Here is a 144,179-nt window from a genome sequence, read left to right as displayed (position 1 = left end):
CACTGTTGTAGGTGTCGCCACTGGCGCCAACCTTGTGTGAATGTTCTGAAAAGCTAAACATTTGCATATCACAGCAACTTCTTCCTGTCGGTTAAATTTCGCGCCTGTAGCACGTCATCTTCGCGGTGTAGCAAATTTAATGGCCAGTACTGTAGTTCAATAACTGTCATCCTGTGTATTTCGTGTGTTATAGGTCCCTCTAACGTGAATACGACTGTTTCACATAGAGCTTGTAACTCTATACGTACGTGCAGTAATTGCCAATGGATATCTGATGATGGATAAATTTCGAAAAGCGTCATATGAGCGATAAAGCCATTCCTTGCCTTGTTTGACTTTTGCCGTAGCGGCTCAGTCAGCCTCATCGAAAAACTACTGATTCTTATCATAATGGTAGCCAGTTTGCTGCCTGCATGACTTAGTATCACATTTATATTATTGAAATAAAAAAATTCTCGAAAATCTTGGAATCCGTGGGACTGATATATAGCCAATAACTGGTTCTATAACAGGCAGAAACTGCCGATAGTTTCGAGTCCTGGAATGGATTAATTGCCTATACACGTAATTTGTACAGAGCCCTCATTGAGAGAGACCTACTCGCATCTGGGCTTTTTTTTTTTTTTTTTTTACCCTAAGGAACTTTCGCCACAAGGAGAAAAAACAACCGATATCTAACGTAAACAACAACAAATATAATTTAAACATGAGCAGTTGCCTGAAGTTGAACCTGTCTGTTCAAAACCGGTAACGCTTATATTTTTGTAAATAAACCGCGATATTAACAGTGGATGGTTGTTGTTTTCATCCTTGCAAGAAACGACTTGTACCTTCCATGGCTCTCTAGATTTTGCGTTTTCTTCTATACGTGCAGTGTCTCCTCTGTCGTTATTGCGAATGGCTGCGCATGGGGAATTGTACAGTGCCCTTGAGACTGGCCGACTCAATGTTCACCGGCGGTGCGGCTCGTTTCCTTTGGCAACAGAACATAAACAAACGTGAGCCAACACTTCCGGGTACTGACTCCCCGTGTTTGGACAGCGAGGCATGAGTTACCACCAGCGCGTTCCACTGCCCGTAAATCATCCCCGCAAACACGCAAACAAATAAGGCCTAGCCCAGCACACGGCGTGAGGGTATTGTGCGCAAAACTGGTAACTACGTAGTAATAATGTCTCCTAACTACTCGTTCACTGTGTGATGCCAGACTAGGGAGTTCATTAATTCATGAAACTTTATTTATGAGTCTGTGACGTTTGCTCGCTGAATAATAGGGAGCGATGGCAAAAATCCGAGAGTGTCTGTTTAAAGTAACATATTTGAGCTGCCGTTTCCCTCAATTACGACATGGCCACATAAAACCTTCCTTATTTCCAAACGAAATATGAAAAGGAAACTGTGAGACGTAGATACTTGCCATTTGCGCATCATACATGGCAACTCAAAAGTCTTGTGCAAAAATTTAGTGCACATCTCCATGGAGTCCTTCCGTAACCAGAAAAATGTCTAAACACATGATGTGCGCACGTGCATGCCTGGAGTACAGGACGATATGGTAGACACAGAGGTCGTCAAGATCCCGTAAATGCGATGCGTTACAATGCGTCGTTACATAACCCACAGGAAGAAATCCACAAGGATTACGTCCAGAGATCGTTGGGGGCTACTTGGTTAGTCCATCACCTTCTATCAGGGTTGTTCGAAAGGTAAGGTACGAAGCAGCACTGTGGGTGTAACTGAAGTCTTCCTTTTTTTTCGAAAGAAATCACCAGACCCCTGAGCACAGCCATCCCGCTATTTCAGGAGCCGAAGTATTCCCTTTTCCCAAAATTCCTTCAGTTAGACGTCCGGCCTGAAGCGCTTTCCTTTGAAATGCTTTTACGCCGACCAGACACACGAAATATATGAAGATGGTATCTGTTCTTTAGGACATGTCCGAAAGAACAGATATCATTTTCATATAGTTAAGACTAACCGGCCATTGACCTTCTTCTTGTGTGCGGATCCACACGCATTGCCCGAACTCTTTCGGGACCCGGTATGATTGTCTGCCGCGAGTAATGAGTGTAGCGGGCAGGGGCACTACGAATGTGGTGTGTGGACATTAAGTTGCGAATGTGGGTCTCACGGGGAACGTACCGGCGATAAGTCCCAGCAGTCGCACTATCGTCTGTGCCCTCGGTGGCTCAGATGGAGAGAGCGTCTGCCCTGTAAGCAAGAGATCCCGGGTTCGACTCCCAGCCGGGGCACACATTTGCAAGTGTCCCTGTTGATGTATATTAACGCCTGTCGACAGCTTAGAGTATTGATTTAATTATCATTTCATTAAAGACATGAAAGTCGTAGGGCGACATGGTTCAAATGGCTCTGAGCACTATGGGACTTAACATCTCAGGTCATCAGTCCCCTAGAACTTAGAACTACTTAAACCTGACTAACCTAAGGACATCACACACATCCACGCCCGAGGCAGGATTCGAACCTGCGACCGTAGCAGTCGCGCGGCTCCGGACTGAGCGCCTAGAACCGCGAGACCACCGCGGCCGGCTAGGGCGACATGTCCGGGCTTTAGGGCTGCTCCTACTTTAACTTGTACATTACACTTTGTGTGACACCTAGAAAGGTGGTGCAGTGGCTAGCACACTGAACTCGCATTCGGGAGGACGACGGTTCAAGGCCGCGTCCAGTCATCCTGATTTAAGTCTTCGTGATTTCCCTAAGTCGCTTCATGAAAATGCCGAGGTAGTTCCTTTGAAAGTGCACAGCCGACTTCCTTCCCCCATCCTTCCATAACCCGATGGAACCGATGACCTCGGTGTTTGGTCGCCTCTCCCACATTAACCGATCAAATTTGTGTGACCTTGGAGCCATGTGGACGAGTATTATCGTGAAGCAGAATCACTCTCTCCGCGAGCAGCAGGTTTTCCCGTGATCACGGAATTCGATGACTATCGAACCTCGGACGTCGAAACAGATGGTGAGCATCACCTTGCGTGGTAAGGGCTCGGCTTTGAATTTTTTAGGGGGAGGTAAGGGCACTACATTTGCGTCCCTCGATGTCTCACTACATTACCCCAAAGCAGCATATGCAAACGTCAACGGGTTTTTGATGTTGCGACGTTTCGTACCTTTTCATCTGGACACTCTGTAATATCCACGCAAACATTTTACTACATACATTTACTACATCATCGTGTGTGGAATCTGAATGAACATTCTCGTGATATTAAAAAACAGGACTTCAGCGTTACTAAAATAATAAATAATTATTGTCAATGACATAATTAAATATTATGTAAAAACCTGTATGTCATATAATACCTATGGAAAAAGATAATGATAATCTACACCTTTCGTTATCTATGATTCTTCTAGAATAATCCTTCTTCTTGTTCGAACTGTTGTACTGATCGGATGTGACTGTTGTCTCCCATCACAGAGGTCTGTAAAAAAAGTGGTTCAAATGGCTCTGAGCACTATGGGACTCAACATCTTAGGTCATAAGTCCCCTAGAACTTAGAACTACTTAAACCTAACTAACCTAAGGACATCACACACACCCATGCCCGAGGCAGGATTCGAACCTGCGACCGTAGCAGTCCCGCGGTTCCGGACTGCAGCGCCAGAACCGCACGGCCACCGCGGCCGGCGAGGTCTGTAAAAAACTGTATTATATTGTTAAGTAATATTTCAAAAATAGAGTTTCTGTGTCACTGAAATCAACCCTTTCGTTTGAACTTTTGTTTCAACATGACTCTCGTCCTAAATGAATGTTACGTGTTCTTATCAGCTACAATTGAGGGCAGCAGTTAGCACTATTGATCTATGGTGCGGTTTATAGGTAAATGCTGAATAACAAGTGATTAACATTGAGAATTACTTTTAAATGTTAATTCACACAGTAAAGGTGCAGAAAAGATTTAATAATGTCACGTAGAAGGTGTAATTAGCTGAATGACGGACACTAACTTGACATCACGAGGGTTTATTCAGCACTTGCACATACAAGAGCGCCAGAACACATACAGTATATATACAGCTACAGAACATACCCGTACAATGATTCTTCACATTTATGGATACTTCTAGAATGTACTCGAACCAAATATAGAAATTAAAATCGTACAGTTAAGGTGAGTTTTGAACTCACGACCCTCCGTGCAATAGTTTAGTATCATAACCACAACACCACGGTGTTACTCATCCTAAGTTGCGACAGTATGTACACGGTGAGTCATCTAACATTACCGCTGGATATATTTCGTAAACCACATCAAATACTGACTAATCGATTCCACAGACCGAACGTGAGGAGAGGGGCTAGTGTAATTGTTTAATACAAACCATACAAAAATGCACGGAAGTATGTTTTTTGACAAAAACCTACGTTTTTTTAAATGGAACCCCGTTAGTTTTGTTAGTACATCTTAACATATAAACAAATACGTAATCAGTGCTGTTTGTTGCATTGTAAAATGTTAATTACATCCGGAGATATTGTAACCTAAAGTTAACGCTTGAAACCTCCGACGTTCAGTTGCGTGTTGTAACAACCACGGGCCACGGTCGGCGAGCAGCATCTGCAGGGACATGTTTACGATGACGAGCGTGTTTAGGTGTGTGGCTGTAGTGCATTGTTGTGGTTTGGTCTAGCTGTCGCAGTGTCCGCATGTAGCGCTTGCTGCTATTGTTATTCTGCATTCGTCTCCGCACGCAGACCAACTGTAGTACACCGTGTTAAAAATGGTTCTGAGCACTATGGGACTTAACATCTGTGGTCATCAGTCCCCTAGAACTTAGAACTACTTAAACCTAACTAACCTAAGGACATTACACACATCCATGCCCGAGGCAGGATTCGAACCTGCGACCGTAGCAGTCGCGCGGTTCCGGACTGCGCGCCTAGAACCGCTAGACCACCGCGGCCGGCAGTACACCGTGTTACCAGACGTCTGTGATAGTGTAGTGTTGTAGGAACTGTGACCATGGTGTATTCGAACTCTGACAAGGCGGAGATGATACTCATCTATGGCGAGTGTCGACGAAATGCAGCTGAAGCCTGCAGGGTGTATGCAGAACGGTACCCGGACAGAGAGCATCCAACGTGCCACACATTGCAAAACATCTACCGCCAACTGTATGCAACAGGTATGTCGTAGCACGCAAACGGGTCCGTAACAGGCCCGTCACAGGAGAAGCGTGTGCAGTTGGTGTGTTAGCTGCTGTTGCCATGAACCCACACATGAGTACACGGGACATTGCGAGAGCCGGTGGACTGAGTCAAAGTAGTGTCATGCGCATACTGCATCGTCACCGCTTTCACCCGTTTCATTTGTCGCTACATCAGCAATTACATGGTGATGACTTTAATCATCGAGTGCAATTCTGTCAATGGGCATTAACAGAGAATGCGTTGCAGTTCTACCTGTTTACCGATGAAGCGGGTTTCACAAACCACGGGGCAGTGAATCTACGGAACATGCATTACTGGTCCGTGGACAATCCTCGCTGGCTCAGACAGGTAGAGCGACAGCGACCGTGGACTGTAAATGTACGGTGCGGAATCATTGGCGACCACCTCATTGGTCCTCACTTCATTGCAGGGGCCCAAACAGCTGCAACATACATCGCGTTTCTACAGAATGATCTGCCAACGTTGCTCGAAAATGTCCCACTGGAAACGCGTCGACGTATGTGGTATCAGAATGATGGTGTACCTACACATTCCGCATTTAACACTAGACTGACCCTTGACAGGATGTTCGACGGGCGTTTCATAGGACGTGGAGGATTCATAAATTGGCCAGCCCGTTCTCCTGATCTTACACGTCTGGACTTCTTTCTGTGGGGTACGTTAAAGGAGAATGTGTACCGTGATATGCCTAGAACCCCAGAGGATATAAAACAACGTATTGTGGCAGCCTGCGGCGACATTACACCAGATGTACTGCGGCGTGCACGACATTCGTTACGCCAGAGACTGCAATTGTGTGCAGCAAATGATGGCCACCACATTGAACATCTATTGGCCTGACATGTCGGGACATACTCTATTCCACTCCGTAATTGAAAACGGAAACCACGTGTGTACGTGTACCTCACCGCTCATGGTAATGTACACGTGCGTCAGTGAAAAAGACCAATAAAAAGGTGTTACCATGTGGACGTAATGTGCTGTTCCAGTCTCTTCTGTAGCTAAGGTCCATCACCGTTCCCTTTGGATCCCTACGTAATTCCGTGCTCTCCGATACACACGATCAAACAGCGGAGGAGTGGTACTCAAGCGTCAACTTTAGGCTACAATATCTCCGGATGTAATTAACATTTTACAATCCAACAAACGGCACTGATTACGTATTTGTTTATATGTTCAGATGTGCTAACAAAACTAACGGGGTTCCATTAAAAAAACGTAGGTTTGTGTTAAAAAACATACTTCCGTGCATTTTTGTATGGTTTCTATTAAACAATTACACTAGCCCTTCTCCTCACGTTCGGTCTGTGGAATCGGTTCGTCAGTATTTGATGTGGTTTACGAAATATGGGTGACTCACCCTGTGTGTATGTATATATATATATATATATATATATATATATATATATATATATATATATATATATATATATAATATGTTAGTAATAAAACTGCCTGAAGATAGATTCTATAAGTGATTGTCTTATGTTAGCCACCATCTTAGTGGAATATTTCAGCGGCAGTTTTAAACTGAATTTTTAAACAGACATCATTGATCGACGTTATTGCGATAATAATTCTGTATTGGTGGTCCAGAATCCACTCAGAGGTAATAAATTCCACTTAGATTGTGAATAATGTGTAACTATAGTGCAAACAGCATCTTACGTGATAAAAATTGTTCTATGCTTATGTATGAAGCCAGGTTATTTCGTAACAACTTTCATGAAATGCTTTTATGAGGAAATAATACGTTAGTGTTGTGCGCATGTGGTATTGTGTGTCAAAACTGTTCATTCCGCTTAAAGAAAAGTGTTGCCACCTCGAATAAGAGTAGCGGTAAATTGGACAGACGAGCTGCAACTAGTAACGAGACTGTTATGCAACGTGTGAGGTAACGGGGGAGTCGTGGCGCCCTGGAAATATTCAGAGTTCAGAGTGGGCGGCCACCCCTCTGGCCGCTCGGCAGGCCCGAGATCGCTAGCATCCACGTGGTGGCTCTCAACGGCCGGACCACGTGGTCCATCCAGCACGTGGCTGGGAGTTCCTCGGTGACGCTGTGCGCCGGGAGGGCCAAAGATGGCGGACTTTGTGATACCTTAATGGCAGACGTTTCACAGTTCCTATGGAAATTAATAGTAACCAGATGAATTATGATACATCAAAAAGAAACAGGTACATTACTATTATTTGCACGACGATTCTGATGGTGTAATCAGATTTTCCACTCATTTATTAGTTTTAAGTTTAGTATCTGGCGGTAAATTATACAAGTAACACAGAGCAACGAATTTACAATATATAAACGCTTCATCCGATTTTGTCAATCACTACGTCTGTAGGAAGCTATTAGTGTAAACCAGTGTATAGATTTAGGTGTCAGGAAGTCGTTTCTGAAAGTAGTAGTAGAAGTGAAACATGGACGATAAATAGTTTGGACAGGAAGAGAATAGAAGCTTTCGAAATGTGGTGCTACAGAAGAATGCTGAAGATTAGATGGGTAGATCACATAAATAATGAGGAGGTATTGAATAGAATTGGGGAGAAGAGGAGTTTGTGGCACAACTTGACAAGAAGAAGGGACCGGTTGGTAGGACATGTTCTGAGGCATCAAGGGATCACAAATTTAGTATTGGAGGGCAGCGTGGAGGGTAAAAAACGTAAAGGGAGACCAAGAGATGAATACACTAAGCAGATTCAGTAGGATATGGTTGCAGTAGGTACTGGGAGATGAAGAAGCTTGCACAGGATAGAGTAGCATGGAGAGCTGCATCAAACCAGTCTCAGGACTGAAGACCACAACAACAAGTCGGTATGACTTACAGGCAGGTAGCTTAAATAGTATTTCAGTTATTGAAGGTCAAAGTGGCCGATTACTGTCGATCGCGTCAGGCCATAAGTACTCCACAGTTACACGAAAAAAGCGGTAGCAGCATGCTTGTAAATATATTTATTCATCTATGTCTTTCTTTATACCCGATATATACTAGTCATGAAGAAATAGATTAAATATTTACTGTGTTTAGAAAGCACAGAGACATTATGCTACTGGCCTACCTTTTGTTCCATTCCTTTGATACATGTTTATTTAATTTGTTTATGTATATAATAACGTGTTTTAGAGCATGTTTTTGGTTCAGCCGTAGGAATATATTTAATTTAAAGTTATTTAAATATAACTTCAGTATTTCGAATATGTTTCATTATGTTTGTGAGTGTACGTTGGCTTGGGGACATGGAGGGAGCGCTCTAGCCAATCACAGCGCTCGTTACTAAGATAGACGCATGTAGGCTGGGAAGGAGCATCGTTTCCGGAGAGGACACGGGGGAGTTCCGAACAGTACGTGTGACGGTACATCACATAAATATTGACATTTTTAGCGGTTGTAAATCGTAGTTTACGTATTTTATGAATATAGTTAGGGTAAAAGATATAGTTAATGTTCTTGAAACATCTGATATGCAGAGATAATTTAATGTCTATGAAAATGAAAAAGGATCGAAAGAGACGCGATTGTACGGCCGAGGAGGAAGGACGCATTTTATGAGACACACAGTGTTTCGTTTCGCTATACGGAAGGCAGCCATTGAGCGGCTACAGATATTTTATATAAGTTATTCGTATTTCTGCTTAAATAAACTTGTTATTATTATTAAAAAATGAATTTCTTTGTAATAGTTGTCACTTCTAATGTTCGCAGTGGCTAAATATTTTTAATAAGCATTTTTCAGTAATTTGTGCTGCAAGAAGCTCATCTTCCGATGCAGCCTCTGGGCGGCCATTACGCCCCGAACTATTAATTTATTTATCAAAGCGTTAACAGTGAATGTAAATGCGAGAGATTTCGTTGTACGAACCTTTTAAAATTGCAACAGATAATTAATTTACGTCAAAGTTCATGTTTTTAAACTATACAGATTCCATGAGTTCAGTAAGTTTTATCTTGGCCGCTCCACGGCAACAATAGAAATTCTCTCAAGTCTTGCTTTGCAATCAATAAATAGAAATTAACAAAATTACATTCAATTCAGTTAACGGCTACTATATTTTAGTCATCACGTTCAAAATCTACAGTTGGTACGCGAATAACTGAGGCCCTTCAAGAACCAGTTTCATATTTACTTATGCACGTAAGTAAAAGTGATAAGAAAAGACAATATCCCTGAGAGAAAGAATCATGCAGATAAGTTATATATATATATATATATATATATATATATATATATATATATATATATGTGTGTGTGTGTGTGTGTGTGTGTGTGTGTGTGTGTGTGTAATTTCCCTTTGTATATAACGAATAACGAATCCACACCGACGTCACAAACGGACGTCACATACGGCAGAGGACACGAAAAGTGCTGGGCGCGACGGCGTGGCAGACGTACGGTCGCGAGAGAGACTTGGAGAGAGTGGAGCGGTTTGCGCGTTGTCGCGGCAGATAGAAATACTTTGGAGTGCCGGCTTGTGCACTTGTGAGATTTCCGTGGCTTCTACAGTGAAGAAGTAGTGTGCGTTTAGAAGTGAATATCTCACGAGCTGTGTTGTTGTTCATAATTAATTACTTGCTGTAGGTATCTATTGTTTCCCTGTTATTCAACTTATATTTTATTCAATTGCTGGACCGTCGACACCTATAAGTGTTTTGCAGAAATGTACCGCATTCTCAAAAGTACTTCTACTATCGTACTCATCATTTAAAGTCGTTAAGATAGTACCTGCAGATTTTACACTCCTGGAAATGGAAAAAAGAACACATTGACACCGGTGTGTCAGACCCACCATACTTGCTCCGGACACTGCGAGAGGGCTGTACAAGCAATGACCACACGCACGGCTCAGCGGACACACCAGGAACCGCGGTGTTGGCCGTCGAATGGCGCTAGCTGCGCAGCATTTGTGCACCGCCGCCGTCAGTGTCAGCCAGTTTGCCGTGGCATACGGAGCTCCATCGCAGTCTTTAACACTGGTAGCATGCCGCGACAGCGTGGACGTGAACCGTATGTGCAGTTGACGGACTTTGAGCGAGGGCGTATAGTGGGCATGCGGGAGGCTGGGTGGACGTACCGCCGAATTGCTCAACACGTGGGGCGTGAGGTCTCCACAGTACATCGATGTTGTCGCCAGTGGTCGGCGGAAGGTGCACGTGCCCGTCGACCTGGGACCGGACCGCAGCGACGCACGGATGCACGCCAAGACCGTAGGATCCTACGCAGTGCCGTAGGGGACCGCACCGCCACTTCCCAACAAATTAGGGACACTGTTGCTCCTGGGGTATCGGCGAGGACCATTCGCAACCGTCTCCATGAAGCTGGGCTACGGTCCCGCACACCGTTAGGCCGTCTTCCGCTCACGCCCCAACATCGTGCAGCCCGCCTCCAGTGGTGTCGCGACAGGCGTGAATGGAGGGACGAATGGAGACGTGTCGTCTACAGCGATGAGTCGCTTCTGCCTTGGTGCCAATGATGGTCGTATGCGTGTTTGGCGCCGTGCAGGTGAGCGCCACAATCAGGACTGCATACGACCGAGGCACACAGGGCCAACACCCGGCATCATGGTGTGGGGAGCGATCTCCTACACTGGCCGTACACCACTGGTGATCGTCGAGGGGACACTGAATAGTGCACGGTACATCCAAACCGTCATCGAACCCATCGTTCTACCATTCCTAGACCGGCAAGGGAACTTGCTGTTCCAACAGGACAATGCACGTCCGCATGTATCCCGTGCCACCCAACGTGCTCTAGAAGGTGTAAGTCAACTACCCTGGCCAGCAAGATCTCCGGATCTGTTCCCCATTGAGCATGTTTGGGACTGGATGAAGCGTCGTCTCACGCGGTCTGCACGTCCAGCACGAACGCTGGTCCAACTGAGGCGCCAGGTGGAAATGGCATGGCAAGCCGTTCCACAGAACTACATCCAGCATCTCTACGATCGTCTCCATGGGAGAATAGCAGCCTGCATTGCTGCGAAAGGTGGATATACACTGTACTAGTGCCGACATTGTGCATGCTCTGTTGCCTGTGTCTATGTGCCTGTGGTTCTGTCAGTGTGATCATGTGATGTATCTGACCCCAGGAATGTGTCAATAAAGTTTCCCCTTCCTGGGACAATGAATTCACGGTGTTCTTATTTCAATTTCCAGGAGTGTATTTAACTGCAATCTTTCATTTGTAAATTTATATGTTACATTCATAATTCGCAATTGCCGAGTGATAGAAACCTTCGACCATTCGATTCATGTGTGTGTTCTTACCTTGCGCTGTAGACTCAGCAGTATTTGGCCTGTAATGCGGCAGCTAGGTATCGCAGCCCCTGGACAACGAAACCAGCCAAAACTTTTAGTATTTCACCATTGAGTTGGAGGGTACGTAGTTAGGGGCCACACCATCATTCATTTTCTTATTGTTTGAAAGAACGCAAACAGCACCAAAGATTGCTAAAAATCCTTACTCTTGTATTGTTGAGATTATTTAATGTGCATGTAGCTTGTTTGCTGGTCCTATAAGATCACTTTTGTGCGTGAACTTAGTGCCATTTACACTGCCTGACTGACAACATTCCTACACGATCCCAGGTCGAGATTTCTTTAACAAAATAAAGATTATTAGCCGGGAGAAGCAGCGATTAAATTGAACCTCATGTTACGCTAATGATAAGTAACTGGTTTTTTTGTAGTCTTGCCCAAAATTGTACAATACCAATCTACCACGACACACTACAACTCCTTACATCCATCAGAGTGCAAATGTTCGGTTCTGGAAGTCACGACCATATAAATTACATTACGGTGGTGGACTGTCCTACCGAAAGATGACGTTCGGCTGAAGGGGAAGAAACTGAGTGACAGCAAAGTGCTCGAGCTTGTCCAGATAAACGATTACTGTTCCTGTTTGCTTGATGGATAAAAATGGTCCAGCAGTGCTGTATTTCTTCAGCACACACCCCACACTCATCTCTTCACTGTCTCTGACATGTACCCGAAAACAGCCGCGGTTTTAGGAGCCGGAGATGCGAATAACGTGCCGATTAACCTTCGCACTTCGTCAGAGAAGACGAAGTTTTCTAGATAGCTACGGTTTTGGCCGATCCAGTCCAACAAATCAGTAGCAAATTCGTGGCGAAGCTGCAGTTTGTTCCGCTTCAATGTATGTACAATTTTAACTTTGTATGTTTGCATGTGAAATTGTGCATGCAGCACCGTGAGAACTGTTGTGCGAGAGATATTAGAACTCGTGATGCTCCTGAATTGACGTTGCTGGGCTTCTTTGGGAGGTCTCTCTGATCTCCTCTACCATTTCATTAGATGTGCGTTTTCTGTCGAACCTGATGGTTTACACTGTCATATCGAGGCCTAATCGTCTTAACGGGCTCCGGAAAGGCTCAAAATCATGAAAAGTTCAGTTTTTACTTTTTTGCGTTTTCTGAATCTGCAGACTATTACCTTTTAATAGATATATAATTTATTCAATTCCGAAGACTACAACTATTTTTAAATTTTTTTTGAAATGTCTTCTACATGGGCGTGACCCACTGTGGCGCTGTTAAACTGCTGTCCAATGGTGTTATTATTAACGTCCGTGTTCATCAGGTACATTTTAGTGATGTGAGATAAAGTATGTGTTGTGGCTAGCCTGTGATGGTTCAATATATATCGCTGGTGTGATTGTCGATTGTTTCATGTTTATTTACTCTGTCGTTATCTCGAAAATATTCGTAATTAATTCTGTTTCTTGAGTCTCTGTTTTGTTGAAGTATAATAATGAGTAAAAGTAAAGTTATTAGAAATCCTCTGAAGGCTTTTAAGAAAAGGAGAAATGTTGGAAAGCCAAAGGTATGTGTTATTACTGTAAACAATAAAGACGATAACCAAGTGAGTGAACCTAACCTCCCAAGTACACCTGCCCATAGCAGTCAAAGTGGGAAAGAAAATACTTCACAGAAGAAGCTTGGTTCAATGAGTGAAAACTATGAATGTTTTATGGGCGAATCAGATGTGAATGAAATATTTGATATGTCGGTTCTCAAAGGAATTTTTTCAAACTGTGTAAGATGTATTCATTGTAGTGAAGTTGGTCTGGAACTCTCCATAATAAAGCACGTAGGACTTGCTAGTGAAATACAACTGAAATGTGATAAGTGTTCATACATGACCACCTTTTGGAACAGTGTTGCAGTAACTGCAACTGAAGAAAATGGTAGCAAAATCTACGAACACAACAACGAGCGATGCTTGCTTTAGACAAGGAACACCTTCGGGCTGCAGACAGGGCTGTAAAGAGTCTAGAAATACAAGCAAGAGTAAACAGGAGGAGGAACAAGAGGAAGCTGGAGGAGGAGTTTGCAGAGGATGAAGATAATCCATCCTATGGACCTGGAATGCACTAAAAAGTTAATCCAATCTTTGTCGCTCGATTCCCAAAACTTTTATTTTCTCATACTAATTACATGTTTTCTAAGGATCTTCCAAACATATTTGTTTCAAACTTTCAGTAAATGTTACACAGTACCTTCTGCATAATTTAACACAGCCCTTTTCCAAAAAACTGTATATTTTTGAATATATAAATAAAAAATTGCAAAAAAATGTTGTGAATTTTCATTACAATTGAAAAAAATCATCTTTAATAACTGAACTAAAATTTTGTAAAATCCCTGTGTTAAGTTGTAGCCCATATTCCAATAAATAATCTGTAAAAAGTTCAACTTCCTATCTCAAATATTTTGTGAGGAAAGATGTAATTTATAAGCGTTATTTTAACATTGCAAGTATAGGGCGTTCCGGAGCCCCTTAACGTCGTGTGGCTCCCTTTGAAATTTACGTAGGAAATTTCTTTGGGCAGCAGTGGGTGATTTCGTGTCCGCTTACTGCGCGACGCATTTGGCTTTCTACTGAGGTGTAGTCAGTTCTTGCTTATGACCGAGCACCTGAAACAAAACAAATCGTTACGGAAAATACCAGACAAGTGAGAGTAGAAGTTACGCTTTGAGGGTTCCACATAGGCTTAATTATATATGTAGATAATAAAATATAATAAAGTTTGTAACCCTGTGCAGGCGCCGGTGCCTATAACTTTGACGCTCTCTAGGTGGTGGTGGTGGTGGTTAGTGTTTAACGTCCCGTCGACAACGAGGTCATTAGAGACGGAGGGAAGGATTGGGAAGGAAATCGGCCGTGCCCTTTCAAAGGAACCATCCCGACATTTGCCTGAAGCGATTTAGGGAAATCACGGAAAACCTAAATCAGGATGGCTGGAGACGGGATTGAACCGTCGTCCTCCCGAATGCGAGTCCAGTGTGCTAACCACTGCGCCATCTCGCTCGGTGCTCTCTAGCGTCGTTGGGTGACATTTCAGGGTATGGTTTACTACGTAAAGCTTCTTCTACTGAGTCCCCTCTACAACCTCTACATGCATGTGTAACATGGATTGTGAAACACTATTCACATAAAAGATTGAGGGTATCTATTGATCAGTCGGCCGCTGTGGTCGAACGGTTCTAGGCGCTTCAGTCCGGAACCGCGTTGCTGCTACGGTCGCAGGTTCAAATCCTGCCTCGGGCATGGATGTGTGTGATGTTCTTAGGTTAGTTAGGTTTATGTAGTTCTAAGTCTAGGGGACTAATGACCTCAGATGTTAAGTCCAATAGTGCTTAGAGCCATTTGAATCATTTTGTATCTATTGATCAACAGTGAAAGTTAGTGTAAAACTTAAGTAATCTGCTTTTCAGATTTATGCGCCATTAAAAGTATGGCTTTAAGTACCTTATCTAAGCAATGCCAGTGTCGCGGTCCCTAAATGCAAACCATGATCAGCTCAATGCAGAGCTTCATCAAACTGATGTTACAGACAGAAGAAATATTCGATAACGATTTTAAAAGTGCTGTTGAACACAACTACAGTGTTAGGGCCACCTTATGACATACTGATTGATGCTCTACATAGTGTAATAAACACGTTTCATTACTGCGTAAAGTAATCACTATAAGCTAGTGAAAAGTAGTTCGTTGCCAGTATTTTCCAGGAAGTAGGTTAACTTATACCTGTTTGCTTTCTTAGTACATACTACCGTGTTCGTATCCTATTACAAACGTCTTCCATAATTATGAATAGGTAAGAACATCAGAGGTATAGAAGGCAATACAGGTGCTACGTCAGATACAGCAGTTCGTACGACGTCTAATCTGCTAATTGAATCATCGACGGCGTACGTTATTTGTGACTTTCTCTACAAGAAGCACATTGTACGCAACATGTGAAGTATTAGACAAGATTTACGTTGTGATTGCATTATAAACTGTAGTCTCATTTAGTAGAAGTGCCTTAGAGGCCCCCATATCATGACATCCATCCATTTCCGTATCATTTTCATTACCCTCACAATTACGTTTTCCTCACCGATCCGTTCCCTGTTCATTCGTTTGCTTCCTTGTATATCCCTATAATAACTGACATGCATCTCTCCATTTCTGGCTACACAAACCTTAGCTTTTCTACGATCTTAACATTAACTGTCTAAAGTGAAGACTGCTGACTTGCATTGATTCTAAACTTTCCTTATCTTACAGTTAATGTAATTGATTATTTGTCTTCTTTCATCCGAAATGTGATACTAATAATTCTAAAGTTTTCAGCGAGTCAAACTCTATCTACAACTTGTCCAGAAACAAAACTGCAGTTATAAACAGTTGGAAGACGTGAAAAGGGGGCACTGGTAGAGAATGGAGTGAAATAGGTGTGCAGCCTGTCCGCAATGTCATTCGATCTGAACGTTGGGCAAGCAGTCAATGAAACCAAAAACAAATTTAGAAAGGAATTAAAATTCACGGGGGAGAAATAAAATCTTCGAGATTTACCGATGATACTGCAATTCTTTACTTTTTATCACAAAACGATCTTATGTGACAAAATTTTCTTTTTTCTGAAAACACGATATTCAAAGTCAAAAAAATAAAAATACCGTAGTCCAACGTTTACAAAGCAGGAATGTATATTATTAATACGTCTAACGTGAGAAGTTTCCCATCTTCCACGTTATCTTGTTTTTTAAAGCTAATGATTTACCTTTAATTATTTCTTCGCCAGTCACTTCTCTTTCTCTTCCGGGCCTTTGCAGAGGAAATATGTAAGTTTCTTGTACTATCCCTTACGAAATAATTTGTGATCAGATGACATAACCTGTACCTTATATGAAATAATATTCCCTGCAGTAGATTTATTATTTATCTTCACAGAGACACTTTTCAAAAGGTTGGAGAGGAACTTTTCCTTCCACAAATGATTCGAGCTTTATGTGTTTTATTTTGTTAATTAATCTCTGGAATTCTGGCTACTTTAATTCCTACACTTTTTCGGTGTAGGAAGTTTGTTAAACTTTCATGGTCGAGTGTCACTAAACAATGACGGCAAACAGCCAAAAGATGTGGGCGTGAAACTTTATCATACGTTTCTTTCATCGATGGCCACTATTAATGGTACGTTTTATTATTTTCAGAGTACGACGAGTTGATTGCAGGTGGTGTTAATGCCTATTATAGGACACTAAGAAAATCCCGTCGCCATTGGAATGTGCCTTCTTGAAGCGACTTTGAAACATTCGCATTCCGTAATGTAATTTCGCTGGGGCTTGGTCGACTGCAGAATTTTCTCTACCGAGAGGGCACCTTTCAATTCTCGGAGTTGGCAAAGGATTTGAAATATAAGTTCAATGGAATGGATAGCGTATTGCGTAGACGTTGTGAATATCACTAAAGTAAGACAAGGGAAATGAAACGCAGAAATCAAGTGATGCTGAGAGAAATAGAAATTAGATTAAGAAATAAGACACTATAAATAGGAGATGGGGTTTGCTCTTTGGACAGCAAAATAACTAATGATGGCTGAAGTAGAGAGGATATAAATTGCAAACTGCCAATATCAGTTAAAAACCTTTCTTAAAATTGTAAATACGTTACCCCGTAACGCAAATTTCAATGTCAGGGACTATTTTCTGAAAGTATTTACCTGGAGTGTAGGCCTGTAGGGAATTGAAACACGAATGATAAATAGGTCTTCAGACAAGAAGAGAATAGAAGCTTCTGAGATGTGGTGCTTCAGTAGAATGTAATTCAGTGAGAAGAAGCTATTTTATGTTTCCTTCAGTCGAGTACGATAATGAAAAGATACTTATCCATCCAGAGAGCTGCAGATTAGTCGGCTGCTTTTGCACTTCTTTCCCCATTCATAATTTCTGTTATCACCATTTTTTACTCATAGAGTATTCGCCTGGACAAAGATGGCGTTCAGAATTTCACAATGACAGGTCTACTGACGTTGATCATACACTATGGATCACCTGTCTATCTCTTAGTTTCGTGACGTTTTTAAGTCTTTTGACGCTGCAGACCTTGGCTGAAGGTTATTTTATGTTTTGTTTTCTAGTTTAGGAAGACAGACGCATCTGATGATGCTCTCACAAACCTAAGCCGGTCATAAAGTAAAGCAAAAATATTGCTTTAAAAGACTGTTTTGAATTTTAAAAATTTTAAGCCTTAGGTCACTGTGTACTCAATGTGATTTTTTCCGTGCTACGTAATTTGCGTCTAAAATGTTTGATTAGTAACATAAAAAAGAATAATCTACATAAGAGAAAAATGAAGAATTCGGTTTGCTACAATACGCTTTTGGCAAAGTCTATAAAACTTTTCTTTAAATTTTGTTACTGAAATTACACACCACAACGTAGGTTACTGCTCAAGCTGTGGCTGATTAGCGAGCAGAAACGCTAATTTATCATCTAGGTGTTTAGATTTTTATTAAAAAATGAGAGATAAGTTTCGCCACACCAGTATGACCGCTCTGGTAACCACACTGCATGTTTTACATGCAGCGCTGAAACGCTAGTATCAACCTACCATATACGTAAGTCATCACACATCAGTTATTTATTGACTGTTGTTCGTAATATATATTGCGCCGCAAAAAAAGCGTCCAACCCAAAACTTTCTGTTGCAGCGATATCAGCGGCATTATGACCTACAATTTCAGTGGGAATCGGGAAACACCCGGATGCTGATAAAGCTTAGGGAAACATCATCACGTATGTAATTGATATACTGACATTTTCCTCGTGTTGAAATTACTTATGTCGGAACATTATGACACGCCGAAGTGATGTCATCTGATAAGACTCTCTAAACGCAAGACTTTGACATTTTCCTGTAATATTTCATGGCTTATTGAGCGAGAAATGCTTATCGATCTTTATATCTACCCTTAACAAATCTACCCTAGTTAGGTAATACAGTACAGGATTATTACATTATCTGCAGTTGATTTTTTTTTATCCAGTAGTTACGTTAATTTATTCATTTTCCAACTACTTTCATTCTTTCGAATATTAAGTTACCACAATGCGGGAACATGTGTAATTAATATAGAAGACAGTACACGAGGAAGAAGGCATAAAACTGAAAGCAACAGAAAGTCAAATTAAACTGCTTTTACGGTACAGACATTACAGGAGCATGCTAACTGGTAACTGGATGAGTGAAGAATAAACAATTTCAAGGTTTAGTTAGTTACATCTTCCATACATCATTTGAACGAATATCTTATTGAAATGATGTAGAACGAGTCACTTTACGGGCAATATATACATGATTGGTGTTAACATTAACGAACACATTATTTTTTCAGTACTACTTATTCACTTACACATAAAACACCCTTTACTTTATTTATTTTTTAACTGGTTACCAGTTTTTTGGTATAAATTAGTCTGTTGAATAGAAGGGGTGGACCAGCAGAAATTATTTTAGATTTAAAACTTGCATTGCTTCCAGAAAGACATTTTATGATACTGGCCTCGTGATAAAAAATTTTTATTGCTGCATCTTGAACTCCGTTCTGAACCACTGACGGCTTTAAAAATGTATAATAACAGTAATTTCACCCCCTAGTGCTGTAGGTATCGAGGTCACTCTTCTTCTCAAATTGTGATGGATTATTTGTGACGAATAGCGAATATATTTCAGCGAATATATGTACTGTGATCGCGCAGTTAAAATGCCTTCCTTCTTGAAGAGGTACCTAAATAATTTAGGTAGAATAACACCGCATGTTATACTTACCGTTTGCTGTTATAAAATCAGTACTTTATCTCTAAGTGATGGGCTGGTGCAGAAAATTGTTTCATAAGGCGTCACTGAGTGGAAAAATGCAAAAAATGTGAGGAGCTTAATTCATTTCTTTCCAAGATTAGCAATCGTACGAAGCTCAGTAATATGCTTGTTCCAGTTCAAGGTTTCACCAATATATAGACCAAAAAACTTGGAGCATTCTACGCTATTTACTGACTCCTGTCCATGTTCTACAGTTTTTGATATAATGTTATTCGCTGTGCAGAACTTAATGCAATGTGTATTTCTTTCTCTTTTTTTTTTTTTTTTTTTTTTTCAAACTTTCTGGAGAGTACGTTTTCTGACCAACACTTGATAATTCCTTGCACTTTCTCTCAAATGACACTTATCGTCACACTAGTATCGTCAGCAAATAGTATCATTTCTGTTTGTTGAATGTTGAGTGGAAGATCATTCTCATATATAAGAAGTAGGACTGTATCCAAAATTGAACACTGTGAGATTCCCTTTGTGTTTTCCCCCAATCACTAAAATTTTCTAGGCTTCCAACATTGTTTGAATTATTCTGCACAACATTTTGCATTCTATTTGTGAAGTATGAATCAAACCACTTGTGTGTAAGGGCATCATTTCCATTGTAGTGGCAAGGCGAGATTGGAAGCAAAAGTTATGCTTGATATGCAGCAAACTGAAAGTAGAGGTAAAGAAATTGATTGATTAAATGCTTCATGTGGAGTGCTTTTCCGTACGGCTGTTAAAGCTGGGCATTGAAAATGATAAGAAAAGGAGAAAATTGAAGCATTAGAGATGCAATTTTGGAGTAGAATAGAGAAAATAAAATGCGTGGATAAACTTCAGAACACTAAAGTACTGGGAATGATAAAGGAGTCAAGAACTCTCTTAAATATAGTTATGAAAAGGAAAGCTGAATGGGTAGGACATACTGGGAGGAAACAGCTTGTCAAACGTACAGTGGCAGGACAGAAGAAAATAGGAAGAAGGTGGAAGAAGGATGAAGGATGAGGAAGGATGAAGCGAAAAGAGGAAGATGCCATGATACGAAGAAGTTGGCTTGGAACGGGCCACATGGAGATAGCAGCGGTGTTAGGAACCTTCCAATGGACAGAACATCTTATGGTGACGATGAAATTTAGGTAGGTCATCTTCGCTTCAAACATTTGTGATGTAATGTCCAGAAAAATCTAATTAACTAAAGTGCAATCATATTTGTTACAAATAAAGTTTGCACTGAGGGTATTTCGGTAGGTAGGGCGCAGCACATTATCTCGGACGGGGAGTCATCGGCAGAAGTAACTGCAGGCATGTTCCAGGGAAGTGTGTTGCCACCTTTTCTGTTAACGCATATGACATACGGAAGTTGTGTCTGGCCCAAAGTAGTGCGCGGGTAGCCTAATGGTAAGGCGAATGCTCGCAATAAGTGTAAAATCCATGTTCGACTCACCAGTCCGGCACAAATTTTTACTGTCGTCATTCCATTATACAGATGGGAATACGTTTCATGTCCTCCTGTTAATGTTGTTGGCCGTAAAAGTGTAGGGGTGTTTGAAACTGTCGAAGCTTTTGAGAAACAAAAGAGGAGACAGCGAAGGGCAAATAAATAGCACAGCCAGTAGGAGGCAGAGCCGGGTCGAGGAAGTAATCCTATCTGCAAACCTTCAAAGCTTATCACTTACTGAGTAATGTCAGGGTCGTCCTTAGTGTGTCAGAGGAAAACGTTCCGAGTATATCAGCAGCGTTACGCTGTCAGTATCTGGAGCGGTGCTTCCCCACGAGAACAATATCAAACACTGGTGACCTCTGCCAAGGACAGAGAGGGCCTTTTCTTTGTATTTGTCCAAGAGAAATGGAAAGGATCAGTGACGACCAATACCAACGCCTCCAGATCGAGCAGTGCTTGACACATAGCCAACATTTGTTTAGGAAACATCGTTCCTGTGAAACACAACTATCGCCTCCAGATCGAGCAGTGCTTGACACATAGCCAACATGGGTTTAGGAAACATCGTTCCTGTGAAACACAACTATCTCTTTATTCACATGAAGCGTTGAGCGCTACTGACAAGGGATTTCAGATAGATTCAGTACTTCTGGATCTCCGGAAGGCTTTTGACACTGTACCACACAAGCGGTTCTTAGTTAAATTGCGTACTTAAGGAATATCGTCTCAGTTATGTGACTGGATTTGTGATTTCCTGTCAGAGAGGTCACAGTTCGTAGTAATTGACGGAAAGTCATCGAGCAAAACAGAAGTGATTTCTGGCGTTCCCCAAGGTAGTGTTACAGGCCCTTTGCTGTTCCTTATCTGTATAAACGATTTGGGAGACAATCTGAGCAGCCGTCTTCGGTTCTTTGCAGATGACGCTGTCGTTTATCGACGAAAAAATCATCAGAAGATAAGAACAAACTGCAAAACGATTTAGAAGAAATATCGAAATGGTGCGAAAAGTGGCAGTTGACCTTAAATAACGAAAAGTGTGAGGTCATCCACATGAGTACCAGAAGAAACTCGTTAAACTTCGGTTACACGATAAATCAGTATAATCTAAAAGCTGTAAATTCAACTAAGTACCTAGGTATTACAATTACCAACAGCTTAAATTGGATGGATTGGATTAGGGAAGGACGGGGAAGGAAGTCGAGCGTGCCCTTTCAAATGAACCATCCCGGCATTTGCCTGGAGCGATTTAGGGAAATCACGGTAAGCCTAAATCAGGATGGCCGGAAGCGGGATAAAAACGTAAATTGGAAGGAACACATAGAAAATGTTGTGGGGAAGGCTAACCAAAGACTGCGCTTTATTGGCAGGACACTTAGAAAATGTAACAGACCTACTAAGGAGACTGCATACCCTACGCTTGTCCGTCCTCCTTACCAGATAGGACTGACGGAATACGTCGAAAAAGTTCAAAGAAAGGCAGCATGTTTTGTATTATCGCGAAATATGGGAGAAAGTGTCACAGAAATGATACAAGATTTGGGCTGGACATCATTAAAAGAAAGGCGTTTTTCGTTGCGACGGAATCTTCTCACGAAATTCCAATCACCAACTTTCACCTAAGAACGCGAAAATATTTTTTTGACACCGAGGGAAATCGGAGCTCGTACGGAAAGATATAGGTGCTCATTCTTTCCGCGCACTATACGAGACTGGAATAATAGAGAATTGTGAAGGTACCACGCACTTGAATGTGATTGCAGAGTATCCATGTAGATGTAGATGTAGACTCACAAGTATGAGCAAAAAGTTTTCTTAAGCACTAAAAATTGTGAGATTCATGTGTCCAGTAATTGGTTCTAAACGTTCTTTTCAGTCATATCAGCCCATGGTAAAAGTTGGTATTGGTGCATTACGTGAACCATTTCTCGCATGCTAGAAAATGTGGCAAGCGTAGTAGAATTACAGCTGAGCAATAAAGCTAAATAATTTGTGGCATTCACGTCACAAGGTCTTGACTCCGTTAGTGTCGTCTAGGTATCGCATATTTATATATTTCTTCGATCAAAGATGTTAAAGTAAATAATCCACAAATTGAATCAAGAGCAACTGCGAAGATGAATACTAGTAATTTAAAAGTAGATCCCCTTCGATTATTTTATACAGGACTGTCTTTTGCTCTAGACTGTACAACAATTAGGTTCCGAAATAATACGACGAAATGTCTCCATTTTTAGCAGTCGTATAAAAACTTCCTCTCAACGAAAGACACATATGTTAAGATCGGAAAGTTATGTAGAAAACTTTAACAAACAAGCAATCCGCAAAATTATAAACCTATCTCATTAAAATCTATTTATTGTAGGATTTTGGAACGTATGGTCATAGATACCTTGAAGAAAAGTCTGTTGACACACATCTGACAAGAATTAAGAAAAGGCGTTCTTCAAATGGTTCAAATGGCTCTGAGCACTATGGAACTTAACTTCTGAGGTCATCAGTCCCCTAGAACTTAGAACTACTTAAACCTAACCAACCTAAGGACATCACACACATGACAGAGGCAGGATTCGAACCTGCGACCATAGTGGTCGCGCGGTTCCAGACTGTAGCGTCTAGTACCGCTCGGCCACTCCGGCCGGCCAAAAGCATTCAGGTGAAACGCAACTGTCTATTCACCCCAACTAGTGAATGTTTTTGACATAGTGCACCGGAATAATTCTTTCAGTAACTTACAGAATCGAGCAACATTTTTATAAAGACATGGCAGTTCACAAAGAGCGACCGTGTTAATATCCTGTGAAACTGCCTTAATATCACGAGCTGTTGCCACCACTTGTTTGTCGAAAACATAGTATTCAAGGGACATTCTGTGATGATTTTTGTGACTTCCAGGAATGGTGGAGAAGAGGACATGTTTCAGTCTTTGAGGTAACAGACCCTGGTCCCAAAACGATTGGGTCAAGAGTTATAAGTGAAAATCGTTCTGGTACCTCTGACAGTGGATTACATATACCTTTACTATTATAACAAAGATTTTAGGGTAAATATCTTGTTAAGGTACTTATCAGATCGTAAATAGTTTATAAAATCCATGACAAACCAATTCTGGTTTTATTTATATTTTACTCTGACAGGTTTCTGACATAAACTGTGTTCACAGCACCGTACGAACCAAAACAAAAATCGTGTCAATTACATGAAGAAATGGCCAAGAGGTCACAAGATTATTTCGAATGGTCATACTTTGCTATTGATCCTCATGTGATATTCTCTTATTGCCTTAGATGTAGGTATTTGACTTTTTGTTTAAGTGACAAATACGTTTATTGAAGGTACTTAAATTTTATTGCTCTATGTGTAGGTCTGCTAATTTCTAGCTTTGCATGTCAGCATGAAATAATTAATTACACTCTATGTTATCCTAAGCTAGTATTTTTATACTTTACACTTAGCAAATTGAATTTTGCTTCATTTTCGTACATTTTTTTGCGAAAAAGGCATTGTTAGTAGGGCACTCTTGACAGAAACATTATGACCATTCTTTGTATCCTTGAAAGTTGTCCCTTATGATTTTGTGAACGTATACTCTCTGTTGATTTGGTATGCTATTAGTATATCACTTCTGAAGGATTTGATCCTAATTATGCCATGGGATAGCCCACTAACGAGTCTCATCTGTTCTCATCGTTTTTCATGAATTTGACTATGCCAGTTTCTGATAACCTTTGCTGTAGATGTATCAGATATTGGGTTTAATGTGTTGCTAGATGGTACTTTTTTCCATAAAAATGTGTAAACTGAAGTAATACCTTTTAGATATATATGCCAGCACGAATTGGATATTTGCAGTATGTTATTTACCCAATTCTGATAAGTTTATATTATATAGTAAAGATGTAACTCTTTAGTCTTTACGATAAAGAATGTTGTTATCGTGTGTAAAAAAACACTTACGTAATATAATTTAAATTTTTATTACTTTGTTTTGTTGAAAATTTTTGTCTGGATACAGTTTTGTTGCGAGATGTATGATTAGTGTTATCTTCATCCTGGCTACAAATGTATTACCTTTGTAGTCCTTAATCTTCGTGTTGTTTACTATAAGTTTTGGCCCTGTACTGTCTCGTTTTGGTTCTCTTCAGTTTGTTGCTCTTCACACTGATATCATACTTGTAATGTTGGAAATGAACGATACTTTTAGTTTTTACGTGTAATGTTTGCTGCAGATTAATTTTTCGATGTAAGTAATTTTTCTGTTGTTACATTCGAAATAATCTTGTAACCTTGTAGGTCATTTCCTTTCTGCAATTGACTTGATTTTTGCTTCGTATTATATACAGGACCATTAACATGGTTTATGGCCGAAACCGGTCGGAATAATATATAAATAAAGTCCGCATTTGTGTATCATGACTTTTTTGGGGGAGTTTGTAGGGTAGACACTTTTCAGTGCTGGACCAAAACATGGAAATAAGTTTGTTAAACAGAGGCTCTGAAATATATACCTGAGGAGCTATGTCGTTCATCTTCAACTGAACAAGTGTTCATAGCTCTTAGGGTATGCATTTTAGAGTCCTTGTTTTTTCAGACGTTTGGATATGCTGTCAATTATTTTGCGGTTCGTTTTGATCTTGTGTAGACTTCAACAAATTTTGAAAGAAGGAGTTAAATGTAAGAAATCTGAGAGCGTTGCTCAGATATTTCTAAATTATTTATAAACATCAAAAATAGGAAAGGGTCAGTCATATGTCATTGGGGAATGTCAAATATTACATTCCGCTTGATGAGATTCCATTTGTTAATACATAGTGTGACCCTTCTGACAAAAAATCACGTTTTCAGTCAGTGCTGCGAACGTATGGGGTGAATGAAGTTCTTTCCTGCACTACTTTAAAAAATATGTATAAATGGAATGATGAGTCATGTGGCTGTAGTAATGTTTGTTATTGCGTAGCTTAGTGGATGATTTGCTAATGAGCTTAGGCTCGAAACTAGTCACCACGTAATGAATTAAATGAATACTGCAACTTCGAAGGCCCTCTCCAATTTATTGCATAATTTGGTACTTTTGTGTTATCGCTACATAGGGAAGAGAGAGTCACGGATATAGTAAGTGTACTGGCATGGTAGTCATAAAAGTGAAGGCGTGTTTCTTTGCCTATAAATCTTTGTACCAAATTTCAGTCAACGATTTTCTTTTCCCAATGTCAAAATATTTTTCCGCCAAACACTTATGCAGCATAGAAGGACGATAACAGTGTAATAAGAGAAATCAGGGTTCGCACGGAATGATTTAGGTATTCACTCCTGCCACACCCTTTTCGACACTGGGGTGGTATAGATATAATTCCAACACCTGCAAGCAAGTGCGATTTGCAGAGCAGTCATGTAGCTATAATTATATCAGAGGAGAACTTGTGACGTAAAACTCATTAGACATTGTGCAAGATGAAATATGGCTGAATTGCATTTACAATGCTACAAGAAAAACTATGTTAACATTACGCATATTCCACTTCTTTTCGTTTCTAGGACAACAGTCTCTATAAACGATGAATTTTATTTTCAAATCCATAACTGATACACACCTCACACAGCAGTTCGCACTGCAACGCCTTGAGTAATGTATAACACGATATTCCATACTGCAGTTCACTTCATAACTCCTTGAGGGATGTATGGCATATTCCAGCAATACAATACATTACCTCACAGTTTAGTTTCCGCCACAGCACCTCGACGAATTAATGGCACATTATAGAAGTATATCGCAGTAATGTACACTGCAGTTGGCACCACACCGACTTGTTGAATATACAGCAGAATCCAGCAGTATAATGCAGTAACTCACACTACAGTTCGTACCACACTGCCTTGTGGAATATAGGCAATATTCCAGCACTATAACGCAATAGCCCAAACTGCAGTTCGCACCACGCCGCCTCATGGAATGTGTGGCATAATCCAGCAGTATAATGCAGTTACCCACAATGCAGTTCGCACCATACCACCTTGTAGAATGTGTTGAAAATTCCAGCAGTATAACATAATAGCCCATACTGCAGTCCACACCACAACGCCTTTTGAATTGCATGGCATATTCCAGCAGTATAACACAATACCTCGCACTGAGTTCGCGATCCCACCACCTTGTGGAAAGTATCTGCTCTGAAATGCTTATCTTTTCATCTTACCATCTTATTTATTTATTTCACATGTTCCATTACATTGTAATATCACATCTGTGAATTTTAGATTAACAAAAATAAGACAACTCAGCTCATGCAGATACAAAATAAGATTACATCAAGACTTAACAGTTTACTGAAATGTCAAATTATATTTGCTTGTACAGATCTTCATCTTGACTTATGACTCGCAATCTGTTAGCCATCTAGCATACATTCGGGTGTTTAAAGATATGTATAAAATTACAATTGATACCAAAGAGGATCAATATAACTGAGAATCTTATTGAATTACAAAAGTTGTAAATGTATCTTATGAATTTACTAACTAAGTCTGATTTATTGATCGGCCGTCATTCACGCTTTTCAGTTATTTGCTTTCTGATAGTGTCCTGTCTGTCATAAAATTACTGCAGTCTAAAAGCATGTGGTCAATATTTTGGTTGTTTCCTCCATTACAGGTGCACAGTGCGTCATCAATTATGTAGCACCATTTACAATAGAGTTTTAGTTTTCCATTACCCATTAGATGACTCCAAAGTTCGCTGATAGTGGTAGCTTAATCGTTAAACGTCTGAGGATCCTAGGAAAACACGGTTTCGTATTTCCCTCCTTTTCCACTAAATCTCCTATTTGATGCTGAACCCTTCTGTCAGACTTCCTTTATTCCATGTGAGGTATTTTGTTGCATGTTATTGTTTTCCACGATTTGGCTGTTCTGTTAGCCAGGTTATCAGCTTGCAAATTGCTCCACATTCCTGTACAAGCTGTATTCCGTCATAAACCCACCTATCAGTTTCTGCATCAGAAATCTTCTCATTTGGCATCGTATATCTTCAACCAAGAAGTTATAATACTTTGGATTTCGTAATTGTCAGTGTGGATTACTGCAACACTTCAGAGTGGATTTTTGTATGTAAGTTGTATGTTAACCAGGGTTATTGTGCGGTTCGGCCCCAGGTGGACCCCCCTCCCCCCCACTCACCACGGAAAGACTCACACCAGACGAGTGTAGCCCCAATGTTTGGGTGGTAGAGTAATGATGGTGTACGCTTACATGGAGAACTTGTTTGTGCAGCAATCGCCACGTAGTGTAGCTGAGGCGGAATAAGGGGAACCAGCCCGCATTCGCAGAGGAAGATGGAAAACCGCCTAAAAACCATCCACAGACTGGCCTGCTCACCGGACCTCGACACAAGTCCGCCGGGCGGATTCGTGCCGGGGACGAGGCGCTCCTTTCCAATCCGGAAAGCCCTGCGTTAGACCGCTCGGCACCAGAGTGGATTACTGCAAGTCTATCAATATTCATTAAATTGTTGGCTGACTCAAGCGGATTTAGAATGCAAATTGTTCTGCATTGTTATTTGAGCATTCATTATGCAATATGGGCCGTAATTTATGACGAAGTTTCTTATTGATAAACATTGCTACCCCTGAGTCCACTCCGTCGTTTGATTTGCTTCCAACTGCGTATATGCATGTCCTACCTAGTTTGATATTGGCTGCGTGCCGCATTCATGGTGCCGTAATTTTAGTTCTCAGCAATGCATCTCAGGAAACCTGGGAGAGAATGCTGTTGTTTCCAAATTCAACAACCAGGAAGCAGTCGAGCGGTACTATGCAGTGGTTGGCGAAGCCCATCAGCGTCATTTATTGGTGGCATGCCAGAAAGTGGTACCGTCACATCGACGCCACTGAAACCTGTTACACACGCGTCGCTGTCATGACACTGCAGTATTCCACGGACTGTGGCGTCATTCAGTTTGCACTCGTCAACATGCTTGAATCCACTCTACAGGCAGACACGTGACTCGCCCCGGCTGCTGACGTGTCAAGTGGCGGAGGCATTTGTCACTTGCAGGCGCCGGGCGTCGCTGCCAAAGTGGGCGCCCACAGCGCCGCATCACCGTCGAGACGCTTCTAATTAGCACTGAGCGCCAGCGAGTCACTGATCACGCAGTGCTCGTCTCACTCACCCACTAACTCATCATTCACTTTTTTTAAATGTCTTACACTACGTGATCAAAAGTATCTGGACACCTGATTGAGAATGACTTACAAGTTAGTGGCAATGCTGGAATTCAATATGGTGTTGGACAACCCTTAGCCTTGATAACAGCTTCCACTCTCGCAGGCATACGTTCAATCAGATGCTGGAAGGTTTTTGGGGAATGGCAGCCCATTCTCCACGGAGTGCTGGACTGAGGAGAGGTATAGATGTCGGTGAGGCCTGGCACGAAGTCGGCGAACCAAAACATCCCAAAGGTGTTCGGTAGATTCAGGTCAGGACTCTGTGCAGGCCAGTCAATTCCAGAGATGTTATTGTCGCGTAACCACTCAGCCACAGGCTGCGCATTATGAGCAGATGCTTGATTCAAAATTGTTAAGGCTTTCGTGGCCACTTGTTGACAAACTGCCTATAGGTATCTGTCTCGGGTTCTTCGGCCGACGTTCATCTAATGATTTTACTGTCGTTTCGCCAGCACGAGTGCCTGTATGCAGTATGCCAGTATGCAGTTCACCACCGGCAATGGGGGGTGAAGCTTTGACAATGCCAGCCACTCGTGCTGGCGAAACGACAGTAAAATCATTAGATGAACGTCGGCCGAAGAACCCGAGACAGAAGCCAATAAGCAGTTTTTCAGGTGCTTGATTTGTTGAAAGATACAATCGCCATCCCCGAATTTCTCTTCAACAATGGGAAGCAAGATGGTGCTTAAAACATCAGTGTAGGCCTGTGCTGTGATGGTGCCACGCCAAACAACAAGGGGTGCAAGCCCCCTCCATGAAAAACACGACCACACCACAATACGACCGCCTCCGAATTTTACTGTTGGCACTACGCACGCTGGCATATGACGTTCACCAGGTATTCGCGATGTTCACACCCTGCCCTCGGATCGCCACATTGTGTACCGTTATTCGTCACTCCACACAACGTTTTTCCACTGATCTTCTTACACCAAGCGTAAGGTGCTATGTGTGGCTTATCAGCATCCGCTCGACCATGAAACTCAGGTTTTCTCATCTCCCGCCTAATTGTGGATCTGATGCAGTTTGGAATTCCTGTGTGAAGGTCTGGATAGATGTCTGCCTATTCTTCATTACGACCCTCTTCAACTGTCGGCGGCCTCTGTCAGTCAACATACGAGGTCGACCTCTACGCTTTTGTGCTGTACATGCCCCTTCACGTTACCACTTCACTATCACATCAGAAACAGTGGACCTAGGGACGTTTAGGACTGTGGAGATCTCGCGTACAGACCTATGACACAAGTGACACCCAGTCACCTGACCACGTTCGAAGTCCGTGAGATCGTCGGAGCGCCCTATTCTGCTCTCTGACGATGTCTAATGACTACTGAGGTCGCAGATATCGAGTACGTGGCAGTAGGTGGCAGCAAAATGCACCTAATATGATAAACGTATGTTTTTGAAGGTGTTCGGACACTTTTGATCACATAATGTATGTGATGTAACAGACCAAGGAATACTCATTGAACTAAACTATACCACACCAGGCATACCACCAGAGCTACGTGCGTTTCACGTTTATAAATACTCCGAGTAATAACTTCGTTTATTCACATGTGCGCGTTGCTGATCAATATTTTATGCTCGAATAGAAAAAACATTATTATTTTACGTGATCCAATCACATTAATGTGACCACCTGTCAAAAGCCTGAATAACAACTTTGTGCAGCACGGACGTGCAGGAAGAGGGTTACGGCGGTTCCGGAACAACCGATATGGATGTGGAGGTGGTGGTAGTGGTGGTGGTAGTTAGTGTTTAACGTCCCGTCGACAACGAGGTCATTAGAGACGGAGCGCATGCTCGGGTTAGGGAAGGATTGGGAAGGAAATCGGCCATGCCCTTTCAAAGGAACCATCCCGGCATTTGCCTGAAACAATTTAGGGAAATCACGGAAAACCTAAATCAGGATGGCTGGAGACGGGATTGAACCGTCGTCCTCCCGAATGCGAGTCCAGTGTGCTAACCACTGCGCCACCTCGCTCGGTATGGATGTGGAACCATACCAGTTCCAGTGCTGTGGCCAGCTGTAATAGGCTACTGGGTTAAGGATCTATCGCAAAAACATCCCAATCGAGTTGGTCCCATTGATTCTCGATTTGGTGTAACTTCGGGCAGTTCGATGTCTAGGGCAGTAAACTTATCGTGTTGCTCTTAGAACCACACATGTACACTGGCAAGCCGTTTATCACATTGCATTGTCCAGCTGGTAGCTGCCATCGAGGTGAGAAAGAAACAAACTGCATATAGGCGTGGACATAAGGACACACGCATACTTATGTTGATCCAGTGTGTCTTCCGGAATGACGAAATCACCCAGGGAATTCCAAGATAACATTCCACAGACCATAATGCTCCCTCCTTTGGTCTGGAACTATCCGACGATTGTAACAAGGACACTCTCTGCGCAACCCACCCACCATTTTGCACGACAATGCGCGGCGCATACAGCGCAAGCTGTGGCTGCTCTACATCGCTGGCAACGGGTTCTACACAACGCTGGTGACTACTTTGAAGGACACTAACAGGTGCAAACATGTAACTCTTTTGCATCCGTGTTGAAAAAATAGTTGCCACTATTTATGTTCCAGCCCTCGTATTTTGCTTTAACATGGTGATGCATGCAGTAACTTCTAACGATTTTGTTGTAATATGGTGATGTATGGAGCAATTTGTTACAATTTTTCTGGGACATGCTGACGTATGAGACGATTTGTCGTGGTTTGGCCGTAGCATTTCGGTGTATGGAGCACTTTTTTAGAATTTTTCAGTGACATGGCGACGTACATGTAGTCTACACTGCATTATCAGCAGAAGATGAAACATTGTGTACTGCAAGATAATGTCAGTACCCCAAGATATGGTCACCATAAAGTATAGGGGAATATGGCATCAGTTATAGGCATCCTAAGACGAGTTTTTGCCCAATAATTCATACAGTTCAGACCTGAGAATAACATTGTTTACTTCGGCACAAAGATAAACCTTTTCCTGTTGATAAGTGTAAGTTAGATTAACAACAGTGCTACATGTATTTTGCAGTGGTATAGAACAAATCATTACATATTTTGATGAATAATACAGACAACTTTGGTTTCTTTAATGTGTGGTATGAAAATCAAACTAGCTCATGGATATGTTCAGGTGCTACTTAAGCCCTTATTGAGATTAACAGTGCCACTATCCTTGCCATATGGATTTTTAGTGCTACAGAACAGTAACTTACAGCAGTAGTGAATGTGTGCCATGTGTGTTTTATATTCTAAATCTTTGTATATTTTGATAACTAATTTCTGATAAGTAATCTCATTTTGGTGTAAAGACAGAAGTGTAATTTGTAGCAAGAACTCTGTAATTATACCTATGTACTACAATACACAAACTGTATGTGTTTTGTACTTATCTTTATGTATTTTGATAAATAATTCTATTTTGGTGCAAAGATAACATTTTCAAGATATCCAACGTTCCTATCTGTGAGGAAGCTTGTTCCATTATTGTCTTTGGCCATGTTGTATTGTGTTTACAATCATGTTTCATGTATTATGAAGTTATCCTTGCATATTTTGAAACTATGTACTCGAAGTGCCACAATACATTAAACATTTCAACAAAACAGTTCTTTTAGTGTGGGTTATTGTTATAAACAGTTTGAAAATGTGGCATCGGTGTATAGATCACATGTGGTACCTAAGCACTATTGTGTTCAAGATCAGAACGTAATTAAAGAACCTATATTATCTGGTTGGTATGTTTTTCTAGAGTAAAACATGATATGTTTTCTTCTTCCCCCATAAAATAGTAGTTGGTGAGGTGAAACATTACTGAAAAACTTCTAAGAACATCAGGTGACGATAGTTCTATCAATGTACATGCAGTAAAATATAGTCTCAAGTAAGTCAATGATCGAAATGCCAGCACATTTTACATACTGGGTCAAATATTTTAGAGACTAACTCAAGCCTCTCTACAAAAAATGGGACACCACAGATGTCAGTAACTACTGGCCAGTCTCCATCCTTACAGCATTTTCCAAAATTGTTCAGAAAGTAATGTATTCAAGAGTGGTTAGCCATCTCAACAGAAATGGGATACTTAGTAAATCACAGTTCAGACTTCAAAAATGCTGTTCTACTGAGACAGAAACATACAATTTCACTGCCCACATAGTAGAGTCTTTAAATAATAAAATGTCACCAATAGCAATTTTCTGTGACTTATCCAAATATTTTGATTATGCAAACCATGAGATTATGTTACAGAAATTACAATTCTATGGTATAAATGGAACAGCAAATGAGTGTTTTAAGTCATATCCAAAGAGCAGGAACCAAAACGTTTCTTTATATGGCTTAAGTGATTTAAGGAAGTTTCCCACTTCATCTAACTGGAGTGAAATTATATTAGATGTGCCACACAGTTCGATCATGGGTCCCCATCTGTTCTTGATATACGTGAACAACATCCCTTCTTATCTGAAACAAGAAACTAAACTGTCATTGTTTGCTGATGATTCATGCATCATTATGAATCCAGTAAAAGAAACTGCAAAAGGAAATCATACAAATAATGTCTTTGGAAAAGTTATTAATTGGTTTTCTGTGAATGGGCTTGGTCTGAACATCGAAAAAGATAGCACATCCAATTTTCTCCTGCAAGGAGTACAGTTTCTTCAGTAAATATATCAACAGAAGTCAGTAGCCAGGGTAGAGCATACTAAGTTTTTTGGTGTACATATAGATGAGAGCCTTAAATGGAAAATTCATATTTTGGGTCTCCTAAAACGACTAGGTTCAGCAACTTTTGCAATCAGAATAATTGCTAATTAGTAAGCTAACATATTTTGCATACTTTCACTCTGTGATGTCATATGGAATAATATTTTGGAGAAACTCAACATGTAGGCAAAAAGTATTGACTGCTCAGTAGAAAATGCTTTGAATAATATATGGGGCTCATAGTTGCACATCTTCTAGGCATCTGTTTAAAAGATTAGAAATTCTTACAATAGTCTCACAATATATTTAATCAGTAATGAAATTCGTTCTGAACAACTTGGACCAGTTTCAAAACAACAGTGACATTCATGATTACAATACCATAAGAAAGAAAGATTTACGCTGTCCTCTACTTAATCTACCTTTGACACAGAAAAACGTAAATATATGCTGCTGTAAAACTTTTCGATAAATTACCAAATGGGATAAAGTGTCTGACAGACAGCAGTAACAGTTTCAAAAATAAACTGAAATCTTGTCTCTTTGACCACTCCTCCTATACCATAGATGAATTCTTGAACAGGAATAAATAAATCTATAGGTATAATATGCGCACTTTGTTCCATTTACGGGAATGAGCTAGGTAATAAATATTTTAAGCTTAAAGGAAAGAAACTTCTTTCTTGTGTGCATTTCTTATGCACTTGACACATTATGCATCGTAACAGTGACTGTGAAATTGATCACTGGAACACTTAACATACTAACATGACAAACAGATTGCAAACTTGGCGTAAATACTGTGTGCGTTATTGATGTAGGTTTTAATACGTATTTTAGGCATGCAAATACTGTTAGTTACACTCTTAACATTTTTGATGGACGTTTTAAATGTGAAAATATCATTTTGACTCTTGACATAGGCACAGTGTGTGTTTTTATCTTCTTTACTGCTAAAATTATTCTTGGTCATGTTTATTTCTGTGCATAGTGCCATTTAGGCATAAGACGAAACGTCAGCAGCTTGCTTAGCATCTTATTTAAGTAGAACACATGTGTTTTGTAGAGTTATATATACATGTACAGGTGGAAATTATGTAAGCTGGAGACTGCATGTTTTCAGAGATATTTTAGACATAAAAGTTACACATTGTGTCTATGACATAAATGTTGTGTTGCTGATGGATTCTTCACATATGTGTTAGATGTGGAATTACTGTAAGTTACGCCCTTTATGTATTTTAGATGTGGAAAAAACATTGTGAGACCTGACTGATGCATTCACTGTGTGTGTGTGTGTGTTGCTGTCATATATTTTGACATACATTTTAGATGTGGAATGAAAATTGTAACACATGACATAAAAACTGTGTGCATGTGTGTGTGTAAGTGTGTGTGTGTGTGTGTGTGTGTGTGTGGGTGTGTGTGTGTGCTTACATATTTTTGATAAATAATAGGTACAATTTGATATGAATATATTTAATTTGAGGACTCCATAACGCCTTACATCAAGTGTGGTACAACAGACTGAACTAAGTTTGTTGACAGATGGTGAGTAACCTTAAAGTTAGATCACTAGCGCCAAGATGAAGATGTATTGTCATTATCTTTACATTCTTTCTGATAATTAATCGAATGCTTTTGATCATGAGACAAAATTCAACTTGTTTGGATACTTCTGAGCATTGCACATTTTAGATACATAATTTGGATGTCGAAATACTTACTATTAAGTAACACCCTTTACACGTTTTCAGTAAATAAGTCTTATCGTTTGGGCACTTTTGAACAGGGTGCAAAATTCAGATCGTTTGTATACTTTTGAACATGGAATCATAATGACTGGCAGAGAAGTTGTTGTTTTCATCGCCTTAGATTTTCTTGTAATTTCCCACAAGCACAATTGAGCTAGTTCTGCATATTGCAATTTTTTGAAATTCCCGTCTCGCCTTTTTGTGTTTTTTAATTACCTGCCATGCCATATTGCAGTTTTATTGAATTTCCCATAATGCCATTAAGTATTTTTGAATTTCCTACTACTGCTATCTCATATTTTTTGGCGATTTCAGTACCGGCTATTGGTGGTTGCTTGAGCTGTTGAACAACTTTGCCACAGCCATTCAACTGTCAGTGCTTGGTTAAATGGTTAAATGATATGAAGATTGGCTATGAATTATAATGGGTGATTCATGTTAATGAATATCATGGAACCAATGTTTGCTCACACAGATCCCGTGAAGTTCTTATGTTTACTCATCATAATTCAATTCTCCAGGCTGTAGTGTCTAATTACTTGTAAACTGTTTACAAGTGAGCTCTCTGATACTTTGTTTCCCTCCAGGTGACTGCTGTTACAGAGTTATTTTCTTCTTATGGTTGTAATAGATGAAGTGGGGGACTTGTCAAAGGAAAGGTTGACCAACATTTAAATTTATTCTAATTAGTAAGGCATTCTTCTTATTTCTTTGGTGTTTTTCCCATATGTGACGTTTTAATAACGCAGTAACGCTGTTGACTCGAAATAACTTTCATGTCATGTACCTTATATTAGAGATGACCACTGACGACGGTGCTGTGCACAAATATGCATAGCATGCGATTTTTGATGCAGCAATGATGACGTATCTGTGCTTGTAACTTAGCTAACTACTGTGTTTTCTTAACACTGCATCTGATATCGTTGTAGTACGTTCATGTAGCTCTCTTACCTTAGTATGGTGTGTTGTTGTATTTTTAGATGCACTTGACAATGGGCAGTCCCGAAACTAGTGGTGGAAATAACATCCTTCTTCAAATAGTATGGCGTTGTTTGATGTGAGGGAGCATCATGTTACCTGAGGACTTGTTTGTATGGAAGACAATGAAATGGAGTCATTGACGATGGTTATGAGGATATTGCGATTTTCCAGCTGCTAGAAGAAGAGCACTGAGCCATTAGATGAGTGATTGTGATTTGATGATGGGTGAGAGTAGGCCCATATTTGGTTAATTGAGATCAGTAAAAGGAAAGAGACTGATAGCCTAATAATGATAAACAAAATACATTACCTAATACTGATCATGATGAGATGTAACCCAGTATGAGTGGATACATTATTTTACTTACAAAATGTTAGGAGCTGCACTATGAATTGATTGTTTTGAAGTTGTAAAGCACATGAATTAGTTGAGATGAAGCGAGGCTAGCGAGAATATTAGTGATCAGTATTGTGTATGAAGACAGGGAAAAGGCAGAAGCTGGAGCACTGAGAAAATGTATAAATTGTAAAGGTTCCTTCCTCTGTCACTTAGATAAATGATCACCCACTGTGAGCCACCACTTAAAAATACCAACATGTAGATAGAAGACAAGTGAAGGTTTTCAATGTTTTAATGACTGCAGTATTGTGGTAAATTGCTCGGACCAAGTTTGCTTCTTCGTTGAATATGAGATAGATTACTGAAATTTCGAGTGTTTAATTAATGATTTGAAATGAAAGGTGATGATAGATATTTTCCAGACCTTGATTATTTTCCTGGTACTTATTTTCACAGTGATCTGAATTTTTATAAAAGCTGTACCAACCAGCAGTCGCACATGTCAAATTGCGTTCCTCCATTTACCAGCTGTATAAGAATTGGGTGTATTGAAATGATAATGCTACAATTTTGCATGTTTATGTGTAAGTAATAATTTTTTTCTTTTTAGCTGTGTAGTTTGATTTCTATGGCTTTCAAAATATAGATGATACATGTGTCACCTACGTGTGGTGTTGTGATATAAATTATTTTGTTACTAAGAACACATTTTGTTGACATACCCAGCGAGTACTATGGTACTCTTCTATCGTTTGACACTCTCTTACAGGTGGTGACTTTTTTATGTATGCTCTGAGCTCAATGATTGTTTCCTTCCCGACAGATCGAGGAGTGACATCCGATTACAGATTGACCATTTAGCTATTTTTAGACATAATCACCATTTCTGTCGATGCATTTTTGTAGATGTTGTGGCAGTTTTTGTATGCCCATGTCATACCAGCTCACCGCCATCCTATTCAGAAAGTTATGAACCCGTTCTTTCACCTTGTCGTCGGAGTTGAATGGCTTTCTGGCCAAATATTCGTTTAACCTAGGGAACAGGTGATAGTCACTGGGCGCCAAGTCAGGACTATATGGTGGGTGGGTGATTATATTTCACTGAAACTGTTGCAGGAGAGCACCGGTTTGCCGAGTGATGTGTGGGAGGGCGTAGTCATGGAGAATGTGTACACCCTTGCTGAACATTCCTCTTCTCCGGTTCTGAATTGCCCGTTTGAGTTTTTTTCAGAGTCTCACAGTACCTTCCAGCATTAAATGTAGTCCCACTGATTCAGCTCCGACGACGAGGTGAAAGAAGAGGTCCATAACTTTCTGAACAGCGTCTACAAAAAAGCATCCACAGAAATGGTGACTATGTCGAAAAATAGCTAAATGTTCAAGCCGTAAGCAGATGTAAACCATTGTAGAAATAGACAGGTCTATGTAAGAAATAGGAGACCTTACTTTTGGGATTACTCTCGTAACCTTTAGTCGTTGGCTGACGGACTGTCATACGATTCGTTTTAGCATGGTCTTTGCATGCTACTGACTTATCATCTGCTGCACATCATTCAGTGGCCCACCCAACGCCATTCTCCACATCCATAATTGGCGGCATCTTCTGTCATAATAACCCCAACAGTCCCTGTGATGTGTCAGTGTGTACGATCAAGTGTGTGTTGAGTGTGCAAGGTAAGTATCCCTCTCTTTCTTAGAAAAACGTTTTGATGCTAGGATGCTATATATTCGATATACGACTTTAAACTGAATTATAGCAAACAGTTTTTCCATCAAGTTATCGTATCTCAAACACTGACTTAAAATTATCAACGTAGTTTCCGTTTTATTTAAAATTCCTGTTTGTTATTCTTATCTTAAGGTTGTTCCTAGGCTATTTCAAGCACTGCCTTGAAATTAGCAGCAGATTTTTCTTTCTTTAATATTTCCGACGTATCTTGATTCTTCAAAAGATAAGAATGGCGCTTGCCAAGTTGCTGGAATGTCGTACACAACATAAAAACGTAAAAGGTTTCACACAATTTATTTTTAAATGAGAGAGGAAGGGACGAAGTGCGTCTGCTTTTCGAATCGAACCACTAACCAGCTCAAGCAGGTCAGGCTTTTACATCTTCCTCAAAGCACTACTGACTAATTGTCTCCACTTCCCTGTACCTCTCATTCTGCAATGATATAAATTTCTCCGGACTCAGCAGTTAAAATGAAAAACATCCACAGGTACAACTTCTTCAGACATGTGTAAAATGCACCTCTTTCAGATTAAAAAAAAAAAACACTCCGTCTTCAGGCCACGGGTGGCCTACTGGGACCATCCGACCGCCGTGTCATCCGCCAAGGAGGATGCGGATAGGAGGGGCGTGGGGTCAGCACACCGCTCTCCCGATCGTTATGTTGGTATTCTTGACCGAAGCCGCTACTATTCGGTCGAGTAGCTCCTCAATTCGCATCACGAGGCTGAGTGCACCCCGAAAAATGGCAACAGCGCATGGTGGCCAGATGGTCACCCATCCAAGTGCCACCCACGCCCAACAACGCTTAACTTCGGTGATCTCACGGGAACCGGTGTATCCACTGCGGCAAGGCCATTGCTCCTTTCAGATAACATCAGTAAATTAAGATAAAAAAATACTTACGTACACTAAGGTGACAAACGTCATGCGGTAGAAATATGCACATATACATTTGGCTGTAGTATAGCGTTCACGAGGTATAAAAGGACAGTGTACTGGGGAGCTATCATTTGTACTCATTCGAATCGTATGGTTTCCGACGTGATTAGGGCGCGCGACGGTTATTAACAGACTCTGAAAGCCGAATGTCTTCACTTAACGACCTAGAGCAGCGGTGATTGCGTAGAGTTGTCACTGTTAACACACAACGAGGACTGCGTGACGTAACCTCAGAAATCAATGTGAGATTTACGACGAATGGACCCATTATGACAGTGTGGCGAAAATTGTTAATGGGCTATGGCAGCAGATGGCCGACCCACGTGCCTTTGGTAAAAGCACGCTTCTCCTGGGCTTTTGGGTATATCGGTTGGATCAGACTATAAAACTGTTGCCTGGTCAGATTAATCCCTATGCGACTAGAAAACTGTGGCCTGGCCAGATGAGTCCCAATTTCAGTTGGTAAGAGCTAATGGTGGGATTACAATGTGGCGCAAATCGCACGAACCCATGAACACACGTTGTCAACAAGGCATTAGACAAGCTGGCGGTGCCCCCAAAATGGTGTGGGCTATGTTTGCATGGAATGAACTGGGTCCTCTAGTCCAACTGAACCCATCATTAACTGGAAATGGTCATGTTCGGCTACTTGGAGACCACTTACAACCGTACTTGGACCTCATGTCCCCAAACAATGATGCACAATGTCACTGGGCCACAACAGCTCGCGATTGGTTTGAAGAACATTCTGGACAATTCGAGCCTATGATGTGGCCACCTAGATCGCCCGACACGAATCCCATTGAACATTTGTTGGACATAATTGAAAGGTCAGTGCGTACACAAAATCCTGCAGCGGTAATAATCTCGCAAATATGGACTGTTATAGAGACAGTTGTTATTGTTTTGGTCTTCAGTCCAGAAACTGGTTTGATTCAGCTCTCTGAGCTACTTTATTCTGTGCAACCATCATCCTTATGAATCTGCTTAGTGTATTCATCTCTTGGTCTCCCTACACGCTGCCGCCCAATACCAACTGGTGATCCCTTGATGCCTCAGAGCATGTCCTACCTACCGATCCTTTCATCTAGTCAAGTTGTGCCACAAATTCCTCTCCCCAATTCCGTTCAGCACTTCCTCATTAGTTACGTGATCCACCCCTTTAATCTTCAACATTCTTCTATAGCACCACATTTGGAAAGCTTCTATTCTCTTCTTGTCTAAACTATTTATCATCCATGTTTCATTTTCATGGCTGCACTCTATACAAATACTACCAGAAAAGACTTCCTCACACTTAAAACTGTACTCGATGTTAAGAAACTTCTTTTCTTCAGAAACGCATTCCTTGTCATTGCCAGTCTACATTTTATATTCTCTCAACGTCGACCATCATCAGCGGTTATTTTGCTTCCCAAATAGCAAAACTCATGTACTCACATTTCCTAATGTAATTCCCTCATCATCACCTGATTTAATTCAACTACATTCCATTATCCTCGATTTGCTTTTGTTGATGTTCATCTTATATCCTCCTTTCAAGACACTGTTCAGTTCAACTGCTCTTCCAGGTTCTTTGCTCTCTCCAACAGAATTACAATGTCATCGGCAGACCTATGGCAGTATGGCTCAGTATTCCTGCGGGGACTTCAAACGACTTGTTGAGTCCATGCCAGGTCGTGTGGCTGCATTATATCGAGAAAAAGGAGGCCCGATACGGTGTTAGAAGGTATCCCATGATTTTTTTCATATCAGTGCAACCAGGCACGCAAAGAATAATTTCGTTTCAAGTTGGATTTTCATGTCACACAACATTTATAAGAAACTGCCAGAAAAGGGTAATTTCTAGACAGTCGAAGACAGAATATCAGGTTTCTCCATATACAGTGAGAGAAATCAGATGAGCCATGACTGGGCAATCAGTTATTTACAAAGCCTCAATGTAATTTTAAACGTAAGATAAAAATAGGCGTGCGTTAAAAGCTTCGCAAGAATCTGCAGAAAGGACGAAGTTCTTGTAAGTGTATACTAAGAGTAGATTCTGTTGTCTTCACTTTATAGAACGGCACTTAAAGTAATTCACGGTTAAGATTAAGTTCTTGTACTATCTTCGTCTTTGACATAGTTTAATATCACAAAATTTTTCTTGTTTAATTTGTGGAGTGCACGTTAATAAGGTATATATGTCTAAATCTTTCACCTGTTGGGTAGAAGAAATAGAGACTTACATCTTATTTACATATAGGTTTAATTTTATTTATTAGTTATTTAATGTCATTGCAGAAATGAAGATCATATTAGAAAATAGAGAAGCAGTTTTACATGAATCACAGTAATTTTGTCAAACCAGCTAGCTTCTACGTTGATAACTTATGACAGGGTTTAGCACAACGAAGACAATCCTTGGAAAAAAAAACACTCTTGGAGATTACAATGTGGATTCCGCAGCCGCAGCCTGTACATTGACTCTCTTTGCCAGATTTTTCTCGGCAGATGAACACAATTCTTGCCCTGGACCGATGACATCGGGGTTCCACCGTGCTAGTAGTCTCTCCCTGAGCAGAGGGAGAGTTGCACTGTTGCAAACGAATAAAACGAAAAGCAGTGGACCCTGTACCATCGTAGCTATATGGACATAGTAAATGTACTGCGCTATGCCTTGTGCCTGGTGGAAGCCAGTTCTAATAATCGTGCCTATGCCACTTAAAGTGACAGTCTTAGCTGACATGTAAAGAATTAGTGTCTTTGAGCCAAACGTCTCTTTACTATAAATTTTGAGCTGCCGCATGGAATTACGAGTACGTCGGTACATGTATCCCACCAGTCCAAGACAAACAATATTGTAAGCTACTGACAGAGAAATTGCGACGATGAATATTATACGACTGTGAAACAGGTAATATTCGCTCGTTCTTTCCAAAGCAATGGTTGCCACCAGTACTACGCTCCAGGTATTAGCGAACACAACAGCTGACGGCGGAATATCTTCCTTACTTCAGCACGTTCTAGGTCGCTAGGAAGCCTAAGGTGACGAACGCATGCGTACATTTGGTAGCAGAATGAGTTGAGCCAGATCCAGTTCAGAAGAGTTAGTGCGCTATCAATCTGCACCGTCGTAGATAAGTCAGGGACACCTGCCATACGATACAAGACCTCAGAAAACAAGATCTGGACCATACCTGTTATCTGAAAGGACAAGAATATCTTTCCGGGCAAGTTACGTAAATTGGGAAGGTACACGTACACTGCGGCAGTCAAAATTCGGAAGAGAATATTCACTGCTACAAATGTTATTTCTAAAGGTTCTAAGCCCTCGATTTTAAAATCCTTGTACTTCAAGGTGCCACTGTTTAGACTGTCTTTGTAGCTCAGTATTCTGTTTGTCGGCTTGTCTTTGCCCTGTATATAATATCCACAGTATGGTGAGTACCAACCACGGTGGTCCATGGGGGCGCGACATGCCTTGAGATAACTTGTGGAAGCAAAATCGCGACATTTCAGCAGGAGAATAGCCCTCCAAACAGAGCAGACGGTGTCGGTTTCGTTGAGTTCCGGACAGGGTTGGTCGTCAGGACCACCGAAAACGCAGCGGGCATCGCGCACAGACTGAATCATGCTAAAGGGGACATCCTGGCAAATGATGATCGAGTTGACAGTCATCCAGGCGAAGAGGCAGAAGTTGACGTTGGCCCTCTGCGTGTAGGCCAGGTAGCTGGTGACGGGTATGTGGGGCGACCCCTGTGACAGGTCGTGCCACAGCTGCACACGGCACTGCTCGCGCCGCTTATTGTTAGTGGTTTCTGGAGGCCGGTCTTCCAGTGGGCACGTGGGGTGGTCCAGGGCGTTGGCCAACAGCTGCATGCAGCCAGTGTCCACGGACAGCGTAGCGTTGCTTTTGTCCTCCAGCTGCCACTCCTCGCCTGCAAGATCAATGACAGCAGTTGGGTGGTGGTTCTCGTCGTACGCTGAATGTGCCACAAATGCGGACAACTTTCCACCATAAACGGTTATCGTATTATGCATGTCGCTACCAAACAATCCCATATATGAGTATCTCAACTAAGCACGTCATTCTTACACTGCCAGCTGGTGTGAATTGAATAAGTGTTCTTCAGTATTCTCAGACACTTACGATGATTATATGAAGCTGGTATCTGTTCCCAAAAGAACAGTTACCACTGATGACCGCGCAGCTTCTCTAGAATAAAATGATAATTAAACCGAAACCCTTAGCTATCGATAGGTGTTGTTGATATACATCAATGGGGACACCTGAAGATATGTGCACCGACCAGAAGTCAGACCCGGGATGTCCTACTTACATTGAAGATGCTCTATCCGTTTGAGCCACCGAGGGCACAGAGGATAGTGCGAATGCAGGGACGTATCCCTTGCACGCTTCCCGTGAGGCCCATATTCCCAACTGTCCACAACCTACATTTGTAGTGTTCCTAATATGAGGGACACTCCAAAAGGAATGCATACTACTTTTTTTTAAATCCATCTTTTATTCTACATGTCTGAAAGTTTCACAGTGTGTAGATACATTCTTTAGGAACAATATTTTCATTTCTCTACATAATTTACATCCCTCTCAACTGCCTTACGTCATCTTGGAACCAGCGCCTATATACCCGCACGGTAAAATTCTGGACCAACCTGTTGGAGCCACTGTTTGACAGCGTGCACAAGGGAGTCTTCATCTTCAAACCTTGTTCTACGAAGAGAGTCTTTCAGTTTCCCAAAGAGATGATAGTCACATGGTGCCAGGTCAGGACTGTAGGGCGGGTGTTTCAGTGTTGTCCATCTGAGGTTTGTGATCGCTTCCACGGTTTTTTGACTGATATGTGGCCGTGCATTGTCGTGTAACAGCAAAACATACTGCTTTTGCAGATGTGGTCGAACACGACTCAGTCGAGCTTGAAGTTTCTGCTGTGTCGTCACATGCATAAGAATTTATGGTGGTTCCTCTTTGCATGATGTCCACAAGCAAGAGTCCTTCGGAATCGAAAAACACCGTAACTAAAATTTTCTAGAAGAAGGTGTGGTTTTAAATTTATTTTTCTTGGGCGAATTTACATCATGCCACTCCAATGATTGCCTCTTGGTCTCTGGTGAAAAATGAGGGAGCCATTTTTCATCACCTGTCACAATTCTTCCAAGAAATTCATCTCCACCACTCTCGTACTGTTCCAAAAGTTCGCTGCATAGCGTTTTTCTTGTTTCTTTGTGAGCCACTGTCAACATCCTGGGAACCCACGTGGCACAAATCTTTTTTAACAGCAACACTTTCAGTATTGTGCAAACACTTCCTTCCCTTATCCCAACGTAGCGTGACAATTCGTTCACTGTGATGCGTCTGTCAGCAGTCACCAATTCGTTAACTCTCTGCACATTGTCTGGAGTGTGTGCAGTACGAGGCCTGCCGCTGTGAGGACAATCCTCAATGTTACCATGCCGGCTTTCATCACCTAACCTGCTTGCCCACCGACTAACTGTACTGCGATCGACAGCAGCATCTCCATACACCTTTTTCAACCTCTTGTGGATGTTTCACACTGTCTCGTTTTCGCAGCACAGGAGTTCTATTGCAGTACGTCGCTTCTGACGAACGTCAAGTGTAGCAGCCATCTTGAAGACATGCTGTGACGGCGCCACTCACGGGAACAGGTTGAACTAAGTTTGAAAACAAGAGGGAAGGATGTATCTACACACTGTAAAACTTTCACACATGCAGAATGATAACTGTTTTTTTACAACAATTGTGTGCATTTCTTTTGGAGTGACCCTCGTAGATATTTGCCCATTCAGTGGTATCTGTTCTTTCAGGAACAGATACCATCTTCATACAGTTAAAGGCTACCCGGCCACTGACCTCCTTCTGTGCGAATGCGCACACTTTGCCCAAAAAATTTAAAAGATTTGTTCACGCCCCTCAGGGGGCTCACAGTTTTTTCATGAGTTTTTGTGTGGTGCATACTGGACCCTGCGTTATTGCAGCCCATTTTTCCTTCACTGGCTGCATTTCCTGCACCCTGTACCTCTCTCCCTATCCTCGCTCCTTCCCCGCTGTCCCGTTCTTCCCCCTCTTCTGTGTTCTGATTTATGTAAAACTGGCTATCCACTTGGTTCGCTGTATTGCTTGCAATTTTGTTCCTCCTGCCAGTTCTTTCATCCTTCTTGGTGTGTAGGTCCCCAATTGATGTTTGACCTCCATGTCTAAATTTTCTGTTTCTAGTCTGAGCCTTTTGATCGAGAACTTTCTCTCTAGTGTCTATGGCATGAATTTCTCTCCCCCTTCCCAGGTCTTCATGCTTGCAATGATCTTGGCATGTCCCAGTATCTATTACCCCTCTCCAGTCTCTGAATATAGTCCAGGGAATGGTTTTTCATAGGGACCTCATATTGAAAATTGATCAGGAACTTTAGACTAATCTGGAGTGATGCGGCGATCATTATTTTTTTAGGTGTGCAGAATGGTCTTAAAGATGAGCGAACCAATACTGGTGCCTCCAGTCTGGCTTTTGAGGGGGATTCCCTCCCAGAGAAGGTCAAGGTTATGTGCTACAAGTGTGATGCAATGCCATAACTCCCACCACCCAAGAGGTGCTTTCAGTTCTTGCTTTTAAGGCATAAGTCTTCCCGCTGTACGGAGGACCCTCTGTGTCGTGATTGTGGACATCCACTCCATGACAGAAGCACCCGTGGTCTTCCACCTGTGTGTGTCAGTTGTCATGACCTGTACTCTCCTCACTTGCCAGATTGCCCAACTTACAAGGGAGAAGAGAAGATCCGAGAGTACAAGTCACTGGATCACCTGTCTTCTGCTGAGGCTTGACAAAAACATGAGAGACTCCATCTGGTGTCACTTTCATCAACTTCTGCCTCCATTACATCCTTTGCCACTGACAATGCAATTTTGGCAGAAACAGCAAAGGGCTTGGAAGAGCAGTTGAACGGAATGGACAGTACCTTGAAAAAAGGATATAAGACGAAGATCAACGAAAGCAAAACAAGGATAATGAAATGCAGTCGATTTAAATCAGGTGATGTTGAGGGAATTATATTAGGAAATGAGACACTAAAAGAAGTAAATGAGTTTTGCTATTTGGGCAGTAAAACAACTCATGGTCAAAGTACGGAGGCTATAAAATGAATACTGGCAATGACCAGAAATGCATTTCTCAAGAAGAGAAATTTGTTAATGTTGAGTTAGGATTTAAGTGTCAGGAAGCCCTTTCTGAAAGTACTTGTATGGAATGTAGCCATGTATGGAAGTGAAACATGGATGATAAGCACTTTAGACAAGAAGAGAATAGAAGCATTTGAAATGTGGTGCTACAGAAGAATGTTGAAGATTAGATGGCTAGAGCACATAACTAATGAGGAGGTATGGAATAGAATTGGGGAGAAAGGAAATTTGTGGTACAACCTGTCCAAAAGAAGATATCGGTTGGTAGGGGACATTCTCTGAGTCAAGGGGTCACCAATTTAGTACTGCAAGAAAGTGTGTGAGCTAAAAATTGTAGAGGGAGATGAAGAGATAATATCAGTAAGCAGACTGAGGGATGTAGGTTGCACTAGTTACTCAGAGATGAAGGAAGCTTTCACATGATAGCGTAGCATGGAGAGCTGCATCAAAACAATTTTTGCACTGAAGTCAATGACGACAACAACAACAACATCCGTTCCCACTCGTACCTCTTCCTTACAACAGCCCTATCCTCCTCTCCCCTCCCTGTCTGCTGCACTTCCCATGCCCTCCCCTTGAGGAGCCATTTCCCCTCCCCTGCTGAAGAAATGGCCCCATTCTTTGGCACCTGCAGGTGATTGCACTCACCCCCCCCCCCCCCCTGCTGTGGATTGGCAAGACAGCCAACCCACTATGACAGGAAGCCGAAAGGCACGCGTTTAAGCTCATGCAGGCTGGCGTGAGGTCTGGAACTGGACAAGGAAGTTAGACTTTAGCAAAAAAGGTCGTAGCTGTTGGAATACTTAACTTTAATCCATAATAGGTGAACATCCCGTTGACGGTACATGTTTTACAGCATCAATAGTAACTGGTAATGGCGCCCTGCTAGGTCGTAGCAAATAATGTAGCTGAAGGCTATGTTAATTATCGTCTCGGCAAATGAGAGCGTAATTTGTCAGTGAACCATCGCTAGCAAAGTCGGCTGTACAACTGGGGCGAGTGGTAAGAAGTGTCTCTAGACCTGCCATGTGGCGGCGCTCGGTCTGCAATCACTGACAGTGGCAACACGCGGGTCAGTCGTATACTAGCGGACCGCGGCCGTTTTAAAGGCTACCACCTAGCAAGTGTGGTGTCTGGCGGTGACACCACCCCCCCTCCCCCCGTTCCCTGGAGCCCCTCTCCACAGTGTCTCTTGGACTGGAAAGCAACTACCGTACCTCAGCCACGAGACACACCATCTATCTGTGCATACTGGGATTTCTTGCTCTCTTTCGGTTCTGGATCTTTCACAAGCCTACCCTCCCTCCGTGCCCTACCCTCCTCCACCTCCGAAAGAGAAGAAAAAGAGATGTAAGTCCCAGGACAAGCACCCCTCCTGGTACCCCCGGAATATCAATCTCCCTCTTTGAAAACTGAGTCTGATGACTTATGACAAATTTGTTATTAAAAACCGCTGTAATACAAAATACACACCAGCCATGCAATTAAAAGGTAGCAGGGAAACAAAGGTGGAAACTTTAAAAAACAGAGACAATCCTTTAATCTGCCTCTTCTTGGAGCATTGCTACAGAACAGACGGCTTTAGTATCAGTGCTGTAAACTTTGATGTGAAGAGAGCAGATTGTGTGAAGGATCAGTTTGCATGGTTAGTTGTCTTGCATTACTGTGTTGTGAGTAATTTTATATTTTTGACTTTATTCATTCAGAAATATAACATCTCTAAAAATGAATACCTGTTTGTCTTCTATTTGTTTTCATACCATTCAACTGATTACAATTAAGCAGTAATGAGTTGTGCTCAGCCTGTGAGGATAACAACAACTAGCCACCCATAGAGATAGGAGTGAAGAGCGAGTGACACAGAAGCTTAGCTCAGGAAAATTTCGTGCAATTTCACTCAGTTTTGTATATTTATGACTCATGATGTGTATAAAAATACTGTCAAGGTAACATACCTGAATCATCCTTAGGAAAGGCATTGGGGGTGTGGAGATGTGGCATAAAAAAATTGATAAAGATCAGTTACATATTAACTAGCAGAAGGAGCCACTATGAGCTGCTACTGTAAATTATACTCATAACAAACCATGGTAGCTGAGAAATATTATCTCTGGAAAAAGCCTCTGTGCTTCTTCTTAGATTGGCAGTCTGCTGTTATTATCTACTGATTCAAGCTAAGCATCTCTGTAACATCATGCACAGCCAGCACTTACTTCAAGAGGTCAAATGTTTAGCATTGTGAACAGAAACACACAAAAGTAGAAGTGATGACACTGTTCTTGCTTTAGGAACAAGTAGTTCCTTACCTGGGGAAGAGAGGAGGATAGACTGAAGAAAGTTAGAAAGGAAAAGGAAAGGCAGACCCATTGTGAGAGACGCCCATGTGTGGTTATAGTTAGGATAGGCACATGTGAAGGGGTAGCCACCTGAGAGTGTATGAGGACAACAATAATTGATGGTGAGTGAAAAGGGGGTATAGTGAAGAAAACAGCAGGAGTGGAATTTGCTTACGTATATTATATTGGGGAGGTTGTTGAGATGTTAGCATGGCAGGTGGTGAGATCCTGTCTCTAGAGTTCATGAAAACAGGTCTGTCTCAGCCACCCGCCAACCAGCCATATATCAACATCCAGTGGGTAGCCATGTTGTCTGTCACAAATACCTTCTAGCTAAACCTGGCATGCACTCACCTCGTATCTTAAGTACACATACCAGACAATGACCACAGAGGCCGATTTGTTGTCTGCAGAATCTGAGGCAGCCACCACGAGAGGCATCTGGCTCACTGCCAGTAGAGTTTGCTTGGTCTAATTTAAATAAAAATTCTAATATCATAAAAATGTTAGTATTTCACACTCAAGTATACTCTCAAATGCTTGAAACTATATCTAAGTACTGTTAAATCCACTTAATTAAATTACAGTAACCTAATTTGAAATGAAGTATTCTGTAAGCTGCTACTAGTTAGCGTGACTACGGCGAGATCATGTCACTGCGCATGTGTGCTTGAATTCGCCACCAACTGTATCAGCTCAGGCCAGCCACTGGAGGCCCCCTACGGGAGGTTTGGGCACCATGCAGTCTCCAGTAAGCCGTCTGCCGGGGACTTGTGCATATAAATGCGCAGAGCAACACTGAGTGATCTTCTCTGTTCTTCTAGTTGTACCACTCACATCATTTGTTCTGTGTCTTGTTACATGTGGATTGAGAGGCTTATTTCTGTTATTGTTAGGAGGTTACGAATAAAACCATATTTGTGTTACTTGAATTGTTTTTGTGTATTACTTGGTTACTACACATTTCTTTATAGAACAACAAGAATATTGCAAAATATTTTAGATCATCCTAAAACATTCAGGAACATTTCAAAATGTTCATATGTATAATGGTAAAAATGTGAAATAGAGTGAGCAGTGTAATTTCCATTTGCTCATTGCCAATGGAATATACTTGCAAAAATGTATAACATTTGTTTGGCAATGGTATGATCTCACTCCATGACACTTCCCCATTAATTGAAAACAGAGCGATGAACTGATGTTCTTCACTGATCATGTAAGTAGCACAAAATGATGCTATTTCAAAGGAGATATTGCTTGCTCTCATATTTTGTAGAAAATGTTCTGAGTTGGGATTTTCCCCAGATATCATATAATTATTGTAGAGATACCTTCAGTGGTATTAACTGAAAATTTCTGCTCAAGGAACACATTCCTGGTGGTTCACTAAAGTGCCACCGACCTGAAGCACTTGATCCATTTTGCAAGTGATGATGTGTTTGTGTTTGTAGTCTTAAGTGGTATCATAATGGAATGATCCATCTGCCAAACTATAATCTCCACGTCTCCTTTTGATTTCTCATACTCTAAATTTCTGCTCCTGTGCTTGTGATCGATGCGTTTCATGAACTTAACTAATTGTAACCATATGTATTCTGTTTCATAATGTTGTTTGTTCAGCAGTTTCTCCATGTCAGATTGCTGAGTGTCTCACTTGATCCTCTTTCCTAATTTCATTTTTTTTGTTTTCTCTCAGTTTGTTCATTCTCTTAGGTTTTGAAGCTAAACACACTTCTCACTCCTGATTTGTTTCATTTCTTCACTGCTCTGTTCCTTTCTTGTCATTTCACCACAGGCAGTATCTTCTCTACTGTTACATAACAGCATCCAGATAAATGTTAATCTTGCATAACACACTAAATGCCACTTTCTACACAGTTCACTATCTTAAACAATCCACTTCCACTTAACATTATTTCATTTTCACTTTCCCTTGATTGACCATAATAGATTTCCAAAAATACAGTAACACAGTGAGAGGATACAAGATTTTCTGTGGTGTTATCAGTAATAATCCTGAGTAAAATTACTGGACCGATCAGAAAGTCCCTCCCCATCATAGATCATAGAATATAAATGAACCATGACAAACTTCATGTTTGTGAGAAGAGGGGTATCATCATCGTCTTGTGAAATAAAGTTACTTCTACATGAAATGATGGTTTCTTTGGATTATAACCTGTCATTCTAATTGTCTGTGGTATTCCTTTTGAGCTTTGTGCAGCACTGATTATAGTTGAGCTGCATCTGGCATCACCACAAGTGCACCACATTGTACACTGCTCAAAGGAATATCGACGACACGAACATCGAATGGAAAGTAATGTCATCTGCATTGATGGTTATTTGTATGATATTTATTTTGATCACTAATATGTGAAAGTACAAGTCTGTCACTGCGTGATGCAGAAGAGAAGGTGAAAATGTGCTTTTATCCTCAAGTTGAAAGAATACTCCCTTGGTAAGGCTGCTAACTACTGTAATGAATACATAATTAGTGTCTGGTCAGAGTCCATAACTTTTACTGAATCCAAAAGCATTTGACAGATGGGAACTCATGCAGCAGTTGTCTCATCATTGCCTACATATACACTTCTGACACACCTAAACCTCCAGATGTCAAACACTCTGGTACTAAACATCATGTGTTGATAGAGTACCAACCAAAACACTGATTTAGTTTGTGATGTATGCTGTCATCCAATAGAAGATGCATGAAGAGTAATTAATAGTAAAATCAGAAGTACAGAGTATAGGGAAAACATAACTGTGTAAGGGATAGGGAAAGGACATTTCCGAGTTTGTAGCAATGACCTTTTGACAATCTGCTTTCGCCTCATTAGTTCAAACTACCAAACCTATAGTGTATATTTGTATAGATAACCACACCTATTTATACAGATGTACACTGTAGGTTTTCTACTTTCAACTAACGAAGGAAAAGCAGGCAACCCAAAGAACACTGCTACATACTCTGAAAAATCCTTTTACATAGCAGAAAAATGTTCTCCCATATAACAATTTTACATGTCATCTGTTAAAATAAATTGCCAGCAGAGGGTTTTGAACTCACGACCTTTACTAGAATGATCTGACACTTTACCAACTCACCTACCAGAGATGTTCACATTTAGAGCTTATAGATACTGTTTGCCTAGACAGTTCACCCATCTTGTGCTGGACGGCAGCACACAGCACAAACTAAGTCAGTTGTTTGGTTGATATTCTATTGACACACAATGTTTGGTACTGATCTGAGAGCCTGACATCTTGAGCTTTGGGTGTGATCTGGTGATCACCAACAACACAAAGCAGGGTAATGAAATGTTCGATAGTGCTCTACAATGTACTGAAACATTCTGGAAGATTTTCAAACCTTCTGGAAGTCTTTACCACATTCCAGAACATTGTAAGCCATTGTGCAACACTCTGGCCAGTCACAGAAACTTCAGCACTCGATTCGCAGCTGCTTCGCACAATTCTGTAATAAGCGCATTGATATGAAGCTCTCATTTGGTATCTATATCTTTGAAACCTATTCATGCAGTTCCAAAACAAAACCACTTTCATGGATGTGGGATGAAGGGCTACCATACCATCTAACCCCTACGGTGCTACACGAATATGGTGCGCAGCTATAGTGAAATATGAGGACATGCCATTTTTACTTTTATTACATGTGTTGATAGATTATCAGCTTTCATGGATTTTTAAATTTTTATTCAGAATTTTGAAAGGTTTTGTTGTATTTACAGATAATCTCTGTGTGTTTGCTTATTTGAATCACAGTCATTTGTTATTGTTGTGGTAGTGGATCCTAGAAAGCTATCCGATGGTTCTGATAAAGTACTGTATCTCTGTTGCACATAATTCTATTTGATCAGTTCATAAAAGGGGGATAGAAAAAAATATGGTACAACAATAGGAGGCCAAATGTTCTGGATGTCACAAGGGGTGTAGTGCAAAGCTTCTTCATTGTCAAGTGGTTTTTTGTATGTGTCCACTCTATATCCATATGCCCCGATATATGTTATAGCTGGAAAAGACTTAGCCACACTCAAGTATCAAACTGAAAATCACCTTTGAGGAGTCAGTACACAGTTAGTTATGAAGACACTGGTAGTATTCTCTTCTCTTGTGTAGTAAAGATGACAATAATGGTGCTCGCATGCAGTGTATCGATCAATGCCCAAGTGCCTTTTTCTGCTGTCCTCTTTCATCTAAATTGTGTAATAAATAATTGTGTAATTGTGTAATAAATAATTGTGTAATAAATAACTCACGACAAACAAGAAAACAATTCTTAGTTGGCAAAAGAAGGCAATCAGATACAATTCTAGACTGAAAATTGAAGAATTGTACACCATACTACAAAAAAAAAAAAAAAAAAAAAAAAAAAAAAAAAAAAAAAAGAGTACAAATAGTAATGTCCCTCTTTATTCTAAATTGTTCAAGACACACATGGGGAGGGAACAGCATCATGAACAATGACAGTTCATCAACATCAGAGGAACCCAAAGTAGCAGACAGACATCCCAGCTGCCACTAATGGTTACATACACTTAGGTTTATAGTCACTAATACTTAACAGGCTGCCAGCACATGTGTGAGGTCTGACACTGTACTCAAAACACCACAAATAACTGGCTTAGACAGCACACATATTATTCAATGCAAGAACTTAATATTGGTCCACAAAATACTAATGAGTAATACTTGAGTACTAATGTTGTGTTAGTTATGTTGTATGTTTATATATGTATGAGTTCACCAATCATACTGTAATCATTGGCAGATACTTTAATCACCCAACAATTAATTGAGAAAATTACAGTTTAAATAGTGGAGTGCATGATAAGATGTCCTGTGAAATTTTACTAAATGCCTTCTCTGAAACCTACTGAGAAAAGATGGTTTGGAACCCCACTCATCATGCCAATATATTGGATCTAATGGCAACAAGTAGATCTGACCCCTTTGAAGATATTCACATCAAAAATTGTATCAGTGACCATGATGCACTTGTGGCAACAATGATTACCAAAGATTTATGTATGTCCTGTAAACTACATAAAAAATCAGTAGGAAACAGAGATTAATGCATATGGCTATAGATAGTGAGATACGGAATGAAAAGTATTTGGCTGTGTCGAGGGCAATGTGTGAAGCCTACAGTGCCATAGCAGAATACTGACCTGTGATCTTTCACAAACCCAAAGAAATTCTGGTCATATGTAAAGGCTGTTAGTGGCACCAAAGTTAGTGTCGAGTCACTAGTGAATGAGACAGGAACTGAAACCGAGGGAAGAAACACTTAACTCAGTTTGCAAATGTTCCTTTACAAAGGAAATCCCAGCTGAATTACCCCAATATAATCCTAGTACCAATGAAAAGAGGAGTGAAATAAGTATTATGTCAGTGATGTTGAGAAAAAGCTGATATCATTAAGAATGAACAAGGATCCTGGGCTCGATGGAATCCCTGTTGGATTCTATACAGAATTTTCAGATGATTTCCCCCCTCCACCACCACCACCATGACCACCACCACCACTACACCTTTCTTCAAACTATAATCTATTGTAGATCACTTGAACAAGAAACAGTGCCCAGTTTCTTGAAAAATGCATTGGGCACACCCATGTACAAGAAGGGAGGTAAAAGTGATCTACAAAACTACCATCCAGTATCCTTGACATCAATTTGTTGTAGAATCTTTGAATATATTTGAAGCTCAAATGTAATGAGATATCTTGAACAGGATAATCCCCTCAATGTAACCAGCAAGTGTTCCTGAAATATTAATCATGTGAGACCCTACTCACACTTTCTCCAATGACATACTGAAAGCTTTCTATCAAGGCAATCAGGTAGATGCAGTATTTGTTGACATCTGAAAAGCATTTCACTTGGTACCATATCTATACTTATTGCCAAAATTATGATCATATGGGGTATCAAGTGAAATTTGCGACTGGATTGAGGACTTTTTGGTAGGGAGGACGCAGCATGCTGGTTTGGGTGGAGAGTCATTTTCAGATGTAGAAGTAACTTTGGGTGTGACTCAGGGACATGTGATGGGAACCTTGCTGTTCATTTTCTATATTAGTGAACTTGCAGACAATATTAATAGTAAAATCCGGTTTTTGCAGAAGATGCAATTGTTTGTAATGAAGGTCTATGTGATAGAAGATCCTGATATGATTTCAAAGTGGTGCAGAGATTGGAAACTTGCTTTAAATGTCCAGAAATGTAAAATTTTGCACTTCATAAAATGAAAAAAATGTAGTATCCTATGACCATAATATCAATGATTCACTGCTGGTGTCGGCCTACTCATACAAATTCCTGGGTGTAGCACTTTGTAGGGATATGAAATGCAATGATCACATTGGTTTGGTCATGGATAAAGCAGTGGAGACTTCAGTTTATGGTAGAATACTGTGCAAGTTCAATCAATCTACAAAGAAAATTTCTTACAAATCACTCGTGTGATTTGTTCTAGAATATTGCTTGAGTGTGTGGGACCCATACCAGATAGGACATATACACAGAAGGGCAGCATGAATGATCACAGGTTTATTTAATCTGTGGGAGAGTCTTGCAGAGGCACTGAAGGAACTGAACTGGAAGACTCTTGAAGACAGATGTAAATTATCATGAGAAAGTCTGCTAAAAAATTTCAAAAGCTGGCTTTAAATTATTACTCTAGGGACATATTACAAACTCCTAAACATTGCTCACATAGGGATTGTGAAGATGAGATTAGGATAATTACTGCAAACACAGAGGCACTCAAATAGTCATTCTTCCCACACTCCACATGTTAATGGAACAGATAGATATGGTAATAACTGGTACATTGGGCATATCCTCCACTGTGGACATCATTGTGGTTTGCAGAGAGTAGATGTAGATGTAGGTGTAATGTACTGTTACAATATGAAATTGTACTGTGATGATAATGGCTTTGAATATTCATTTCCCTGGTGCGCAAGATATACAAGACAGACTTCAAGACATAGCGAGGTGGCGCAGTGGTTAGCACACTGGACTTGCATTCGGTAGGACAACGGTTCAATCCCACGTTCAACCATCCTGATTTAGGTTTTCCGTGATTTCCTTAAATTGATCCAGGCAAATACCGGGTCGGTTCCTCTGAAAGGGCAAGGCTGACTTCCTTTCCCGTCTTCCCCTAATCCGATGAGACCGATGACCTCGGTGTCTGGTCTCCTCCTCCAAAAACAACAAAAAACCCAAGAGACTTCAAGAAGACTATAATAATTTCAATTCTAAAGAATTCGGATGCTGACAAGTGTTAATATTACTGAACTAAGAATTTAATAAGTAATTGTTGCAAAATATTGATGTGGGTTATTTACAGAAGAATAGAAAAACTGATGGAAGCCAACCTTCACCAAGATCAGTGTGGGTTTTGGAGAAGTGTAGGAACCATGTGAGACCATACCAGCTCTACAAATTGTCTAAAAAGACAGGATAGAGAAAGGCAAATATACATTTATAGCATTTGTGGAGTTTGAGAAAGCTTTTGACAATGTTGACTTCAGTACACTCTTCGGTATTTTGAATGTAACAGAGATAAGATACAGAAACTGAAAAGTTATTTATATCTTGTACAGAGACCTGACTGTAGCTATGAGTCATAGGACATGAAAGAGCAGCAGTGGTTGAGAGGGGGGTGAGACAGCATTGTATCCTACCCTGTATGTTGTTCAGTTTGTACTTTGAGCAAGGGGTATAGGGAAGCAAGAAGAAATTTGGAGATGGAATTGCAGTATTGAACTTTCCATGCAGATCTTATGAACTATGAGGGTTGATCCTGAAGTAACATTCCCAAAGATCTCCAGCTGCACTGGAAGGTGCTAGGAAAAACTGTCAACACTGCTGTGTGCAGCTGTATTGGCTCAGGAGCCATCAGCAAAGGAAGCGCAATATTCATTCATAATTCGCTTTTGCACATGTAAGGGACTCCATGCATGGATATTCATTGTCAGTTGACGCAAGTGTATGATGACAAGTGTATGTCCGTTCAGTGCATTTGAAAATAGTGCACGGAGTTTAGTGCGAGTCAGAAGAAGGTCCACAATGAAGAACAAAGTGGAAGAGCTTCATCCTCTGAGGCAGTTACCGAAATGGTCCAATGCAAAATGCTTCAAAATAGGAGGTTCACTATCCATGAACATTTTGCTAGGATTCCTGGGAGTTCTTACGGTACAGTTGAAAGAGCTTTGATGGAAAAATTGGGGTATCACAATTGTTGCCCTTGATGGGTTCCATGTATACTGACAGCAGAACTCAAGGATATATGACTTTGCTGTGCTGGCCCATTTGTTCAACAGTAGGGAAACTCAGGCAAGCTATGCAGAACCACCAGAGAGGACAACTGGCAGAGGGTGTAATGCTGCTTCACGATAATGCCCGACCTCATGTCTCCCACCAAACCCAGGAACTTTAGACAAACTTTGGTTGGACTGTAATGCCCCACCCATCTTAGAGTGCAGACCACGTGCTTTGTGATTAACACTTATTCCCTGAGTTAAAGGAACATGTGGATGGCCACCACTTCTGGAGTGACAATGAAGTGAAAGAAGAGGTGAAGTGCCTCAGCGGGTTGGTGGCAGAGTTCTATGGCATGGGGAATCAGAAATTGGAGCACCATCTACAAAAATACATGGAAAAAGTATGTGGAAAAATAGAGATAAAAAGTTTCTTCTTTCGAACAGTGTAAATTCCTATGAAAATAATCAAACCTCGTACTTAAAGGGAGTGGTTGTTAAGAACATTGCCTCTCTGGCTATCTTGTATTAATGGACTACTTTCTTTGTTATTAAAGTCACCACACTGCTTAACTGATTACTCCTTCAGCTATTGCTCATATAGTTTTAATTTTATTATCTCAGGTGTTGATTTCAGTCAGTATACAGAGATTTTTGATCACTTTCTTGAGTACAGCACAGTGTTTCTCGGAATACAAAGTCAGTCCTACTTTATCATTTCAAACAGTTTCCTTTCCCTTGCTCATATTTTGATTCCTTTTATAATCCAGAGCTTATTTGAACCATACTCTGTCATTTCATTGGGAAAGCAGCTGCTAGAGCTTGATGGAAACCAGTAAATAAATACATTCACCTAGCTGGAATTTAAGTTTTTCACATTATATACACCCTCCTAATCAATCTTTTGTAAGGCTGCATTGAAAGTTTCTGTTGTTTGTTCATTTATTCGTATGTTTTGTATGATACAATTTAGTATGGCTAGTTGTGCATCATGGCCAGAGAGACCATTCACTATTGGATAACATTTATGTCACTGATAAAAGTTTACTTATGAAAATGTTGTATATTGTTATATTGCTTTCCTGTGTAATTCTGGTGGAAAGTTATCATTGTAACTCATGTTCATGAGTGGTAAGCAATATTCTCAAATCATTCATTTTATCTGAATGAACCAGAAAAGTAATATTACTGTATTATACAAAGAGTGTCATTACAACACTGTATGAGCCTGAGTTATTTTAATTTTGAGGCCAGTCTCACTATGTTGTATTTATGTTGGTATAACACATGTCTGTTTTCATTTTGGAACATGTAGTAGGGCTAATGGAATTTTAAGAGTAAGGCTTCTTTTGCTTAGATGTCTTTCTTGTTAAGTCTCCCTCTGCAGTTTCTTGAGCATTCCTGTGACACTCAAATGCTGCCCAAGGAAACATGAGACAAGCACAGCAACTCTTCTCTGAATTTTTCTGTCTCTACAGTTAATTAACTTTGGAAAAGTTCCCACAACAAGAAACAATATGCAAGTGATGGTTGAATGATGGATTTATACATGACATCTTATTCTCCCCTCTCCCATTTTCACATACATTATCATTGAAATAACAATACCTGTAACATGGTCTCTGTTGTAAAATTTAGAGAGAATAACCTGTAGAAGGCTATAGAACTCAGCAAGATGTGGCTGGCTGACAGTTATGAAGAATCCGAATTTTACAGGATAAATGTATCTCAACTACTCCAGTTACCTCAGGAATACATGTAAATCAACTCAAGTTCCTGCTACTTTAGTTCAAGATTGTACATAAATTTGTTCAGATGTGGCAACACGAATGCCCATTTCAATTTAGCTTTTTCTGGGTGAAAAACCTGTTGTGATATAGGCTTAGCTGCTTCGATCCATGGCTTTCGAGATGCAATGTGAGTAAAGCACAAGTCAGATTTTGCGCAACTGATGGTTTCCAAAATGGTGTTAGTTGGCACAGAGAAGGTCATTGTACCTCTTTATGTTTGTATTCAGAATATATTCCAAGACTGATATTCAACTTTACTGTTTCGTTCTTGTAGTAGTTTTGATGTAGTATATGTAGGATATGGAAACTGTAGCGCTTACATATTTATTTCAGAGTTAATTATATGTATGTGACTAACATTATTTAAAGGTAAGACTAGTTGACGGATCTATTGTACGTTCTGTAAATCAAAATTTTTTTAAGTTGTTTTGTGGGACTTCTGTGAACCCTTTTTGTAGACGCACTACAAATGGGAATATCTCTACCAGGTATCTGCTGGATGTTTGTATTGCTCTTCGATATGGGGAGATAGGTGGAGACTTGCCTTAAGTTACCTACTGTATGTTGCAATAAAATGGATGGTCAAGTTTGTAAGCTTAGAAACACTCTGTATGGTTTAAAGCACTCCCTCAATTTATGAATGTTAAATTTGACAAAGCAATAGCTGAGTTAGGATCTGTGAGCAGTTGTTATGAGGATTGCTTGTATTTAAGTCTGAAAAGAGCAATAAAACGTACTTGTTTACATTGATGATCTGCTGGTAGCTTCCACTTACCAAAGTGGAATGGATGACTTACAGATGTTACTAAGTGATAACTTCAGAATTAAGGATTAAGGTCTGATTAGGAACTTACTGGAAATGAATTTTTTTCAAAATTTAGTGAAGGGTACTGTTACTAATTGTGGAGGTTCCTCTCTTGAAAAAGTATTAAAAGTTTTTGATGTATATTAAAGTAATTCTGTTTCAATTCCCATTTAGTAAAGAGTGATGAAAAGTGAATAATATGAAAATTAAAACATTGAGAACTGATGTAAAATGTTAATGGGATCATTGATGTATGTCACACTAGGTTCCATACCAGATATTCATGTAGCAATAAGTATTGTGACCAGGTACCAAACATAAGATAGTCTGTGTTTCTGGAATATTTTAAAATTTGTGCTGCATTGAATTACGTGAACCATAAGATGAGCTTGTTGTGTGCTAAGGATAAAAACTGTACTGATACCATAATTGGTTATGTTCACTCTGACTGGGCTGGTCACAGAGGACATAGAAGTCCACAAGTGGTTGTCTTTTCAAAGTTTTGGGTTGCATTGTTTCTTGGGCATCTAAGAAACAGCCTACAGTGTCCCTGTAGTCAACAGAATCAGATTTTTTAGCCTTAAGTATGGCGAATAGTGAAGGCTGTCACCACAGTACTATGTAACACAGTGTTTCTGGCAGTCAAAGAGCTGTTGTACTGCATGAAGATAATATGACCGTAACAAGCTTTTGCAAGACCACACAGCTCCATCAAGTTTGTGGTGTCACCGCCAGACACCACACTTGCTAGGTGGTAGCTTAAATCGGCCGCGGTCCATTTAGTACATGTCGGACCCGCGTGTTGCCACTGTGTGATCGCAGACCTAGCGCCACCACAAGGCAGGTCTCGAGATACGATAGAGCACTCGCCCCAGTTGTACGGACAATATTGCTAGCGACAATACGGACGAAGCCTTCCTCTCATTTGCCGAGAGACAGTTAGAATAGCCTTCTGCTAAGTCCATGGCTACGACCTAGCAAGGCGCCAATTGTAACAGTGCATGTATCTTACGAGTCTCATTTGTATAGTCCAGAGAGATGTATCACAAGGAGTAAATAAAGTTAAGTATATTCCAAAGCTACGTATTTTCTTGATAGCAGTCATAACGTATCTTGTTCCAGAATTGACGCCAGTCGGCGTGTGTGTACGCGTGCCTTTCTTTAGGCTACTTCAGTGTGGCGTAACAGTCTTGTTACGTCACAACAAAGTTTATGCATATATATGTCGAAATTTTGCTTGTGAGGGGTAAAGCTTTTGTGAAGAAGTTGTGTTAATGTATGTTAGCACAAATGAGCGACAAGCTGATGTTCTGACACAGCCAGTATGTGATAAGATTTTTGGAATTTTACAGCCTTGCAAGGACTTACTCAAATCTTATAATTTTTGTAACGCCAATAACTAACATTGAGGGAGGGCATTAGCGTTAGAATGTGAATATTCTTTTAAAAAACTCTATACAGAGACACTCATTAGTGAGCTTGATTTACGGCATCTGATTACAAAAGACCTAGATATGCTTTGTGACAGTACACTAAAAGTACTGGATATCCCTGAAACAGTTCAGTCAGTTTGTCCTATGCATATCATCTTCGAAGGGCTAAGCACATTTCTCCGTTTTCGTCCCAACGAATCAAACTACATTTCTTGTGTTTTCAGATTCATTCCATGTTCACAGTCCATTACCGTTTTACCTCTTCTCTGGTACTGCATGTAAAAAAACACCACTCTGTGTACGATTATTTAGAAGTGCGGTAAGAAATGTTAATCTAAAAGCCAAGATGGCAGCAAGTGTACGCGTAACTTTAAACCGCTCTGCAGTTTTTGAGGACTTAATTTCAATCAAGTGTATTGTTTGTGACGAAACAGTGCTAAATGGAATTAGAATATGCGTGTTTAAACATAAATGGTGCCATTCACACTGTTTTGCTCAAGAAGATTTACAAATACAGTGTAAATGTGACATAGAGTGTAACGGCCGCGAGATCGCGAGTGGAAAGTACTACGCGGGAATAGAAGACAGCGTGCATGACGAACTTCAAAAAGAACTTGACATTATAAAAAAATATATAAAAACAATGGAAAATTTGGTACTAACCATACGGGAACTGTCTGAATCGTCAAGGCAACAAGATCTCATTAATGCTAGCCATAAAATTCGTAGGTCTGCACAACCAAATGTACAAAGTGTAAACAGTACGACTATAACTAGATATATGAACGGACTGATCACTCAAAAAGACACAAGTGAATTAAACGCAAGAAAAGAAAGTGTTAATAGTGCATCTATGGATAAAAACATGAACAAACTATCCACACAAAAATATACAAGTGGATTAAACGGGAAAAACACAAGGTAAATATTCGTAAAGAAAAAAAAGTTAACTACCACGTTATGCATAAGCAAGGACACAAGCAACAGACATATATTTTTGCAGATATTCATGGGAGAGGAATTACGGAAATTATGAGAAGAAATCACCCAGACCTTAATGTAACAGGCATAATCAAACCAGGCGCACCATTACGCGAGATTCTGAAAAACAGTGACAACATATTAACGACCGGTAACAGCTGCATCATAATAGGAGGCGCAAATGATGTTTATTGTAATGAAACTTGGCGTGCAATGAGAATCCTAAAGGAAACTGTCAAAAGGATGCCTCGAGTGCATTTCTACATTGTTAGTATCCCCAGGAGACACGATCTGATGGAAAACTCGTGCGTAAACATCGAGATTGTTACAGCAAACAGGCTATTTGAGAAAATATGTAGAGGTTTGCAGAATACGACTTTCGTAGAGATAAACAGTGTTCACAGAGAGCACTTCACAAGATATGGTCTCCACATGAACGTAAAAGGGAAAAAGATTATTAGTGCCGAAATACTTAAATTTATTAATGAGTCATCTGCAATGGAAGGGTCTCCAATCCCAATTCCGCCAAAACAAGAGTCGTCTGTAACAGTGGAACCATCATTATCTGCAGGAGAGCTACAACAAACACCAGTAGCAGCAGCAAAGGCTCTGATATTCTCAGCAGCAGTGTCAGATAAACCAATAGCAGCAGAATCACCACAATCATCAGCAGAGCTGCCGTCATCAGCAACAGCATCCAGAATAGCAGACCCTATAATACTACCTCAAGGCAATGAAAATGCATGTTAGGGACACATACAAGGGTCATTAGCCGCAGCAGCTAACAAAGAAGGGCAGTCACCAAGTCGGGGAGCACAGGAGCCACCTGCAACAGCAACCACACAGAAGAGGTGCCTGAGGCCTGGGAGATCAACAGCAGAAGCAGCTTCCAATCAAGACAGATGCCTGAGAACTAGGAGACCTGCTACACTAAGTGAGGATTTTTTATGGTACCGAGTAAGCAGAAAGAGAACATGGAAAAAGATGTAAGTAAAACTGTCCATCTTAAATACCAGTGTGACAATAGTGAGAGGAACATAAACACCGGACAAAGATACGATCCAGGTTTAATGACACAAACTGAAAAAAATCACTGCATAGTACCAGAAGCAAAGGCAGCAAATGAAGTGCTTAGTATATTACAGGAAGGGGAACTATTACATTTAAAGCCAACTGTTAGAATACTTCACCAAAATGTTCAATACATAAACAATAAAACAGAGGAACTAGAGGTAATATTACAGGAGTATAGGTCAAACAATCTAGTAGTTACAGAACATGGGCTAAAAGAAAATCACATAGGAATGTACAACTTGAAGAATTATGTGAGAGTAGCCAGTTTTTGCAGAACCTCCTATAAAGGTGGTGGAGTTGCCATTTTTTCTAACTATAAATCAACTAAAGCCATAAATATAACAAAATATGCTATAGAATTGAGCTTTGAAGCTACAGCACTGGAAACTAAAATTGCTGGGAATTTATGTTGTGTATTAGGTTTGTATCGATCACCAAATGGTATAATCAAAACCTTCTTTGAACAGCTGGAAGATATAATCCAACACCTCTCAAAAACATATGCTTATTTGATAATTATAGGAGATCTGAACATAGACACAAGTAAAAATACAGACAATACTAAGACCCTATTGGAATTATTGTGCATATACAACCTAAAAATGAAAATAGATAAACCAACCAGAGTAACAAAGCATAGTGAAACTATAATTGATCATGTAATAACAAATATTCCTACATGCTATTGTGACACACAGGTAATAAACACATTAGCAGACCATTTTGCAATCATGATAGACATAAATATAAAGACTAGTGATTCAGTGCAGAAGATATGGGAGATGAGAAGACAGAACTACCCACATAACATAAATCTGCTAAAAAAGATGTTAGAGGCAGAAAACTGGGAAACAATATATGCAGCTAAAGATGCAAACACCAAATGGAACCAGTTTTTTCTTTATTCAATTATTATTATGATGTTACATGTCCTGTTAGTAAAAGGCTTGTCAAACAGCAACAAAAAAAGAAAAGCTGGGTGACTGGAGAAGTAATCCATGCCAGAAATAATCTGAGAGTGTATTACGACCTCTCCAAACAAAAAAATACTGAGGCCTACAACACACTGTATAAAATAAAAAAGAAAGATTACTGTAGTTTTATCAGAAAAACTAAAGCATCATTCATCAGGATGTCTATAGATAAGGGAAAGAACCACTCAATAGGTTTATGGTCGTTCATTAATGAAGAGAGAGGAAAAGTAATAAATTGGGCAGAGGACATCTGCCCACTGATGAGTGGGAAAAGCAACGCAAACCCTCTAGAAGTAGCCAATACTTTTAACAGATATTATATTACTGTAGCAGACGAATTAATAAATCAAAATAAAACAAATGCAGTAAGTAAATTGTTAAATCCCCCACATACAAATCATACTATGGTTTTCATACCTACAACGGATGCGGAAGCGTCAAACCTAATAAAACAACTTAAAATTAAACATTCATCTGGCTTGGATGGTGTCACATCGCATCTCGTAAAGGAATGCAGAGAATGTATTTTAAAACCATTGACACACATGCTGAATGCTGCGACAGAAGAAGGTATATTTCCAGATTCACTGAAAGTAAGTGAAGTGAAGCCAATATTTAAGAAAGGGAACACGGATGAATTAGGAAATTACAGGCCAATATCATTGATCTCAACATTTGCTAAAATCTATGGAATGATAATAAATAATAGAATTGTAAGTGTTATAACAAAGGACAGTATACTGCATTCATGACAACATGGTTTCAGAGAAGGGAAGTTAACAAAAACAGCATCTACAGATATAATTGATCACATTCTTAATTTACTTGACAGGCAACAAAAGACTTGTGGGATTTTTACGGACCTATCTAAGGCATTTGATTGTGTGAACCACTCAAAATTAATTATGAAATTATATCGGTATGGAATTAGAGGAAAATGCTATGACATACTTAAATCATACATAACAAATAGGAAACAATGCACAGAAATCAGACATACTAGTGGGGGAAATATAACAAACTACAGATCAGAATTACAAACAGATAAACACGGTGTGCCTCAAGGGTCTGTGCTTGGGCCAATACTATTTATACTCTACGTAAATGACTTCCCTAGCTATATAAATCAGAAACTTACAATGTATGCTGATGACATAACAATCATTTGCACAGCTGACACAAAGGAGGAGCTTGAGAAGAAAGCTCTCCTGACTATCGAAAATGCAAATAAATATTTAACACAAAACAGCCTGTTTATGAATCAGTCTAAAACAATGAATGTAGTATTTCAGACCAAGCATAGTGAAAATTATAATATAAATGTTAATGTAAATGGAAAGACTATTAAAGAAGTAACAATTTTTTAGGAACTATAATAGACAAACATTTGGGATGGGGGGAGCACATAGATGCACTTTGTAAAAAGATAAACAAACAGATCTTCATCATGCATAAAACAGCTGAGACTGTGGATGATAAAATACTCAGATCAATGTATTATGGACTTGTCTTCCCACATTTGTCTTATTCAGTTCATGTATGGGGAAGTGGACAAGCTGGCTACCTAAAAACAATATTCACAATTCAGAAAAGGGCAGTGAGATGCATTGCAAGAATACCACCAATACAGACCTGTAGGCAAGCTTTTGTGCACTATAATATTATGACAGTATATTCACTGCACATATACCAAAGCATAATGGCGGTAAGGTCAAGTGATAAACACCTCCTAAATAAAGATATACACAAACACGGTACAAGAGGAAATGAAAATTACTACATTATAAACAGAAATCTAAAACTGTCTATGACTGCCCCAGAAGAAGCAGGCAAAAGGTTTTTTAATAAACTCCCCAAAATCATTAAAAAAGAAACAGACCTAAAATGTTTTAAAAATCATTTGAAACTATATCTCACAGAGAAATGTATATACAGTTTGAGTGAATACTAAGATGGTGTTTAATATGTTATATCATTACTGAAATGTACGTTTGAAATTATCATGTATGTTGTTTGGATTTGTGTGTGCATATAATGTGAAACATGTAATACCTTTGTATGATTATGGACTATTTCTGTTTAATCATTTGTTTCATTTATATATAATGAAATCAAGTATGATGTTAATAGCCTATTGTATGACACACCCAATACTCTCAGCTGAATTTTCAGCTGGAGTCCATGGGCAAAGAATAAATAAATAAATAAATAAATGTTATTTATTGAGTGGGAAACACGTGCTGGTAAAATTTATAAATTATATAAATCTGAAATAAAAAACCAACATTACAATATCATACCGTATCACATTTTATTTAGTACTTTTTGAGGAGCTGGCATACGCCTTGTCTTGTGGCGATCGAGGGAAACTATGTCCGTACACATATCGTAAGATACCGGCATGTTACATATTTCATTATTTGCTTTTTAATTTACGTCCATATCATGGAAAGCTTTAAAATGTCTGTACAAATCCTTCGTGATTGTAAAATTGAAACCATATATTCCGCACAGAGCCTTCCACAAACACGTATTTCGACTATATCTGAAATAGAACACACAATACAAAAATTTTTAAGAGGTCTTGTATACGGGTCAGTTAATTTTTATTAGAAAAACAACACAGTTAACTGTTAATTATATCGTACTTCGGGCCAGAGAACTTATACGTTGCGATTATCATAGCAATCTTATTTCTTAGCAACATTTTCGCGAACTCGGTTGTCTAGACAAAGATCTCTCCCCACAGCTTCCTTCTCAGGCTATCGTATGACACGAACGCCACCTAGGTGGCATTGATGACACTCACGCCAGATTGTATTTAAGATATTTGTCAGTGGCCTCTGTGTTGCTTCTCTGTCGACTACACCCGTGTTGGGCGTTCTTGATCTTTCGAGAAAAGAAAATGCACAATTTTGTTTTGTCATATCTATCACCACTCTCGCTTTAGTTTACAAATAGCTCATTGGGAAAACCATCGTCATCTCTGTAAATTGATTATCTCCGTCAACGAAACATCTTATAAGAAATCGTTTGCGGGAATACGAAAAACTAACACAAATGCCACATATTTCCGTGCATTCAAGGGTCGCTGACAACATAATCCTAATCACACTACGCCGTGGCTGCGGTACATAAAATTTATTCGGGTCATAATATTATCTTTCGTACACTGCTCGTTATTTAAATGGTTTTACTATTGGTATTTTTTTCCGTTACATTCTATTTTTTTTTTTTTTTTTTTTTTTTTTTTGTAAATGTTGATAGTTATACCTTATTACGGAAACAGGTTGAACCATCGACAAAATACTTCACTATTATTCCGTTACCGCTGCGGATATTTGTGGGATTTATGTCTTTAAAGCAGAATTTCATGTTCTGTGGATTTCCTGTCATCCGTTATTTTTTGCTCTGTTGTCGAATTTGTTTATGATGCTCATTACCTACTGTTGGTGCAAAATAATCCAGCATGTAATCGATTAGACCACAAAACATGGCGTAAGAATGTCGTATATGTTGGCATAGCTGAAGCAAAGATGATTCACTTTACCTCAGGCGAGTAAAGGAGCGCAGTTCTATTCTTGCTGTATCAGGTGTAGTTGGTGTTTGATAACGGAATAACGCATTCGTAATGGCTGATGGTAAGCGTTGCAAATAGTATTTTGTAAATAGTTTAGACGGCAGAGTCTGTTCAGTGATGCAGAACGCATTGCTAGTCGATTTGAGTAGTATGCATGTGGTATTTTATGTAGCGTCAGTTGTAGTAGCGTGTTTCCCTAAACAGACGCCTGCATTTTGTGCACAGTACGTTAGCTGTAAAGCGGGGTAGGTATACACGTGGTTTATTTCCGATTTAGGATAGTGGTAGAATCCTAGCACTACTACTTACATATGTTCTGGAGCGAAAGAGTTCAAGCACGATGCGGAATAGAAGTGTTACCCAGTGAAATAAAGATCGAGAAAATTGTTTCCGTTTCGTATGCCGTTTAATATTGAACAGCGTGAGCCATGTTACGTATATTATCTTACCACATGTTCGCTATTTTGGATCTGTAATATGGTTTTCATCCTAAATCGAGTCACCGGAAACAGGTGTAAGGTTACAATGTTCTACCTAAATTTCATGCTTAAGTTTAGAACGTCTACTTCTGCTGTAGATATGCTACACATGTTACGTATTTACTTGGCTATGCCACTGTATCCTTTCTTCATACCAGATATAATTTCGTTACCAAATTGTTCATACAGTATATCGTTAGATGATTTTCCAAAGAAGATGCATTTTCTTCCATGTACTATAGCTTGCTTCAGTTTTCTGCTGTAACCGTACTGACAACTTTCACGAATAGATATGATGCGGAGTAAAATCAACTTAACTATTCCTTTGAAAGCACTTTGGAACAAATAATGGCATCAGAAAAAACTGCTCTATGTACTGTTACTAAATTTAATGTAAAAATATATGGCTATAGCTGTAAATTAATTTCCATATACTTACAGACATGTCATAACTGATACAGTTTTAAATATCTTGGAATTTTGCAAAACGAAGTAAGAATTATTACTTAAAATATGTTGTTCAAAGTCTCGCCGAAAATTAATGTTATTTTTTTCTTTATCTCCAGGCAATGACTGTCCGTGCTGTAATTTACCAGAATGGTTGGAGATCTTTGTGCGGTACCGTATGCTTAACCTATATATTCTATACAAGTTCTTAGTTAATGATTTTTTCGGTACTCATTTATTTTTACCTTAGGTTTCGCTTTAAATGTGTTAGGCTACCTGTTCTTGAGTCCAACCAACAGTACTGGACCCCTGATTTGATGTGTGATATAATGTGGCATGTGACGTCTACATGCAGAACAGTCCACTTAACTGTCTTTGCTTATCTAGTAAATGACGTGGTTCAATGGTATAGTCTTCGAAGTTCCTTTTGTGGGCTCCTGCAAGTATCTGTAGTTTGTTATAGATGGCCAGATGTCTATTGTTTGTCTTTACAATATCATTTAAATCTTGTGAAAAAGGGTGGGGGAGGGGGGGGGGGAGGGGAGGGGAGAGTGTCTGTTGTTCATGAAGTTTGATATAAGCACATACATTTATTTGACATGTTTGCTACATTTGTCATTATGCTGTTCTCCTACCATCAGTGAAAACATTCTTTACCTTTTTTGTTTTTGAGGATGTTGGTGTGACACAGTGTACTGAAACCAGAGTTCTGGATTAGGTTGGATGAATTATCAGTTGACCTATTTTGCTCTTTTCCTCTTTTAGTGGAGACAATGTCACCTAGTCTGAGGTCTTGACTATGTCGGGCGGTTGCTTGAGTTGATATTCCAGATCCAAACAATGGAATGAACAATATTATTACCTGTAATGTTATTTATTTGTAGTGTCATTTGTGTAAGCGATTGGCTTGTATGTGGAATGAGTCACAGCTTCCTGTAAGTACTGGTGCATGAATAACTGTAATATTAATGTGATAATGAGTATGATGAGTAATGTGTAGAAACAATGGGATAAAGCGGAATTGGGCAGTAATTCCTTAAATCAGCCTTTAGCAAGGATGTTTATTTCTTATGTCTTTCCTACGATCTGGCATGTGAGATGTTAGCATCTTGCACCAGAATATTGTGCTGTAACAAATTCGATGAAACAGGCTGACGTCAAGATGCTGCAGCTACCAAAATGGGGGGATCACTGTGTTAAAACAATTTGTGTCTGGAGAACATTAAGTTACTGGATGTTAATAGTGGAATATTATTTTAGTGTAAAGTACATAGGTACCATTACCTCTTAAGTTAGTTTAGGAGGTAATAGAATTTTTTCATTTCAGATTTTTACACTCTGTGTCAAAATCTAAATTACTCTGCCACCAAGCCAACCCAAATCTATGTCTGTCAGCTCAAATGGAGCCACTTGTGGTATGTACGGAGAATGAAGGTACAGTGTCCTATTTTTGCTTTGGGAGTGTGTGTTGTGCTGTGAAATGATGAATTTATATTTGTCTGCTTCCATTCTCCATCTGTTAGTTACTGTTTTCCATGTTTTGTGTGTTGTCTTTCTGTAGTATATTAATGCAGTATTGGTTGTGCTGTTGAACCTCAGTGTAGTGAATCTGAGTGTGACTATTGTTAAAAGCAGAATATTAGTGTTTTTGCTGATACTGAGCTTTGCTTATTGTCAGTGTTCCATATTTCATATAGAGATCAATGTACATTGTAGACCTGGTGCACTAATTCACAATCTGCATTGACTTTGTGGATAAAATGCAAAACCATAGCATTGATATTGTGGATAGTGCGTTCATAGATTCTGCCCAGGATGGAAAACTGCATCCCTGCTTCTCAGTTGATCCCAGTATTTAACCATGAGTTGCTTATGTTGTGAATGAAGTAGAAGCTTTGAAAGTTTTCTCCAATCCATGTGATGCACAAAAATAATTAATTTTCCTATATCCCAGAACTTAATTATGCCGAGCATGTCAGGTTTAAGCATTTACCTTAAGCTTGAAAATAAATTTTGGTGGAAGGATTGTTCCTTGAGAGAAGACAATATTTTTCTCTTTCATCCCAACATGGTCTAGTGAAATTTAACCTGTTCATCTATACGCCTGAACTGCAGTTGGTCTATAGTTTTTTTGCATCCACATTTCCACGACTCCATTAAACTACTAACACACTTTCTGTATGTGAAGTGTTCAGATTGTCTGCTGTCTCGTTTAATGTTCATGTATGAATAAAACATGGTGGAGCTGTTGAATATTTCATAAACAGTGACACTATGTATGTTCGGCTATAATTTTATATGCATGACAGGGTGGTATCGGCATAAATGGCAGTGATAAAATTGCATAAGCTGCACTTTCAAGAAGGCAGTTAAATGGATGACAGTAATTGCAGTTGCAGGGACTAGATGCTGATTACGCCTGCAGTGCCATGCCTCGAATCTGCAGGGTCCAGCCAAACTTTAGAAAATTTTCCTTGTATCTTCACACTTCAGAACTTTCATGTATATTTGTGACACTTCATTTTAATGCATGTACAATTTTTTTTAAATTGCTCACTCAATGTTAAAAAATGCAGGTGCATGGTACCACTTCTTAAACTGGGATATCCTCAAACTGAGTTGTTGGTTTTTACTACAAACTTTCTCTTACCATTGCTGCACTGAAAAAACCTGCTTTGACAATTAACATTGCTTTTGCAGTGTGCAGACTAGACAATCTATTCTGCAGAGCAGGCTGGAAGTCGTACGTCCATGATGTACTGCTGAGGGCATGGTGGAAGTCAGGTATGGTTTGTGTAATGGAATGGTTTATTAAACTTATTTCTGGTGCTTTGTTTCATGTTTGCCTGATTGGCAGTGCTAATTATATTATGTGGCAATATCAATTTCTTTTCGTTATGAGATAACTATTAATGAAACACTGAAATTCACAAATAAGAAAAGCTATGTTATTATGGGTAAGTTTATTGCTATGGCTACAGTGAGTGCTATGTATACTTACATACGAAAACCTGTTTCTACTAATGGAGGTAATTCTTTAGTATTTGTGTATTGTTCAGTCACTCATAAAACTGAGCTCTTAGCTGTGGAGTATACAGTCAGAACTCTTCAGTTCCAAAACAAGTGCTTCATTGTCCCACTGTTAAATTGCCAGTTACGACCTCCTGGTATTCGGGTACTTCACAAAAGTGCTATACTGTGAGGAAGGCATTCTTTTCTGTATTCTACTTGCTCTGGATTCTGGGAAGTTCGCATCTTCTAGTGGTCTACTTTATCTATGTAACAACTCATGTGGACTGCTAAGGCAGCCAGTCCACAGTGACAGGTAGCCGAAAGAAAGGCACGCGTACACACACGCCGGCTGGCGTGAAGTCTGGAACAGGATAACTATTAAATGCTAATAAGAAAAGTATGCAGCTCCTCTAATACTTAACTTTATTCTTTGTCGGTTTACAACGTTCTTCTTGAGACATTTATACGATAATTCTCTAACTAGGTAAAGCTAATGGCGCCTTGCTAGGTCGTAGCCATGGACTGAGCTGAAGGCTATTCTAACTGTCTCTCGGCAAATGAGAGGAAGGCTTCGTCAGTGTAGTCGCTAGTAAAGTCGTCGTACAACTGGGGCGAGTGCTATTCCGTATCTCGAGACCTGCCTTGTGGTGGCGCTCGGTCTGCGATCACACAGTGGCGACACGCGGGTCCGACATGTACTAAATGGACCGCGGCCGATTTAAGCTACCACCTAGCAAGTGTGGTGTCTGGCGGTGACACCACAACAACAATATTACATTAGCAGAACTGTTATCAAATGCTGGTTAGGGTGTTTTGATAAAAAGGTAGTAAACATTCAACACTAGCTTCTCTTGTCAAAGACACAGATTTTAGCTCTAGCTCCTGATAATTTACTTTCGTCACTGATATGCAAAAATGAAGATTGGTACCACGAATGTAACAGAATTATCTTTGTGATTAGTCTGTTGGGGTATATTGAGAAAATTGTAGCTTTGTGTAGTACCAGTGAGATGTGCATAAGGGTTTACATTTTTATAATCTTGTGGTAGGTTTGATGTTGCATATTCCAGTAGATGGGATTGTCTTCCAGAAGAGGATTTGTAATTGGTGCATTGGCCATGTGTGAAAGGCACTGAAAACTATAGAAGTTGGCTGTACAAAGCTAGTTAGGTTAATTTTACATGCTCAGTTAACACTTTCGCTGCGGCTGACGCTTGTAAGCGTCACAACAAGCCATGAGCCAGTGCGGCTGACGCTTATAAGCGTCCGCGCTCACTGTTGGATTACTCAGTCTAGTTGCAGTGTCTAAGCTAGCATCACAGCGTGTAAACTTTTATTTTGTGTGGCCAGTTATCGAAGGTATATTGTTTGCAATGGCGGCTAATGAACATTTGAATGACGCCTGTGAGACCCCTATAGGGTTCAGACAGCAAACAGACTTTAAAACATGACCACAATACAGTCGAAGCTTATTTGAAGTAATGCATCTAAGGTGTCATCATTGAGCCGGTATAGAACATGATCCTACAGATCTTACAAGGTCTTGACGTCAGCTTGTAGCTCAGGTGGGCTTAGGAGCGTCGGTTACGAGCGGTACTTGCCGTTTCGGAGTGTTACCGGCCCGCACTCGCACGTTGCCGGGTCGCACTGGAGAGTTGCGCGCCTGCACCGATGCCGCAGCGAAAGTGTTAATGTGGGTATACATTTGTTGTTTAGGTGTTATGATCCTTCCTGATGTTTCTCAATTTGTTAGTTTTCAAAACTGAGCATACAATTCAGCATCCAGATGACCTGATATTTATGATGTATGGTACACCCTTGTTTAAATGAATTTAAAATGGTTTTTATTCACTTTTCATTGGCATTTGTTGATGTACTAGGTATCAGCTAGGGTGGCCCCTGGGAGGTGTGGTCTATGTCAGTTCTCACCCCCTCATCTTCCCTTAGGATCTAAAAAGCAGAGGGAAGACTTTGGGGTAGCCTGATCTGGCTGTGATTTTAAGCTCACACCGTTGGCATAGTATTATTTCTGCTAAAAGTGCTGTTTGGGTAACATTGGATGAAGTAATGACATTCCGACCCACACCTGTCCTTCAGAGTATTCATGTGGCAATACTGCACTTAATTTGTGCTGTTTCTGGCATGGTTCTGCAATTTTAGTGCTACACAGTAACCAGCATTTGCTTGTGTCATCATTGCGTGGAAGTGTCTGCAAAGAGAGCAGTGATGTTTATTGGTTAGTATTGCTATTTTGTTTGAGAGGTAGTCATATGAGGGATTTGAATTTTTTCACAAGCTTAAAGATAATGACAGAAGGGGTGAAATAGCATTGGAACAACAGACTGAGTCACCCAAAGCACGTGGTGTTCCACTACAAATTTTACTGAGAAGCTTAGCAGAATTACAGGCAATGGAATACTGTGGTCAATAAGTTGTTTCTGTCACAATAAAGGATGGCAGCCAAAAACAGTTGCAGGATAGAATTTTTTTTTATTAAAATTCTTGACCAAGGTTTCGGTACATATAAATATACCTTCATCAGAAGTACATTTCCTGAATAGAAAGACACATTCATTAGAAAAGCCATATCAACGAAAGTTTTTTTTTTTTTCTTTATTGTTATTTTCAAACCCGTACAAACAGGCAGGCTGTCAGCAGCATGGTACGCCGCTCTTCAGCCGTAGAGGAGATAAAGATAGAACAGAAAGAATACACAAATGTGACATAACGGTGGGTAAGAAAACAGTAGACACATAAAGACAAACACGGAGCCGTTCACACTTGACGAAAATTCACTACAAACTGTTGTCACGACGCACTAACACGGAAGATGGCGATGGCACAGGTGAATGATGGAGTATGACGGGAACACTGAACACGAAACACGACGGCACTCACGAGACACTGATGGCGATGATCTCCGGCGCGCAAATGTCCACTCAGCGTGTACGAGTCCGGGGACCTGCCAAGAGAGGAGGTGGAGGAGGAGGAAGGGGAAATGGGAGAGGGGAGAGCAGAGATGCCATGGGCAAAGGAGAGAGGGGGAGGGAGGAAGGGGGAGTGAAGCCCGGAGGAGAGGGTAGGAGGGAGGGGGGAAAGGAAAGAGAAGGGAAGGGAAAAGGGGGGGGGAGGGAGGGTGCCTGAAGGAAAGGACACAGGAGGGGGGGGGGAGGATCAAAGTTGATAGGAGGGGTAGATGCAGGGGAGGAGGACATCATCAGGGAGGGGGAGCTGGCGGAAGCCACCTTGGGAGAGGGTAAGGAGGGTGGAGAGATGGAGACCGGGTGGGACATGGGAGTACAGGCGCGGCAGCGGGCGGGGGTGGGAGAGGATCGGGGAGACGAGCGGGTGAGGTGGATCGAGTTTACGGGAGGTGTATAGAATTCGTATCCTTTCGAGGAAGAGGAGGAGGTGGGGGAAGGGGATAAGGTCATACAGGATCCGCGTGGGGGAAGGGAGACGGTTGCGAGAGGCAAGGCGGAGAGCATGGCGTTCAAGGATTTGGAGGGATTTATAAAAGGAAGGGGGGGCGGAGATCCAGGCTGGATGGGCGTAACAGAGGATAGGGCGGATAAGGGACTTATAGGTGTGGAGGATGGTGGAGGGGTTCAGACCCCACGTCCGGCCGGAAAGGAGCTTGAGGAGACGGAGTCGGGAACGTGCCTTGGCTTGGATTGTCTGGAGATGGGGAGTCCAGGAGAGGCGACGGTCGAGGGTGACACCAAGGTACTTAAGGGTGGGGGTGAGAGCGATGGGACGGCCATAAACGGTGAGATAGAAATCAAGGAGGCGGAAGGAGGGAGTGGTTTTGCCTACAATGATCGCCTGGGTTTTGGAAGGATTGACCTTGAGCAACCACTGGTTGCACCAAGCGGTGAACCGGTCAAGATGGGATTGGAGAAGGTGTTGGGAGCGTTGCAGGGTGGGGGCAAGGGCAAGGAAGGCGGTGTCATCGGCAAACTGGAGAAGGTGGACGGGGGGGTGACGGCGGCGGCATATCCGCCGTGTACAACAAGTACAGAAGGGGGGAGAGGACGGAGCCTTGGGGCACACCGGCGGAGGGGAAAAAGGTGTAGGAATCGGTATTATGGATGGTGACATGGGAAGGACGGCGGGAGAGAAAGGAACCGAACAGACGAACGTAGTTAATGGGAAGGGCGAAGGTTTGGAGCTTGAAGAGGAGACCGGAATGCCATACGCGGTCATATGCGCGTTCGAGGTCAAGAGAGAGGAAGATTGCGGAGCGACGGGAATTGAGCTGTTCGGAAAGGAGATGAGTGAGGTGAAGGAGAAGATCGTCGGAAGAGAAGGACGGCCGAAAGCCACACTGGGTAACGGGGAGGAGGCGGTGCTGGCGGAGATGCTGGTGGATGCGGCAGGTGAGGATAGATTCCAGGACCTTGCTGAAGACCGAGGTAAGGCTGATGGGACGGTAGGAGGAGGCGGCGGACGGCAGTTTGCCAGGTTTGAGGAACATGAGGATACGGGAGGTTTTCCACAGGTCGGGGTAGTAACCGGTGGACAGGACTACATTGTAGAGCCTGGCCAGGGTGGAGAGAAAAGAGACAGGAGCTTCACGAAGGTGACAGTAGGTGACACGATCGTGACCAGGAGCGGTGTTGCGTTTGGTGCGGAGTGTATTGATGAGATCCTGTGTGGTGATGGGGGCATTAAGGTCCGTGTGTGGAATGTTGTCCTAGTACTGGAAACCAGGAGCGAGGGGAGGGACAGAGGTGTCAGTTCGATCGCGGATATCTGGGAAGAGGGAGTAATCGAACTGGGGATCATCAGGGATGGAAAACACATCGGACAGGTAGGAGGCAAAGTGATTGGCCTTACTAAGGGCGTCAGGGAAGGGGTGATCATGGTGGAGAAGAGGATAGTAGGGGGAGGGTTTAGTTCCGGTAAGGCGACGGAAGGCGGTCCAGAACTTGGACGAGTTTATAGGGAGGGTAGCATTTAAACGGGTGCATGTCTGTCGCCAGTCCCGGCGTTTCTTGGCCACGAGCAAATGTCGAATGTGTCGCTGTAGTTGCCGGTGGCGTCGTAGGGTGTCCGAGTCACGCGTGCGGAGGAAGGCACGGTAGAGACGACGGGATTCACGGAGGAGGAGGACGGCCTGTGGTGGTAAGGTAGGACGGTGGGGGTGGATGGCAACAGTAGGGACGTGGGCCTCCACGGCCTCAGACAAGGTCTGCTGGAGAAAGGAGGCGGCATGGGTGACATCATCGGGACGGCGGTAGGCGAGAGGGTGGCTATCGACCTGAGTGGAGAGGGTATCCCGGTAGGCATTCCAGTTGGCATGGGAATAGTCATGGATGTACTTAGGGGGAGGGTCATGACGAGGGTCGGGGCGGGGGCGACGGCCGTCTGAAACGGTGAGGAGGACAGGGAGATGGTCGCTACCAATAGGCTCCAGGACATCCACCGTAATGCGACCAAGGAGGTTGGGGGAGGAGAGGATAACATCGGGAGTGGAGTTGGATTCGGGACAGGTGTGCTGGGGGATGGGGATGAGGTCGCCTTGAAGGGAGGAGAGGAACCGATGCCACCGCCGTAACTGGGCAGCGGAGCGACTATGGATGTTGAGGTCGGCGGCGATCACATAGGAGGAGAAGGTACGGTCGATGTGGGAGAGGAAGTCGAAAGGAAGAGGGGCGTTGGGGCGGACATAGATGGTGGCACAGGTAATGGTAAGGCCGGGGAAGAAGAGACTAAGGATCAGGTGTTCGGTGGGGTCGGGAAGGAGAGGCTGGAGCCGAACGGGGATCTGGCGGTGGTGGCCAATGGCAACTCCGCCACGCGCAACTGGGAGGGGATTATCGGAGCGGTGGAGGAGATAGGGGGAGGTGTGGATGGAGTGGTGGGGTTGGAGGAAGGTTTCATTGAGGAGGAAGGCATCCACGCGGTGGGTAGCAAGGGTGTGCAGGAAGAGGTTCTTGTTGACGGGAAGGGAGCGGATATTGTTGAAAAGGATACGATGCTGTCGCGCCATGATAAGGACTTATACGAGGGTGTCAACGCGGGAGAAGGTGAAATGGGCCTGGTTATTGGAAAAGGTGGCGTACATTTTAAGGGGGAATACGGAACGGGCGGCGAGGGAGATCTGTTGTAAGGTGTGCGGGCGCTGAAAGGGATGGACGTTTTGGAGGACAATGGTGAGGAACCTGATGATGTCCTCAGCAGTGGGGGGGGGACGAAGGGAATTGCCAGGAGGGGTGGGGGCGTCCAGGGGACGGACAGGTACGGTGAGTTCAGGAGTGGTGGGAGGGGGTCGGGCTTTACACTTTTGGGAGTAGGTGGGGTGGGGGAGGCTGCAGGTATTACAGGAGGGAGGGGATTGGAGGTTGGGGCACTGCCGGAGGAAGTGCGCTTGCCGACAATGCGGGCAGGTGGGGGCCTCGCGGCACTCTGCTGTTGGATGTGCATTGTAGCGCAGACATCTCTGGCAGCGCAGGGATTGAGGGGAGGAACGGGAGGGGTCGACCTTGTACCGTTGATTGAAGAGGAGGGCACCCTCCTTCAGGAGACGGTCAATGGAGGGGGCGTCCTCAGAGAAAACCCGCATAAGGCGGGTGGGGCCGGTCGCGTTGAAAATGCGGCGGACTGCCCGCACCTCCAGGGTGGGATGGGCCTTCAGCTCCGCCAGCACCTACTCCTCCGTGATCGACAGGCTAAGCCGAGTGATCACGGCGGTGAGGGTCGGCGGGCGACGCGGGGGTTGGGGTTGGCGGGTAGGAGATGGGGAGGGAGCAGGGGTGAGGGAGGCGTGAGGACCAAAACGGGTGATGGGGAGGCGGGAGAGGATGTCAGTATGGAGGGTTGGGCTGGGGGAGGAGATAAGAACAGAATCCCGTCTGGGAGTAAGGAGAGAGATGGGGGCGCCAGGGAAATGTTGGCGGAGGAGGAGGGAGAGATTCCGGGCCTCGAGGAAGGAAGGATCGGGACGGGACAGGAGATATTTGTAGAGACCGGGTGGGGAGGAGGAGGAGGAGGGAGCGGGGCCTGGTGGGGAGACGTCCATGGCATTTTGGGGTGGGGACGGGGGGCGGGGTGGAGCCTTTTTAGGAGCAGAGGAAGTGGAGGCGCCACTAGGGCGTTTGACAGCGGCAGATGGCGGGTGGTGACATGAGGGACGGGAACGATGGGGAGGTGGCGGGAAGGGACAGGTCCCGGCACGGACGCAGCAGTCGGCGCCGGAGATAGTGACTGTGACGGTGCAGGCGAATGTGGCAGTGATGGTGATGGTGACGATGATGACGGTGGTGGCGGTGATGGCGATGGCGATGGCGACGGGGAGAGCTGGGCGTGGGCCACCCTAGCCGGAGCTGCAGTGACAGGCTGGGGGAGTGGGGGGAAAGGATCAGAACGAGAGGAAGAGGCGGGAGAGGGGGCGACAAAGAGCGAGGGCGAAGGAATAGAGAGGAGGGGAGGGATGGAAGGAGGGGGGTGGGACTGGGCACACCAAGTGATAGTGGTGGAGGCGGCGGAAGGGGACGTATAAACGATGGCGGTGGTGGTAGTAGTGACGGTGGTGGTGGGGGCGGACATGACGACAAGAAGAAGAAAGAAAAACACAGCACTAAATGGACAGGACACACACTGGGAGACGACGGACGGCGACGGCGAGAGGCAGGGACGCTGCTGCCGCGGCCGGGGCCGGGGCCGGGGGGGCGGCGGCTGCTGCTGCTGCTGCTGCTGCTGCTGGCTGGACTGCTGCTGGAGGGCGGGCGGGCGGGCTGGCTGGCTGGCTGGCTGGCTGGCTGGCTGGCTGGCTGGCTGGCTGGCTGGCTGGCTGCGGGACCACTGCTGCAGGCCGGGACCGGGAACTGCTGCTGCTGCTGCTGCTGCTGCTTCTGCTGCTTCTGCTGCTTGGCTGGCTGGCACCTGTAACCCCTAGCACTTCGATTAGCGCGAAAATGGCACTATCGAAGGGCGGTAAGCTTGCGGTGTACCGCCGGAGATGTCCCAACGAAAGTTTTTTTTTTTTTACTTTATTGTTATTTTAAAACCTGTACAACTCAGGTAGGCTGGCAGCGGCACACTACGCCGCTCTTCAGCCATAGCGTTTTACAAGAGTATAAAACATGGTGAATGACAATGAACAAAGTGACGGGCAAAAGAGAGAGGTCACAGAGACATAAAAAACACGGAGTCGTTCACATGTGACGATAACAACACTGAAAACACGTCGGCACGGCGCACAAAACACTGATGAGTCCGACGGCACAAGTGAACGTAGGAGTGGGACGGCGGACACCAAAAACACTGTACGACGTCACACACACGAGACACAAAAGGCGACGATCTCCGGCGCGCGAATATATGTGTGCGAGTCCGGGGACCTGCCAAGAGAGGAGGAGGAGGAAGGGGAGTGGGAGAGCGAGAGGGGAGAGCAGAGATGCCACGGGCAGGGGAGATAGGGGGGAGGGAGGAAGAGGGAGAGGAAGCCCGGGGGAAGAGGGGGAAGGGAGGGGACAGGGAGACGGAAAAAGAAGGGAAGAGAAGAGAAGGGAGGGAGGGTGCCGAAAGGAAAGGACACGGGAAGTGGGGGGCGGGGCAGGGTCAAAGTTGATAGGAGGGGTAGATGGAGGGGACGAGGACATCATCAGGGAGAGGGAGCTGGCGGAAGCCACCTTGGGAGAGGGTATGGAGGGTGGAGAGATGGAGACCGGGTGGGACGTGGGAATACAGGCGCGGCAGCGGGCGGGGGTGGGAGAGGATCGGGGAAATGAGCGGGTGAGGAGGATCAAGTTTACGTGAGGTGTACAGGATACGTATCCTTTCAAGGAAAAGGAGGAGGTGGGGGAAGGGGATGAGATCATACAGGATCCGCGTGGGGGAGGGGAGACGGATGCGATAGGCAAGGCGGAGAGCATGGCGTTCAAGGATTTGGAGGGATTTATAGAAGGTAGGGGGGGCGGAGATCCAGGCTGGATGGGCGTAACAAAGGATAGGGCGGATGAGGGATTTATAGGTGTGGAGGATTGTGGAGGGGTCCAGACCCCACGTGCGGCCGGAAAGGAGCTTGAGGAGACGGAGTCGGGAACGTGCCTTGGCTTGGATTGTCTGGAGATGGGGAGTCCAGGAGAGGCGACGGTCGAGGGTGACGCCAAGGTACTTAAGGGTGGGAGTGAGGGCGATAGGACGGCCATAGACGGTGAGATAGAAATCAAGGAGGCAGAAGGAAGGGGTGGTTTTGCCTACAATGATCGCCTGGGTTTTGGAGGGATTGACCTTGAGCAACCACTGGTTACACCAAGTGGTGAACCGGTCAAGATGGGATTGGAGAAGGCGTTGGGAGCGTTGCAGGGTGGGGGCAAGGGCGAGGAAGGCGGTGTCATCGGCAAACTGGAGGAGGTGGACGGGGGGCGACGGCGGCGGCATGTCCGCCGTGTACAAAAGGTACAGAAGGGGGGAGAGGACGGAGCCTTGGGGCACACCGGCGGAGGGGAAAAAGGTGTAGGAATCGGTGTTATGGATGGTGACATAGGAAGGACGGCGGGAGAGAAAGGAACCGATCAGACGGACGTAGTTAATGGGAAGGGCAAAGGTTTGGAGCTTGAAGAGGAGACCGGAATGCCAGACGCGGTCATAAGCGCGTTCGAGGTCAAGTGAGAGGAAGATGGCGGAGCGACGGGAATTAAGCTGTTCGGAAAGGAGATGAGTGAGGTGAAGGAGAAGATCGTCGGAAGAGAAGGATGGCCGAAAGCCACACTGGGTGACGGGAAGGAGGCGGTGCTGGCGGAGATGCTGGTGGATGCGGCGGGTGAGGATAGATTCTAGGACCTTGCTGAAGACCGAGGTAAGGCTGATGGGACGGTAGGAGGAGACGGCTGACGGCGGTTTGCCAGGTTTAAGGAACATGAGGATACGGGAGGTTTTCCACAGGTCGGGGTAGTAACCGGTGGACAGGACTACATTGTAGAGCCTGGCCAGGGTGGAGAGGAAAGAGACAGGAGCTTCACGAAGGTGACGGTAGGTGGCACGATCGTGACCAGGAGCGGTGTTGCGTTTTGTGCGGAGGGTAGCAATGAGATCCTGTGTAGTGATAGGGGCATTGAGTTCCGTGTGTGTAATGTTGTCCAAGTACTGGAAGCCAGGAGCGAGGGGAGGGGAAGAGGTGTCAGTTCGATCGCGGATATCCGGGAAGAGGGAGTAATCGAACTGGGGATCATCGGGGACAGAAAATACATCGGAGAGGTAGGAGGCAAAGTGATTGGCCTTACTAAGGGAGTCTGGGAAAGGGTGATCATCATGGAGAAGAGGATAATAGGGGGAGGGTTTAGTTCCGGTAAGGCGACGGAAGGCCGACCAGAACTTGGACGAGTTGATTGGTAGGGTTGCATTTAAACGGGTGCATGTCTGTCGCCAGTCCCGGCGTTTCTTAGCCGCGAGCAAATTACGAACGTGTCGCTGGAGTTGCCGGTGGCGTCGTAGTGTGTCCGGGTCACGCGTGCGGAGGAAGGCACGGTAGAGACGACGGGATTCATGGAGGAGGAGAACGGCCTGTGGGGGTAAGGTAGGACGGTGGGGGTGGATGGCGACAGTAGGAACGTGGGCCTCCACGGCCTCAGACAAGGTCCGCTGGAGAAAGGAGGCGGCATGGGTGACATCGTCAGGGTGGTGGTAGGTGAGAGGGTGGCTATCGACCTGGGTGGAAAGGGTATCCCGGTAGGCATTCCAGTCGGCTCGGGAATAGTCGTGGACATACTTAGGGGGAGGGTCAGTACGAGGGTCGGGGCGAGGGCGACGACCGTCTGAAACGGTGAGGAGGACAGGGAGATGGTCGCTACCAATAGGCTCCAGGACATCCACCGTTAAGCGGCCAAGGAGGTTGGGGGAGGAGAGGATAACATCGGGAGTGGAGTTGGATTCGGGACAGGTGTGCTGGGGGATGGGGATGAGGTCGCCTTGAAGGGAGGAGAGGAACCGATGCCACCGCCGTAACTGGGCAGCGGAGCGACTATGGATGTTGAGGTCGGCGGCGATCACATAGGAGGAGAAGGTACGGTCGATGTGGGAGAGGAAGTCGAAAGGAAGAGGGGCGTTGGGGCGGACATAGATGGTGGCACAGGTAATGGTAAGGCCGGGGAAGAAGAGACTAAGGATCAGGTGTTCGGTGGGGTCGGGAAGGAGAGGCTGGAGCCGAACGGGGATCTGGCGGTGGTGGCCAATGGCAACTCCGCCACGCGCAACTGGGAGGGGATTATCGGAGCGGTGGAGGAGATAGGGGGAGGTGTGGATGGAGTGGTGGGGTTGGAGGAAGGTTTCATTGAGGAGGAAGGCATCCACGCGGTGGGTAGCAAGGGTGTGCAGGAAGAGGTTCTTGTTGACGGGAAGGGAGCGGATATTGTTGAAAAGGATACGATGCTGTCGCGCCATGATAAGGACTTATACGAGGGTGTCAAGGCGGGAGAAGGTGAAATGGGCCTGGTTATTGGAAAAGGTGGCGTACATTTTAAGGGGGAATACGGAACGGGCGGCGAGGGAGATCTGTTGTAAGGTGTGCGGGCGCTGAAAGGGATGGACGTTTTGGAGGACAATGGTGAGGAACCTGATGATGTCCTCAGCAGTGGGGGGGGGACGAAGGGAATTGCCAGGAGGGGTGGGGGCGTCCAGGGGACGGACAGGTACGGTGAGTTCAGGAGTGGTGGGAGGGGGTCGGGCTTTACACTTTTGGGAGTAGGCGGGGTGGGGGAGGCTGCAGGTATTACAGGAGGGAGGGGATTGGAGGTTGGGGCACTGCCGGAGGAAGTGCGCTTGCCGACAATGCGGGCAGGTGGGGGCCTCGCGGCACTCTGCTGTTGGATGTGCATTGTAGCGCAGACATCTCTGGCAGCGCAGGGATTGAGGGGAGGAACGGGAGGGGTCGACCTTGTACCGTTGATTGAAGAGGAGGGCACCCTCCTTCAGGAGACGGTCAATGGAGGGGGCGTCCTCAGAGAAAACCCGCATAAGGCGGGTGGGGCCGGTCGCGTTGAAAATGCGGCGGACTGCCCGCACCTCCAGGGTGGGATGGGCCTTCAGCTCCGCCAGCACCTACTCCTCCGTGATCGACAGGCTAAGCCGAGTGATCACGGCGGTGAGGGTCGGCGGGCGACGCGGGGGTTGGGGTTGGCGGGTAGGAGATGGGGAGGGAGCAGGGGTGAGGGAGGCGTGAGGACCAAAACGGGTGATGGGGAGGCGGGAGAGGATGTCAGTATGGAGGGTTGGGCTGGGGGAGGAGATAAGAACAGAATCCCGTCTGGGAGTAAGGAGAGAGATGGGGGCGCCAGGGAAATGTTGGCGGAGGAGGAGGGAGAGATTCCGGGCCTCGAGGAAGGAAGGATCGGGACGGGACAGGAGATATTTGTAGAGACCGGGTGGGGAGGAGGAGGAGGAGGGAGCGGGGCCTGGTGGGGAGACGTCCATGGCATTTTGGGGTGGGGACGGGGGGCGGGGTGGAGCCTTTTTAGGAGCAGAGGAAGTGGAGGCGCCACTAGGGCGTTTGACAGCGGCAGATGGCGGGTGGTGACATGAGGGACGGGAACGATGGGGAGGTGGCGGGAAGGGACAGGTCCCGGCACGGACGCAGCAGTCGGCGCCGGAGATAGTGACTGTGATGGTGCAGGCGAATGTGGCAGTGATGGTGATGGTGACGATGATGACGGTGGTGGCGGTGATGGCGATGGCGATGGCGACGGGGAGAGCTGGGCGTGGGCCACCCTAGCCGGAGCTGCAGTGACAGGCTGGGGGAGTGGGGGGAAAGGATCAGAACGAGAGGAAGAGGCGGGAGAGGGGGCGACAAAGAGCGAGGGCGAAGGAATAGAGAGGAGGGGGGGGATGGAAGGAGGGGGGTGGGACTGGGCACACCAAGTGATAGTGGTGGAGGCGGCGGAAGGGGACGTATACACGATGGCGGTGGTGGTAGTAGTGACGGTGGTGGTGGGGGCGGACATGACGACAAGAAGAAGAAAGAAAAACACAGCACTAAATGGACAGGACACACACTGGGAGACGACGGACGGCGACGGCGAGAGGCAGGGACGCTGCTGCCGCGGCCGGGGCCGGGGCCGGGGGGGCGGCGGCTGCTGCTGCTGCTGCTGCTGCTGCTGGCTGGACTGCTGCTGGAGGGCGGGCGGGCGGGCGGGCTGGCTGGCTGGCTGGCTGGCTGGCTGGCTGGCTGCGGGACCACTGCTGCAGGCCGGGACCGGGAACTGCTGCTGCTGCTGCTGCTGCTGCTGCTGCTGCTTCTGCTGCTTCTGCTGCTTGGCTGGCTGGCACCTGTAACCCCTAGCACTTCGATTAGCGCGAAAATGGCACTATCGAAGGGCGGTAACCTTGCGGTGTACCGCCGGAGATGTCCCAACGAAAGTTTTTTTTTTTTTACTTTATTGTTATTTTAAAACCTGTACAACTCAGGTAGGCTGGCAGCGGCACACTACGCCGCTCTTCAGCCATAGCGTTTTACAAGAGTATAAAACATGGTGAATGACAATGAACAAAGTGACGGGCAAAAGAGAGAGGTCACAGAGACATAAAAAACACGGAGTCGTTCACATGTGACGATAACAACACTGAAAACACGTCGGCACGGCGCACAAAACACTGATGAGTCCGACGGCACAAGTGAACGTAGGAGTGGGACGGCGGACACCAAAAACACTATACGACGTCACACACACGAGACACAAAAGGCGACGATCTCCGGCGCGCGAATATATGTGTGCGAGTCCGGGGACCTGCCAAGAGAGGAGGAGGAGGAAGGGGAGTGGGAGAGCGAGAGGGGAGAGCAGAGATGCCACGGGCAGGGGAGATAGGGGGGAGGGAGGAAGAGGGAGAGGAAGCCCGGGGGAAGAGGGGGAAGGGAGGGGACAGGGAGACGGAAAAAGAAGGGAAGAGAAGAGAAGGGAGGGAGGGTGCCGAAAGGAAAGGACACGGGAAGTGGGGGGCGGGGCAGGGTCAAAGTTGATAGGAGGGGTAGATGGAGGGGACGAGGACATCATCAGGGAGAGGGAGCTGGCGGAAGCCACCTTGGGAGAGGGTATGGAGGGTGGAGAGATGGAGACCGGGTGGGACGTGGGAATACAGGCGCGGCAGCGGGCGGGGGTGGGAGAGGATCGGGGAAATGAGCGGGTGAGGAGGATCAAGTTTACGTGAGGTGTACAGGATACGTATCCTTTCAAGGAAAAGGAGGAGGTGGGGGAAGGGGATGAGATCATACAGGATCCGCGTGGGGGAGGGGAGACGGATGCGATAGGCAAGGCGGAGAGCATGGCGTTCAAGGATTTGGAGGGATTTATAGAAGGTAGGGGGGGCGGAGATCCAGGCTGGATGGGCGTAACAAAGGATAGGGCGGATGAGGGATTTATAGGTGTGGAGGATTGTGGAGGGGTCCAGACCCCACGTGCGGCCGGAAAGGAGCTTGAGGAGACGGAGTCGGGAACGTGCCTTGGCTTGGATTGTCTGGAGATGGGGAGTCCAGGAGAGGCGACGGTCGAGGGTGACGCCAAGGTACTTAAGGGTGGGAGTGAGGGCGATAGGACGGCCATAGACGGTGAGATAGAAATCAAGGAGGCGGAAGGAAGGGGTGGTTTTGCCTACAATGATCGCCTGGGTTTTGGAGGGATTGACCTTGAGCAACCACTGGTTACACCAAGTGGTGAACCGGTCAAGATGGGATTGGAGAAGGCGTTGGGAGCGTTGCAGGGTGGGGGCAAGGGCGAGGAAGGCGGTGTCATCGGCAAACTGGAGGAGGTGGACGGGGGGCGACGGCGGCGGCATGTCCGCCGTGTACAAAAGGTACAGAAGGGGGGAGAGGACGGAGCCTTGGGGCACACCGGCGGAGGGGAAAAAGGTGTAGGAATCGGTGTTATGGATGGTGACATAGGAAGGACGGCGGGAGAGAAAGGAACCGATCAGACGGACGTAGTTAATGGGAAGGGCAAAGGTTTGGAGCTTGAAGAGGAGACCGGAATGCCAGACGCGGTCATAAGCGCGTTCGAGGTCAAGTGAGAGGAAGATGGCGGAGCGACGGGAATTAAGCTGTTCGGAAAGGAGATGAGTGAGGTGAAGGAGAAGATCGTCGGAAGAGAAGGATGGCCGAAAGCCACACTGGGTGACGGGAAGGAGGCGGTGCTGGCGGAGATGCTGGTGGATGCGGCGGGTGAGGATAGATTCTAGGACCTTGCTGAAGACCGAGGTAAGGCTGATGGGACGGTAGGAGGAGACGGCTGACGGCGGTTTGCCAGGTTTAAGGAACATGAGGATACGGGAGGTTTTCCACAGGTCGGGGTAGTAACCGGTGGACAGGACTACATTGTAGAGCCTGGCCAGGGTGGAGAGGAAAGAGACAGGAGCTTCACGAAGGTGACGGTAGGTGGCACGATCGTGACCAGGAGCGGTGTTGCGTTTTGTGCGGAGGGTAGCAATGAGATCCTGTGTAGTGATAGGGGCATTGAGTTCCGTGTGTGTAATGTTGTCCAAGTACTGGAAGCCAGGAGCGAGGGGAGGGGAAGAGGTGTCAGTTCGATCGCGGATATCCGGGAAGAGGGAGTAATCGAACTGGGGATCATCGGGGACAGAAAATACATCGGAGAGGTAGGAGGCAAAGTGATTGGCCTTACTAAGGGAGTCTGGGAAAGGGTGATCATCATGGAGAAGAGGATAATAGGGGGAGGGTTTAGTTCCGGTAAGGCGACGGAAGGCCGACCAGAACTTGGACGAGTTGATTGGTAGGGTTGCATTTAAACGGGTGCATGTCTGTCGCCAGTCCCGGCGTTTCTTAGCCGCGAGCAAATTACGAACGTGTCGCTGGAGTTGCCGGTGGCGTCGTAGTGTGTCCGGGTCACGCGTGCGGAGGAAGGCACGGTAGAGACGACGGGATTCATGGAGGAGGAGAACGGCCTGTGGGGGTAAGGTAGGACGGTGGGGGTGGATGGCGACAGTAGGAACGTGGGCCTCCACGGCCTCAGACAAGGTCCGCTGGAGAAAGGAGGCGGCATGGGTGACATCGTCAGGGTGGTGGTAGGTGAGAGGGTGGCTATCGACCTGGGTGGAAAGGGTATCCCGGTAGGCATTCCAGTCGGCTCGGGAATAGTCGTGGACATACTTAGGGGGAGGGTCAGTACGAGGGTCGGGGCGAGGGCGACGACCGTCTGAAACGGTGAGGAGGACAGGGAGATGGTCGCTACCAATAGGCTCCAGGACATCCACCGTTAAGCGGCCAAGGAGGTTGGGGGAGGAGAGGATAACATCAGGAGTGGAGTTGGATTCAGGACGGGTATGCCGGGGGATGGGGACGAGGTCACCTTGAAGGGTGGAGAGGAACCGATGCCATCGCCGTAACTGGGCAGCGGAACGACTATGGATGTTGAGGTCGGCGGCGATCACGTAGGAGGAAAAGGTACGATCGACGTGGGAGAGGAAGTCGAAGGGAATAGGAGCGTTGGGGCGGACATAGATGGTGGCGCAGGTAACGGTAAGGCCGGGGAAGAAGAGACTAAGGATCAGGTGTTCGGTGGGGTCAGGAAGGAGAGGTTGGAGCCGAACGGGGATCTGGCGGTGGTGACCAATGGCAACTCCGCCACGTGCAATCGGGAGGGGATTATCGGAGCGGTGGAGGAGGTAGGGCGAAGTGTGGACAGTGTGGTGGGGTTGCAGGAAGGTTTCATTGAGGAGGAAGGCATCCACGCGGTGGGTGGCAAGGGTGTGCAGGAACAGGTTTTTGTTGGCGGGAAGGGAGCGGATGTTGTTGAAAAGGATACGTTGCTGTCGCGCCATGACTGGGATTTAAACGAGGGTGTCAAGACGGGAGAAGGTGAAATGGGCCTGGTTGTTGGAGTAGGTGGCGTACATCTTGAGTTGGAAGATGGAACGGGCAGCAAGGGAGATCTGCTGGAGGGTGTGAGGGCGCTGAAAGGGATGAACATTCTGGAGGACGATGGTGAGGAACCTGATGATGTCCTCAGCGGTGGGTGGGGGACGAAGGGAATTGCCAGGAGGGGTGGGGGCGTCCAGAGGACGGACAGGTACGGTGAGTTCAGGAGTGGTTGGAGGGGGTCGGGCTTTGCACTTTTGGGAGTAGGTGGGATGAGGGAGATTGCAGGTATTACAGGAGGGAGGGGATTGGAGGTTAGGGCACTGCCGGAGGAAGTGCGCCTGCCGACAATGCGGGCAGGTGGGGGCCTCGCGGCACTCAGTTGTGGGGTGCGCATTATAGCGCAGACACCTCTGGCAGCGCAGGGATTGAGGAGGGGAACGGGAAGGGTCGACCTTGTACCGCTGGTGGAAGAGGAGGGCGCCCTCCTTCAGGAGACGGTCAATGGAGTGGGCGTCCTCAGAGAAAACCCGCATAAGGCGGGTGGGGCCGGCCGAGTTGAAAATGCGGCGGACCGCCCGCACCTCCAGCGTGGGATGGGCCTGGAGCTCCGCCAACACCTCCTCCTCCGTGATCGACGGACTGAGCCGCGTGATCACGGCGGTGAGGGTCGGCGGGCGACGCGGGGGTTGGGGTTGGCGGGTAGGAGATGGAGAAGGAGCAGGGGTAAGGGAGGCGTTGGGACCAAAACGGTTGATGGGGAGACGGGAGAGGATGTCAGTATGGAGGGTTGGGCTGGGGGAGGAGATGAGAACAGAATCTCGGCGAGGAGTGAGGAGGGAGATGGGGGCACCAGGACAATGCTGGCGAAGGAAGAGGGTGAGGTTCCGGGCTTCAAGGAGAGAGGGATCAGGACGGGAGAGGAGGTAGCGGTAGGAGGAAGGGGGAGAGGAGGAGGATGAGGGGGCAGAGACAGGCGGGGAGACTTCCATGGCATCATGGGTGGGGGAAGGAGGACGAGGCGCAGCCTTTTTGGAAGCAGAGGAAGCAGGGGTGCCACCGGGGCGCTTGACGGCGGTGGAGGAGGTGTGGGGGATGGGAACAACGGGAATGTGGCGGGGAGGGGCAGGTCCCGGGGCCGGAGTCGGCGCCGGAGATGGTGACGGTGACGGTGAAGGCGACGGCGACGATGACGATGACGGTGGCAGTGGCGGCGGTGATGGCGAAGGTGACGGGGAGAGCTGGGCGTGGGCAGTGGCCCGACGGGCCATCACCCGAGCTGGGGCTGCAGTGACAGGCTGGGGGAGTGGGGGGAAGGGATCAGAACGAGAGGAGCGGGAGGAAGAAGCGGGAGAGGGGGCGACAAAGATAGAGGGTGAAGGGAGAGTGAGGAGAGGTGGAATGGAAGGAGGGGGGTGGGACTGGGCACACCAAGTTATAGTGGTGGAGGCGGCGGAAGGGGAGGTATAGACAATGGCGGTGGTGGTAGTAGTGACAGTGGTGGTGGGGGCGGACATGACGGGAGAGAGAAACAAGAACGAACAGAACGAAGAGGAGAGGACAGAAACTGGGGACAGACAAAGACGAAGACGAAGACGGATGAAGACGAAGACGGCCGGAGACCAGGGTCAGGACGGCGGCACAGGACGGCGGCGGCGGCGGGCACCGGCGGCGGCGGCGAGCACCGGCAGGCGGCGGCGGCGGCGAGCACCGGCAGGCGGCGACCAGGAGGGGGCGGCGAGCCCCGGCAGGCGGCGGCGGCGGCGGCGGCGGCGGCGGCGAGCACCGGCAGGCGGCGACCAGGCGGGGGCGGCGAGCCCCGGCAGGCGGCGACGGCTGCGGCGGCTGCAAGGACCGGAAGGCGGCGACCAAGCGGCGGCGGCGGTGACGGCAAGCAGACGACACGGCAAGGATCTTCCACGTCGAAGGCGCACCCTGAGAGTAGCCCAGGCAGTGAAACTCTTCGATGAAGAAGAGAGGGAATCCAACCCTCGAATGTGTCCCAACGAAAGTTTTTTTTTTTTTTTTTTTTTTTTTTTTCTTTATTGTATTTCAATTCCCCATCGGGGCGGGCTGGCAGCAGCATATGCGCTGCTCTTCAGCCGAAAGACATAGAACAAAACAATAGAAGACATTGAAAAACAGCAAAGGAGAGAAGAAGGCGAACATAGATATAAAAAAGGGAGAACATCATGGAAGGCAATATACAAAAAAACGGGGTGACTGTAAAACGGAGATAAAAAACTGTTTAAAAGTAGCACACACAAAAAGCCACACTCTGCGACGATTAAAAGAACACAAGGCACAGTATTACTGGAGCATAAAGGTGTTGATGGATGGCATAGCACACAACGTAACACTGACGGCGAACCTCAAGGCAGTACACAATTAAAATCACACCTCCGGACGCACACGAGAAACAGCACGAAACACAACACTGACGTGGCACACTGATGATGATCAATACAGAGGATTTGCCAGGTTCAAGGAGATGAGGGAGACCTGAAGAAAGGAGGGTGGGGAAGAGATGGGGGAGGGGAATGGGGGGCGCTCGGAAGAGGGCCAGGTAGGGAGGGATGTGGGAAGGAGACAGGCAAGTATGGGGTGCAGGGTCTCAGGGGAGGGGGGGATGGAGGAAAATCCGCTCTGGGAGGAGGAGGAAAGAGGAGAAGGGGGCCCTGGGGAGGGGGGGGGGGGGGGAAGAAGGCCGGGTTATAGTTGGAAGGAAGGGTATATGTCACGGCGAAGTTCGTCATCCGGGAGGGGGAGGCGTTGGAAATTGCCCTGATGAAGGAGATGGAGGGTGTGGAGGTGGAGAGAGGGAGGGATACAGCGATAGAGGCGCGGCAACGGGCGAGGGGTGGAGAGGAAGGAGGAAACCAGAGGGTGGGGGGGATCAACCCTGCGAACAATGTAAAGGATGCGGAGATGTTGGAGGAACAAGAGGAGGTGGGGGAAGGGGATCAGTTCATACAGGAGCCGTGTGGGGGAAGGAAGGCGGATACGGAAGGCAAGGCGGAGCGCATGGCGTTCAAGGATTTGGAGAGCCTTGTAAAAGCGGGTGGGGGCGGAGATCCAGGCGACGCTGGCATAACAGAGGATAGGACGGATGAGGGATTTGTAGGTGTGGAGGATGGTAGAAGGATGCAATCCCCATGTCCGGCCGGACAGGAGTTTCAGCAGGCGGAGGCGGGAATGGGCTTTCCGCTGGATGGTCAGGAGATGAGGGGTCCAGGTGAGGTGTCGGTCAAGGGTGAGGCCGAGGTATTTCAGGGTGGGGGTGAGTTGGATAGGACGACCATAAAGGGTGAGGTAGAAATCTTGGAGGCGAAAGGAGCGAGTGGTACGGCCTATGATGATTGCCTGGGTTTTGGAGGGGTTCAGACGGAGGAGCCACTGGTTACACCAAGTGGTGAACTGGTTAAGGTGGGTTTGGAGGGTACGTTGAGACCGTTGAAGGGTAGGATAGAGAGCCAGGAAGGCGGTGTCATCAGCATATTGGAGAAGGTGAACTGGTGGGGGTGGCTTGGGCATATCAGCTGTATACAAGAGATAAAGGAGAGGGGAGAGGACAGAACCCTGGGGGACGCCAGCCGTGGGATAAAAGATACGGGAGTTGGTGTTGTGGAGGGTCCAACGAAAGTGAGAAACAGAAGCTTAAATAACGGTGAAATTGCTAAAGTAATACAGGCACACAATCTTTAGTACTTACTAAAATTACATCATGCACTGGAGAATAATGAAACAATTATGCCAAAAGGCGTCGTCAGTAATTAAAATATCATCTCCATTTGTACGACATGTGTAATGGGTACAGGATCAAAGCGAACAGTTTAACAATGTTACTTCGCCTATGAACTGTTGAGACACGAGTGTGAAGGCACTAAGGTAGATTGTGTCGCCGAGAGAGGGCACTTGCATGTGCCAGACTCGCGCATATTACAATCCATAAATACATACATAAGCGCATCAAAATTATTAAAGGTTGTGTTAATTCAAACTTTGTCTTAATAAATAAAGCGTATCACGCCAATTAAAGACATTTATGTAAACTATAAATATAGAACCAAATTTATCTGTGTCCTAGTGTCAAACGGATAAAGCTTGCGCTTGGAACATCTAACGAGAGAGGGCACTACTGTAATGCGCGACAGTCTCGCGTAATGTAGGCAGTGAAATACATACTAGCGAAACAACCAAAATGTTATAATAAAACGAAACCATCTGTCTGTATGAATAAAACATAGTAGTCATTTAACCACACATACACATTGAAATTCATAATTAACAAACATCACAATATGTAGATCCCAACAAGATAGGAAAAGCGCATTTCACCGGCATCAACAAGCAAGAAAATAACTCCTACGCTTAGAAGTCAGTTTAAGGTACACAAAAGTCAACACCCAGTTCGTCCCATTGTTAATGGAATAAAGAGCCCACATCACAAATTAGCGAGATTTTTACACACTAAAATTAAAGAAGCCTTTGTTTTTGAAAACAATTACTCTGTTAAAAATAGTGCTGAGGTAATAAACAAGCTAAAATCAATAGAGATCACTTCTTCCTCTCGTTTGGTTTCTTTTGACGTCGTAAGTTTATACACCAATGTTCCAGTGGATATCACTCTTAAGATTATTGAAGGTAACATTCGACAACATAAAACTTTAAGTGAGCTACAGTTGTCGGAACTTATGTCACTACTGCAGGTTGTACTAGATTACAATTACTTTCAGTTTAATGGTAAAATGTATGAGCAACCATTCGGCTTAGCCATGGGTTGCCCGTTAGCTGGCATCTTTGCTGACATCTTTATGAATGCACTAGAAGAAAATTTCTTCAAAAACAACCCTACGTTAGGCAATAAGATTTCTTTTTATGCTCGTTATGTTGATGATATACTCATACTATTTCAAGGTTGTGACCAAGATCTACAACAACTGTTTCATGTTTTCAACAGTTTCCACGAGAAAATGAAATTTACAAAAGAGATACAAAATAACGAGAGAGAACTCAATTTTCTTGATTTGAAACTTAAGTTATCGGGTAACACCATTAGCGTCGACATTTTCCGTAAAGAAACTTTTTCTGATAATATTATTCCAGCAGATTCCTGTCATCCTCAAATTCACAAGATCGCCTTTTTTCATTCTGCAGTTCATCGCGCTGTGAGCACACCTTTAGCACAGAATTGTTTTGAAAATGAAATATTTTTATTAAAATCAATAGCCACTAACAATGGATACGACCCTAAATTAATTGACCAAATTGCTAAGAAAAAAACAGCTGTAAAATTTTCTACTTTAGGAGATAACAGGGCAAAGAACTATGAGAGTAATAACTTTATTTCTATTCCATTTTTAGGGAACGTTTCATATAAGATTAAAAGACTTTTACAGAAACAATACGGTTATAGAGTTGCTTTTTCCGTAAATAATAGCCTCAAACGTAGAGTAATTCATAATATTGGAGCACGAGAAGAACTCAGCACTAAGTCTGGTGTATACAAAATTACTTGTAACGACTGCCCAAACTATTACATAGGGCAGACAGGTAGACCCATTAAAGTTAGGTATAAAGAACACAAGTTAGGTAAAAATGGGGAAAACGTATATAATTCCACTTTTGCTGAACATCTACTCTTACAGCACACGCCAAGAGAACTGGACGACGTAGAGCTGCTTCATGAAGCTGATAAAGGTGACAAACTAGACTTGCTCGAAGAATTAGAGATTTTCAAGCATCTGTCTCTAAAAGATGGTTTTGTTCTTAATGAACAGGTGCAGCTTCGAAACAAAAATTTTTTAGACAGTTTCAAACCCCTCATTGCCTTAATGTAATATAGTCCGGCTGACTAGGAGTTATTTTCTTGCTTGTTGATGCCGGTGAAATGCGCTTTTCCTATCTTGTTGGGATCTACATATTGTGATGTTTGTTAATTATGAATTTCAATGTGTATGTGTGGTTAAATGACTACTATGTTTTATTCATACAGACAGATGGTTTCGTTTTATTATAACATTTTGGTTGTTTCGCTAGTATGTATTTCACTGCCTACATTACGCGAGACTGTCGCGCATTACAGTAGTGCCCTCTCTCGTTAGATGTTCCAAGCGCAAGCTTTATCCGTTTGACACTAGGACACAGATAAATTTGGTTCTATATTTATAGTTTACATAAATGTCTTTAATTGGCGTGATACGCTTTATTTATTAAGACAAAGTTTGAATTAACACAACCTTTAATAATTTTGATGCGCTTATGTATGTATTTATGGATTGTAATATGCGCGAGTCTGGCACATGCAAGTGCCCTCTCTCGGCGACACAATCTACCTTAGTGCCTTCACACTCGTGTCTCAACAGTTCATAGGCGAAGTAACATTGTTAAACTGTTCGCTTTGATCCTGTACCCATTACACATGTCGTACAAATGGAGATGATATTTTAATTACTGACGACGCCTTTTGGCATAATTGTTTCATTATTCTCCAGTGCATGATGTAATTTTAGTAAGTACTAAAGATTGTGTGCCTGTATTACTTTAGCAATTTCACCGTTATTTAAGCTTCTGTTTCTCACTTTCGTTGATATGGCTTTTCTAATGAATGTGTCTTTCTATTCAGGAAATGTACTTCTGATGAAGGTATATTTATATGTACCGAAACCTTGGTCAAGAATTTTAATAAAAAAAATTCTATCCTGCAACTGTTTTTGGCTGCCATCCTTTATTGTGAAGAATTTTAACAGTTGCTGCTGTAGCCATGTTTAAAATCTTGAAAAAGTTGTTTCTGTCTTCGGAAAGATACTAATGAAGAACTGTCACTTATTTGGACGATTTCCAGCAATACATCGTTCATTGTGCTGGTTGGAATTTTATGACTATTGCTTGTTTTCCGAGGCAAAAGGTGGCACATGTTTCAGTACAGTAACACTGGTACAGAAAGTGCAAGGCTAGAAAGGCTGGTTTTGATTCGGAGTTTCTGACGTTATAGTAGCCAGGAATAGTTTTCAGAAAAGACAAAATGTCAAGGAAGATCTTCACTTCGGCTCAATCAAAAAGATGATGCCAGAAAACACATTCGACAGGATTCGGAAGGTAATAGCAGGATGAAAGCACTGTCGGGCAAAGAAAACTTCAGTGGGGTAATCTGAATATCACTGCAGGCTAATACTTGCATCCTGGAAATCCAGTTATCAAGAAGAGAATAGTGATGTATAGGAAATTCATGTGGTTCATAACAGAATAGTGTTGTTATGGATAAAACCAGTTATCATCCACAAAAACAGAAGAAACTTCCTAAAGGTCAATTAAACAACAATTCTATTAACCTAATAGCATTCAGTTTCTTATTAATTTACATGTATTTTTAATTTCTGGAAAACAGTATTCTGGTGGCCCAATTTATGGAAATATGAGGAAATTTAATTTACTTAGGGCATAAAAGAAAAAAAAAATTGGGTCATTCTCATTTTACGATGCTAAGTGCTTGGCAGTTTTCACCTTACACTGCTTTGTAGGAAAGCGGGTAGTATAAGGAAATTGATAATAAACTGATAACATTTCACTATTATTGTTTATTTTACAATAACTCGCATTTATAAAAGATTTAACCTATCATCTTTCCAAAACAAAAATTTAATTAAGGCCAAATGCTATGTTTGGAAAGCATTTGGTAGGGAGCATAACTTTCCACTCACCACAATATGTTCTAGCCCTTCCTTTACAATTCTCAGACTGGCATAATCTTCGCTTTTCTCATTTCTCTGACACACAGTTTGTGGTCGTATCGTGCTGGGGCATGACAAGGGATTCATAAGTGTTCCATTAGTTGACATTTGATATGTTCTGGCAATTTGTTTTCTGAACCCTTTCCCTGGTAGAAGTTCCTTCATTGCCCCTCTTGGAAGCCAGTTGTGCATTTGTAACCATCATATCTACAGTTTTTGTAAAAACAAAAAGGAACCGGTATCGCTGTTAACCATGTACTGCAATTGTGTATTTCTCTTTTTAGACATTCATGAAGATTGGCACCTCCATGATATTCTTGTGTGTTCAGTGCATGTTGTTGTGGAATACTGAGCTTTTGTTTCTGGGATGAATTTCTACGTTAGACTTTGACCGTGGGGGGTACAGGGTCAAAATCAGTTCCTAGTACAACATACTTCTTACCATTCCATTTTGTGACAAAGATTTCCTTCTCTATCAAATCAAGCTGAGAACCTCCCCTCCCCACCTTTCTTTTTCATTACCTTATCTGGTGATAAGAATGACATCTTTGTTCTGCTTTCTCTTATGGTTGCACATGCACAGAAGCCTAGTCCCTACTGGTGGATGTGGTCATGACTAATAATTAGTGACAAAGGACAACATATCCAAAAGTACTTTGGGACTCACTGTAGATCCTCACTGTCATCATTCTGGTCCTTCCCAGTATATAGAAGAAGATTTAAGGCCCATGGTTTACATCCAAAGTGTGTGTGGACTTGAGTCTGATAAATTGCTTTATAAGATGTATCCCGTATTGAAATATAATTCAGGTTTCAGTTCAAGATACCTATTATGATTCAAAGAATCTTTCACCGTTTGAACACCAAGGTCATCATCCTCAGACCAATAATTTCTTTCACTGCATAATTTGATAGCCAGTAAAGATCGACAACACAACAAATACACGAATTTCATTACGTACAACCGAAGAATGTGTTTTATTTTTACATTTCCCAGCATATCTTGAGTTTTCTCTCCAGTGATGCTTACTGTTGTTCAGAAGTCTGGGAAGAACAAAATACAGAACATTTACCAAGGATGTGTTGGCAAATGAGGACAGCAGGCTTTGATGCACTGGAACACAAAATACAATAAAGTATTGACCTACACATACTACTACAGTATTATTTATGCATCAACCAGAAAGTGACAGTGTCTTACCATAGGTGCTGCCACACTAATAAAAATAGAAATAAGCAGCAGGTTCTGAGAAGGTCTACTCTTTTTAACAGTCTTGAACTGTATAACTGTAAGAGAAATATAACATAAGCACTCATTGTCAAAGGAAACCTCACCTTACCACAATGACGGCATTCTTTGTTGGAAGCAGCATACATTGTAATTGAGGGCAATGGCCACAGAAGGGTTAAACATTGTTCATTCATCTCCAGAAAGCCTTTCCTCTCTTCCCAAAAAATACGTAAATATCTGGCAGACGGACCATTGTACATGCACAGCCTGTGTTGCTGTCACGTTTGTTGAAGACCCTGGTTTTGTACTAAGATTAATATTGATGTGAGACTCTAAAGAATGCTAAACATTCACATAATCAAAGCTAATTTACTTTATAATTTAACAGATTAGTAGCGATAGAATGAATTGTTTGTAGTGTGCCTCCCAAAACCATAAGGGAGAAAATCTAATGCTGCATGAAATACATCCTCTCATGATTTTTTCCACACTTATTCTATTTTGCAGCATACTTCCAAATTTTTTTTCAACCTTAGGTGCACCGTCTCAGAAGGTTGCCATAGTACAGTGTAGAGCAAATGTATGCAGTGTAAAGAAACATTGCTGTTGCCAAGTCGGCTTACTAAAATCCTGGTGTAGTGAGAAAACTGTTAAGAATGCATACAGTTCCACTTTCATTCTCACCTTTAATATGGGGTCACTTTTGTGAAACTTCAAAGCAGCTATGACCACATTGAAACTGCAAAACAAAGGCAGTTAGAATCATGTTTGGATAAAAGCCTACTCTTGTGTAAAACTATGAAAAAGATTTCTGGTATTCCTCTTTTAACCATGTACCTACTTTACAGAAAATAAAAGTAGAAGGGAAGCACAGTATATTTAAAAAAATGGATCACCACCACTTTACCAGGGAAAGAAGAAAATTATACATCACTCACATCAAATTTGCAGCATCGCTGCTTTCACACCATTCGAAAATATCTAATTTTATTAAATGTACAGTGGGCACACATCATGAATTAAGTGTTATTTGCAGTATTAATGTACGCATAAACTGCTTTCACTTCTGTAACCTACTTACCGGTAGACTTTTCCAATGTCGTATGCATAAGCTGCTTTTGTAGAAAATGGGATAAAAATAGTAAAATAGTGGTTTTTATGAGTACTAAACAGCCCTCAACTGGTCTTCATTTGTTTTGAATTGCAGTATTAAGGTAAAGTGTTTTCCCTGAACAAATAGCCTGTTTTTGTGGCTGTTTGTTCTCTTAATCCTCGTGCTTATATCGGAAAACTTCATTTTATGGAGTCATTCAGTGTCTTTTATGTTTATTATGTAAATTCAAGGAGAGGGGTGAACGGGAGGGAAAGGAATATTGACATTTGCTGCATCAGGACTCTGCGCGGCATCAGTGGCGATGAGTGAATATGAGTGCTGGCCTGGGATTCGAAGTTGGGAACCACAGCGCCACCCAGTCACAATGTTTATTGCAACTATCTTGGCACGCCTCTTCCTACCTTGTGCCACCTGTCTACAGTCCCCGTTCATTTCCTCCATGCTTACTACTTTCCGATTCCCAAAGGAGATCGGACACTGAATGTGGTAGATCTATTGCCCATTGAGGCAAATCAGTTTTGAGTGTGTGGTGTGTGTTCTTTTGAAGCTGTCTGAAAGAATGGTAATTGTGGATTTGTGTAATTTCATATTAGTCAATGTGCCACGTACTGAGGCTAGTGTGATGTTGTCTGCCCACTCTTGATTTAGTTTCATTCCTGTTCTGACATTAGCTAACATGATGATCGTTTCAGTTGGTATAAGACTCCATACACAAAGGCATACATTAATGGCATATGCTTCACCATAATCTAACTTTGCGGTTTGCACAATTGAGAGTGTTAACAAGGAATCATCCCATGTAGGTAATGGTTTGTTTGTGTCCAATTTTTTGTGGCCCTCAGCATAGATATTTTTCCAAATCGTGAAATTGTTGCATAGACAAAATATCAGCTGATTTTGGATAAAAGGAATTGTTAGATGCTGGTTAGCTTGAGTGAAGGATTTTACATGTTACGCATACCACAAAATGTGTGTATGGCAAAAACGCATTCCATTGCAGCTGTTCCTCAAGGTCCCATATCAGAGGTAATAATTGAATTCATGCTTCTCCGTTCAGGTATTGCTTATTTAAGTCCAAGAACTAATGACACAGCTGCGTGCTCAGAAATGATTACAGCTATCTTAGCAGCATAATGAATGGTGCAGGAAATGTCTGCATACAATCTGAAGTTGTATTTGTTTATATCCATGCATCGACCATGTATCTATTTTTATAACTACCTGTATCTGTCCAACTGTTGAAATCCTATGGCATGTGAGACAATGGTGTGAATTGCTATTGTATTTATGTTGACTTTGCTATCTTTGGTTTCCCTATTACAGATGTAAGTAGTTGCTTGATTGTATGTTAAAATATGTTCACCTCACCATTTTGGCTGTAATGATATTTCCTAATGTAACACAAATATTTCAATTGCAGTGCGAGAGAGACACAAAAATACTTCCTGAATAGAGAGGCGCCAATTTTTGCGAGGTACGGTATACTCATGTTTGATATAATTAAATCTCTTCTTGTCCACCTAATACTCATACTTGATGCTGTGCTAGTTTTCAAATGTAATTGTAGTGTGTCAACTGCCAAATAGAATTTTCTGTTGATAAACTGTCTCAAATTAATATCAGCAACTTTTATGTCTTTACAGTGCACTCAGCGAGACAGGTCCACATCTTGTGGACCTTTATCCCACATCCACCTTGAATCCATGGGCACCAGTATTCCACGGGTAGAGTATAATTGTATTCAGTGCATCATTGATAGTTGCTCATCTAACAGTACCCCTATTCTTTCAGTAAAATAACTGAACCAGAAAGTGTCATTTCAAGTTAGGCACTGATCATTCAGACTTTGGGACTCAGGATGAGGTGTAAATGTGAAAGACCATTTTAACAAGCAACCCATATTTCAGAAGTGGGACATGAGATACAAAAGGAGACAGTTGTGACAGGCTAGTCAGTGACTGGCAGGTATGATTATACTGCTGATGTTGCAGCTTACTGGGCCCATTTGATACATGACCATTATTGTTGGTGTGTGTGCATGTACAACTGAGAGCTTGGAACCCGAGAAACACAGGGGCAGTTTTATCATTCTGCCGCACTGTTGTAAACCTGTTCTGAGGGTGGAGGGACTGTCAAATCAACGCTGGTCACTGACAATACATATATTAGCCTTATTTGATATATGGCTGTTTAACTGAACGAGTAGTTGCTGCTTCTTCTTTGTAGCTTCATACCTCCAATTCTGCTCCACCACAGTGACACAGTGTTTGAGACTGATCTGCCTGAGATACCAGTGGGACTCATAAATTTAGTGCACGCTACCTCTTTGCACATCATTAATAATTTCTTACCGACACTGCATGGTGATGTTACATTAAATGTATCATGTACAATGTTTCTTGTGTCCCATGAAGAGCCTATAATCATCATTAACATGAATGAGGCAATGGATGGGAGACATTAGAATTCAGTAAATTGCTCTGGCTTCAAAAAATAGTTTTTTATGACTAAAACGGATGAGCAGTTTATTTATTTAGTCCTTCAAATCCTACATGAATAGAATATATAGAAGTATATTGGACATAGTTAGTTATTTAGAAGATAAAATACCGTTTGTATTGCAAACCTAAGGACTGGATATTGAAGTAATTTAGCAGAGATTCATACATACAACAAACATTACAGACAACATACAATGTAGAATATTCATAATTCATCTTTATTTTGGTTGTTTGGCGTTTATGTATTCTGTCAGACTGTAAAAGCAATGAGCAATTAAACATTCCTTTACTTCAGCCTTAAAACTACAGTGTTTACTTGCTATTTAATATGGTTAGGTAGATTATTAAAAATGTTTCTGCCAGTATGCAGTGTGCCTTTTTGGCACAATGATGTTCTCACCTGTTTCATATGAAGATCAGATTTTTACCTTGTATTGTGTGCATATGTTGTTGTTGTTGTGGTCTTCAGTCCTGAGACTGGTTTGATGCAGCTCTCCATGCTACTCTATCCTGTGCAAGCTTTTTCATCTCCCAGTACCTATTGCAACCTACATCCTTCTGAATCTGCTTAGTGTATTCATCTCTTGGTCTCCCTCTACGATTTTTACCCTCCACGCTGCCCTCCAATACTAAATTGGTGATCCCTTGATGCCTCAGAACATGTCCTACCAACCGATCCCTTCTTCTGGTCAAGTTGTGCCACAAACTTCTCTTCTCCCCAATCCTATTCAATACTTCCTCATTAGTTATGTGATCTACCCATCTAATCTTCAGCATTCTTCTGTAGCACCACATTTCGAAAGCTTCTATTCTCTTCTTGTCCAAACTATTTATCGTCCATGTTTCACTTCCATACATGGCTACACTCCCTACAAATACTTTCAGAAATGACTTCCTGACGCTTAAATCAATACTGGATGTTAACAAATTTCTCTTCTTCAGAAACGCTTTCCTTGCCATTGCCAGCCTACATTTTATATCCTCTCTACTTCGACCATCATCAGTTATTTTGCTCCCCAAATAGCAAAACTCCTTTACTACTTTAAGTGCCTCATTTCCTAATCTAATTCCCTCAGCATCACCCGACTTAATTAGACTACATTCCATTATTCTTGTTTTGCTTTTGTTGATGTTCATCTTATATCCTCCTTTCAAGACACTGTCCATTCCATTCAACTGCTCTTCCAAGTCCTTTGCTGTCTCTGACAGAATTACAATGTCATCGGCGAACCTCAAAGTTTTTATTTCTTCTCCATGGATTTTAATACCTACTCTGAATTTTTCTTTTGTTTCCTTTACTGCTTGCTCAATATACAGATTGAACAACATCGGGGAGAGGCTACAACCCTGTCTTACTCCCTTCCCAACCACTGCTTCCCTTTCATGTCCCTCGACTCTTATAACTGCCATCTGGTTTCTGTACAAATTGTAAATAGCCTTTCGCTCCCTGTATTTTACCCCTGCCACCTTTAGAATTTGAAAGAGAGTATTCCAGTCAACATTGTCAAAAGCTTTCTCTAAGTCTACAAATGCTAGAAACGTAGGTTTGCCTTTCCTTAATCTTTCTTCTAAGATAAGTCGTAAGGTCAGTATTGCCTCACGTGTTCCAGTGTTTCTACGGAATCCAAACTGATCTTCCCCGAGGTTGGCTTCTACTAGTTTTTCCATTCGTCTGTAAAGAATTCGTGTTAGTATTTTGCAGCTGTGGCTTATTAAACTGATTGTTCGGTAATTTTCACATCTGTCAACACCTGCTTTCTTTGGGATTGGAATTATTATATTCTTCTTGAAGTCTGAGGGTATTTCGCCTGTTTCATACATCTTGCTCACCAGATGGTAGAGTTTTGTCAGGACTGGCTCTCCCACGGCCGTCAGTAGTTCCAATGGAATATTGTCTACTCCGGGGGCCTTGTTTCGACTCAGGTCTTTCAGTGCTCTGTCAAACTCTTCACGCAGTATCGTATCTCCCATTTCATCTTCATCTACATCCTCTTCCATTTCCATAATATTGTCCTCAAGTACATCGCCCTTGTATAGACCCTCTATATACTCCTTCCACCTTTCTGCTTTCCCTTCTTTGCTTAGAACTGGGTTTCCATCTGAGCTCTTGATATTCATACAAGTCGTTCTCTTATCTCCAAAGGTCTCTTTAATTTTCCTGTAGGCGGTATCTATCTTACCCCTAGTGAGATAGGCCTCTACATCATTACATTTGTCCTCTAGCCATCCCTGTTTAGCCATTTTGCACTTCCTGTCGATCTCGTTTCTGAGACGTTTGTATTCCTTTTTGCCTGTTTCACTTACCGCATTTTTATATTTTCTCCTTTCATCAATTAAATTCAATATTTCTTCTGTTACCCAAGGATTTCTACTAGCCCTCGTCTTTTTACCTACTTGATCCTCTGCTGCCTTCACTACTTCATCCCTCAAAGCTACCCATTCTTCTTCTACTGTATTTATTTCCCCTATTCCTGTCAATTGCTCCCTTATGCTCTCCCTGAATCTCTGTACAACCTCTGGTTCTTTCAGTTTATCCAGGTCCCATCTCCTTATATTCCCACCTTTTTGCAGTTTCTTCAGTTTTAATCTACAGGTCATAACCAATAAATTGTGGTCAGAGTCCACATCTGCCCCTGGAAATGTCTTACAATTTAAAACCTGGTTCCTAAATCTCTGTCTTACCATTATATAATCTATCTGATACCTTTTAGTATCTCCAGGGTTCTTCCATGTATACAACCTTCTTTCATGATTCTTAAACCAAGTGTTAGTTATGATTATGTTGTGCTCTGTGCAAAATTCTACCAGGCGGCTTCCTCTTTCATTTCTGTCCCCCAATCCATATTCACCTACTATGTTTCCTTCTCTCCCTTTTCCTACACTCGAATTCCAGTCACCCATGACTATTAAATTTTCGTCTCCCTTCACAATCTGAATAATTTCTTTTATTTCATCATACATTTCTTCAATTTCTTCGTCATCTGCAGAGCTAGTTGGCATATAAACTTGTACTACTGTAGTAGGTGTGGGCTTCGTATCTATCTTGGCCACAATAATGCGTTCACTATGCTGTTTGTAGTAGCTTACCCGCATTCCTATTTTCCTATTCATTATTAAACCTACTCCTGCATTACCCCTATTTGATTTTGTGTTTATAACCCTGTAGTCACCTGACCAGAAGTCTTGTTCCTCCTGCCACCGAACTTCACTAATTCCCACTATATCTAACTTCAACCTATCCATTTCCCTTTTTAAATTTTCTAACCTACCTGCCCGATTAAGGGATCTGACATTCCACGCTCCGATCCGTAGAACGCCAGTTTTCTTTCTCCTGATAACGACATCCTCTTGAGTAGTCCCCGCCCGGAGATCCGAATGGGGGACTATTTTACCTCCGGAATATTTTACCCAAGAGGACGCCATCATCATGTAATCATACAGTAAAGCTGCATGCCCTCGGGAAAAATTACGGCTGTAGTTTCCCCTTGCTTTCAGCCGTTCGCAGTACCAGCACAGCAAGGCCGTTTTGGTTATTGTTACAAGGCCAGATCAGTCAATCATCCAGACTGTTGCCCTTGCAACTACTGAAAAGGCTGCTGCCCCTCTTCAGGAACCACACGTTTGTCTGGCCTCTCAACAGATACCCCTCCGTTGTGGTTGCACCTACGGTACGGCTATCTGTATCGCTGAGGCACGCAAGCCTCCCCACCATTGGCTGTTGCACAAGTGTGTCAAGGGTTCAGCTGAGGCAAGACAGCATTTTTTAATAATTGCATCTGGTATTCCATCATTTTTAATAAGATATCTGGGGGTCTATCAATATATTGTTTGATGAAAACTAATGTTTCATAGATAAAAATGCAAGCAAGAGGAAGAACTGACAGTTTTATGAATATGGGTCTGCATGATTTCGTATTGTTTACCCCTTCAATAATTCTTAATATTCTCTTTTGCATCCTGAAAGGTTTAATATTTGTTGTTGCATTGCCCCAGAAGATATTCCATATTTAATTACAGAATGCACATAGGAGTAGTATACATTTAACAGGCTGGCTTTGCTGCAACAAATTTTTAAGATCCATATCATGTAACAGGTTTTGCTTGGTTTTCTTTTCAAATATTCAATATGTACCTCCCATTTTGTGTTGCTCTGGAGCTAGAGTCCCAGAAATTTTGTGCTGTCAACACTTTCAAGAACTCTGTCCCTAAGTTCTATTTCTATGTTTGGGTGGTTTCTTCCTTTTACATTATAGAAGTTCAGTGCTACTATCTTTTCTTTGTTTATAATTAGCTTGTTATAGCTGAACCACTGTTCCACACTGTTCATTGTTTGAATAGTTGAGTATTTGTTTTTCTTATGTTTTACCACTAATAAGGAAGCTTGTATTGTCTGCAAATTGGAGGGTGGTTTGGCAATACTTGTTGTACATACGATCATTGACATAGAGGAGAAACAGAATTGGTCCTAATACTGATGCCATATTTCACATTTTCATATCCTGAACAGTAGTAGTTCATTTTATGGTCAGAATATTGCGCTTCAACCACCTGTTTGCGACCACATAGGTATGTCTTGAGCCACTCATTGGATATACCTCTAATTCCTAATTGGTCAAGCTTCTGCAGTGGGGCATTATGGCCAATGACATCAAAAGCTTTAGATAAATCAAGACACATGCCTGTCACAAACTCACTTGCATCCAGTTTAGTATAGATTTCATTAAGAAATTCAAATACTGCACTTTCAGTTGAATAGCCTTTCCTGAAGCCATACTGTGAAGGAGAGAGAATTTTATTTTTATTAAGAAATCAGACAATCTCTTTAAAAAAAATTCTAAATTTTTGAAAATACAGGCAGTAGGGCTATTGGTCTGTAGTTTGAAACACATTCCGGATTTCCTTTTTTGAAGAGTGGTTTCAGTTTTGCTGTTTTTTAAGCATGAAGGGAAGGTTCCTGATGCCAGTGAGCTGTTGCACAAGTGTGTCAAGGGTTCAGCTAAGGCAAGACAGCATTTTTTAATAATTGCATCTGGTATTCCATCAATTCCACATGAGTACCCTGTTTTCAAGGTTTTTATAACTGGCAAAATTTCTTCAGTATTTATGGGTGAAAGGAACAAAGATGTAGACACATTTCTCACACTATTGCATGATGGAGGTGATAATTTGTTGTGTTCTTCCAGTCCACTCATCAACTGTTCACTTACCTTTGCAAAATATTTGTTGAAGGTCCCTGCAATTTCTGTTGATCAAGAAATCATTTGCCCTTCATAACATAAGTTCATATTTTTATATTGGTTAGTTTCACTTGTTTGATTTTTTATAACTTCACATATAGCTTTAGATTTGATTTTGAATTTTCAATGTATTTGTCATTTGCTATCGTTTTTGTAGTGGACTGACCCGATAGCCAATCCACTAGGACGGGTAGCCGAATAGCACGCGTTTAAGCTCACGCAGGCTGGCATGAGGTCTGGAAAATGACAAGGAATTATAGTAGCCAAAAATAGTACATAGCTTCTGGAATACTTAACTTTAATCCACATTTGTAGAACATCGCTATTGATGATACATGCTTCACAATAATAATTATCAAAGGCTATGGCGCCTTGCTAGGTCGTAGCAAATGACGTAGCTGAAGGCTATGCTAACTATCGTCTCGGCAAATGAGAGCGTAATTGTCAGTGATCCGTCTCTGGCAAAGTAGGCTGTACAACTGGGGCGAGTGCCAGGACGTTTCTCTAGACCTGCCGTGTGGTGGCGCTTGGTCTGCTATCACTGGCATTGGCGACACGTGGGTCTGACGTATACTACCGGACCGCGGCCGATTTAAAAGCTACCACCTAGCAAGTGTGGTGTCTGGCGGTGACACCACAGTTTTAGCTTTCCTTACAACATTTTTGAGGATCCTCTTGTAATTCTTCAGGTACAAATGATATTCATGAGGCATGTTCTGTATCTTTGCTATATCATGTAATCTTCTTTTCTCTGTACAAGAGATTCTAATACCTGTCGTAATCCATTTGTTCTTCTTGAAGTTAGGTTGACTTTTTTTTTTTATTATTTATTTATTTTTTTATAGAAATGCAGCTTCAAAGTATGACATGAAGATTTCCATGAGTTTTTCAAACTTTTTGTTAGTATTTTCACAAATATACACTTCGTATCAAGTTTGTTCACTTAGTCTCTGTATAAAAAGGTTTATTTGTTTGTTAGTGAATTCCCTTGCTCTTCTTTTACAAGTTCTTCTTTCTCAGTTGTTTCGTTTGGGGTGTGCAAAGCAAACTGTGCATAGTGATCACTGAAGCCAGTATTAAGATTTCTGGAACAGAAATTGTGATTTACATCTGTGTTTATTAATATCTGATCAATTGTTGAGCTAGTTGTTGGTGTAACTCTTGTAGGAGAGTCTATGGTGGCTTTTATGTTACATGTTTCCAGTAGGGTCATCAAGCCTTGCTGGTCTTTTGATATTTCTTGAAAATAAATATTAAAATCTCCACATATGATCACTGTTTTGTTGAAGTTTTTTGTAGTATTTAAAGCTGCTTCTAGTTGATGACAGAAATCATTGAAGTTCCCATCCGGGCTCTTATATACATACGCAGACGATTATTGATTTTAATGCAGAGTATTAAACTGCGGATACTTCAAAAACTTTTTCTTCAGCTAACAGTTCAATGGGTTTTATGTTAGAATGATCAATGCCACTTTTAACAAATATACATGACCCTCCATGACTGGATGTACTTCTAGAGAATGATGATGAAAGATTGAAGTCTGCAAGTTTTGTGACTGACATTGCATCTTTAGGCAGCCAGTGTTCAGTTATACACATTACAGAAGTGTTTTGTAGCTCATCAGTACATATAATTTCAACTTCACTTAATTTGTTTAGCAATGATCGGACATTTTGATGAATCAGCATGAAATTAAAGGATTTGTTAGGCTTTGGCATATTTAATTGATCACTTACCTTTACCTTGTCAATAAAAAATCATTGAGGTGTGCTGGAAGTACTGCTTTCCTTTTCCTGACTGCACCTATTCTTCTACTATCATCTGCAACAGGGTTTTCTTCTGTGTCTGGCTCCCCTGGTAATTGTTCAGCTGCTGATCCTACTGTTGATAATATTGCTGCTGGTGTTAGGGCTGGGTCTGCAATTGGTAGAGCTGTTACTGCATTCATTGTTGTTGCTGTGCCTGAATATTGGAGGCACCTTGTTCCTTCTTTTGTTGTTGATGTTGGTGAGTGAGGTCTTGCTGGCGTTGTTTCCTTCGAATGTTTGGGGGGCCATTCCAGGATGATTTTACTTTTGAGTGTTTGATGCCTGTTAATGATAATTTCTTCAATTCTTTCGACGAGCAATTTTTTCCCCATGTTGTTAATGTGCAATCCATGTAATGTGTGGAGTCTGCGCCCAATATTCTTAACATTCATGAGTTCTACATTTCTGAAATGTTTGCAAAGTGTTAAAATTAGTTGGTTGGCATTGATTATTTCTTTATTTACGCATGACTAAGACGGCAAGTCATGCCGATGTGGGATGTTCAGCACTGAAACATTTGTGTGTGTCAACTGTCCTAAACACCTTTTTAGTTCTTGTTTTGCTTTGTTGAGTGTTTTGTTTTTATATAAGTCATTTGACCCACCAATTAGCACAACAAAGTATTTGTAGTTTCATATTCAGCCCTGAAGTTTGTTTCATCACATGCACAATCTTTCTTATCTTGCACAGTTGATAGCTCACTGAATCTGCTTGTAAACACGATATTACAGTCATACAATAAGCTTCGTTGAGAATAAGGGACTTTGTTTTTCACTTTGCCTGGAATTTTGTGGTAACTGTGAGGCAAGTTTGATGTAGGTTCACACTTCCCAGACGCAAGTTTTTTTAGTTCGCTCATCAGAGTATTAATGGTTAGATGCAGACTACTTACACGATCATTTACCTTTCTGATTTCATCACTACAATTCGTGCACATGCTGTTTTGTTCGGTGTAATTTTCACTTTTTTCGCATGAACACTGTACATAGACACTAGCCACCATCTTGCACAACCTGGTTACTAGTTTTATCAAAAAATTAAAAGTGAGATAAAAAATATACTAAAGAGTCCGGTCATTCTTAAAATCCGTCCTGCTTTGTTACGGACTGCATGATGGATGGCTAATTAAATGTTTTAGTGCTGATGCTTGTGCGGTATGTGAGGATACACAGGGTGGCCAAAATAAATGTGGACCGGAAACTAAATCAGGCTGACATGAAATACATTGACCTGGTTAATGAATGTTACATTGAACGTGACAGAATTTGGCACTGTTTTGAATAAGCTACCAAACTGGTATCACAAAACTTGCATTGGGATGGTTTTATTTTAGACAGCCTTTAGCCTAGTAATAGTCTTGCAATCACCTGCTGTCATATTCTGCTCTAAATAGTGTGCTGCTGTGGCAGACTGTATACTGCACCAGACTGTTGCCAGTAAGTGTGCCACAGTAAATAGAATTAGCTGAGTGTGCACCCTCCAAATTCAAATGGCACAGAATACTCACCCAAATATATTAGTGCTATCTTTTCCACATATCAAAAATTACAGTCTGTAATTTGCTTCAGCCATATCCTGTCACCCAGGATGACGGAATTATATAAAAAGTGAGAGATAAGATATAGTTATTGGTAGTTACTGATTTGACGGCAGTTGAACTAACAAGTGTAATGTTGCAGGTAAAATGTGGCATCTGTCGGTGTAAAATGGATTTTGGATTCTCCACCCACACTGAAGCAGAGAGGATGTGGATGAATCTGTCATGAGGGATTTTTGCCACATTCTCTAGTGCGCACGTGAAAGGGAAGTACTGACAAAGGATGTTAATCCTGAACACATAACGGTAAGAATTAAATCAATATGACCTTGATTTTTATGCATGATTAGTAGTAACATTTGTCTTTCAAATAATGATACTTGACACATCATGACTAAATGTAGTTCAGGATTACAGTTACATGAATATATAAATAAAAGAAGCGATTCTCTGTATGTTAAATAATGTTTAGCTTCCAGGTACTGTTACACACTGGATTAAAGATTTACTTCGAAAACAGCCATATTTGGTTTCATCTGTGTGTACAATGGCAGATTACTGTGTAGGAAGCATGTTGCTTTTATGGATTCTGATGGTCAATTTTAGCAGATTTGCTTCAGCTTGATTACAATTTTCCCTTGTGTTAAAATCATAAGTATGTGTTTAATAATGCAGCACACTTAGGTTTTACTTAAATATTGATTTCCTTTCATTGCAGTGATCATACTGTTTAGTCTTTAGTAAAATTGCACTTAGGTTGTTGGTGGCTTTAGCATTGTGTACTGACGTTAGTAACAACTCTCTTGACAAACAATGAGAACTGAATCTAATGAGTCAGGAGTTAGTTGTCAGTAAAGTTAGCTGGCTTTTGTTTCCATTAGATCAGAATTTGACTAAGTTGTCAGAATTTGAGACAAAATCAGAAATAAGAAGCAGTACGTTATTGCAATGATGAACATCTCTCTCCAGCTACACTACCTGTCAAGCTATTAGAACTCTCACTTTTTCTTGTTGGCTGCGGGCACCTCAACCAGTGTTACATTCAAACCTAACATAGGCCTTGGGCTATGCTACAGGTCAGTCTGTCAGCAGTTTTGTCATTAAGAAAGTACATAAAACAGTAACCAAATTTGCAATTCATAACCATACAACCAAAAATTACTCTGGTGCTCTGCATATCGAAAAGAAATGTAATTAATTTGTGCGTTCCACTGAAGAAAGCCATTAAATTCAGTGATTCTCATTGGCTCTTGAATACAATCACCTGTTTGACTGTGACTAACATTCACAATTTGCCAACATCTGCACACAATTTGGGAGCTGCTGACACTGAAAGTGCCCTTTAGCTTTAATGTTTGGTTCCATAAATCTGTCTGTAAGAATATTTAAGAAGTCATATTTTAGTATATCTTACAGCTTTCTTTTTTAGCTTCACTTATGTTTGTATGTGTGTTGTGAATTAAGTGGCCCATGGTACGCTGTTAGTAGTGTCCATGTGTATGCTGTAGTGACATTTTGTCATCAGAAATGTTGTTGAACTTGTAGCGACACTGCCGCGCATTAATTCAAGCTCGCCGGTGTGTGTGTGTGTGTGTGTGTGTGTGTGTGTGTGTGTGTGTGTGCAGTGCAGTGCAGTGCGGTCGTAATTACTGTACACGACGATTGCGTAGTTCCGCGCCCAGCGTCTAGAGGCGCTGTGTTTTCTAGCTTTTATATACGTTCTGTTTATTATTATTATTATTATTCCTTGTTTTTTTAGTTAATTAGTAGTTCCGTGCCTCCTGGCTTGTGAGGACAAGTACTGTTTTCTCTCTAATAACTACGGAAGTTTTCTCAGGATTAAGAATCCTTCTGTAGAGGCCGGAAGCAAATTTTGTAACTCCCATCAGTCCATGCATGCTGGGTGTTGTCATATACGCGCTCGCAATAAAGTTATTGTTGCTGAACTGAAGGTCTTTATTCTTCTGAATCACGTTAAGCAAAGGTCGGACAGCCACCAGTTAAGCTGAACCCGACAAACTCGATTCACGGCAGATGTTGTTTATTATTGTCCCATCTCGAGTACATATCCATAACCACACCCTGGAATTATTTTAGCTCCAAAGAATTTTTCAAATAGTTTTCCTATCAAGTATTTGCTTACGTGTGGATTTGTTAATATTTTATAAAAGATAAATATTATTGAAGTGACTGTTCCCAGTTTCATATTTTGAGAATGTTTTGTTTGTAAGTTGACTGTTAAACTGTAATTACAAGAGGTGAAGCATTTCCACCTACTTTGATGCACATCATTTGCATGTAAAAAAGGAAAAGCAGTAGGTAAAGTACTCGCACACATTCTTCGGAAATTCCTGAAAAATGATTAAACTGATTCTTGTGTTACAATGTTGATTGAGCTAATATACAAAAGTAGAATGTTGCATAGATAGAATTGGTGTACATTTTAATTGTCCATCATTAATTTCCGGATGTCAGTTTGATGTACTGACTCACTCCATAACCTGGAGATTCGCTCTTCCTTTTCGTCGTACAGAACCAGATGTGTAGGACGAGGAATGAAAGAAATTCAAAATTATTATGGAAAGGATAGATTGCTATTCACTATAAAGATGACATCCTGATTTCCAGGTAGGCATGATGAAAAGACGATTATATATAAGCTTTGAGTCAAAGCATTCATCAGAAAAGAGAAATGTGCACTCATTCACCAAAGTAGACGAGTGTACACGATTGCTACCTCTGAACTTTCTTTTGCAGTAGACTCTCTCATACTAGCTGTTTGCGAAAGGATTTTTAGACTTCGTATTCTAGAAATGAAATGGAGCAAAGAGGCATTAAGTGTCCTAAATCAGACATACAGTGAGGAAAGGTGTATGCATGACCCACTGTATCCTAATAAGGTAGTAGAAAATAATTTCTTCCCGAGTAATATATGTGTAAAGTTATATGGTGATTTTTGATTTGTATCGTAATACCTTATCTTATGAAAGCTCATATTTGATTTGATTGCATCTCGTCCTTTATTTCAGCATGCCAGGAAAAAGAAACTGGCAGTGAAAGGGAGAAAGTCCTTGCAGTTTCACGTAGTGTGACAGATGACTGTGAAACTGAGTAGCGCCCACTCATACATAGTCCAAACATGGATGAGTAGCACAAGTACACCTTTAAGTACTGGTTCTTTAAAGTGTTGCAGTCTGCAGTGGGTATATCCTCAACAACTTTTGAAATGGTGTGCTGTGCTATTCTGTGGCCAAAAGCCAGGCTCTTAAGATTCCCCAGTCGCCAGTAAACATAATGTTAAGTCCAGCCTGCAATGTAACAGTTCATTTACCGGTATTTTATTTGTGATTTAGGTTGGTAAAATCATGAAATGTATAAACATAGGATTAATTCTTATTTTCGAGAATGTGAGACAGCCTTCCTTGTGACTGTCACACTTGCTAGTTCCATCTTCTATTATAGACAGCAACTTCTCGAAACAGGCCATGTCCATCCTCACGAAGCCCCGAAATTTGCGCACATCTTAGACCCTCAGTTCTTTCATAAGCAGTGAATATAATCCCCTGCCTTTGTCCCTTCTTTTCAGCCAGCTTCCAACTTGATGACATCTGGATTTTTATTTTTGTCATTCTGCCCTCATCCGAAGATTTACTGTCACTCCCGCGGCAAAGGGCAATAGCTCCAAATGCAGATGGGTACTCCATGTGCAAAATGTTGTATAAATAGATATACCCGTGCAACCGAGTGTCGTAATATAAAACTGACTGTTTAGTCTTTAATTCAGAACAGTAGTAACCTACATAAGAGAATAACAGTTACTTGATAAATAATGATATTCATTTTCTCATGAATAATTCAAACGGATGGCATTCCAATATGTCACACAGTCCACCTTTGTTTCGTGCAGTAGAACGAATGACTACAAGAGATAAGACAGTTCTGTTCATGTTCCATGTGCATGCATGCCAGGTATATCCCACATGGATGGTGTAATGGGTCTTTGTGAACCTGCCGGTAGTTACAGAAATGAACGCATGGGGCGCTGGTGCACAGGTCTGCGGTTTAGGCACATTGTGGAATAGGGACTTGAGAGTGTCTTTTCTGAAGAAGGTTTGGCTGAAAGCTGATACGTCAGTCTTTCCATCATGTCTATCTGGATCTCAGTGGTTTGTCTTCACAGTGTGTACCAATGTATCCTTTCCATAATAATGTTTATATTCTGACCTAGAATTTTCGCTGTTTAATTAAATTAAAAATTTGAACAGATACTTTTAATAGAGCTGTTGACTTTTCTTTCCACACATCTTCATTTTCCATGGATAATTTTATACCAGCCCCTTTCCCCAGTACACAGTCAAGGAGAATATCTAGTAGTATATGTTGTGGCACATGAATAGTCAAGAAATATGCCACAAACCTAGCGCCTTAGTTACAAAAACTAAACAGACAGCTGTTGTTCTGGTAGATCTAAAATTCCTAAACCCATGCTGGGCATATTTCACCTATAAAATTAACTATTGGCTTCAGTTACATTCTGTTGTTTCAGATAATGTTGGTGTAATAGTTGTTGGTCTGTAATTTCCTGTATCTTCCTGACTGCCGTCTTTGTGTACTAGTATCACTTAACATTGTCCTCTTAAACGTAATGTGAATATTCCTTCTTCCATAGCTAAGATAAGAAGAGCTATAGGCTTTGCTAGCCACTGCAGACAGCATTTAAATAGTTGAGCAGACATATTGTTTAGTCCCTCAGTAGATTGTCTTTAAACTGTGTTCTATTTTTACTGAGTCAGATGATGAATAAACATTGTATTGTGAGTAGTACTTTGTGTCCATTTTGTGACAGTAGACTTTTACATAATTAATTGGTTAAAATGTTACTGGTTTACTGAGAGCCCATGATTTTATTCCCATTATTCTTGATTGTTACGTTCCCATTGTTCCTTGCGTCTACTCTTTCTTTGTGTGACTATACAGTCTCTGTGATATTAGTGGAGCCCATTTTGTTCTGATTCAATTTGGTTTCTTTGAACACTTACTTGGATTATCTCTTCTTGTTCCTATAGGTATCACAGTTCACTTGCATGTTTAATCTGACAAGTATTAACTGTAGTTTTTAGTTATTCCTTCTTCCTTATTATGTGTGTTGTGTTCTAGTGTGTGCTTTACTTTCCATTTTTATTTCTGCTTACTACTGGACATGCAAGATTTATGTTGTAGGCCAATTTTCTGCAAACTGATTATCATCGTCTGTTTCCTATTAAATAATCTTTGCAGTTTGCGTAGGCTTGCTGACTTTGTCGCAATTCATTAAAGCTGTTGTGTAGCATTTGTGTCTCGTCTGGTGCTTCAGTAATATCCCATAACAATCTGCAGTGGCTCTATTTAAGACCTGTAACTCGACTGTAAAGTGGTAAATTGATAATTACGTGATCTGTCTCTCTGTAATTTCACTGCACCTTGTAGGGCTGTTTCAGTACCACAGTTGTCTTTCAGTGAGTTCATGTCTAGATCACCTGCTGCCATTATGCAAGAGAATTCACTGACAGTCCAGTGTGAAAACAGTTCTAGCTCCTTCAGAAACCCTAGCCCTGATGTCAAACACTTATCTCTTTTCAGCATTGTCAGTATTGCTGCTAATTCATATTATTACATTTCTTTTCACTTGTCCACCGACCATGGAGTGCAATTCCTCCTTTCATGTGCTGCAGCCCCTCCACACTTCTATTGATGCCTACAGAACCCCCCAGGGGGTCCACAACTCTTTTGTTGATACGTGCGTAGCGAGCACGGGACCCCGAGCTAATGTGGCCCTCCTTCCTTTCCGGGCTGCATACCTTCCCTTTCCGCATCCTTCCCTCTCCCCCATCTTCGCCCCTCCTCCCCTCACCTCTGGCTCTTTCCTTCCCTTTCTCCCCCTCTGGGAGTATGGTTTGTGCCTACGTCCGGAGACGGACGCTCGTAAATGTACACCATTCCCCGCCTTCTCTGCTTGTATGTCTTCATCCTTCCTTTGTCAGTCTCTTTTCCTTACCTCTTCCCTTTACCCTTTTCTCCGCTGCGGCGTTTGAGACCTCTCCTCTTTCCTTTCTCTTTCGTTGTTTTTCCCTTTCCCTTTCTCTTTCTTCCTCCCTGTGCGTGTCTGAAGGCCGACCCACGCATTTTTGTGTGTAGCCAGTGACGGGGTAACGCATAATTCCCCGCCCCGGGTAGACAGGTAGGACACATACGTACCCCGTGGTAACGGCCAGGCCCAGGGAGGGGTGATTACCCGAGCTGATACCTTCTGAAAGTGCCGATTGGTCCCTCGGTCCGTTTGTCGGGAGGTGTGACCTGAGGTGTGAACAATCACCTAAGGCGGGAGTGCCCTCAGAGAGGGCACCCACAAGGGAGGAGCGCGCCATCGGAGATGCCGGTAATCATGGGGGATTCTTCCGCAATGGTTTCCTCACCTTCCACTATGTCTGCTCACAAGTGTAAGTTCACTGAGTCTCAGCCACAGACAGTTCTTCCATCGTTGCCACAGTTTCTTGTTGTTTCTCGGTCTGACGAAGGTCACAACTTCTCCACGGTCAACCCTTTCATTATTCAGAAAGGTGTCGACGCAATTGCAGGTCCTGTAAAGTCTTGTTCCAGATTACGGAATGACACCATGTTGTTAGAAACAGTCAGTGCCCTCCAGGCACAAAATTGCTGCGTACTTAACTGCTCCACACCTTCCCTGTCCGGGTTGAAGCACATCGCACTTAAAATTCCTCGCGTGGAGTCGTTCATACGAGCTCCCTCGGTGGATTGTCTGACGAAGAAATTCAGCACTACCTGTCTGACCAGGGCGTAACGGCTGTTCATAGAGTTATGAAAGGGGTTGACACGAACATCATTCCAACCCGCACTGTCTTCTTGACATTTGACAAAGTTCAATTCCCATCGAAAATCAAAGCAGGCTATGAGATAATTTCCGTTTGCCCTTACGTCCCAAACCCTACGCGTTGCTATCGGTGTCAGCGGTTCAATCACACCAGCCAGTCCTGTTCCAATCCGGCCAAAAGTGTTACATGTGGCAAGGATGCCCATGAGGGTGCTTGTCCACCTCCATCCCCTCGCTGCATCAACTGTATGGGTGACCACGCTGCTTCCTCTCGAGATTGCCCCATTTTTAAGGACGAAAAGCTCTTGCAGGAAATAAGAGTGAAGGAAAAGGTGTTGACCTTTGCTGCTCGAAAATTATTCGCCAGTCGACAGCCCACCGTGCCTCAGACAGGAAAATACAGCACTGTCCTTGCTTCTTCTCGGCCAACAAAGGAGGCGGCCACGCAGACTTGCGACCTCACCTTTAGTGCCACGATAGTCAGATCGGCCAGCGCGAAGATCGTCCGTTCAACCTCACCACTTTCGCCTGCCCACTCTCTGGCTCACCCTTCGTCGGGTTCTGCTAAATCTCGAGCCCAACAGTCAGACACCACGACTTCGAAAAAAGAGCATACTCGTGAAGATTTTTTACGTACCCCAACTTCACAACCATCAGTTCCTCCTTCATCTAAACATCATACTTCCAAGAAGGCTACAAAGAAACCCAGTTCATCTCCTTCTCTGCCAAGACGTGTCCCATCTACAGCACCACCTGGCGTAAATCGCCCTCGGCCGTCTACTGTGTCACCGAGGCGCACTGCTGGCGGCCGATCAACCAGCCGATCGCTGGTGGCAGGAGCTGCTCCTGAAAAACCTATGGATCAGGATCTTCTGCCTCTGGCTGAATGCCATTCCATGCTGTCAGTCGCACGCTCTGAGCAGTCGTTGAGTTGACAGCAACCTTGGTCACATTCCTCCATTTTCTGTTCACCCTATATCCATTATCCACTGGAATATGCACGGCATTCGAGCCAATCGGCATGAATTGTTGATCCTCTTATGATCCTACTCGCCGGTCATCTTCTGTCTTCAGGAAACAAAGCTGTGTCCCCATGACCGCTTTGTTCTCCCTCATTTTCAGTCCGTCTGATATGATCTCCCCTCTGTTGAAGGCACTCCAGCCCATGGAGGACTCATGATTCTTCTCCATGATACTCTCCATTATCACCCAATCCACTTAAACACTTCCTTCCAAGCTGTCGCCGTCCGTCTTTCCCTTTCTGGATACACGTTCTCTCTTTGTACTACACTCCTGGAAATTGAAATAAGAACACCGTGAATTCATTGTCCCAGGAAGGGGAAACTTTATTGACACATTCCTGGGGTCAGATACATCACATGATCACACTGACAGAACCACAGGCACATAGACACAGGCAAAAGAGCATGCACAATGTCAGCACTAGTACAGTGTATATCCACCTTTCACAGCAATGCAGGCTGCTATTCTCCCATGGAGACGATCGTAGAGATGCTGGATGTAGTCCTGTGGAACGGCTTGTCATGCCATTTCCACCTGGCGCCTCAGTTGGACCAGCGTTCGTGCTGGACGTGCAGACCGCGTGAGACGACGCTTCATCCAGTCCCAAACATGCTCAATGGGGGACAGATCCGGAGATCTTGGTGGCCAGGGTAGTTGACTTACACCTTCTAGAGCACGTTGGGTGGCACGGGATACATGCGGACGTGCATTGTCCTGTTGGAACAGCAAGTTCCCTTGCCGGTCTAGGAATGGTAGAACGATGGGTTCGATGATGGTTTGGATGTACCGTGCACTATTCAGTGTCCCCTCGACGATCACCAGAGGTGTACGGCCAGCGTAGGAGATCGCTCCCCACACCATGATGCCGGGTGTTGGCCCTGTGTGCCTCGGTCGTATGCAGTCCTGATTGTGGCGTTCACCTGCACGGCGCCAAACACGCATACGACCATCATTGGCACCAAGGCAGAAGCGACTCTCATCGCTGAAGACGACACGTCTCCATTCGTCCCTCCATTCACGCCTGTCGCGACACCACTGGAGGCGGGCTGCACGATGTTGGGGCGTGAGCGGAAGACGGCCTAACGGAGTGTGGGACCGTAGCCCAGCTTCATGGAGACAGTTGCGAATGGTCCTTGCCGATACCCCAGGAGCAACAGTGTCCCTAATTTGCTGGGAAGTGGCGGTGCGGTCCCCTACGGCACTGCGTAGTATCCTACGGTCTTGGCGTGCATCCGTGCGTCACTGCGGTCCGGTCCCAGGTCGACGGGCACATGCACCTTCCGCCGACCACTGGCGACAACATCGATGTATGGTGGAGACCTCACGCCCCACGTGTTGAGCAATTCGGCGGTACGTCCACCCGGCCTCCCGCATGCCCACTATACGCCCTCGCTCAAAGTCCGTCAACTGCACATACGGTTCACGTCCACGCTGTCGCGGCATAATACCAGTGTTAAAGACTGCGATGGAGCTCCGTATGCCACGGCAAACTGGCTGACACTGACGGCGGCGGTGCACAAATGCTCCACAGCTAGCGCCATTCGACGGCCAACACCGCGGTTCCTGGTGTGTCCGCTGTGCCGTGCGTGTGATCATTGCTTGTACAGCCCTCTCGCAGTGTCCGGAGCAAGTATGGTGGGTCTGACACACCGGTGTCAATGTGTTCTTTTTTCCATTTCCAGGAGTGTATATACATTCCATCGTCCACACCAATGGCACGAGCTGATCTCCTTCATCTTCTTGGTCAGCTTCCACCCCCCTATTTGCTGGTTGGGGACTTCAATGCCCACCACCCACTTGGGGGATCTCCACATCCTTGTCCACGTGGCTCACTATTGCTAGACGTCTTCCACCAAGCGGATCTAGTTTGCCTCAACACTGGGGTCCCCACATTTCTGTCTGCCTCCACGACAAATTTATCTCATTTTGGACCTTGCGGTCGGTACTATTCCGCTAGCTCGGCGCTTCGAATGGTTCGCCCTTGATGATACACACTCGAGTGACCACTTTCCATGTGTCCTTAGACTGCAGCCTCAACTGCCATATATGTGCCCGTGATGCTGGAAGTTTACCCAAGGCGATTGGACACTTTTTTCGTCTCTAGTGACATTCGACGACCGTCACTTTCCCAGCGTCGACGATGAGGTCACACATATTACCAACATTATTCTTACAGCTGTGGAACGTTCAATACCACGCACCTCCGAATTGCCCCAGCGCCCCCCCAGTTCCTTGCTGGAATGAGGCATGCCGTGACTCAATACATGAGCGGCGACGTGCTCTTCGCGTTTTCCGCCACCATCCTACTTTGGCAAACTGCATCCGCTATAAGCAATTCCGTGCGCGATGCCGTCACGTCATCCGTGATAGCAAAAAGGCAAGCTGGGACTTCTTTACTAGCTCATTTAACACCTTTACTCCCTCCTCGGAAGTTTGGAGTCTGATTAGATGGTTATCTGGCATGCCTAGTTTCTCCCCGGTCTCTGGGCTCACTGTCGCGCATGATACGTTAGTGGACCCCGTCGCAATTTCTAACTCATTGGGTCAACACTTTGCTGAGATTTTGAGCTCTTCAAATTACCGCCAGCCTTTCTCCCGAAGAAACGTGCAGCGGAAGTGCGGCCTCTTGTTTTCCCCTTTCAAAATTGCGAAAGCTACAATACTGTTTTCTCCATGCGGGAACTCCAACATGCACTCTCTTCTTCTCGCTCCTCCGCCCCAGGACCGGATGGTATCCATGTCCAAATGTTGCTGCATTTATCAACCCATAGTCTGCGTTACCTCCTTTGCCTTTATTTTCGAATTTGGACCGACAGTACTTTTCCCAGACGATGGCGGGATGCTATCGTCGTTCCTGTTCCGAAACCTGGAAAGGACAAACATCTCCCCTCTAGCTATCGCCCCATTTCTCTCACGAGTAGTGTCTGTAAGGTTTTGGAGCGTATGGTAAATTGTCGTTTAGCTTGGTGTCTGGAATCCCGCAGTCTTTTAACACCTGTCCAATGCGGATTCCGAAAGCATCGTTCTGCAGTTGACCATCTTGTTGCTCTCTCCACTTATATTATGAACAATTTTCTCCGGAAACGCCAAACAGTAGCAGTATTTTTTGATCTGGAGAGAGCGTACGATACCTGTTGGAGGACAGGCATCCTCCGCACACTGTTCTCTTGGGGCTTACAAGGTCGGCTGCCCCTTTTTCTTCGCGAATTTATGGCAGAGCGCACATTTACAGTGCGGGTGAACACTACTCTGTCCCGTACTTTCTCCCAAGAAAACGGGGTACCCCAGGGCTCCGTGCTAAGTGTTGTACTGTTTGCCATTGCCATAAATCCAATTATGGATTGTCTCCTTCCTGATGTCTCGGGCTCCCTCTTTGTGGACGATTTTGCGATCTACTACAGGTCTCAACGGACCAGTCTTCTTGAACGACGTCTTTAAGGCTGTCTCGATCGCCTCCACTCTTGGAGCATCGACACCGGCTTCCGTTTTTCTCCCAGTAAGACCGTTTGTGTTAATTTTTGGCGACGTAAGGAGTTTCTTCCACCCTCCTTACATCTAGGACCTGTCTACCTTCCGTTTTCAGACGTCGCTAAATTCTTGGGTCTTATGTTCGACAGAAAACTGTGTTGGTCCTCCCATGTTTCCTATCTTTCGGCTCGCTTTCTGCAATCCCTCAACACCCTCCGTGTCCTGAATGGTACCTCCTGGGGAGCGGACCGAGTGGTCCTTCTCCACCTCTATCGCGCCTTAGTGCGCTCGAAATTGGACTATGGAAGCATAGTGTACTCCTCTGCTCAGCCGTCTATTCTTCGGCGTCTCGACTCTATCCACCACTGTGGATTACATTTAGTGTCTGGAGCTTTTTACACCAGCCCTGTGGAAAGCCTTTATGCTGACACTGCTGAACCTCCACTATCTAATCAGCGAGCAGTCCTTCTAAGTCGTTATGCTAGCCATCTGTCTTCCATGCCTGCTAATCCAGCCCATGACATTTTTTTCGACGCCTCCTTTGATATAGGGTATGCAGGCCGCCCTTCCTCCCTACTACCACTGGGAGTCCGCTTCCATCAACTGCTCCATTCTCTTTCCTTTCGCTTTCCTAAAACCTTCTCGACAACTTGGGGTACAGCACCGCCTTGGCTCCATCCCTGGATCTGCCTGCTCCGTGACCTTTGTCAATTTCCCAAGGGTGGTACCCCTTCCTTGTTTATCGTCAGGCATTTGCTGCTCTATGTGCACAAATGAAGGAAGCCACATTTATTTACACTGATGGCTCGAAAACATCGTTAGGTGTAGGGAGTGCCTATATTGTTGGCGACACCCCAAATCAATTTCGGCTTCCCGACCAGTGTTCGGTTTACACTGTGGAGCTTTACGCTGTTCTCCAGGCTGTCTACTACATCCGCCGCCATCAGCAGATACAGTATGTTATTTGCTCAGATTCTCTCAGCTCTCTCCTCAGTCTCCAAGCTCTTTACCCTGTCCACCCTCTTGTCCACCGGATTCAAGAATGTCTGCGCTTGCTCCACCTGGGGGGCGTTTTGGTGGCGTTCCTCTGGCTCCCGGGACACGCTGGTATCTGTGGGAATGAGGCGGCCGATATAGCGGCCAAGGCTGCAGTCTCTTCTTCGGCCAGCTATTCAGTCGATTCCCTTCACAGATCTACGGAGCGTTTTATGTCGTTGAGTTGTCCTTTTATGGTACGCACATTGGTCGACACTTCCCCACAATAAATTGTGGGACGTGAAAGCTCTTCCTTGTGCTTGGACCTCTTCCTCCCGAACGCGTCGTCGGGAGGAGGTAATTTTAACTAGACTCTGGATAGGGCACTGTCTTTTTAGCCATCTACATCTTTTAAGCGGCGATCCTCCCCCACTCTGTCCCCACTGCTCTCAGCTGTGGACGGTAAGACACCTTTTACTAGAGTGCCCCTATTTTACTCCGTTACGCGCCCGTCTCCAGCTGTCGCCTGATATATCGTCAATTTTAGCAGATGACACGCGCTCGGCCGATCGCGTTCTCGAGTTTATTAGTGTCAGTGAACTGACGTTAGTCATTTGAAGCTTTTTTTGGGGACCATCAACCCCTTTCTGTAGTGGATTTTTAAGCCTTCTTTCTGCTTTTAGTTTCTCCAATTTTTTGAATTTTGTTCCCATTTCTGCTGTTTTCCATTTTCGGTTTCTATTGTTTCCTAGGTCACGGACCGGGCGCTAATGACCATAGCAGTTTTGTGCCCTAAAACCAAAACAAAACAAAAACAAAATGCCTACAGAAATTGGCCACCTTTTTATAGTTCTGTTTGTTATTAAATAATATTCATGTACTATAATAGTGAAATTTGTTAGTACTGCTGCTACTGCTACTGCTACTTCTGTTTCATCTGTTTCATTCCATGCATACTGTACAGTGTAGTGTAAAACTTCAACAGTAGAACATCTCTATTTCTATCCATATATTGGTTACCCCCACCCCTGCTGAGGCTGGTGCAGAAAACCTAGTCATTTAGATTTTTGTGTTTCTTGGTCCTTTCTCCTCCTTCCCCAATTTCCTGTCATGTGCTCTGTGGATGACAGTGCTTTTTCTGGTGGGATCAGTGATGCCTTCTTCTGCAGGTCTAATAATGAGTCTCCTTCACTTTCCTAAGTCAGTGATTGTTGTCGTGGGAATATTGATTACCGTTTCTTTAATTGTTGACAGTGGGATTGGTCTGTGTTTCTTTTCTTGGACAGATTAAACTATCTGGCATTTCTTTGCACGGAATGGTATTTCAAATCCTTCCTGTGCTGGACATGTTCCATGAAATGCTCCTTTTCTGAGCTTGTAGCTCCAGGAAAGAACATAGCTACATATATTCTTGAACTTTCTGTTTGTACTTTCAGTCTTTATTTACACACCAGGCTTCATTTAGACCATGCCTCTGTGGTATGCTTCCAAGAAAAAACACTTGCTGCATGTGGAATTCTTTCTGAAGTTCCTTTTACACCCTGTTTGCGTTGTTGTTTGGAGTTTTATAGATATATTTTGCTCTTCCATTAATGATCATTGAATGCTTTTCATCCCTGTCTCACATGTTTTAGTGTTTCCTGTGGAGGGATGCCAAGCTTGTTAATGCCAATTACTTTGTATTTGATTTTCAATGTAGCCCTAACACTTGCAGAGCCTCTTACATAGATATCTGAAAATATTTAATATTGTCCCTTCTTATTCATATTTGGTGATGCATTTTGCTGATACATGATATTTTCTTGATTGTGTGCCGGCTGGGGAACTCGCCATGTAAAATATAGAGTAACGCACCATTCTTGGTACCTCTATGGTGATGTGGAAATCAAAGTGGTGTTAATAAGGTAAATAATTTGTGTACATGTTTCTCTTCACCTTCATTGTTCACGTCTTTATCCTACTATGTGTAACTAACAAGCCTCAACTGAAATACATAGCTAATTTTCAGTATTAACTGGACTGAGTATTTTGTAGTGACAGTGGCTTCACTGCTGTTGAAAGGTGTAAGTATCCACTGAAGTCCCATAAAAAAGTGTATTGTGAACACTGTAACACATTGTTCATTGTCATTGCAGGTCTAAACACTGTACTGCAACGTTGTTCTATAAATTGATCTCATCTTAGTCAGATGATGCCATAAATTGTCCTCCTCAACTAAATTGAGTACTGCCTCACTAGTTGTTAAATTTATTCATAAAACTTTCACCGTTCTCCAGTAACATTGATCCAAAACTGTTACTTACACATTCATAAAGTTAATGAGATTTCAGCCTGTGTAAATTTTTTTTTTTCATCCGCTTCAGTGAATACTTGCATATCAAGATGGAATATGTAGGAGACGAGATACTGGCAGAAGTAAAGCTGTGAGACTGGGCGTGAGTCGTGGTTCGGTAGCTCAGATGGTAGAGCACTTGCCCACGAAAGGCAAAGGTCCCGAGTTCGAGTCTCAGTCCGGCACACAGTTTTAATCTGCCAGGAAGTTTCCAAATTAACTTGGTTATCAGAAACTACATGTGGGGTTCAGTGTGTAATAGTACTGTGCAAGCTCACTAATTTCTCCTTTTTCATGGTTGTGGTGACAGACCAATCCACAGTTCAGACCCAGGTATAGATAAGTTTGAAAGGTGAAAAAATTGTTGCACAGGCAACAAATCTGATATGGAAATAATGATTGTGGTTATAAATTGCAAATTGGTTTGTAACATAGCTTGATGGCTACATTTATGCCATATCCAATGCACTGTTCATTATAAAATCTGAAACTGCCAGGTGAATAGAGAAAACCTTCATAGAGTAGAGGAAGAGTTCCCGAGAAGTATTTTGGCGGATGTACATACGTCATCCATAAACTCAAGGAGGGGTTGGCAATCACTTTCAACCCCATGTAGGAAGAAATTGCCATTTATTTAAGGGCAATTTGTTAATAACATTAAATTTAGTATAACATGGTTAATACCCTCTGCAACAACAGAAATTTTAGGTACCGTAATACTAGGACCATTTTTTTTCACTTTTGCTGTTTCTGCTTCAAATGCACAGTCAGATGAATGCATTGGCGCAATAACCATATAAGTTAAATTTTTCATATTTTCAAATAAAACACTAATTCCTGCAATAGAAGAACTTCATTAACTGGTGTTGTCTTCATCCAACCTTATTTAGACTACCAATGCAATTATAATTCCCTATTTAATGAATTGAAGAAATTGGACTAGTATCGCTTTTGCACCAAAAAGTTCTTTTTAATGTTCAAAAATTAAAGTAACTAAAACAAACAACTATTGCCACATGAAAGCTTACTGAATATTACGAGCAGAATTGCTACGCTAGTGAATCATAAGTACGTATGGTACACAAGTTCATTATGCTTCTCTAAGTGGCATCTGTAACTGTTGTCACAGATGACATTGTCATAAAATCCATGTCTGATGCTGGCAAGTTCTTGTCCAGCCTCGTGATCTGTTTGTTTGTCAGATTTAACTAGCAGAGGCACTTCCTAAACTTCCTTCTCAGTTGTTGACTTTCAACTAGAAGATTAATATTGAAATCACCACAAAGAATAATCAGTTTCTTTTTTGTAAAATGTATTTAGCAACAATTCTAATTTATCAAAGACTTCTATGTTTCCACATAGTGAACGATACACTGTTATGACTGACTTTTTTCATCAGGCCATATAGCTGGACAGCACCTGCTTCAAAAAACTTTTCAATACATAAGTTCTCTACTTCACATCTCTTTTTAAATTCTAACTCTCGTGTAATTACCGACTCCATCACCTTTTGCAATTTTCCTACTATAATGATTTGCCAGTTTAAATGGATTAATATGAATATTAATAAATCATGATCCTTACAGCAATGTTCAGTAATACACAAAACATCAGGTTGGGTGTTACTCACTGCTATTTCAATTTCACAATATTTGTTCTTGATGCATTGCACATTTAGTCATAATCATTAGAACAGCGGAGTGAGCACCAATGGTATTTCTCCTTTCGTTTAGCACTGTTATCTTGGAGTTTTCATTATGGCCGGATACCAAAAATCCTGTTGTACCACAGGTTTCTGGTTTCTGTTGTTTTTCGTTCTTGAAGTTGTGACCACACATAAACAATTCAACTAGAATAAGAAACACCTCCAATAGCCTCATAGATAACATTTTCTCAAATATGTCAGCAACTGACATAGAGGTAACAAACATAGGTTAAGGATTGTCTGACCACAATGCTCTCACCATTGAAATCCCTTTAAGGTCAAAGGAAGATCAAGGTGTAAATAATATTTACAAAAGAAACTTCTCTGTGGACAGCTGTTATCAGTTAAGAAGTATCTTACAAAATGAAAATTGGTTAGATGTTATGAAACAAACAAGTACAGATGAGGCATATAGTGTATTTGCATTGATTTATATGATGAACTTTGAGATGTGTTTTCCCAAGAAACTGACCAGAATCAAGTCTACTGGACACAAAAAGTAAAGTTCTTGAATGCCTCTTGGCATTAAGAAATCATGTGAAAAACATGAAAAAACTGAATTCAGAGTTGAGGGAGTGTACAGATACTGATTTTATGGAATACGTAAAAAGGTAAAGGAAAATATACCACAGAGTAATTGCAAATGCAAAGTTGCTAAGTAGTGATATGGGCATAAAACAGTCCAGAAATGAAACTAAAACAGCATGGGAAATTGTGAGAAAAGAAACTGGGGTCCCTATCAAAGACAAGGAAATTATTCTAAAAGATGAGGAGAGTAAAATGGTAGATAAATATGCCATGCCTACTTACATAAACTACTTTTTAAATGTACCCCAGACATTAAGCAGGAATTTTGGGGAGCAGATTAAGATGGAAGCACCCAAGGCAACCAGCAGCATGATGGCAGTTCCAACAAACGAAAAGGATGTTTTAAAAGTGATTAAAAGTCTCAAGTCCAAGATGTCTGGTGGAGTAGATGAGGTGCCAATAATACTAGCAAAGAAAACAGCTAATCAAATAGCGAAACCATTGGCGCACATAGCAAACGTGTCAATGGCTCTGGGCGTGTTTCTACAGAAGCTGAAAATTTCTAAAGTCGTTCCCCTGTTGAAAAAGGGTGATAAGCTTAAAATAGAAAACTACAGACCTGTCTCACTTCTCCCAACTTTCTCTAAGGTTTTAGAGGTACCAATGAAATAGTCACACATTATCTTAATATCCACAATATGATAAACAGTAATCAGCATGGATTTCAAGCTGGAAGTAGTACTGAAACAGCTGTACTGGAATACAAAAAAGAAATAATCACTAAATTGGAAGAGGGAAAAAGTGTAGTTGGGATAAATCTAGATTTGTCAAAAGCCTTTGACACTGTTGACCATGCCATACTTTTGGAAAACCTTGAAGCTATAGGTATCAGAGGACCACTAAAAAGTGGTTTGAGTCTTATCTGGAAAAGAGGATGCAGGTGGTTGAAATTACAGCACCAAATATTAATCAAAAAATTAAACTAAGATCAGATCCAAGGGAGGTCACAGTAGGAGTACCCCAAGGAAGTGTATTGCCCCTTGCTGTTCCTCATTTACATTAATTATATTCAGGTGTCAGAGAGAAAAGTTAGAATCATGTTATTTGCTGATGATACTAGTTTAATAGTTATATATAAAAACAAAGATGAGGTGACTTACCGAACGAAAGCGCTGGCAGGTCGATAGACACACAAACAAACACAAACATACACACAAAATTCGAGCTTTCGCAACAAACTGTTGCCTCATCAGGAAAGAGGGAAGGAGAGGGGAAGACGAAAGGAAGTGGGTTTTAACGGAGAGGGTAAGGAGTCATTCCAATCCTGGGAGCGGAAAGACTTACCTTTGGGGGAAAAAAGGACAGGTATACACTCGCACACACGCACATATCCATCCACACATACAGCCACAAGCAGACATATTTAAAGACCAGTCAGTCGAGGCAGAAGTGTAGAGGCAAAGAAGTTGTTGAAAGACAGGTGAGGTATGAGTGGCGGCAACTTGAAATTAGCGGAGATTAGGCCTGACGGATGACGAGAAGAGAGGATATACTGAAGGGCAAGTTCACATCTCCGGAGTTCGGATAGGTTGGTGTTGGTGGGAAGTATCCAGATAACCAGGACGGTGTAACACTGTGCCAAGATGTGCTGGCTGTGCACCAAGGCATGTTTAGCCACAGGGTGATCCTCATTACCAACAAACACTGTCTGCCTGTGTCCATTCATGCGAATGGACAGTTTGTTGCTGCTCATTCACACATAGAATGCATCACAGTGTAGGCAGGTCAGTTGGTAAATCACGTGGGTGCTTTCACACGTGGCTCTACCTTTGATCGTGTACACCTTCCGGGTAATGGAAATGTCGTGTGGCTAGGGCCCCCTGTCGGGTAGACCGTTCGCCTGGTGCAGGTCTTTCGATTTGACGCCACTTCGGCGACCTGCGCGTCGATGGGGATGAAATGATGATGATTAGGACAACACAACACCCAGTCCCTGAGCGGAGAAAATCTCCGACCCAGCCGGGAATCGAACCCGGGACCTTAGGATTGACATTCCGGCACGCTGACCACTCAGCTACCGGGGCCGGACACCTTCCGGGTTACAGGACTGGAGTAGGTGGTGGTGGGAGGGTGCATGGGACAGGTTTTGCATCGGGGGCGGTTACAAGGATAGGAGCCAGAGGGTAGGGAAGGTGGTTTGGGGATTTCATAGGGATGAACTAACAGGTTACGAAGGTTAGGTGGACGGCGGAAAGACACTCTTGGCGGAGTGGGGAGGATTTCATGAAGGATGGATCTCATTTCAGGGCAGGATTTGAGGAAGTCGTATCCCTGCTGGAGAGCCACATTCAGAGTCTGGTCCAGTCCCGGAAAGTATCCTGTCACAAGTGGGGCACTTTTGTGGTTCTTCTGTGGGGGATTCTGGGTTCGAGGGGACGAGGAAGTGGCTCTGGTTATTTGCAACTACCCTCCCGACCTGGTACAGAAGCAAATAACCAGAGCCACTTCCTCGTTGTGACAGGATACTTTCCGGGACTGGACCAGACTCTGAATGTGGCTCTCCGGCAGGGATACGACTTCCTCAAATCCTGCCCTGAAATGAGATCCATCCTTCATGAAATCCTCCCCACTCCGCCAAGAGTGTCTTTCCGCCGTCCACCTAACCTTCGTAACCTGTTAGTTCATCCCTATGAAATTCCCAAACCACCTTCCCTACCCTCTGGCTCCTATCCTTGTAACCGCCCCCGATGCAAAACCTGTCCCATGCACCCTCCCACCACCACCTACTCCAGTCCTGTAACCCGGAAGGTGTACACGATCAAAGGTAGAGCCACGTGTGAAAGCACCCACGTGATTTACCAACTGACCTGCCTACACTGTGATGCATTCTATGTGTGAATGAGCAGCAACAAACTGTCCATTCGCGTGAATGGACACAGGCAGACAGTGTTTGTTGGTAATGAGGATCACCCTGTGGCTAAACATGCCTTGGTGCACAGCCAGCACATCTTGGCACAGTGTTACACCGTCCGGGTTATCTGGATACTTCCCACCAACACCAACCTATCCGAACTCCGGAGATGGGAACTTGCCCTTCAGTATATCCTCTCTTCTCGTCATCCGTCAGGCCTAATCTCCGCTAATTTCAAGTTGCCGCCACTCATACCTCACCTGTCTTTCAACAACTTCTTTGCCTCTACACTTCTGCCTCGACTGACTGGTCTTTAAATATGTCTGCTTGTGGCTGTATGTGTGGATGGATATGTGCGTGTGTGCGAGTGTATACCTGTCCTTTTTTCCCCCAAAGGTAAGTCTTTCCGCTCCCGGGATTGGAATGACTCCTTACCCTCTCCGTTAAAACCCACTTCCTTTCGTCTTCCCCTCTCCTTCCCTCTTTCCTGATGAGGCAACAGTTTGTTGCGAAAGCTCGAATTTTGTGTGTATGTTTGTGTTTGTTTGTGTGTCTATCGACCTGCCAGCGCTTTCGTTCGGTAAGTCACCTCATCTTTGTTTTTTTATATATAATTTTTCCCACGTGGAATGTTTCCTTCTATTATATTGATATTAGTTTAATAGTTAGTGATATGAAGCAGTCATTGCACAGTACTGTGGACCATGTCCTACAAGATATACAAAAATGGTTTAGTGCTAACAAGCTAACACTGAATGCAAAAAAACTAATTATGTGCAATATGGAAAAATAAATGAACATGACGACCTAAATCCCACCATGGAGGGCAAACAACTTGAAAGAGTACAGTGTGCAAAATTCCTGGGTGTGCACATTGATGAGTACTGGAAGGACCATGAGATGAGCTTAGCACTAAAACTAAATTCAGCATGTTTTGTACTTAGAATAATTTCAAGAGTTGCAGTAATGATTGTACCAGATTAGTATATTTTGGCTATTTTCAGTCCATTGCATCCTATGGGATAGTATTCTGGGGAAAAACAAATTGTCGTCTACATGAGGTTTTCAAATTACAAAAACGCACTATTCGGATAATGACCCAGAGCCCACCTCAAACACATTGTAGGCCCCTTCTTAAAGCATTGAAAATTTTAACAATTCCATCATTATACATTCTAAAATATCTGTTTGTGATGAAAAGAAATCAGGACAAAATGAAAACCAATACAGACTACCATAATTGCAATACACGGCAATGTAAAGATCTCTACATACAAGCTGTAGCAAGGACCTGAAGTTAGAAACGTGTATGTAATCAAGGCATCAAACTTTTTAATGCACTACAAAACATATCAAAGGGCTGGAAAACGAGGATAAATTTAAAACTGTTATAAATAACCACATGCTTGACAAATGTTATTACAGTATAAGTGAATGTCTCTGCGCAACTGTATAAGAATATGACTGTATAAAAATATAACTTAATGTGAGAAATAAAATGACATCAGTGAATATGTCTGTCAAGCACATAAGAAATAATGTTATAAAGACACTTATTAGTTGTATATTGTATTAAACATAAAATGGATTCATATGAATTCAGCACGGATAAAAATTTTGTAAAGATATTATATAGTTGTTAAAATGTACCCTGACAAATCCTATATCACAAATGTGATCATTGGGATGATAATAAATGAATAAATAAATAATATAGACAGGTTGTCATAATGAAGCACTACAGCAAACTAGAAGCAACTTTGCAATGGAGTACTGACAGAACCTTTATTTTGGAGAAGTAAACTTCTCGTTATCAGCCATCTTAGTGTTCAGCTGATACAGCACTTTTGAGGGAGACGAGAAGTGTAAAACTACATCTTGTGTAACATCAACCACAGTGAACTCTTTGGATGTATTTCACATGCCAGAATGGCTATTGTTCGTTGCAGTGACAGTGCAAGCTATTGACATGTCTGGTTCTTGCCCCAAAGACCCAGTGTCAAAAACTCAATTCCCTGTGCTACTTGGAATTGGTTACATGGAGAGGTCTCAATCTTGCACGTGTGATGGAGCGATTTTCCAACAATGTAGTGGTACTAAAATCGTATTTTTGGCCAAAACTGCACATTCCTGGCTAATGCACCAATGCCTTCATGATAAGGGAAACAGTCAAATTTCAGAGTCAAGTGCTACTAAGGTCTGAATACATTACGTTTATAACAGGTTGCAAAGATAGTTACCAAGAAACAGTTTGAAAGCCCTTTTAGTTGATGTAAGCAAATTGTAATTAAAAGGTATGGTATGGTACTCAAATAGTGATGTACACAGTCATAATTTGCTAAATGCTAATTATTAAGCATATTATACTACTTCAACTCTTGCGATACAAATTTGACTGGAACCATAAAATTTATGTTGTGTACGGATCCAATGAAAATAAATAAATCAAATAAAGTACTGTGCCTGCCAAGAGAAGAAATGCTCCTGAAAGCAGCATTGGTATCTTTGTCTGTCTGAGTAAATAATTTTGGTGACAGGATCAAGATGCATTGCAGTCAAGAAGCTAGGTGCAGCTGTATGTACACACTCTTTGTGATACCCCCAGGGTGTCCACAACTCTTGTGGATACGTGCATAGCGAGCACGGGACCCCGAGCTAATGTGGCCCTTCTTCCTTTCCGGGCTGCATACCTTCCTTTTCCGCATCCTTCTCCATCCCCCATCTTCGCACCCCCCCCCCCACCCCCCCCCCCCCTCACCACCGCCTCTTTCCTTCTCTTTCTCCCCCCTCTGGGAGTATATTTTGTGCATATGTCCGGAGACGCTTTCTCTGCTGGCAAGTCTTTGTCCTTGCTTTGTCCTTCTCTTTTCCTTACCTCTTCTCTTTACCCTCTTCTCTGCTGAGGCATTTGAGACCTTTCTTTTTCATTTCCCATTCTTTGTTTTTCCTTTTCTCTTTTTTCCTCCCTGTGCGTGTCTGAAGGCCGACCCACGCATTCGTAGCCGGTGACAGGGTAACGCGTAATTCCCCGCCCCGGGTAGACAGGTAGGACACATACGTACCCCCTGGTATGGTCGGGCCCAGGGATGAGTGATTACCCAAGCTGATACCTTCCGAAAGTGCCGATTGGTCCCTCCGTCGGTTTCTCAGGAGGTGTGACCTGAGGTGTGAACAATCACCTAAAGCGGTAGTGCCCTCAGAGAGGGTTCCCACAAGGGAGGAGCATACCATCACAGATGCCGGTAATCATGGGGGATACTTCCGCAATGGTTTCCTCATCATCTACTACGTCTGCTCACAAGCGTAAGCTCAATGAGTCTCAGCCACAGACTGTTCTTCCATCGTTGCCACAGTTCCTTGTTGTCTCTCGGTCTGACGAAGGTCTCAACTTCTCCACAGTCAACCCTTTCATTATTCAGAAAGGTGTCGACAAAATTGCAGGTCCTGTAAAGTCTTGTTCCAGATTATGAAATGACACCTTGTTGTTAGAAACAGTCAGTCCCCTCCAGGCACAAAAATTGCTGTGTACTTCACTGCTACACATTTCCCCTGTCCGGAAGTGCACCACACTTCAAATTCATCACGTGGGGTCGTTTATACATCCTCCGTCAACAGATTGTCCGATGAGGAAATTCAACACTACCTGTCTGACCAGGGCGTAACGGCTGTTCATAGTTATGGAAAGGGTTGACACGAACATCATTCCAACCCGTACTGTCTTCTTGACATTTGACAAAGTTCAACTCCCATCGCAAATCAAAGTGGGCTATGAGATAATTTCCATTCGCCCTTACATCCTAAACCCTACGCATTGCTATCGGTGCCAGCGGTTCAATCACACCAGCCAGTCCTGTTCCAATCGGGCCAAATGTGTTATGTGTGGCAAGGATGCCCATGAGGGTGCTTGTCCACCTCCATCCCCTCATTGCACCAACTGTATGGGTGACCATGCTGCTTTCTCTAGAGATTGCATCATTTTTATAGACGAAAAGCTCATTCAGGAAATCAGAGTGAAGGAAAAGGTGTCGAACTTTGCTGCTCAAAAATTATTCGCCAGTCAAAAGCCTACTGTGCCTCAGACAGGAAAACACAGCACTGTCCTTGTTCTCCTCGGCCAACAAAGGAAGCGGCCACGTAGACTTGTGATCACACCTTTAGTGCCACGGTCATCAGATCGGCCAGCGCAGAGATTGCCCGTTCAACCTCCCCACTTTCGCCTGCTCACTCTATGGTTCACCCTTCATCGGGTTCTGCTAAATCTCGAGCCCAAAAGTCAGACACCAAGACTTCCAAAAAAGGGCATACTCGTGAAGATTTTTTACGTACCCCAACTTCACAACCATCGGTTCCTCCTTCATTTAAACATCATGTTTCCAAGAAGGCTAATAAGAAACCCAGTTCCTCTCCTTCCCCGCCGCGGTGTGTTTCATCTACAGCACCACCTGGTGGTAACCACCCTCGGCCGTCTTCTGTGTCGCCGAGGTGCACTGCTGGTGGCCGATCGCTGGTGGCAGGAACTGCTCCTGAACACCCTATGGATCAGGATCTTCTGCCTTCGGCTGAGTGCCATTCCACGCTGTCAGTCGCAAGCTCTGAGCAGTCGTTGAGTTGACGGCAACCTTGGTCACATTCTTCCATTTTCTGTCCAGCCTATGTCCATTATCCATTGTAATATCTGCGGCATTCGAGCCAATCAGGATGAATTGACGATCCTCTTACGATCCTACTCGCCGGTCATCTTCTGTCTTCAGGAAACAAAGCTGCGTCCCCACGACTGCTTTGTTTCACCCCATTTTCAGTCCATCCGATTTGATCTCCCCTCGAAGGCACTCCAGCACATGGAGGAATTATGATTCTTTTCCATTATCACTCAATCCCCTTAAACACTTCCTTCCAAGCAGTCACTGTCCGTCTTTTCCTTTCTGGATACACCTTCTTCTCTCTTTGTACTGTATACATTCCATCATCCACACCAATGGCACGAGCTGATCTCCTTCATCTTCGTGGTCAGCTTCCACCTCCCTATTTGCTGGTTGGGGACTTCAATGCCCACCACCCGCTTTGGGGATCTCCACATCCTTCTCCGTGTGGCTCATTATTGATAGATGACTTCCACCAAACGGATCTTGTTTGCCTCAACACTGGGGACCATTTTTGTCTGCCTCCATGACAAATTTCTCTCATTTGGACCTTTCGGTCGGTACTGTTCCGCTAGCTCGGCGCTTCAAGTGGTTCGCCCTTGATGATACACACTCGAGTGACCACTTTCCATGTGTCCTTAGACTGCAGCCTCAACTGCCATATATGTGCCCGAGGCGCTGGAAGTTTGCCCAAACCGATTGGACACATTTTTTGTCTCTAGCGACATTCGATGACCGTCACTTTCCTAGCGTCGATGATGAGGTTATGAGGTTACACATATTACAGACGTTATTCTTACAGCTGCAGAACGTTCAATACCACGCACGTCCGAATTGTCCTGGCGCCCCCACCCCCTACCCCCACCCCCCACCCGCCCAGTTCCTTGGTGGAACGAGGCATGCCGTGACGAAATACATGAGCAGCGACGTGCTCTTTGTGTTTTCTGCCACCATCCTACTTTGGCAAACTGCATCCGCTATAAGCAGTTCCGTGCGCGATGCCGTCGCGTCATCCGTGATAGCAAAAAGGCAAGCTGGGACTTCTTTACTCACTCCCTCCTTGGAAGTTTGGAGTCGTATTTGACGGTTATTTGGCATGCCTAGTTTCTCCCCGGTCTCTGGGCTCACTGTCGCACATGATACGTTAGTGGACCCCGTCGCAATTTCTAACTCATTGGGTCAACACTTTGCTGAGATTTTGAGCTCTTCAAATTACCCGCCAGCCTTTCTCCCGAAGAAACGTGCAGCGGAAGTGCGACCTCTTGTTTTCCCCTTTCAAAATCGCGAAAGCTACAATACTGTTTTCTCCATGCGGGGACTCCAACATGCACTCTCTTCTTCTCGCTCCTCCGCCCCAGGACCGGATGGTATCAACGTCCAAATGTTGCTGCATTTATCAACCCATAGTCTGCGTTACCTCCTTTGCCTTTATTTTCGAATTTGGACCGACAGTACTTTTCCCAGACGATGGCGGGAAGCTATCGTCGTTCCGAAACCTGGAAAGGACATGCATCTTCCCTCTAGCTATCGCATTTCTCTCACGAGTAGTGTATGTAAGGTCTTGGAGCATATGGTGAATTGCCGTTGAGCTTGGTGGCTGGAGTCCCACAGTCTTCTAACACCTGCCCAATGCGGATTCCAAAAGCATCGTTCTGCAGTTGACCATCTTGTTGCTCTCTCCACTTATATCATGAACAATTTTCTCTGGAAACGCCAAACAGTAGCAATATTTTTTGATCTGGAGAGAGAATACGATACCTGTTTGAGGACAGGCATCCTCCGCACACTGTTCTCTTGGGGCTTTCGAGGTCGGCTGCCCCTTTTTCTTTGCGAATTTATGGCAGAGCGCACATTTACAGTGCGGGTGAACACTGCCCTCTCCTGTACTTTCTCCAAAGAAAACGGGGTACCCCAGGGCTCCGTGCTGAGTGTTGTACTGTTTGCCATTGCCATGAATCCAATTATGGATTGTCTCCCTCCTGATGTCTCGGGCTCCCTCTTTTGGACGATTTTGCGATCTACTACAGCTCTCAACGGACCAGCCTTCTTGAACGACGTCTTCAAGGCTGTCTCGATCGCCTCCACTCTTGGAGCATCGACACCGGCTTCCGTTTTTCTCCCAGTAAGACCGTTTGTGTTAATTTTTGGCGACGTAAGGAGTTTCTTCCACCCTCCTTACATCTAGGACCTGTCTACCTTCCGTTTTCAGACGTCGCTAAATTCTTGGGTCTTATGTTTGACGGAAAACTGTGCTGGTCCTCCCACGTTTCCTATCTTTCGGCTTGCTGTCTGCGATCCCTCAACACCCTCCGTGTCCTGAATGGTACCTCCTGGGGAGCAGACAGAGTGGTCCTTCTCCGCCTCTATCGCACCTTAGTGCGCTCGAAATTGGACTATGGAAGCATAGTTTACTCCTCTGCTTGGCCGTCTATTCTTAGTCGTCTCGACTCTATCCACCACTGTGGATTACGTTTAGTGTCTGGAGCTTTTTACACCAGCCCTGTGGAAAGCCTTTATGCTGACACTGCTGAACCTCCGCTATCTAATCAGCGAGCAGTCCTTCTAAGTCGTTATGCTAGCCATCTGTCTTCCATGCCTGCTAATCCAGCCCATGACATTTTTTTCGACGCCTCCTTGGATTTAGAGTATGCAGGCTGCCCTTCCTCCTTACTACCACCGGGAGTCCGCTTCCGTCAACTGCTCCATTCTCTTTCCTTCCGTTTTCCTTAAACTTTCTTGACAACTTGGGGTACAGCACCACCTTGGCTACGTCCCTGGACCTGCCTGCTCCATGACCTTTGTCAATTTCCCAAGGAAGGTACCCCTTCACTTGTTTATCGTCTGGCATTTGCTGCTCTATGTGCACAAATGAAGGAAGCCACATTTATATACACGGATGCCTATATTGGTGGCGACACCCCAAATAAATTTCGGCTTCCCGACCAGTGTTTGGTTTATACTGCGGAGCTTTACGCTGTTCTCCAGGCTGTCCAATACATTCGTCGCCATCAGCGGATACAGTATGTTATCTGTTAAGATTCTCTCTGCTCTCTCCTCAGTCTCAAAGCTCTCTACCCTGTCCACCCTCTGGTCCACCGGATTCAGGACTGCCTCCACTTGCCCCACTTGGGGGCATCTCTGTGGCGTTCCTCTGGATCCCAGGACACATTGGTATCTGTGGAAATTAGGCGGCCGATATTGCAGCCAAGGCTGCAGTCTCTCTTCTGCATACCAGTTATTCACACGATTCCCTTCGCCGATCTACGGAGTGTTTTATGTCGTCGTGTTACTCTTATGGCACGCACATTGGTCAACACTTCCCAATAATAAATTGTGGGACGTGAAAGCTCTTCCCTGTGCTTGGACCTCTTCCTTCCGAACGCGTCTTCAGGAGGAGGTAATTTTAACTTGACTCCGGATAGGGCACTGTCTTTTTAGCCATCAGCATCTTTTAAATGGTGATCCTCCCCCACTCTGACCCCACTGCTCTCAGCTGTGGACGGTGAGACACCTTTTACTAGAGTGCCCCTATTTTACTCTGTTACGCGTCCGTCTACAGCTGTCGCATGATGTATCTTCCATTTTAGCAGATGACACGCGCTCAGCTGATCGCGTTTATTAGTGCCAGTGACATGATGTCAGTCATTTGAAGCTGTTTTTGGGGACAATCAACCCCCTTCTATAGTGGTTTTTTAAGCTTTCCATTTATTTTTAGTTTCTCCAATTTTTTGAGTTTCGTTCCCATTTCTGCCTTTTCCTAAGTAACAGACTGGGCGCTAATGACCATAGCAGTTTTGCGCCCTAAAACCATAACAAGTGAAGGACCTTACTTGTCTCTCTTTCTTGTGCCTATCTGTGACTCATCTCTACTATAAGGTGAGTAGCAACATCTTTTTCATAAAATTGTCAATAAACCATCCTGGATTTTGCATTGTTAAATACAGATCAGCAGCTCATTACCTCAAAAATACTTTCTGGCTCATCTTGATAAATGGTAGGAGTAGGCAAGAGGCATGTCAGTCTTTACAGAAGAAACATTATCTGCTCTGAAGTTGCCTACATGTTCCAATCTTGTGATTACAAATATTGTGTATGTGTAATCCATTTAGCCTGGAAAATTTCACACTGATCTTCTTGAAGACCACTTTGGAAAGCAGAGAATTGGCTGGGTCACATTGACATGTATCGATCAGGCTAATACTTTTAGCGCAGAGAAACTGATTTTCTACATTTTTGAAGATATTAAATAAATCTGTGATAGGTAGACCAACCAAAGTAAATTATTTCTGTGTTTCATAACCATAGAAGGGATACTCACTATTTTCTCACTGTTCTGCCTCTCCCTGTGAATCAGATTCTGACACTAATGGTGTTAACAGCTACTTACCATTGATCATGTACCCCAGTGGCTGCAAGAAAACTGAAATGCAATGTGTGCTAGAATAGTCTAGTTTTTCACAGAATCATGAATTATGAGGAGTTTGTTAGGCATATATGGTATGGAGATAGAAGTGGCCTACTTGACATAAGGCCATTTGTCATTAAGGTTGTCAGCTATATCACTTTTTCAAACTTGTTCATCTTTAATCTGAAAAAAGCATATTGCAGGATTATAACCAAACACAAGTGCTGAGGGTTTGATATTGTGTATTTTGTCATCAAATTTTGAGCAGCCTAATTTGTGTGACAATCAAATGATTGAAAACATTCTGAAAATTATTCTATGTTGCAACAAATTTCTTACTGGTGTAATAAAAAATACACACCAGGCATTCAGTCTAAAGGTAGCTAGAGGAAAAAGCTGGAAACTTTAAAAAAGTGACAATCCTTTTTAATATGCCTATTCCAGTAGCATTGCTACAGAACTGAAACTTTCAGTATCAGTGCAGCAAACTGCGATGTGAAGAAAGCAGATTGTGGAAAGGATCAGTTTGCATGATTGGTTGTCTTATAGTACTGTGTTGTGAATAATTTTCTAGTTTTGACTTTACTCATTCATACATAAATACAACAACTCCAAAGACGAATACATCTTTGTTTTTCTTCTGTTTGTTCCTATACCATTTGACTGATTGCAGTGAAGCTGAAAAGCTTTAACACTTTGGGTCCTGAGCCGTTGCGCGTGGATGTGTACCATAAAGACTGGCTGATTTTAACGTATTTTAAACTACTACAACTCACGAAATGTTTCAGGTATAGCAATAAAATTACTCTTATTGAAAAACCTAGACTTTCTTGTTTAAAACCATATATAATACCTTTCTCTTCAATTAATACATGCTTTTGACAAGCATTATTATTATAATATTGTTTTTGAAAAAAGGAAAAATTGGTCAAAGGTATATTCACTGTATTTTCTAGAAAGAAATTTTTTTATTTTACACAAAAATTGTAATTTTGATGGATACAGTATGTCTCATCTACAGTAACCTCCTGTAACTATTTTAGGATGCAATTTTGCTCTTTGTGTGGTGAATTTTGAAGCACGGCATTTTGCACAATGCTACTTTATATTCACTACACTTGTAGCTTGTGTCTTTGTGCCACACTTTTCCAGTCAGTTTTTTCCTCTCAGAGAACACACTACACATTGTTTTTGTTTCTGTTTCTTACCTACTTCTGTCTCAATCTTTTCCAGGAAATGATTTCCAGTTGATAGTCCTGAGAGTCCAGATGGACTAGGTCGGGGTTCAAGATCTTAGCTTTGTGCAAGATCTGCACAGATAACTGTCATGAAGTGAGATGTTGTGAGGCATTTTCCAGTAACTTTATTGTATAATATGCAGGAATTTACAATCGCAATTAGTATAATGTGGAATGCCAACTTTCTCCACCACTTCACCGTGTCGACGCTACTGAGACCGCCTGGGAAAAAACCGCCGCTCACAAAACCCGACAAATAAAAAGGGAAGCACACCCTTCCACAGCATGCCCGCACCATCTAGTGACCAATATTCGAACTACAGTCCATGCAGCACCTCCAGAAAAGTGGGAGCCATAAGAACACACAAAGGAAGGAAGGGCAAGAACGAGAACATGAGCTTGTAAAATTATGGGCGCCGGACTTTCGGGTCCCATATTTTTACGGGCGTCGGCACCTAAGTGTTAATGAGTTGAGCTCATGCCTTCAAAAGTTTGTCAGGATAACAATGTGTAGGTACATGGTGAAAGATGTCCTGGATGTGGTAAAGTTAGACTTTATTAAAGAACAAAAAAATAAAGCGGCGATCATAACAGAAGCAAGGACTGACTATGTGTGTGATCAAAGCTGTGGTCAGTAAGGAGCATACAAATGAACAAAAAACATCATTCAATTTTCTTTGTACCTTCTTTGTTTCACTCTCTCATATGCAGGACTGCTTCAATGTGTTGCTCGAAGTAAGATTTGCAATGAGTGCTTTGTATTATATGTGATTCTGAATAAGAGAAGACTTAATAACAGCATTAAATATTTTTATTGAAGTGAAGTGGAGTGAAGATGGGAGGATTTCCTTCATCTTGAGAGGCACTGGTGTCCGTGGATTAAGCTGCCTGCTTCGAAAACTGAAATGCAACAGGAAATCCACGATCCTATTTCGTAAGATAAGCACAAGTATAAGAGCTTTCAGAAGTCGACATAATAAAAATAAATAAATAAAAAAAGGATGCAAGGTAAAGTGAAGGAAGACTAGCACAGTTTCGTACACACAGATCATTTACTGATAATGCAATTGCACTATCCATTAATTTTTTTCCCTTTATATTACTGTTATAATAAAACTAGTGAGATAAGTACCACTAATTCAGCCTACCAGTTGTAAGTAGAGTTTGTTAACTATTGTTATAGAAAGAGATTTCTGTGACATTGTTATTACTCATAAAAACTAATCATCTGTATTACCTGTTTACATGAATCACAATGGGGAGCAAGTAAAGCAAAAAGGAAGAAAATTTTGGAGAGAAATAAAAATTGGACCCAGGTTACATGAAATTTTCCAGAGTAAGCCGTTTTGTTCGGCGCAGCAAAGATAGGATGGCTTTATAAGTTGCTTATATGCTTAGGCTTGGTAGCACCTCTTTTGATGTAGATACATAGCATTTCCTTATTATTCCCTTCCTTGAATTTTATTGTGGAAAATTTACCGGAATTTTCCAGTGTGATACGCATTGTCAGTAAAACAAAGAATTGTGACACAATAGTTTCCATATCATAATAGATGTAAAACAGGCTTTGACATCTTGTAAATAACAATTAAGTGTTATTATTAGCATACAAATTTTAGAAATTTTGTGAAATTATTTTTGCATATTCATAGATGGCAGGAAAATGTGTCCATTGTTGATAGCAACAGAGAAAATGCAATCAGTGCGATGGTATAGAACAATTGAAGTTCAGGTGCCATGCATGTCTACCGCAAAAAGTTTAAGTAGGTCAGAGATGGGTTTCCCAGATGTGACAAATGATAGTGGCGCTCCACAGCAGAATAACCTTGACGACACAATGTTTACAATTGACAAGACAATGTCATGCAGCTTCCAGAGTGACATACTGCTTACGAATGAAACAGAACAATACATATATAAATCTGGACAACACATTACAAAGCTGACAATAACCACAGTAGTAAAACTGATCGACTGGTATGACAGTTATTACCTAACATAAACATGAAATTAGATAATGTGTACACCAATTTCAGTGATACGGAACAAGATCCGAATGCTGAAGTTGATAATTTGACACAAGATATGAACACAGTGAAACAGCAACAAAAGTGTTACACAAAATCTAAATACAATGCAACAAGAATAAAAACAAGTATTTGTGAGTCACAATCCCACAGAAGTTCAATGACTTCGCCAAGAATTTTCACACTGATGAAATATTGAATGATATGAAAAACAAGCAAAGCTTGAAGTACTTTCTGAAGTTAACAATAACATTACGGAGTTGAAAGAGAAGGTAGATTCTTTTAATGACCATCATGACTAGTAGAGCAACAGATAAAGAAAATTGCAGATGTGAAGACAAATATCGAAGCAACACAAAATGAGTTGTGTTAGACAGTAAAAAAGTTACCCATGTTGTTCAACAAAATAAACAAACTATGAAGGTATACCTCTAGCTTATAACGTTCTTAACTACTTGTAATAATGGGGTTGTTCATAGTTACTCATGATCTGCCGCAGTAGACATCCTGAGTACCTTGACAGTAACTGTAAATTAAGTACTGGAGAATTAATTTAGTTCAGTCTTGTGTTAAGTTTAATCATTTTCATTATACTTTCAAAACAAAATCAAAGTATTACTGCATTTGCCTACAATACAAAAGGAACAGCTACATGCTCATTGCTCAAAAACCAAAACCAGACTGATTTACATTGCCAACATGGCTGTAACTATTTATACTTTCTTAACAATCCCAAACAATCCTTGGCATTGTTTAAAATGATTATTTGATTAATTAACAAATAAAACTCTCATCCTAAAACAAATGACACATTTCAATGATTGCCTTGATTTTTATATATTAAACACAAGTGAATTCTAGTCTCTATATTAATTGTATCATGTATAAACACCTAAGTATCAAATATTAACAATACACTTGTTATATTTACTAATTACAGAAGATTCATATCATGTAAAATCTTCCTACCAATTAAGACTCCTATACATTAGTGTTATTAACATTCTATAATTATTTTCTTCGTAACTTTTTTCACAAGTACATATTTCCATAAACCTCTGTCAGAAATTACTCTTGATGGTTAAAATTTGTGTGTTTATATTAGTTTCAGTTAAACTATTACTGTACAATTGGACTATTTGTCCAAATCAGGAAGTGGAAGAGGTGAATTTGTACAGAAAAGTAAAAAAGGATGTGACTTGAAAAGGAAAGAGTCACACAAGCTCGAAGCCTTGGGTTCACCACCCCCAAATTGCAAAAAGAGCTTGCAACCTCCTGAGGAAAGAGAATTCTTGTGATGTTATGTAAGTGATTAAGGCTGTTTCTATAATTTCAGGTGCATAACATTCCTGAGTCCAAATAATATTTTTTACGTAGGATAAACAAGTCTATAAGCATTTGGGTGCTGGTTTTCAACAATTTCAAATGGTCCTATATAAATATCAAAAGATTTCTTTATTTCTCTATTTAGTGCTTTAGATTTGGTGTAAATTTTTGTCAAAACTAGATCCCCAACTGTGAAATCCGTGTATTTTTATCTGTTTGTCATGTCATTTCTTTCTTTTTTCATTATAATCTTTCATAGTTCTTCTAAATATCTCCTCTCTTTCAGCTGCTGTTATATTTTTACAAGCTGGAAACTCAATAAGTTCGTTGATTAGGTAAGGAAGTGTTTGGTCAAACATGATCTCACAAGGGGGTATCCTGTGGTAGTATGTTGTAGGCTATTCATAATGTCTTCAAATTCATTAAAATAACATAACCAATTTGTGTGATCTTTCTGACAGCAAGTTCTACATAATCTATCAATTTGCCTCATGTACCTTTCAGTTGGGTTGCATTTAGGTGAATAGGATGATATTAAGATATTTACGGTGTTATGTTCTTCTACAAATTCCTTCCAAAATTTTGGAGTAAATTGGCTCCCATTGTCAGATAAAAGGCCCTTAGGTGGACTCACATTAATGAAGTAGTCCTTTACAAATGTACAAGCTATTTTCTTACTAGTTGCTTTCTTTAAAGGATAAAATTTTGCATATTTAGAAAACAAATCTACGATGACAAAAGTATACTGAAATCCCCGTTTATCTCTTGGAAGTTGACCATACAAATCTATCCCTATCAAATCCAACTATTTATGTGGTACCACATTTTGTAAAAGTCCCTTGTTGGTTTTGTTACTAACTTTTCTTCCTTGACATCTATCACAGTAGGCGAGTAAGGTCCTAACTCTCC

At 42.8% G+C, this 144,179-nt stretch overlaps 1 long non-coding RNA gene and 1 pseudogene across 1 annotated transcript; one reads left to right on the top strand and one right to left on the bottom strand.

Annotated features, from left to right (window-relative positions):
• Positions 1-39,264: 39,264 nt before the first annotated feature.
• Positions 39,265-39,381, bottom strand: LOC124551413 (annotated as a pseudogene).
• Positions 39,382-70,226: 30,845 nt separating this feature from the next.
• Positions 70,227-140,647, top strand: LOC124551309. Its single transcript, XR_006967809.1, has 6 exons — positions 70,227-70,265; positions 71,551-71,634; positions 100,159-100,212; positions 100,382-100,462; positions 109,967-110,130; positions 139,913-140,647. It is a non-coding gene; the product is annotated as an uncharacterized LOC124551309 (long non-coding RNA).
• The last annotated feature ends 3,532 nt before the right edge of the window (positions 140,648-144,179 follow it).

Source organism: Schistocerca americana, chromosome 9 (assembly GCF_021461395.2).
Source record: "Schistocerca americana isolate TAMUIC-IGC-003095 chromosome 9, iqSchAmer2.1, whole genome shotgun sequence".
In the NCBI taxonomy this organism is placed as follows: domain Eukaryota; kingdom Metazoa; phylum Arthropoda; class Insecta; order Orthoptera; family Acrididae; genus Schistocerca; species Schistocerca americana.
Note: the sequence above shows the minus strand (reverse complement) of the source record. Positions and strands in the feature narration are given on the sequence as shown.